The following is a 125000-nucleotide window of genomic DNA, read 5'->3' on the forward strand; positions in this document are numbered from 1 at the left end:
AGCTAGGGATCCGTAGTTCAACGCCTCTCTGGGCAAGTTTTATAACATCGGTAAGGAAGGAGGCATAAACTTCCTTTCAAATGCTCTTCCGCGGTGCTTTGTGATAAGACTGTAAGGACTTCTTTAGACACCTAAAATTAAAAAAAAAATATTAAGCAATTTTTATCTCCCAATAACTCTAGCATTGGATCGAGTATAACTTTAGTGATGGTCATTCAAATATATTGACAATTTTCGCTAAATATAAGGAATAAGAGACAAAAAAGTAAATATAAGATACATAATTCGATGCTTATTTATAAGGAATTATTCATCTAGCTTAAAAATTTCACTTTTTATTACAAACCTGAATTTTACCACATTATAAGTATAAAGTCTTCCCCAGCTTGTGGTATGCTATTATAGTAGATTCAAGAAACTTGCTATTTATTTTTAGCAACTTTTAAATATTCTATAGAGAACATTCTTAAAGAATTTCGTTTAAATTTCTTGTAAAAAAAAACTCATTCAAAGAAACCCATCTAGGGTTTTTAATGTGTACGTTGTACCCACTCGTCTGTTTGACGGGTACCCAACTTTCACAATTTGTACAACCCTAGTCTTAAAAGTTAATTCTGCGATAATATATTCCGCAAAAACTCTTAGTGTAAAATCTTTCCTAGAAGTATATTATTTTATGTAAAAACAAAAATTCCTGTGCACGCATTTACATCCAAACTTATTCAAAAAAAAAGAAAAAAAAGTGATATAGTTCAACGTTAAGTTGCGGAAAAAAAAAATCTTTTTAAAGCTGCTTTTTTGTTTATTTTGTTATAACTATAAGGGTAATATACATATATTTAATAAACATCTATATTTGAACGTCAATGACACTTTAGCTATTTCCAGGATCATTAATATTTTAAATTTAAAAAATACTAAAAAAAACAAACTACAATTTTATATATGCACTGCAATAAACAACTTCGTACAGAACATTTATGGTATCATTTTGATCACTTTTAATCTAAAATATTATTACAGCGAGAAAAAAGATTTATATTAACAAATTATAGCGTAAAATAAATATTTTCTAAATACAAATACAATATAAAGCACTTTTACTTTAATCACAAAAAATGGCTTTTTTCAAATTGAAAATGAATACTACCAGAAATAAGCTTACAGCCCTCATAAATCGGCAACAATGCTATAATAATTACTAATGTAATAACAAAATGACTCACACTCTGTCCTATGTCTAACCAACTGCCTTCATCTTGGACAAAAAAAAAGAAGTTTAATGCCATTAAATCTGTTAAGACCAAAATACAAAGAAACAACCCACGCATGGGCAAAACTATTACTTTAAAAAGTGAACAGCAGAAAATAACAACTATGACCGTAGGTATGAGACACTTAATGATTACAACTAGTCCTATAATCCATGGGTTAAATACAGTTTTAAAGCAAAGAGCCGTTGCGATATCATACGAATTTATACTTGCTATATTACCAGTTCCAAAGAATGACAAAAAAATAAAATATAAAAACATATAAGTAATGCGTAAATGCTCTAGAGTTAAAAATTGGTCCTCTCTTTTTATCTCGGACAACCACGAAAATTCTACGAAAATCCACAAAGAAAGTTGGAAAACTAAAGCTAACAAAAATAAAGCTTCATATGAAATTGATGTCAAAATATAAATAGAGAACAAAGATAAACTAACTGAGACTAATCTCGTTGGTGAATGCTTTTCAGTAAGAATTGAAATTAAAGGCATCATAATCAAAACAAGCCAGGAAAAAACTTGATTTAGTAATGGTAACCCGTTACCTTGTTGTATGTTAATAACGGTATGCATTTTAACAACTGTACATAAAATCAAAATTGCTGTCACTGTTGAAATAACCCAACCATTTTGATTTTTAATTATAGAACTAAAACTAAGTCCAGCTGTTGCAGCAATAAAAGCTGCAATAATTACAAGCAAATAGTTCTCTTTTCTGTCAATGACCGGAAACGACGGAAATATAGCAATTAATAAACAAGCTAAAGTCCATGATGTATAGATACCTAAAGTCATATATGATTTAAAATTCTTTCTAACCGGGAATTTTAACCAAGGCATTAGGCTCAAAAGTAAACTAACATATGAAAGAGCGGACCTATAAAAAAAAGCAATAACAATAATCTCAACTCCAAGTAAAATTGAAAGGATTTGAAGAATAGTACTGATGGTATTTAAGGAAGATTGCGACCATAGCTTGTTGCATAAAAGAACAATCCTGTAAAATATCTTACCTTGATTAAGACACAATTTAAACATTATTGCTGGAAATAACAAGTAAAAATATTCCCCAGATTTTGTAATAAACAGAAACGAAACACAAAAAATTACAAGCATGTAAAAAACTGTAAACAATCGTGACTGAAAAAACAATACAACAGTAGGTGTATAGTAGGTACGTGGTAATACATTGGTATATTCATATAGAATCTTCGCCACAACATAAGAAATCCATAACAAAAATCCACAATTAACTAAAAAACTTAAAAGCACACGGTTGTATTTGTGATAATATTGTATTCCTTTCAAAGTAACAACAACTGCTTGTTTGGATTTTTCTATTGAAGAAATATATTCACCAGTTGAAAGCAGGCTTGATGCTTCCATCAACTTATACGTAACTAAAGCAAAGAAAGAAAAAAATATATATTAATCAGTAATCTAAATATATATATATATATATATATATTATATATTAATCTATAATATAATAATATAATAATATAATTAATAATATAATAATATAATATATATATTAATCAGTAATCTAAAGACAAAGACATAAAATTTAAAATTCCTCATTATGGATTGTTTAGAAACTTTATGTGGTCAAAACTTTTAAACACTAAAAGGTTATTAGATAAAATTTTAAATCTGTAAATAAATTTAAATTTAATTTAGATGAATGCAGAAGCTTTTTTTTTTCCTCCAAGTTTGGGGTTAAGCCTAGGAACAACAAAAAACCCAACACTTTAAAGTTTTTTAGTCCCAGGCTCAAACCACTCCAATTTTTTTTTGCAAAAAATCCCAATTTCAAAAACTTATGGACATGTAGATTGCTTCTTTCTGAAAGTTATGAAATCTTTGACACTAAAAAAAGTTGATGTGGCAACAAAATGTATCACAGCAAAAGTTGCTGTGGCATTGGTTCATTTATACATTTTATAGAAAAATTTAAATTAAGAAAAACAAACAAAAAAAAAACAGAAATTTCCTCTATATTTTCAGGCATGAAAATGTAGTGTATTAATAACATTTAAATACTCAATATGTGATGTGAAATATCCTTTACAAATTATATTAAATGTATTCTAAAAGTTTACCAAAATATTTTTCCAAAACACTGGCTTACAAATTCTTCTTTTAATCTATGATTCATTTTAATGACATAATTATTATTTTATGAAACTCATCAGCTTAAATAAACTATGATATATTCAAATAAAATTAAAAATAAACTTTTATTAATAAAATAATTTTTTGATACACATAAAGCAGGGAGGAGGATCATCTTCGGCAAAGTATCTTTTTTATATTGTCCAACTAAGCTACTAAGCTTATCATGACTGATGAAAATGTTGTAACAAATGATTTAATTCTCATACTAGATTTTTCCATAGAAGTTTTCAAATAAAATATTTCATTATATAATGTGAATATTTTCAAATAAAATATTTTATTACATAATCCAAATGTAAATAATCCAAATTGCCAGCTGATGTTTTCTTGCCATAAATTATTGGGAAAATTTTTTTTTTTTTAACTATTGATGTTAAAGTTTAATTATCGACTTTTTAATAAAAATTTGTGTCAAAATATATTTACAAGTTTTTATATTTTTCTTTTTTTTTAATATTATATATATATTATATATAATATATTACTTTATTACATTAATAATAAAATAAACCCGCTAACCGAAAATAGTAATAGTCTATTTCTGGTTAAATTTCCTACGCAAAAAGATTTTACATAAAAAAAAGTTTTATAAAAGTTTTTGTAGACAAAAAAAGGGCCCCATAACTTCTTAGGGCTTACAGTGGCTGGAAAACTAAAAACTCAGTTACGTTCAAATGCTATTAACTACTTTTAGCACATGCTAGACTAGAATGCCTTTAACTTAATTTGTTCTGAACACTTGTCCAACAAAACTTTTTCATTTTACCATTTCTCTTCTTAACTTTATCTTTATGCCACTTGGGCTTGACTTCTCTTGTGTCAAATATTAAAACTCCTACCCATGTAACTTGCCGATCTAATTAGTTTTATCACTTCAATTTTTTTTCAAATAACTTTTTATCCATATTTCACTTTCCAAACTTTAAAATCATCTCTATTTGCATTTTAAATTAAGTTTTTAAATTTCCACTGTCATCTAGATAAATGACTATGATCTTTATGTTTATAAATTATTTTTTCAGTAACTCAATGCTTTTTTAGTAACTCAATGCTTGTAGTCTTATTAAATGTGAATTCACAATTTAAAAAACATATAAAGACTAATTAACATCCTTCAAGCAGATTTAAGTAGAATAAACTAATAAACAGATTATTTTAACCATTAATAAAAAATACTTACGCTCTTGGTCATTATAAAATTTGGTAAAATAGAGTACACTTTCTAGAACCTTTTTTTCATGTGCGTGATACTGTTCAACTATTTGTTTGACATTATCAAGCATAGCAAGAGCTTTTTGATGCATTGATATATTTAATATTTCATCTGGAATAACACCAACAGAATTAATTGGAAAATTAACACCTAAAAATATTTTACATGCATCATACTAGAATCTATATGAACATATATATATATATATATATATATATATATATATATATATATATATATATATATATATATATATATATATATATATATATATATATATATATATATAAAAGTAACAGGATGATATTCGGTAAATTAAAAATACCATCCCGCCTAATCATTGTTATATATAGAGATTTATAAAAAGGTGGCAGGATGGTTTATACTTTATAAAAAAATTACAGGATGGCATCCCACCTCACTTTGAGCACTGCATGTGTATATATATATACTTTAAATGAGCGCTTAGATAACACCCGATGTCACACTGAAATAGTCTGCTGTCAGGGATTTTAGTATATACATAGACTATCTTATAGCATGCTGCCGTAAATCAGTGCAGCTACATCGACTGAGGGTTTGGCAGGGGGTAGCAATCTTTTCTTTTATTATTCTTTTTTTTTCTTTGAACAGTATGCTATAAAGATAGGAAAAACTAGTAACAATTTGTTATCTATATACGCTATATTAGACACATATTCCTATAGCTTTGTGTTTAAAGACAAAATCAAGTACACTATATGTAAAAACCATTAAAGTTGATTAAGTAAATTTATTAAATTATATCCTTTTTTTAAAAATTAAAACACAAATTAACAGACTGTGATGTTTTTAAAAACATTCAGAAAGTTTTTATTTTTTTTAGGTAGAACATGTGAAGAGTACTGAGGATTTGAAAGTGCACCCCCAGCACGTTTATCTATTTGTCTATATTTGCCTCGCATGTTTACCTATTTGTATAATTTTTTATTGACACAGAGTTCTCAGATTTTAGGTATACAAGTTTACATTTTTAAAAAATTTACTTTAAATTTTTGCATATGACTCTTTACTGTTTCAGAGATATCCATACTCATTCCTAACTCTTTTTGAGAGTTTTTTCAGCACTATTTGTTTTTTAAACACATTGCATTACACAATTAGCTTTAATTTATGAGAGATTTTTTTAATAGTGATGGTTTTAGTACCTATTTTTACTCTAAAAATAACTTTCAATTTTTTCTGTATAAAAAACAAAACTGCATTTTAATAATGAAAAAGAAATATTATAAGCATTAGAATCAAATATTTTATGCATTTCAGCATAAATTTTATTAAAATACAAAAAAAAAAAAAATCAATTTAAAGCAGTTATCTAGATATAAAGACTTGTTATTTTTAACTTTTGTTCAAATTGCGCAAAACTGTGAATCGCATTAGAGGCATCAGGTACACATACATTATGTGTTTGCACTTAAAATCAAAAAGTTAAGTTGATGATTAGTTGAAAATAACAAGTCTTTATATCTAGATAACCGCTTTTAAATTAATTTTTTTTTGTATTTTAATAAAATTTATGCTGAATTTCAAAAAATATATTTGATTCTAATGCTTATAAAGTTTTATTTTTTTAAACATGTTCTTTTATAGTTAAAAAAAATCTATATTTTAAGCCAAACTTGTCTATACCATTAAGAATAAGGGTTTGATTTAAAGTATTTGTTCACAACAGGTTCAATTCCAACAATACACAACCAATTAGCAGTATAATATCAATTAATACTTCAATATAAATTTCGATTTAAAAAAAAATTTAAACAATTTAATATTGTATGACTTATACTTTTAAACATTTTGATATTTGTTAAATTAATCAATATTTTTCTGTCCATCGGCATTGGTATTAACATGAGTCACAAATGTGCAACCACTAAAAATGACTATATAATATAAAAGTATATGATATAAATTTAAAAACTACAATAATACTTATTTGATTTTGCTGATTGTTGATCAGTAAAAACAAGATGCAAAATTGTGAGATTGAGCATCAATGCATTGAAGACAACTGGACAAACTTTAAACCAGAACTAAACTTTTACCAAATTATTTAATTTGTTTATTCTTTTTAAACTTTAATTTAGTGTTCATTTCCTTAATTTTCATTGTTTATTTTTGTAAGTTACTATATTTTCTATGTTTATTATTATAGAATTTTGATTGCAAACAAAGACGATTCTTAAGAAAAACCAACTCAAAACTTACATATCTAAATTTCAACTTTCATATCTATATACATATCAACTTTCATATCTATATGTGTCAAAAGAGTCAAGAAATTTCATTAAAACCCTTAAAGTGTTAAGTATCAGCAAGTTTAAGCCATACATTTAATTAAATCCTTTTTTAAATACGGAAATTATAACTTATAATTGTACTATACTGAGCTCTAATGGAGATTATAACTAAACTGTACTATACAATATTATAATTGCAATATAAAAATTTGAACTTCTATACTAGCTATTTCAATAAAATTTTATACTAAAAAAAAAAAGTGGACATTTGTTTATATCTTAAATAAGTTTAAGATATAAACCCAGTATAACAAGATATAACATAAAACCCAGTAGGATAAACCACAAATTTGTTATTTTTAATAATAAGAATCTTAATATATACTTTTTATTACTTTTATATTTATATTATAAATATAAATGTTTTACATTTTATTTTATATTATTTAGGTAAGATGCTCACCTAGGTCACATGCTTTCTTAGCTGTAGACACTTGTTTTATCAGTACATTAAATCATTTTAAATATATCCTGGATATTAAGTTAAAGAAAAACCACCAAATTTTACCTTTCAGAAATTTCAAATATTTTTAAGTTTTATTATATCTTTAAAGAAAAGCATCCAATAAAAAATTGTTTACATAAAAACTTTCATTACTAAATTCAATATTTTATTAGAATATCTTAGAAAAGACATAAATAGAGATTGCTTATATATAAAATGTAACAGATATACAAAAAAAACCCAATTAATTCTACATTTTATAGTAAATAAAAAACAATACACATATAAAACTTTTTATAAAATTGGAATAGAATTTAAATTAATTTTATCAGTCAGTGCAATATTCTTTATAAAATATAACTACAATTAAATAAAGTAAATGGATAAGGTCAAACTGACTGGCATAATTTTATTTATAATATTTTAAAAGCATTTCAGAATATAGAATCAAGATATTTAACCATACCTTTCAAAAATATTAAAAAGCACTTCTAAAAATAGATTTAAACTAAAAAAGTTAAACAAAAGCTACTATACAAACTAAAATAATGCTTACCAATTAAGTAAGACATCAGCGATGCTATGTCAACTTGCAATAAGTCATGTCTTTTATAGTTCTGTAAGCCCCACTCAACAGTTTGTGGATCTTTGTTTACATTTTCCTGATACTCACATTTCACAATACCAGCTCCCCATGCAATAAAAGGAGTTTCAGTTTCACTTTTTGAACCAGCTCCATGAGCACCCCATGGAGTCATTCCATGATCTGATGTTACAATAAAAGTAGACTTCTGGTCATTTCCATAAAAATTATTTATTATTTCAGTTATATTTTTTATACCTTCATCAACTAAGGCAACATTTTGTAAATACTCTATTGAATCTGGCTTTTTTGCATGGCCATTTGTATCAATACCTATTGTATTAAAAGAAATATACTGTGAAACTATAAATTAAATTAAAATGAAATAAAAAGTTGTACTGAACATAGAATAAAAAAAAACATAACTCAAAATTACAAAAATAAATTTCACCTAGTAAATGAACAAAAAAGACAAGTTTTTCTTTATGCAATTGTTTAAAAAGAGCCAAATTTTCTTTTGCATTTCTAAAAAATTCTTTAACTTTTAAAAATACCCACTGATCAAGCTGAGAAGGATCTTTACCTCCAAAATCAATTTGATCACGTTCATAATAAAAAGTTTCTACATTTTCTGTGTTTTTATCAAACAAACCTACAATGTCATGACTGCCCCAAGACCAAGTTTTTGTTGATTGATTGAATACTGAATCAAAATCAACAGGATTTAATTGCCAACCTTTTAATATATAAAAACATTTTCAAAATCCTGTTTTTAAAAAAATTAATAAAAGCTTCATGAATCTATTACCATTCGTTATGGCAGAAACATCTTCATAAGTTCCAGCAATCAAGGAAACATGCCCTACTCTGGATTCTGTAGGAACTCTTGTATGAGAAACTCCCCAAGACCCATTATGCTCAATTATTGAGTGAAGAAAAGGAGTTTTACTTTTATACTTTAGATCAAATGCTTTTTCAGCTTGTAATCCATCAGCAACTATTAAAATGACACGTTTTGCAGGAGAAATAGATTGAACCGTTGCACGTTTTACATTATTTATGATCGGAGACTTAAAGTATATATGAAACACTGATGATAAATACAAAAGATGAACTATTGCTCCAAGAGTTAAGAAACTCAACTGTTCGAAAAAATAAGAAACCATAGTAATTAATTGAAAAAAATGAATCGCATTTTAGAACCGAGATGGTTTAACCGAGATCGAGGTTTTGGAGATTTTAAATCGGGAATTAAGAGCTTAACTCAGAATTTGAATTACAGTAGAACTTAGGCAATTCGAATCCTCAACCGGGTCTAAAAATACGTTCGAACCACTGGCGTAGGAAGAGGGGGTAGCGGAGGGGGCAATAACCCCCATAAATTTTGAAAAATTTCTGTTTTTTCCATTCAAATACTTATTTTGGTTGCTTTTCCCCTCATTAATTTCCGTTTCAACACCTCAAACTTAAATGACCTTCCTACGCCAATGTTTCGAATTACAAGAGTTTTCAAATCTTGTGATTTGAAAACTCTTGTGATTTGAACCAGTGGAGAATGTCCTTGGTATCTTAAAACACATCTTCATCAGCAGAGACATCTCATCAGCAAAATAAGGAACACCTTCATCAGCAAAATAAGGAAAAAGCTTTACATCACCTATATACGCCCACATCTCAAGTTCGGAGTTACCACCTGGTGTCCGTACCTTGAAAAGACATAAATACCATAGAACGCATCCAGCTTCCAAAGTATCGCACGAAATAAAGCGCTTCGACTACAAGACGAGATGCATCAAACTTCACTACTCACTACTCAATAGACGTTTAAGCGGCGACCTCATCCAAAAATAAAAAACATCCCACCAAGCTACAGTCATCGCAAGCGCTTTCATTGTGACAACAAATCGTGAAATGGACAGCAAATCGTGAAATGGATAAAAACTGCTTAGTTCGATTCAATTTTTTCAACAACCGCGTCGCTCACCCATGGAACGCACTGCCAAACGAAGTTGTCAACGCTAATAATGACAACTGCTTCAAATCAAATTCGATTATAAGCTATCACTGTAATTACCACAGCGCATCATCTTCTGTGCAAACATCCACAAGGATAACAAGAATTAGATCTAATTCTTGTTATTTTGTTTTAGAGAATTTTCAGGTGTATTTAAATATATAAAAATATTTTTCAAAGTATTTTCAGAAACGTAATTTAATTGGGAAAAAAAACTATTTCCTTCTACCCTCATTTATACCTCATACCCCATGTTTGGGAGAATGAAACATGGAAGTTGATGGGTAATTAAAAGAATACTGATTTGAATCGGCTCATGCTAAAAGAGGAGTATTCAACATCACATTGATTGACATTTTTAGAAATTTAAATAAAACTTTGCATTATCTTCATTTTTATCCAAAAAGATTTAATTCTTTGTATATGAATTCTTTATAACCCCAGTTATCAAGAAACACACTTCGTTAATGACATTTCCCGAGTAGCAAACAATATTGGCGCAATATTGTTTACAGTTTGTAAAGTATATAAATAATATTGCGCCAATATTGTTTGCTACTCAGGTTACAATGCTTTCAGATGAAAAAAAAATTGAAGTTGTTTGACTTATCTTCTTTTGGCATAATTTGAATAAAAGGACAGATAAATTTGTTTTAAAATAATGTTATTTATTAAAAACAACAATGTTTCTTCAAATAAAAAATAAATATGTACTTCTATAAAAATATATATTACTTTTTCATTTGAAGAATATCTTCGAATAAATCTCTTTAGTCTGAGATAATCAATAAAAATAACGACAAGTTTGTCATCATTTTCAACTTCAACAACCTCGGTTGTTGGCCACATATCAATTTCAGCATAAACTAATTAAATTAATACTAGAATGGCTTTAGTTACTTTATAACTGCTGTTTTTTTCATCTTTATTGGTACTTTTCCTGCAGGGTAAGCTTCTTTACTTGTAAAACATAAGTTTGGGCGACCAATTGCTCTTAAGAAAAAGCTATGGTTCATTACAGAATTGATGAAAGGTCGGCCAATAACCTTAGAAGGAAATTTTATATCATGTACAGTGCTGAACTTGCTTATTGAAAAGTACTCTTTTCAAAATTAATTACGTTTGGTTTCATCGGAAACAAAAAATTTTTTTTGTAAAATTGCGACCTTGAAGTTTAAAATTCATGAGGAATTTTAAACTTCAATGAATACTTTTTGTACCACAAATCTATCATTTTTGAAGGATGTTTTAAAAAGTAGACATACTTGGTCTACTGTGTACAGCCTATCGTGTCGGTTTAATTTTTGCTTTATTATGCAAAAGTCCCTATCACAAGATAGGAAGGAGTGCCCTCTAATTAAGTAGACTTGCTCAATCTTTTCAAATTTATTTAAATCAGTATGGCTAATGAATAGTTTTTATTTTGGCTCCAACAATTATTTGAGAGTGGAGTTCGGTAAACTGCTGCTCTAGTTTTATTAAATAGTTAAGTATAAAGGAACACACTACATCTGAACCTTACCTGCTGAGCCTTGGTGGTAAACAAAAACGTGTTTGTTGTGAGGACTTTAAATTGAGCTCTTTGCTAGTGCAGCGTATGTCAACTTGCGGCCTTGCAAAGGAAAATTATAATTTTCTTTAGAGTAGTTGAAAAACTTTGTTTCGCCAACTTACATTAAAAAGTGTTTTTCTTTAAACAGCTTTTACAAAGTTTTAACATTTAAAGTGGCATCTAGGTAGTATATAGGCTTTTCAAAATAGTTGTCATTAACAAAGTGTGTTTTTTTCTTATTTGGAAAGCTTTCAATGTGATGGATAATAAAAATTTTGGTTACTTCAGACAATGCTTGTTTTATATGACGTCCCCTTTTATCCACTGGGTTTTTCCCAATCATTTTTAAAGCTCACAATCTTTCAATTCGTAGCACCCTATAAATAAAATTTCGGACAAATTTTAATTGCATTTATTGTATAATTTATTTCATGTACGCAAAAAACCTTTATACTTATTTGAAAGAGGATTTTATAATCTATTTAAATTTAATTTAATTAAGTTAAAAATATTATTTAAATATTGAAAATAAAATGGTCAAAGTAAAGGACCTTGAAAAAATTATGGAAATTTTTTTCCAAAAAAATTGAGAAAAAGGTAAGGCGTTGTTGCTAAGCAGTTTATGGAATAGGGTTTACCCAGATCAACTGCTTACGATAAAATCGTAAAATTGGAGAATGGATCTCTAAAAAGAAAAGTTGGAAATGGTCGAATCGTTAAGGTACTAAAAAGCTACTAAAGAAAATATTCCAAAGATTGCTGCATTTTTTGAAAATAAGTCAGGGTGCTCCCAAAAGAAAGTAGCTCAAGTTTTTAACTGTAGTCAAACTCGAATTTCCCAAGTATTAAAAACAATGACTAACATTCGAACTTTCAAAAAAACAAATTGTCCAGATCGTAGTCATCAGCAGAAGAAAGCTATGCGTCCTAAATGTCGTAAATTGTACGAAAATTATAAAAACTTGGATTTTGTTATGGATGATGAAAGCTATTTTACCTTGAACAATAGCACAAAAATTAAAAAAAATCAAAGTTGTAAAAAAATCAAAGATATAAACCCAGCTAACGTTCCAGAAGCAAGACCAATTGAAAACTTTTGGGGGATTTAAAACGGCTAGTGTACGAGAATAATTGGAGAGCTGAGAATTTGGAAGAGCTTGAAGCAAGAATTAGATATTGTTATTCAAAGATGAATAAAGAAATTTTCCTTACTCAAACAAAACATCTTTCAAAAAAACTTTATAATATTGCTAAATATGGTATTTGAAATAATTATTTTAATATATTTATAAACAACGTATACTAACATATTAACAGTTGAAATATTAAATAATAAAACTTATTAGTTCTTAAAATATTAATTTTTAAATTTTGTCAAAAATTTCATTTATGAGGTGTTATTTTTGAAACAGCAGGTAAACTTAAAAAGGCTTTAAACCATACCTGCATTCGATCAAAATGCTCTATTTCTTGGGAATCAATGAAGAATTGTAGGAACAAACCCTGCTCATCTTTAGTGTTGAAGGCTTAGAAATGGTTTACTATACAGTAAACCGTTTCCATAGCGAAACCATTTCCATTGGATATATATCCATTTGATTCTCTTTGTTAATAGTCTTAGGATAGATGTTCCTCTTGCAGCGAAAAAACAAAAAGTACTTTTATACTGTGCATTATTAAAAATTTTACCTGTGAAAATGAAGTTGTAAAACTATTAGTAACATCGAATACGAAATAACTGCAGAGTAGCTAGTGTACTCTTGAGGTACAGTATTTCAAGAATCTCATTGTTTTTATCTGAACTTATATCCATTTCCTTATTTATTATATAGCATAAGATTAAGAACACAAAACATAAAGTTAATTTATAAAGGAAATTCCTATTTAGGTTAAGCTCTACAGTACAATACAATAACTTAAGAACACAAGGTATAAATTTTGTCATAAAGTTAATTCCTATTTAGGTTAAGCTTTACAGTACAATAAACAAAAACAACAACTGCCTCATATTATCTGTTGCAGTCAGTTGCTACGTCTGCATACGTCGTAAGAGGAATTTTTATACTAAAAGTCAGTGACTTAACTCCTTCTAGCATAAACAGCTCTACAATCGATTGTAGTTAGTTAACCAAGCGTCTCACATGTCTAATTTTATCATGAATAGTTGAAATCTATTCTTGAAATGTTAAAACTTAATTTTCAATTTTTGTAACTTATTCCCTTTTAGCATGACCCAATTCAATTGAAAAATGCAACCAATGATAACAACTAAAAAAATAATCAATAACTTTTGTTGTTGGAGTCGTTGTTGTTGATTGATTTATCTTCTTTTCATCATCAAAGTCAAGCTTACGTTGTTTCCTAGCTTGATTTGCTGTTTTTTTGCTGTCAGCATCTTTGAATATTTCATATTTTTTGAGACGCTCTCCATCACATCTTGGCACGCCTACATTTTTTTAATTTTTTTGTGTCAACGTGTTAGATGCAAAAAATTTGCTGCAAAGCTACTGCAAGCAAATGGGCCGATTGCAATTATTTTAACTAACTTCTTTTTGGATTTCTTTCTGAACAGAGTTGACTGTAGAGTTAATTTTGGAAACGATGCTGTACGACATAGACTGATGCTAGATGTTGTTGATGTAGATTTAGAAAGCAGAGGCTGAAATGGTGTAGCTAGTGGTGCTGGTAGTGGTGGCACTGGCATAGATTCTAGTTGTTGAGATGATAATGCTCAGGTTAAGATGAAAGTGTTTCAATCATATTAGTATGTTGTATTTTAGATTGATTAGTTTTCTTTATGTTGACAGGAAACAAGCCAGAATTTTTAAGTCCAGTGACTATTTGCATGCGCGTTAAAAATTCATCAGAACTTAACAGTTTTACTTGCAGTTTACTAAAACATTTTCTTAACAAATTGCTAAACTTTGTCTCAGTGTATAACTCTTGAAGTAAATTGTGCCAAACCCTTTTGACGTGGTAATAAATACCGACATCTAGAGACTGCAGAACTTGTGACAAATAAACTGGTAAACAAATTAACAAGATATTGTATTCGATATAAATAAGTACAACCCGTATCATGGGTCAAGTGTCCATCTCCGACTAAAATATGAGTACCTGTAATTAAATAACCAAAGTTTAATTTATTTAATTAAATAAATTTAATTTATTGATTAAACCAATATTTAACAGGTTGACTAACCTATTTACAGTGACTTTTTTTAATGGTGGGAACACACACGCCAGTGAAGCACTGCACAAATTGCTTATCTTCCATCCATCCGGATGGAAATGTTGGAGCATCGTCTAGACCATTTTAGCACCAATTTTTGTACAGACGTATGTGCTATACATTATTTTTTGATATAAAAATAATGTATAGCACATATGTTAATCAGGAGCATTGTTGCAATTTCCAACTGTATAATTGATTTTTTCATTATTACTAATCAATGGTTGTTTAGCACCACGTCGGGAAACTATGAGTTGCTTCCCTTGATCGCTAGAGAAGTCAGTTTCATTAAAAGTCCATAAATGCTTTGAAGTGTTTACTTTAATACCTGCTTTGTTAATTTCTATTTTCAGTGAGTTGAAGTACTTTGCTATTATTTCTTGCGTGCAAGAAGCAGCTGTAAGTGATGAAATATTGCCAACGGCTCTGATGCTAGACCAGTTGAAAAAAAAAAAAAAGTTGGCGGATGATCTCTCTAGGTAATTCTGGATAATCAAGAAATGGCAATAATGCCCAACAAGTTTTCAAAAATGTAGAATAAACAGCCACAACTATTAGCGTTAAATTAGATAAAAGTTTAATTAAGATAATGCACGTTGTGCTACATGTATTGTAATCTACTTTCGTAATTGATGCTGAAATGTTTAAAGGTGGTTTTCTAAAAACAGCACAGTTTTTTGGACTATTTTATCCCTGATAAATAAGTCACAAATTTTGAATTTTAATTTATATGGAACAAGTTGTAAATCAGCGGTTGTGTAACTCTTAAAAAAAAGTCATTATCTCTTTATTTATATGATACAAATTATATATATATATATATATATATATATATATATATATATATATATATATATATATATATATATATATATATATATATATATATATATTATATCAATATAATTCTTTATTAATATGATATACATTATATCATAATTAATTCTGTATAATTTAGAGCACTGTGCTTTGATAGACTGTTGTTCCTGTAGCTGTCCGACAAGAAAGATATATGTGGGCCACATGTGGCTTTAGTGCTTACAAGTGGAATAAAAGTGTGAAAGTATATTCCAGTTGATGATTGATATATATGCTGATGATCAGTGTGGCCCACATGTGGAACACATAATACATCCACATAACTATTCAATTTAGTTTGGTATAATCCTTAAATAAATACGCGCTAAATTAGATGCGGCTATCATATGGACCATAGATATAAAACACACAATCTTAACTCATTTTGAATTTTAAGTTTTAACCTATTGTAAACTACGATTCCATTGGATTGCAATGGAATCGTAGTTTACAATTGTGGTAAACTCTCGAATATTCTATGATATCATGTGGTTTACAGTTTGATAGTTTTCAATTCATAGTTGTAAGTATGTTTGAGCGGTTTTCTAATATATTTGAGAATTGTTATTCAAAGTATACTTTCAATAAAATTTGTAAATCAGAGTTACTCTTAACAAATAAAAATTTCTTATTATACTTAACAAATTAATCTTAAGTTGTACTTATTCTAAACAAATTTATACTTAACGAAAAAAAAATTGCAATCAGAGTTATACTCAACAAAGATAATAAGGCGGAAGTGTACTTGATTCACGTGCCAATAAAACAATGATTTATTTTAGCTGTTTTTTAATTGAAATCAACTAAGATATGCCACCCTCCCATAACCCTGTGAATCAAGTACACCTCCGCCGATAATAATATCTTAATACGTTGTGTTTGCTACCAGAAAACATCGTTAGATTTTAAAATGGCGGGCAATGTAAGCAAACTTTCGTTATTATTGATTTTTTTCTCTCGATTTTGTTTGTACATGGATTTCATATGAAACTATCTTTAACTACTGTTCGAAGACATTTTAAGAATGCTAGATAAAGAATTTGAAGAAAATATTGCGTCTTCTTTGCATGATTCATCAGATAAGTTTTGTGTACAGCACTAATACAGAATGAATTTTTTTAATTTAATGAAAAGTTGTTGTACGTATATATTTATTTGTGAATAAAATTATAAATAAATGCAAAAAGTATGATGTTTTTCCATTTAAGTTTTTAAACTAGTATTCCTGTACAAGTACGTATACATACAGTATGATATTTATTTCTATAGGTATATATGTATAATTATTTGTATATTCTCTCTCTCTCTCTCTCTCTCTCTCTCTCTCTCTCTCTCTCTCTTTATATATATATATATATATATATATATATATATATATATATATATATATATATATATATATATTAGAGATGGGAATCGAACCCTTTTTTTAAAGTTCGGGTCCGGTTCGGTTCGGTTATATCTAATGTTCGAGTTCGGTTCAGTTCGGTCTTAAGCACAGTTCGGGTTCGGTTCGGTATCAACAAAACTGTTTTTTTATTAGTTACAAAGCTTTACATCCACAATGATAAAACACAAATAAAATAAAGTAATATTAAGTAGTTAAAGCATTGCAAATAACTTGAATAATAATAATTTGCAATGCTTTTATACTGCAACTTCAAAAGTTCAAAAAACAATGCAGTTGCTAATAGCTGCAGTTAAAGTGCACAAAACATTAAAGCAGTAACTTTCTGAACACAGATAACGGTAGCTTAAGTAGCCTACTGTCAGTCTAGTAATCAGGGCTGCATGTTGTATTTGAGAAATATCAGCATTTCCAATGTTTCTGGGTTTAGGCGAGCCCTGCGCTCACTCATCGTCACCCCACACACTGAAAACACTCTTTCACTGGCAGTACTTGTAGCAGGAATAGCCAACAACTTTCTACCAATCAATGCCATTGTCGGAAGCTTATGTTCACGGTCATTGTCTTTCCAGAATTGCAATGCATCACACGCTGTCACGGGCAGTGCCAAGTATTTGTCAAGTTCATGTCTTGTGTCATTACTGTCGGCGTTAGACAATGGAGTGGCAACTGTTTTTAAGTCTGCCAGCAAATAATACGATTAAAGATCAGCTTTATTCTTCTTTGCAGGAGGCAGCTGATCTGAATGACTGCATTCACTAAAGCTGTCTATATCTGTATTGCCTGAGTCCTTTCGTATCACCTGATTTGGTGAAGAAGAAATAATTTTGTCCACCATACTACGCATTTCTGAATAAACAAAATTGCAATCGTCTGTGTTGACAAAAAACAAGTATTTGTAAAAAGGAACAATAAGTGTTGATAGCTTGTGCAAAGGATGAATAACATACTTTTCATTCAAACTGGACAGAAAAACTGCCTTCAAATCACGCATACTGTCGCATACTGTCGAAGATAAAAAAGCATTGGCCATACATCAGGGGACGTCGGCACATTGTCATGTGACAATTGTACAGTAGCCTTGTGAAAGAGATGCAAAAATTCTACGACGTCATGCAACAATTTTTCATTAACGTTGTTCAGTTGCTCAAGTTTGTCAAACTGCTTTGAATCAGCAAGAATTGACTTGACATGATCTAACTGGCATGACAGTGATTGCAAAAGAAAAAATTGACTGTTCCAACGAGTCGCAACATCCTGTTTGAGAGTGTGATTTAGTTCCTGGTTTTTCCCACTATGTTTAAAGTAGCCCACCATTTCCTTTGAAGTCTTGATCATTTCATGAACTAAATTAGCACCAGGGGATTTCAAAGCTTTTTCAACAGCTAAATTAAGATTATGACCTGCACAACTAAGTCTAACATCGTTGCGATAAGCCGACTTCATATTACTCCCATTATCAGTAACAAATACCAAATTGTCACTTTTTATAGTCTGAGGGAAAAGTTTTTTAAGTATTTCAGTTGTCTTTGCTTTTACGGCAATGCCAGTCTTAGACTCACTAAACTCAAACAATCCAACACACTTACTTATAAGGCAATAACTGCTGTTAATGTAATGTGCTGTAAAAGTTTGATAAGAGTATTTTAGAATGTCATCGGTCCAGTGATCAGTTGTTATTGCGATATGAGTAACCCCAGCAAGTTTGTCTTTCAGCTTTTGAACACATTCGTTGTAGAACTTTGGTAGTAGTGTCTTAGACAGCGTTGTTCGATCACACAAAATATCCTCAAGTTTCACTGATCCATACTTCGATCCAATATCAATCATTGTTTGAGAAAAGTGACGGAACCCATCATCCTGAACACACGAGAATGGCTGAATGTCTTTTGCAATCATGTAAAGGGCTGCACGTTGAGCATATTCACAAATGTGTTTAGGAACCTGTAAAGTATAAAGCAATAAACAATAGACATTAAACACATAGCAATACATAATGGCCTTTTTTTTTTGTACTACAAAAAACATTGTATTTCTAAAATATTGCTAACAACTTGTAACAAATATATTTTGCTATCAATGGTAGCAAGTGAAAAGTTAAAACAGTAAATAGGAAAGCAGGATGATCCGCAAACTATATTTATTAACCTCTGTCTTTTTAGGTAAAAAGCTTGTCATTTTTAATTGTCCAGGTTCTGAACTGATCTTATTGATGTGTGATGTATTATGTCTTTGTAAAGTTGTAGTATGACCAATTGGCACTGACAACCATAATCCACACTGCTTACAAACGGCAAACTCCTTGACAACCTGTTAATCATAACATGATTACTCACAGTAATACAAAAATCAAATAAAGTGTATTATAACTAAGGTCAATTGACTCTATTTAGCATTTGATATTCAATTAATTATCAAACCTTAATGCTGCTCAGTTTGGCATTGTGTGCAATATGCAATGCCTGAGAGATGCAGGTGATTATTGATTTATTGAAATATTTATAAAACTAAATAATTTTATATGCAGTAAGTATAGCTACAAACCTCATCCCCAACTTCAACGCAACGGAAGCGTGTCCAGCATTCACTCTTTGTCCATGATGCAGGTACTAAGCGAGCCGCTCCGTCTGTTATCAATTTCTCCAACACTTTTTTAGTCCATTTACGAGTTAATTTACTGTTACTCACTATTACTACAATATTATGTAATTATTGCAATCATTAATTACTAAGATATGAATAAAAACTCAGAACATTAACAACACCTCAATATTGCAAATGTTTAGAAACAACATTTCCATTTTGGTTGGTAATGTTATGAATTGTAGACTTATCGCGAGGTTAGAATTATTTTGTTCTATTTCCCATTTTAAACGTTGGGAGAAAATTTTTCATTTTTTTCTAAAAGTAAAAATTACTTAAAATTTTAGCTAGTTTTTAAAGAAATAATAACTTATGCTTTAAATAATTTTGATTTAAACAAATTATTTAGAAGAAATTTAAAAATTAAAATATATTTTAAAAGTAATTATTAATTACTAAAATTACTAACTCATTTTCTTCCAACACTTAATATGAGAGATAGAACAAAATAATTCTAAACTCGTGGTATGTTATACATTAGGTAATGAATTATGTTATGTATGTTACACATTAGGTAATGTAGCATGTTATGTATTGTAGTGATGTGTGAATTGCAAAATTTTCACTTTTTCAAGCCTCTATTTAGCTTGGTTAGGGCAAGAACAGTTGGTTTGATTCGGTTCGTTCACAACAGTTTTAAAGTTCGGGTTCGGTTCGGTTTAGTAACAACTAAAGTTCGGGTTCGGTTCGGTTCTGTCGTAGATAAGGTTCTAGTTCGGTTCGTTCGGTTCGGGTTCGGTTCGTTTCCCATCTCTAATATATATATATATATATATATATATATATATATATATATATATATATATATATATATATATATATATATATATAATATATATATATATATATATATATATATATATATATATATATATATATATATATATTGCAGCATTCTCTTACATGTTATATATAAATTAGTAAATGTAGCAGCACTTTCATACATGTATCCCCAAATCAGTAATATATCAGTAAGAAAAATTATCTTAAGTAATAAACAATGTTAATAAAATGCGAAGAAATTTTTTCTAATTTAAAATTTCACACATTTACATAGTTATATAATTTCATCTTTAGTTTTGACTTTAACATCTAAAATACAAAAATTGATATTTTCTTATACTGAGTAGAAATGTTATTAAACCAAACAAAGAATATTAGATAAATTTTATTTAAAATTGTTAACAAAATCTGCAAACAAGCAAACCACTATATAAAACTTTTATAAATCTTTTATAAAATAGTATACTATATATATTATAAGTAGTAGACAATTAAGCAAACTTTTAAGAGATTTTTAAAACCTTTAGTGCAGGCTTTTGCCAGATCTTAGAGTGACAATGGTGCATAGATTTTTTAAAAAAATGTTGCCTAATATTTTACGATGATGTTCTTCCATATCCGATAAATAATAGTCTGATATAATCATAAAAATTCTACTTAAAGATTTTCGACAAACATGATCTTCAGTTATTTGAAAAATTAAAAAACAAAAAAATGTCCATTGGCACGAATTATCAGTTGGAATTTTTAATCCATCACAATCCAAAAGTTTAGAAAACTGACCATATTTCTGATAATAGAACGTTGTTTGATCTAAAAGTTCATGATCAATTCGTTCTTTATCATTTTGTGTAACATAACCAGCAATGTGAATAAGTGACATTTTGACATCACCAGCAAAAGAAGATTCCAGATCTTGCAATTTATCAAGAATTTCGCAGCAGTCTTCAGACAATTTGTATTGGCATAATGCACATTGATGACCAGACTTCACAATGTTAAATATTTGGTGCTCTATAGAGCAGTTATAACTGCAATGAAAAAATTGAATTTTATACTTCAAAGACAGCTCTAGGAAAAAAACTTTTGATGTGAATAATAGAATAGTATCAGCTGATGGTAGTTGGCAACGTCGTGGGTTTTCTTCATTAAATGGAGTTGTTACAGTAATATCAACGGACACAGTTAAAATCCTTGATTGCGAGTCAATGAGTCAGTCATACAAAGCATGTAGTCTAAAATTAAAACTTAAAGAAAATAAACCTTGCGCATTTGAAGCTTGAAAGTCATCACATGTATTTAAATTAAATTATCGTGGCTCTGCTCCTGGCATGGAAGTAATTACGCACAAAGAATATTTAGTCGTTTTTTTTTCACAAAATAAACTAAGGTATGTTAGCTATTATGGTGCTGGCGATTGTAAAAGCTATTCTTATGTTAAGGATACTTATCCTGGTATAACAATGTGTAAGTTGGAGTGTATTGGACGAGTGTACAGAAACGAGTCTGTAGTAGATCAAAAACTATGAAAAAAACCGTTAAAGGAATTGGAGGCAAAGACAATTTAACGAATGCTATTATTGACCACCAACAAAACTACTATAGAATTGTTGGCAGGCGAAATGCCAATGAATTAACATGTGATTCCAAGAAATCTGGACAAATTAAATTCTAAAATATTTTTAGAAAGATGACTTATTTTTTAAGTTTTGAACGATGTTTCAAAAAGAGCAATGTTCATAGAGTAATATTACAAAAAATTACAAATTTTCCATTCCTTGTCTACGAACTGTATCAACTCTTGTAAAACTCTCCTTACCAAGTCGATGTACGGGCTCAATGTAGACATGTTTGAAGCAGTAGTTGATACGATTCCTCAGTTGGATCAAATTTTTAGCTTCCCAACAATTAGCATATACTGCTCTCTTGATTTCATTCCAAAAATCTTTAATAGGTCGCAATTCTGGTACGTTTGCAATATTTTGACTTCTGGGCACATATTCGACATTTTTGAACCTCAAAAATTCTTGAACTTTTTTTTAGTAGTGAGATGATGCAAGGTCAGGCCAAAAAACTATTTCATCATCTTTATGAACAGTCTCTATAAATGGGAGCAAACACTTGTCTATGTACACATTTTCATTGACAGCTTGACCGGAAGGTGCAACATAATGCTTTGACAATCCCTTTGGAGAAATTGCAACCCAAACCAATAATTTTTGTTCAAATTTTGATTTTCTTTTTAATTTAACATCATTTGGTGTCGTAGTAACATCTGATGAATAAAATCCACTGTTTCCTGAAATATTACTATTACTTAATCCAACATATGATTCATCGTCAATGATCACTTGTTTTTTTCGAAAAATTTCAACCAATTTAGAGCACTTTGGACGAACAAGAGATTGTTGTTCAGGAGTTCTTTTTGGAGCCTTAATTTTTTTATGATAATGAATGATTGTCTTCTGCTTTATTTTTTTGCATATGTATGATTGATTGCAATGAACTTTTTAGCAAGAGAACGTTGACTGATTCCATGTTGATGGTCGATTTTTTTTTCCAATTGTTTGGTCTTCTTTTTTGTCATCTTAACTGCTTTCCTACCGCTTCCAACTTGTCGTTCGGGTAATATGTTGCTGTCTTTTCGTTTTAGAATATTGTAGAGCGTAGATCTTGGAATACTTTCCATCATAAAATGTTTTACAATTGCGTTTTTGGAAAGTTCTGGGTTAATTTCAATAAACTCGTACACTCGCTTTCTTACGTCATCTTGTTTCGAAATAACTTTTTTCATCATTTCAAATTTGTTGCTCAGTATAAAATTAATGAGTTTTGTAGAGAATTTAATTCTCTACAAAATGGCGTGCGAACCAATCAAAATTGATAAAATTACGCGGAGAAAAAATTGGCGGGAAGTTTGTCCAGATTTTTTTGAATCACATGTTAGAAGGTATGAAAAAGGCCATACTTGCAACATTGTTCCATGTTGCATCATCAGCTGAAAATAATTGGCATGCTTATTGCCCTGATGGTATCATACATAGTTGGTGTCATTATAAACAGGACAAAGCTAATTCAACATCTGCTTACAAGCCAAGTGCTGGTCTTCCAATCTCAGTCATCAGTCATATGAAGCCTATATATATATATCAATCTATCTCAAGAAGAACTCTCAAAAAAAATGCCGTCATGGTAAGATGCAAAACCAGAATAAAAGTTTTAATGGAATGATATGGCAGCGCATACTTAAAACAAAGTATGTATCGTTGACGGAGTTAAGTGTATATGATGCTGTTTCAAATTTTAATATTGAAAGAAAAGCAAGTACACTTTTATTTGAAAAATTGAATATGATTCCTGGTATATATACACTTCAAGGCTGTTCAACCATGAACAAAAAGCGTTTAGTTTTCGCAGAGTATCAAAATCGACCAACATCTAAAAAGCGACGACAAGTTATTCGTAGATGCAAAAAAAAAAAAGATGACGCAGAGAATGACCAAGAAGGTTGTTTATATGATCCTGGTTCTTGTTCTTATAAATAACAGATTTTAAATTGAGTATTTGACATTATTATTTGGTAAAATTGTTAATGTAGTATTTAACTACTTTTTTCTCAAGTTGTTAATTTTTAACCTCCCGGCCGTTCTATCTCATTAAACGTATGTCAGATTTGCATGAAATTTTTATCAAATGTTTATTGCATCTAGTTGTAAAATTGGAACTAAAAGTTTTACAATAATGTTTGTAGTTTTTGATTTGTAGAAGATTTAGTTCACAAAAATGCTTTAAAAATTCCCTTATGAAAAAATCAGCATAACTTAAATACTTTGTTTTTTAGAACAATTTTAGTTCAGTTTGTAGATTACTATGTTGTTAATCATATGCCAAAAAATCATATTCTATAAGCTTTCGGTTACTGAGAATTAGAATGGCCGCGAGTTACCTAAGCATTTTTGGATGTCTGCCATTTTGCTTGGTAACCATGGCAACTAATGAATTTATTTTGCATTACTTAGAATTCTGTTATGTTGTAGTTTCTCAGGATATTTTTTGTGTTTTTGTTAAAAAGATTTTTCTTATAAAAAATTTTTTTGAGGGGTCTTATACCTTAAATCGACAATAGAAATTTGACTAAAAGATGTGCATTTTTCACTTGTGGCTTTTATCTTTTTGGTTTCATATTTTATGTTAAAATATTTAATGAATACCCAAATACTACGATGATAAAACGTATACTTTTGAAACAAAGGAATAATTTTTTTTTTTTTTTTTAAACCTTCGCTTCCAACAAGACTGCAAGAACCACTAATTAGAGTTGTAAGTTACTGGAAGAGAAAAGATGAAGTAAAGAGTATAGGGCCAAGGATCGAACCTTGAGGAACCCCTGAAGATATAGAATAAGAAGAAGAGAGCTGTCCATCGAGGACAAATTTTATACTACGATTGGAAAGTAAGGATTCAATAATCTTAAAGATGTTACCAGATACACCGTAAGAAGAAAGCTTATGGAGAAGACCAGCATGCCAAACTTTATTAAAAGCTTTAGAAAAATCAAGAGCGATGGCCTTAACCTCTCCACCTTTATCTAATGCATGATAAAACCTATCGGTTATTACTATTAGCAAATCAGCTACAGAACGAGAAGATCGAAATCCATATTGATGATCAGAAAGTAAGTTATTAGATTTAAGATAAGAGATTAAGTGTTTGTTAATTAAAGATTCAAAAACCTTGATTATGATAGGAAGAAGACTAATAGGACTATAGTTAGACAAATCGGATCGCTCTCCACAATTTTTGAAAATAGGTATAACAGATGCCGCTTTCCAGCAGGCTGGAAAACAAGACTGATAAGCACTTGTTGAATAGTTTTGAAAGTATAGACGATAGCTACGGAGAACACTTCTGCAAGACAATAACAGGTATGTTGTCCGGGCCACAAGCTGTAGAAGAGTCTAAGCAGGAAATCGCTTTAGATACAGAAGCTGGAGTGATACGAATGTCAAGCAATGGATCAACCTATTTGACAACTATATCAGGTAGAACGCAACTATTGGAATCAAGAGATAATATTGATGAAAAGTTCTTAGCAAACAATTCAGCTTTGTCTTTAGGTGAGGTGACAAAGTCTGAACCATACAAGAGAGGTGGAATTAAAGATTTGCCCTTTATTATTGATATTAATAAAGATTCTCCAGAAGTCACGAGAGCCTAATTTTTGAGGTGAGATACGAGATTTCATGACCTGAGAATAGCGGGTTTTGGCGTTAGACAAAGCCTTTTTACAATTGTTTCTAGCAGTGATAAACAGACGTCTGTTTTCTGGAGAATTATTTTGCTGATAGATATAGAAGTAACGGTTTTAATTGGCAATTGCAGCAGCACAATGCGAGGAAAACCATGGAGAGGAGTGAGGCTTGACCTGGAATTGTCGAGAGGGAATAAAAGATTCCATGCCAGCCTGAATCCACAAAGTTATGAAAGAAGCACATTTGTCAACAGGAAGATGAAAGATTTCTACCCAAGGGCCATCACAAAGAAAATCACGGAAAGAGTCCCAGTCAGCTTTAAGGTAGTTGTAAGAGGTACGATAATAGGGGGATTTAGATGATGAAGAAGAATGAGATATTAGTTTTAGAGAGATCAAACCGTGATCAGAAGCACCTAAGGGTGAATGTGGAGAAACTGAGCACTGACTAGGATCAGAAACAAGACATAAGTCGAATAGAGAAAGTAAATGATTTGGGTTGTCTGGAAAGCGAGTTAGAAAGTTAAATACTTGAGTTAGGGATTGAGAGATGCAAAAGTTGTGGGCTTTAATGCCTGCAGAGTCACTGACACTAGAGCCAAGCCATTCAGTGTGATGGGCATTTAAGTCAACCACAACAACAATATTGGCTGATGGATAAAGAAAGAGGGCTTGGTTAATATGATTAGAAATAACATCGAAAAGAGTGCAGTCTTGAGATGAAGGAGAGCGATATAGAACGAAGAGAAAGGCGGTAGAGTGAAGTGGTGCTAAACGAAAGCACATAAAATAATAGTCCGTGGATTCAAACCTAGTTTCCCGACAAATGGGCGAATTCTTGCGAATGTAAATGCCAAGCCCAAACAAGTGGCTACAGGACTCTTAACGAATTAAACGAAGATAACCATCAACACTAAGATCACCAGGTGAGATTCCTGAACTAAATTAGTCTCACAAAGAGCAAGTAAGTCTGGTGAACTTTGAAAGAGATAAGACTCAACAGAAGAAAAGTTACTTTGAAGACCACGAATATTAGTGAATGATAGGTTTAGAGAACTTGGTAACGATGGTTTTTTGTTTTATAGTTTTTGATATTTTATTCATTTTTAAATTTGTTAAAGAACTTGACTCAAAGCATAGATAGTATTCAGTACACTGTTGTATGTAATACATTTTATAAAACTATAAGATTATTGCAATAACAAATTTTAAAAAATTCCCCGGAAATTTTCGACCATACACATCTCACTCGTTAATTGAAAAAAGTTATTTTTAAAGTACTTACAATTCAGCACATAAGATCTTGTATATAACAGGATCATATAATATTTAATTATTTTCGTCCATTTAAATTCACTTTTTGGATATTTGTATAAAATCACTTTTTAAAGATCTAAAAACTTTTCCTAACAATTTATTTCTGCACTGAGCATTTAACCTGGTTTTACGTATTTACCTGGTTTTAGATAATTGTATTTGAGCGGATTTTACAACGCTTTTTTTTTATTACTCAAAGATAAAATTTGACAAGTTTAGGTACAGTTAAATATTAAAAATAATTCAAAATATTTCACATACCTCAGTTAACACGAATAAAAAGTCTTTTTAATTTGGTAATAGCGTACATTTTGCATTCTTTTGAGACCCATAATTTTGTTTTTGCTGACCTCTAGAAATATTCCTTAATGCGCATATTATTTCTTATTTTTCTCCGTTCAAAATTAAGTCGTACATGAAATAAAAAATAGATTACACAGTGCACATCTCGCACGTAAGTCATGGATTTATTTTAAAAATTGCGTATATAGGTGGCGGGTTTTATTTAAAAAAATCGCGTAAATAGGATTTATTTAAAAATCAAAAAACCTTGATACATGTTTTATTCGGTATTTAAATTTAATTAAGTTCTTGCCCAAGTCGGCTTAGATTTATTTATTTTTTGTTTGTAAAATTTTTTTCCTCCACTCATTTTTTTTTTTTGAAGTTGAAGAAAGTTCTTTTTATTTTTGCGTCGAAATTCAGCATCATTAAGAAGCTCGTCGACAATTGTTGCTTTTCGTTTTTTATTAGGCACTCTAGAATTGTAGAATTCGTGAGCTCCTTCAACAATAGTTCCAATCTGGAAATATTTCGGTAATTTATTTGAATCATTGCGTTTGTAATGATGCTTGCCGTCTAATACCCCTCTCATTTTTATTATTTGCAAATCTCTTTTGATCTCTTCTGTTACCTCTGTTTTTGGCAAGTTATACCAACCTTTACCAGCCGTTTCTTCTGCAATTTTTTTTCGTTTCACCTGTTTCGAATGTTTAGATTCAAACATTTTGGGAGCACAAACTCTTTTCTCTAAATCACTTGTGAGAACACTCTTTTCCATAACCGCCTCAACACCGTTTTTTTGTTTTTTCTCTCTCGTCAAACCATTATAGAAATTCGAACTTGAAACACCAATACTATATTGTATGGAGGATGTAAGACCACACTTACTTAGAGTATCAGGAGCTGGATCTAATAACACTTTATCTAATCCACATACGTCCATCTTCTCATGAGGTAAATGTGATTTTGTAGGATTATGCAGCAAATTCTTCAAAAACGAATTAGCTTTAAAACCAGCAGCGTCTTTCGTTAAATCGCTATTGTTATCAATATTAATTTGAACATAATTCAATGGATTCAAAGATACATATTTCTTTTGGGATTTTTTAGGACTGTTATTAAGTAGAGACAACTCTGCACTCTGACAACAATTTTCAGCAACAATTACTGGTTTTAAACATATGTCGTCGTCTTGGATTTTTTTGTTTATTTTTAAACGAGTTTCGTTATTGTTTTCAAAATTTTCACACGATTTATTCGAATTCATACTAATTTTTGATTGATTATTATTAAACTCAGAAACAGACAAAATAACCTTTTGCGGCTTTTCTTTCAATGCGTTTAATGTTTGTTCAGCATTAATTTTTTTATTGCTTAGCTTAGGTGATTGATTAAAACTACTCTGAATCTTTGATTCTGACTTCACTGAATCTTTGAGATTTTCCAATTGCAAATCTTCACTTTCTAACATCTCACTCTCTTTGCTTTCAGTTAATTTTTCTTTTGTAAATTCTAGAGGTTTTTCAATTACTAATGGTATTATATCGACAAAAATATCATTTTCGTTTAACTCCAGTTGATTAATGCTTTCAGTTGTTTTAACTTGAGTTGATACTATTGGAATAAAGGTCACAGGGCTGCTATTTAAACAGTCAGTTTTACATATTTCTTTTTCTGAGCTAGGATCGGTTTCAATAAAATTTAAGAATTTTTGTTTCAGCTTTACACTATTTTTACTAGACTTTTTTATTTGAATTGTGGTTTTCTTTTTAGCTTTAGACTTTTTAGTAGAAATCGAGTTTGATTTAAGCTCAGTGCTGTTCTCTTCATCAGAAGAATAATTATTCTTTAAACATGATTGGACTTGATGTGACACTGTATTCTCAATCAAATCATTGTGAGAGGTCAATTTTTCATCTGCATCAGAAAGATTAGTTGGTGCATCAGGTGGTGCATTAAATGCACTTTGACTCAAATCTAAAAAAAAAATTACTGTAATTAGCAGTAACTGCAACTGTACTAAAGTTGATTTCCAGATTTATATTTTAACTTTTAACTTTGAAGACCTAAAATATGTATTAACTTTAAAAAAATTTCAATATTAGAAATCTAAAATTCTAAACTAATTATTTTGTTATCAAATACCTAATTTGGAATTAATAAAGTGATTAATAAAACGCTGAAAAACCAGAAATATTTGTAAATTTAGTATTTTTAAAAATTATTATTTGAACTGTCGCACAGTGGAGTATTTGTATAACAAAACTGCTCAAAAGCCAAAAAATTAGGTTAGGATAAAAATCTTATTAATGTTGTTATTTTCAAGCTAGATAATTGCTTCATTAGATTACATCATAGAAAATTCTCCTTGCTTTTCCTGCCAAATTTTATTCAGAATGTGGCATTGTTGTTTGAATTTTCGTGAGAAAAAAAAATCGAGAATTTGTGACACTTGTTATTCCAGCTATTGTTATCGTATTGTTCAGTTTTGAAAAATTAAACTTCTAATTATGGCAAATTATGTTTTTGAGATACCCCTCCTCCTCCCCTAATTAAAACCAGTGCCGCGACGATGATTTTTAACCATCATTTTCTTAATCATCATTTTAATCATTTGTGTTTATCTAAATTTAATAGTTTGTGTTTATCTTGTTTAGTTTTATGCGAAGGTAAGGAGTTGATTTAAAGTATACCTTTGAACACACAAATATAACCGGTGGACGTAACAATGCTACTTTAGTTAAGATAAGAAAACTATGTTAGTTTAAAAATTTAATAAACGCTTTTGTTGCAATTACCACTCTATTTGTAAATAATTATTGAAATTATTAAAAGTATTTTAAACATTTATTTACTATATTTTAGTAAATTTAATTCTAGTAGTTACTAATCTTTTAAATAATTAGTAATTAAATGTTTAAATACTTAAAACAATTTTTAATCAAAATTGCATAACTTATTTACACATATTGAATCGCATAATACTTTAAAAATTAACAAAATAGTTTTAAGTCTTATATTCAAATAACAATTTGAATAAAAAACATAAGCATTTAACAGTCAGAGAAAAAGAATGAAACTTAATTGAATGGCGCAAAACATGAGAATGAATTTTTATTAGATGGCACAAGAGACTCTAGCTCTTTAGAGCAGTGTCCATTATATTATTTGTAGAAAAAAGAAAGAGAAGCAACATTTTAACAATGTGATAATGGTTGACTGCAAGAGCAAGTCCAACTATTTTTACAATGCTTTTTTGCACCTTGTCTAAAAGAGAAAGGGCATCATTAGAAGATCCGGCCCAGATATGACAACAGTATTCCATACAAGGTTGGATTTGAGATTTAGAAATAGAGAATAAAATCCGGAGTAAGAAAGTGTAGAGCTCAATAAAGATATGCAACATTAGCAGATGCTAATTTTGCAACAGATTTGATATATGGTTTCCAAAAAGATCGTAAGTAAGAGTTAATCCTAAAAGATGAAGGGTAGATGATTCATCGAGTACATTACTGTTCATAAATATAGGAAGATTTAAATTGTTGCAATAATTTCTTGCAAAATAATATCCTTTAATAGAATTTCTTGCAACTTCTATGCTTTATAACAAAAAAAAAAAAAAAAAAAAATGTCAAGTATATATGAAAACATTCTTACAGTATTACATATATTCCTTTATATTACATTGTTATATTGATGTTTGATTTTATATTGATTTTTTATATTGAGTCTTTTAAACGTCATTGGAGTGTTTTTAACATCTTTAGAACGTTTTGGACGTCTTTTGAACATTACATCCAAAGATATTGTTTGCTACGCCAACGATATCTTTGAATGTAAGAACATTGTATAGAAAAATATAGCATGAAAATTCAAATAAATAGATAAAAAATAAATAAAATAATACATTAACCTTGTAATCATGAAAGTTGGTTAAAAATGAATTTCTGTAATTGGTTTAGATTTGGGTTGGCAAATGTGATCAAAAAAATATTCCAAAATTTGTGGTTTTTGTTCATAAAGTATGGGAGCCAGAGCTGAGCCTTAAAAAAACTTTCGGCTCCACAAGCCTGATCGTATTTACTGTTATTTTAATTTCAAAATCTTGATTTAAATATTAGCAAATCTGTTTATTTAACTTTTACTATTGATAATAATTTTTAAAGTGATGTTACGCTGACAATATTTTGTCTGACTTTTTTTAGCCTGTGAACCAGTGGTGTACGACTCGCTCGTTTTCTTGTAATTTAACAAACGGGGATTCAGGGATGTCTAGTACAGTCAGATTTATAAACAATAATATTTACGTTAAGACGCTTTGTAAGATTCTTAAAGAAAAATGCTTTTTCTTTAAGAATCTGTTTTCTTTAAAAAAATTGTTTAACTTATTTTAAACAATAATGTTTAAATAAAATATAGTAGTTATTTTACTTAAAATTCAAATGGTTTATTTTGAAAATGGTGAAATATATATGTATAAAAAAAGCTTTTTATGGCATATTTAATGTTTGTATTTTTGTTATATTTTGAATAATAACAACAACATTCAATGTTATTTTTATTACTCAAAATATAAAAAAATACAAACATTAAATGCCATAAAGTGCTATTTTTTTACTTATATATTCCAAAAGTTTATAATTTAATAAGTTAATAAAAAAGCAACCAAAAATATGGTTTTAATATCAAAATTGGACTGTGATGGAGTGCAACAAGCAAAATTTAAGCAAACATTTCATAACAATATGCTACAAATATTTTTCAAAATTCTTAAGTAATTTTGAGAATGATTGTTAAAGTTAATGGTGAACAGGAAAAATTATATGCCAAAACCTAGTCATCTCTTTTCCAAGGTTCTGCATGGTACAAGGTGCACACCCATTCAAATAAATTTTATTAGTGACAAAAAGTAAAGCGTGCAATGCTGCAACTGGTACTACAACTACTAAGGAGCAAATTTGTGGAGAAACATCAAAAGATTTAAATTCATTTAAAAAGAGCATATCAATACAGAAGTCTTCTCATTTGGACTCTTGATTATTCATGCAAGGACCCGCTTCTTCAAATTGCTTCTTCATTTAGCTTATAAAATGCCTTTACAAAAGAGGCAAACTCAATCAGACAAGGAAAAAGTTGCCAAAGAAGCAAAGAAGAAAATACAAACATCCTTCAAAGAAGTATTAGGGCTTCAAGTGGATATACTTTAAGCAGGGTTCAGGAAACAAATGATGGCAATACGACAATATAACAATGAAGATTTTTTTCACACCTAGAATTATCTTCACAAATAACTTGGTAAAATGTTTACATGTTATTCTTAAAGTCATTTCAAGCGGATATAAAACTGATGCTTTTGCTCATAAAACTGCTAAAATATTTATCTGTATGGTTGATGTCCCATGTCTCCAACCATGCATAAAGCTTTGATGCATGACATCAAAGTAAAAACTCATGCAACCCTCCCTATTAGCCAGTTATCTGAGGAGGCAGGTGAAGCCCAAAATAAACACTTTCAGCAGTACAAACACAATTTTAGCCGACAATTTTCTTGTATCTACTGCAATACAGACATATTAAATAGACTGCTATTGAGTTCAGACCCATACATTATTGTTCTAGATCAAAATGGCACAAAAAACTTTTTTTTAAATAGAAGCAGTCATGATGATATCAGTATGAAGACTTGACAAGTGAGTAACTGATCTTAATATCTTGTGTGATCTTCTTGAAAATAAATTACTTTTCAAAATTCTTTTTTTTTTAAATTAAACAATTAATTTTGATAAAATACTGTTTCAAACTAATAAATTGAAAAAAAATCCAAAAAATATTTTTTAGCGGTTTTGTCACAAATACTCCACTGTGCATCTTTATAAAAATGATGCTATAAGATATAATAAATGATGCAATAAGATATAATAAATGATGCAATAAGATACAATAAAAGAAAAATTTAAGCAAATAACTAGAGTTTAACTTTTAAAAATGTTTACAGGTAATTGTGTTATAAAAGTTTTAAAAATGTTTACAGGTAATTGTGTTATAAAAGTTTTAAAAATGTTTACAGGTAATTGTGTTATAAAAGTTTTAAAAATGTTTACAGGTAATTGTGTTATAAAAGTTTTAAAAATGTTTACAGGTAATTGTGTTATAAAAGTTTTAAAAATGTTTACAGGTAGTTGTGTTATAAAAGTTTTAAAAATGTTTACAAGTAATTGTGTTATAAAAGTTTTAAAAATGTTTACAGGTAATTGTGTTATAAAAGTTTTAAAAATGTTTACAGGTAATTGTGTTACATAACTGAAAAGTTTTAATATTAAATTTTTAAGAATTATTAGATTAGTCTTCAAACTCTAATTTTCATTTTTAAATATTAATAAATTCATTAATAAACTTTCACTTATAATTTCATTTCTAAAAAAAATATAAAGTAGTATATAAAGATTAAAAAAAAAATTAATTATAAACTAGTAAACAAAAAGGTTAAACACCTTATCATTTATATAAAATCAGAAATAGTGATAAAAAAACATATAATAAAGCAAAATGTTTAAAAAAAAAATTTCATATGCCTTAATTCTGTCAAAATGCTTCTTTAAGACAAAGCAGACAACTAAGGTGGTGAAAAACTGATTTAAAGAGATTATATCAATTATGTTCTGTTAATAGAATAGCTGATAAAAGTCATAGGAGTGATAACACGCATCAATAAGTTTCTTGGAGGGCAGTTTCAAAAACAGAATTTTTTTATAAGTACAAAATTATCTTAAGAAAGAAGTAGTTTATCTTGTAAAGAGGTTTATTTTTTTTAAATATTTGTATTTCAACCAAGTTTAAAGTTACATGCTACCTATTTTCCACAAAGAAGCTGAATCCAAAAATAAATAATTTTCAAAAAGTTTATAACTTGTGTATTTGCCTCCCTCTCAGCCTCTCTATGGCCTAGGGAGCATCTATAGCTGCTTATTTTTTGAATGTGAATAAAAATGAATGCAAAGTAGGAAAATAACAAAAGTAAGATTTATTATAAGTTAATAAATAAGTTTTATACTTTTTTATTTAAAAATTGTGAGCAGAATATATTAGTACCATGTGAATAAATCTTCAATAGTGTATATATATATGCATATATATTTTAATCTCAAACACCTAGTAACTTGACTTTTCTTAAATGGTTTAAAACATAGGACACAAAGAAGGCTACTATAAAATTGCTACGAAATAGAACACATTAAAAGAAATCATTGTTATAATTTTTTTATAAATGTTTCTTTTTGAGTGTACAATAGGGATATAAATTTTCAACTTTTTTTTTAATTTTCAAATTCAATTTTATTTTTGGATGTATTTTTACAATAACTTTAAAAAAAAAAAAAAAGTTATTTTATAACTTTAAAAAAAAAAGTCATGCACTAAGACACCCAGCGACATGGTGGGTGCCATTTATTATCAAAAATATTCACCCAAAGTATATCAAGATGGGTTTCAAAAGAAGTAAAATTTTACAGAGATTTCATAAATATTGATCTTTCTTTAATAAAATCTTCTTAAAGAACATATTGTTGAAAAATGTCTTTAAAAAACCTCTTAAATTTTTGTTCAAAATCGTTAGTTTTTTACAATAAACTAAAAAACAATTTTTTGAAACTATGAAATTTGCTCCTTTTGAGACCCAACTTAATATTGGAAAAATTTTTTTTTGGTAATATATAGCACACAAAATCATGTTGGATGTCTTGGTGCATTACTTTATTTTTTTGAATATTGTATTGTGCGTTTTTTTTTTAACTAGATGTAAAAACTTATCCAAAAATGATATTGGTACTTAAAAATTAAAAAAAATTAAAAATTTAAATCCATAGTGAACAACATGACTCGTTTTTTGTTTATTTTAACTCAAAGTTTGTAATATAGTTATGTTATCTAACCTTAAATAATATCGTACCAATAGTATTAATGTTTTAATCAAAACTACCTCAAAGCTCAAACTAATGGAGCAAGGTGAAATTAGGTCACATAAAGCCCATTATAGAGTATTTTCTGGTAAAAAATTGATAGACGGATAGAAAAATTTTATTTTGAAGTTCTCTATTTTGAATGCAAAGATGTTACTTAAGGAAAAGTGAAAACCAAAACTATTATAACTGTCTAGCGAAAGTCACTATTTAAGAGATGTTTGCCAATCTTTTGCTAATTAATAATGATTATTTAAGGATCTTAAGATATAAAAAGATAACGTATGATGAAGAAACTATAAATAACTAATAAAACTACAATTGCTTACAACTCCATACTATTCATAATATTCATTACCTACTAGAAATAAAATATTTTGACAATAAAAAAAATTTGGAGCAAAACTAACAACTGAGATTACATAAACTCTGGAGAATCACATAATAACATGACTCGCTTTAGCCTATATACTATACCTTTCTTTGCAATTTGTTCACTTTGCAATTGGGAATTTCCATGACCAACTTCCGCTTTACTTTTGATTCTTGTACTTCTTCTCATAATTAACTTATTTTCACTGAAATTATAAAAAGAAAGAGCTATATTGTACTATACTAGCTATTATATTATCACTATTATTATTGTTTAAACTAGCTATATTATACTCTCCTAAATTAATTGTTAGACTAAAAACATTGGAACTAAAGATGAAGAACATGTGCACTATTTACGTTACACATTCGGAAACATATATTTGACGGAACCCGGATAATCGATCAAAACGTTTAATGGCCGAGAAATCCGATTGTCGGGAAATCCGATTTTGTCGGGATGGAGCGGAAAATCCTAATAAACAATCATTAAACATTAAAAAATGACTGATTTAATCCATATACAACTAAAATAATTCATTTCTTAATTAAAATGAATAATTGAAATTATAAAATAATTCATTGAATAGATCACATATCGATAGATAGATATTTATTAGAAACATCAAATACATGTTCTAAAGGCCCATACAAAGATGGACACTAACAGCGTGCCCATAAAAAAATTCAAAAAAATGCACCACTACAAAACCAATAACAAAGTTATAAAATTACAAATATTATAAAGAAACACAATTATAAAGAAACAAATAGTTGTTCCTTTTAGAATAAATATTCGTTTAAGCCAATAGAGTTAATCTTATTTTTAAATGATAAAATATTTTTAATATTCATAGCATCCGAGGTCATATTGTTCCACATGTCAGCAACTCGGAAAGAAAAACTATATTTTCTTGAATCCAAGCGACAAAATTGTTCGCGTACTTTATAAATATGACCCCGGGGGTGGCTATTGTTGTCAATCTCAAAGAACAAAGATTGTTCTGTACAAATAAGCTTACGGAAAATTTTATAACACGTTACCGTTACATAATACAAATGAAAATCACAACGAAAAATAACGTGAATACTAAACATGCGTGAGTTGTATTTCTTTCCGAAAAAATCCTAAAAAACTCAAAGCATCAATTGTTTTATCGTTTAATCGTGCTCAGTTTTAAAAGTTCAGCTACTTAGAATGTTCTTTCGGGCTCCACACTTGTTGGCTGTACAAATCAATAAGTTTTGTGTATCAATACGACTTTAATTCTAAAGTCAAAATTTTAATGTGAAGCGTTTTTTTTTTTTGAATGAAATAAATGTTCTTAATACGTTTCAACTTGAACATTAAAACAACAAAGAACATTAAAAACATATACTTGAAACTTTCAAGTATATGTTTTTAATGTTCTTTGTCTTATACTTAAGTGTAAGATCAACTTAATACCTAAGAATTCTCAACATCTATATGCATGTCCAAAAATAGTTATTTCTAAAATAAGTAAACCTAAAAATTGAAATCTTGATCATCATTACAAATGCAGAATCTGGCTCTGGCAGAAATTTTTTAGACTAAAGTTAAACTGCAAAAAGTTGTTTTCACAATATACTCTGGTGGTTTCATTTTTGGCAGGGTTTAATAAACGTACAGTTGGATTGTTGTAAAGATTTTTTTACGATCTAATAATTATATAAAACAATTTGAAGATGTGTTAATGTTTATTTTATTGAAAGCGTCGTGATTCTGTAAGATGCGTTTACCGTCTTTATTTATTTTTTCTATTTTTTTGTATGTTGAGGTGATAGCGTTTCTTAATAAATGAGCATAATTTTCTTTAGATATATTATATAAATTCGATGTTTTATCGGCAAATGTGTAAGTAAGGTTACTATTATTTATTAGATATAAACCTCATTCTTTATACTTTATTTCGCGTTCCTTAAACTTTATTTATTATATTTTAACAATACCTGCTCTTGTAATTTTTCTTCGTTTATTTAAATCTTTATCTTATAGATTGTAATAGAGGAAAAAAAGTTATTTTGATTGTGCTTCTTCTAACTGATTTGTGTAGGTTGAAGAAAAATGCTAATCACTTAAGCAGAGGCCGCCTCAAAACTAAAATTCATTCGACTGATTTTTATTTAATACCCGACTAAGTTCGTCAAAAAACCGACTATAACTTGAAAATCACCTTTTTTTTGGTGTAGGATTAAAGAAATTTATTACTTTAACATTGGTTTCTTATTATTTTTATGAGGGCTCTAAAGTCTACTTTTTGAACTATTTTCTTTAGTTTAAAAACTAGACTTTATCACTAGTTATATGTACGCTGATTCTAACTATCCACATCAAACGATAAAGGGAATTTTATCAACTATCGAGCTAAGAGTGTCAATCACATCTTCAAATGAAGTTATTTATAAACTTCACTTTTATTTATAAAAATACTTTGGAAAAATTTATATTTGTAAGCCCTAGCATGCCAACCAATTATAAATACTTATCAATACAATCTGGTGAAGTCTTTAACTCAGTAGAAATGTTACGACAAAAACTAGAAAACCTCTTTACACTAGTCAACCAGCATTGCCAGTCAAAATTTATCAACCTCCCCAAAAATTAGACAAAAACGCTATTAAATAAGCTTCATTTGAATGCATAACACGAAAGCGATCGTTAACTTAAAGAAAAATATTTTAACTTTAAAAATATAAGTTATATTTTCCAATCAATAACCCTTCTCATCTAAAGTTATATTTCCCAATTAATAATTTCCCTTGTTTTGTAAAGTTACATTTTCTAACCAAAAAATAATGTTTTATTTCTTATCATTGTTCGATTTATGTTCGGGTAATCAAACAATGGGTAATCAAGCAATAAGACAAAATTTTTTTAAATTTTGCTTATGCATTGTGTAATGACCCACAATAAATGTGTAATCTTAACACAAAATAAATGGTACAATAAAAATATTTTTTTTAAAATACAAAACGTTTTAAGCAACAATGTTTTTACAAAAAAGCAAGAATTAAATTTCTTATATGTTCTTATTTGGAATTCAATTTATTGAATGTTAATAAAGGGTTAAATTTCTTCGTGGTTGTTAAAATGAGAACTATCAATCTCTTGAGTGTAGTTAGCAAGTAACTCGCGTAGTTCTTTTAAATAATAATCTGACGGCAAAGGTAAATCAACAACATAAGACGCAACTTTTAAAGAAGACCACTTTGGGTTTTCGTCATCGATATCATCTTCACTCGAATTCTAAAACGCAATTCAGTATACAAAAATCATTAACTTTGCATCTTATGCTGAAATTTATTTAGCATAAATCTCCTTTACCGCGCATTTACCTGCCCTCTTAAACTACATTAAAAAATGATTCAAATAACAAAAATCATGTAGACATCATCATAATGATAAAAAATTGAGTACCATTAAAGAGAAAATTATCTTTAGCATATTAGAGCATGTACGGGCCATTTCTGATTGGCATAGCCTAAAAGATTTAAGAAATTAATTTAATGCCAAGAAAAAAAATTAGGTCATAACAAAAAAAAAAAAAAAAAAAAAATACTACCTTTCTCTTGAATTTTCAACTTTCATCATATTAATCCGATTTATCAAAGACACTATTTCATTCTCCATGTCTTCCAAGTGGTACATTGTAAAATTTGTATCTTTCTAATTATTTAAATAATTTTAATTTTAATTAAAAGTATATAACAAAAAATAAATAAAAAGACTGGCACTTGGAAATCTAAAATTAAATTCTTAACCCCAGAAATGAATATGGTATTATATACTAAAAACAACTCATAAAGAACTTTAAGGACACATATTTTAAGTTATTTCTGAAAACTATATCCTCTGGTAAATCTTTTCCTAAACAGGGCTGTGCGGTGGCATGGAGTAATGGAGCAATCGTTCCAGGCGTCTGGGCTACGAAAGCGCCTTTTAAGTATTTCAAATTAGATTATTTATAACTTTATTATCATGTAAGCAACTTATTTATATTCAGTTCTTTATTTTACTTCTAATAAGTTTTCATGTTTTTTAATATTTTAGGGCCCTAGTAAAAAGTTTTTTTGGGGGAGGGTGGTGGGCTCGTACCGACTAGCCACGGCACTGAATTTATGACATCATTGGTAAACAAAAAAAAATACTGCATACGATATTAACTTTGTCAGCTAAACAAAAAAATTACTTTCTAAAGATTTTTTTTTGCTAGGATAAAAGTGGAATTAAAAAACAACATTAAATTATTAAACATATATACATATATTTTTTATAATTATATATAAGATATATAAATATAAAAAATATATTTTTATACATTAAACGTTAGAAAGAAAAAATTAAATTTGTAATAAAATAACTGACTTAAAACTTAAAAAAATTAGCATAAAGAATATATCACAGAAATATAGATATTATTTATTATATGTTTTTGTAAACATTATTATACTTAACTAAAACTTTTAATTTTGATGGTAACAACTTTATGCTGTAGTAGATTAATGGTAGAGGACGTTCAAATTTACTCTATGCCACTGAAAAGTACTGCTCAACCTGGGTTCTCCATGCAGCAACCTTGTTTAACAAGGTTGTCTCCATGCAGCAACCTTGTTTAACAAGGTTGTCTTCATGCAGCAACCTTGTTTAACAAGGTTGTTTCCATGCAGCAACCTTGTTTAACAAGGTTGTCTTCATGCAGCAACCTTGTTTAACAAGAGTGTCTCCATGCAGCAACCTTGATTAACAACGTTGTCTCCATGCAGCAACCTTGTTTAACAAGGTTGTCTCCATGCAACAAGGTTTCGTGTTTTAGAAAGAGTTGTAAATAAAATAAAAAAATATAAATAAAATTAAAAAAAAAAAAAATTCTTCTCGACGGTAGACTGCAGTAAAGAAAGTTACTTTAGCAGTCGTAGATTGACTTCTCTCTTCCAAATTTGGAGAACTTTATTATAGATTTATTTTGTTTTAGGAAGAACTCATAAGGCTTTAATAAAAATTTTATTTGTGAACTATTTTATTTAAACATTTAAATTATATAATACATTTCAGCATATACTACTGTGAATTTAAAAATTTTTTAAATATAATCTTAAATTTTATTTTAAAATTTTATTTTTTTATTGTATTTACCTCCCCTAGGTTGAGGGATGATGACTGCTAGAGTCAATGATACTGTTGCCTTTGTCTTTTAAATTGTTAAATTAAATTATTACAACTCTGGACCCCATAGTTCTAAAATACTTGACATAAAGCAACTATACAAAGACCTTGGTAAGAACTTCACAAACAAGGCGACTGCACTAAGAATTTGGGTAAAAAGTCCTTATCTAAAAACTTTAAAATGGGTCCTTTAAAATCCTTTATAGTAAGAACCAGAACCAAATATAATACTGCCCTACACAGTATATACTGCCTATTACATAGTCCGCATAACCAATTACTTAGTACAAAATATTACCATTTAATAAGACATTAAACATTAACGGGTGATGCAGAAGTTATCGGACAAAATAAAAACGTCAATAACTTATTTATAAATAAAAAAACAAACTACTATTATATTTTTTTTAAATAAAGCATTTATCTTTTAATAAAAATATATTATTTTTTATATGAAAAAACACAACCATCTGCAACTGATCTCAATTTTGCTCTGACGCCTTTCATATGCGACTGTAAAAAGTTTAAATCAATTTCTTGTAGTTTTAGTTTAATGCGATCAATCAAAACTTGCTCTGTTGAAGCTTGCCAATCTCCCTCGTAAACCTTCTGTGGCAAATGTCCCCAAAAATTTTTAATTGGTCGAGCTTGAGGCACATTTGGGGGATTGGATTCTTTATCAACGTAATAGACATATTGGTCCATCCAATTTAGAGAATCTTTAGAATAATGAGAACTTGCTAAATCTGGCCAAAATAAATAGTTAAAGTCTCCATGATACTTGTGAATAAATGGAAGAAGTCGTTTTTCTAAACATTCATTAATATAGATTGATGAATTGATCGCTACAGCCTTGGAAGTGCGAAACAATGGCTCGGACATACCACGGTCAGATATGGCTATCCACATTAATAATTTTTTGGGAAATTTCTCTTTTCCTATAAAACGAACACTTTCTGGGCATGTCTTTTTGTTGTTTGTGTAGTATCCAGAATTTCCAGGCATGTTGTCCCCTGCAAAACAAAAGTATTTTTCGTCATCAATGACTAGAAGTGATTTTGTGTTATAGAGTTGGTTAACTAGTTTCCTGCTTCTTTTCTTCGCCTTTTATTTGTTGTTCTATAGTGTATTTTGGAGTCTTTTCACGTTTTCTATATTTAATATTCATTTTTTTTAACTGACGACTAATTGTCGATTGTTTACACTGAATTTAATACCTATTTTCTCTGACTGACCCCTTTTTGATTGTTGACAAGTCTTGTTAATTCGGCTTTCTTTTCTCTAGTCCAGGATGTCGGACAACCAGGGTGCTTTCTATCAGAAAACGATTGAACAGTTTCAAGTCTTTCTATCAGAAAACGATTGAACAGTTTCAAGTCTTTTTAGGTTATCATATATTGTACTTCGAGCAAATCCTTCCTTTTCAAAATGATTTTTTTTTTTTTAATATTAGGTTTATTTACAAAAAACATTTTTAGTCACTTTCGAAAAAATTCTCGTTCAGCTGCATTTAACCTTATTTTAAATAATTGTGTTTCAAATAATAAAGTTTACATTTTATAGAACATTTATGCCTACGCATAAAACCACAAAAACTAATTATTATGCTCAAATAATGAAATTAGGATTTGTCCGATAACTTCCGCATCACCCATTACCTCATTCTGAGGAAACTTTGTTTTAACAAGTTATATATTTTATTTCATTATTAGACCAAAGTAACTTACCATATGTATCTGGTTTAACTTTTCTTTTAACAAAATATAGTCAAGAAAGACCTAAAAACAACACAAATAAAATAATATTCTATTTATATATTATTTATGTAAATAATGACATAATGCCTTGATACCAAATAAAATTTATGATAAACTAAAAGAATTTAATAACAGATTACTTGTCCACCAAGTTTCCAGTTTTTTATCGTACAACAGCGTTCAGGTAAACACAAATCTTTCAAAATGTTCTTCAAGTTTTCATAATCCTCTTAAAAATTTTTATCAGTATTTTTAATTTTTCAACATTTAAAAATAACAGAGTACTATTAAAATTGTGTACCTTCAATAATTGCATCCGCTGCCAAATTATCTATGGCAGCAACATGAGCTAATCCCCAATGCCCTGCTCTGATTAAATGAATAGTTTCTTCATATCTTCTGCCAATGTATTTTGCATGTAGTGCCTGATCAATAAAATCAATAAATTCCAACAAAAACAAAATTAACAAAAAAATGACTATAAACAAACAGAAAAACGACAGACCAACAGTTCAAATATTTAACCTTAGCTTCATGCATCCAATGTTCAGGTATTTGAAAATCTTTAATGATCATCTGCTCTTGTTCTGTGAACTGCATATCACCCTCCTTCTCATTTATTAAACAGTATCTTGAAAGAATGCGTTTTACAGAACTCTCTCGTCTAAAAATTAAACAAGAAAAAAAAAGAAGACATTTTAGAATATTAAATACTTTTTGCCAAAAAAACTTTTTTTTACTAAAAAATATCTGCAAAGTTTTTACGTTTCATTATCTCTCAAATGCATGAGAACAAAAACTGCCCACTGCCATAAACCAATACTTTCTAGTTGTGCAGCATAACTATATTGCAATAGAGCATGGCGATCATCATTTAAGTGAGTGTAACCAAGATTTTCTAAAACTCTTTGAAGGTGCCAACTATAAAAAAAATCAATAAATAACTTCATATGAAATTAAAAAAAGAAAAAAAAAAAAGAAAAGAATAACTTAAAATTACCTGAGATGATAGTCGACCATATTATTGACATGGGTATTGGGTGTTAAAAGTTTTTCAAGTAAATGTTCTCGTTTACAATAAAGATTTAGAATATGATAACAAATATCCTTTGAGGTACCTTCTTCATCACTTTTTTGGTACGTAGGATGAGGGTAAGACGAATAAGATCCATATGTTTCAGTCCCCTTAAAATAAAAATCCACTTTTATTTATGCGTGAAATGAAATTACTAAAAATTAGTAAACCAATGTAAATTAACAAAAACTTCAAAGGTTAAAATAACTCAATAAAAATAAAATATGATAACAAGTTTAAAAAAAAATGATTAAAAAAAAATTAAAACACACCTTAAATGAATATTGGTATTCTTTAAAAGCATCATTAATTGTGGCTGTGGCTGGACAATAGTACCTATAATATTATATGTAGATTATCTTCATGCATTGCATTACCTGTACTGCATATATACACAAAATATAGATTTATATCATACACACACAGGTTTGGCAAAAACCCAGTTTTTTTTTGGATAAACTTGGGCTTTATTTTTATTTCGTATTTGTTAAACTTTTTTTTTTTTTTAATGGTATTGAAAATTAGTATAACTTTTAATACCATTGAAAATTATACTAATTTTTAATAATTTATAACAAGAACTTTTCAAATTATTTTGAAAAAGATTTTTAAACATAATTTAAAACTGTATTTATTTAAAAAATAATACTAAACAAAGTTTTTTTGCTATAACAAAAGTTAATCAAGATACACAAACTCTCAATCAATGACTGCAGCTATAAAAGTATGACATCATCAATGACTTTTACAATAATGACTTCATGTGTTAAAATTTTATTTTTTTGAGACTATAAATGTATATAAGTCAAAATAATTAGATAAAAAAATGCTAATTAGATGCAAATATTTATCTTTCTATTTATAGTAAATAAGTTAAGTAAATAAATAAAACAAATCATTTGAATGTTAACTTAAATATATGTGCATGATAACATAATTTAATCTAATTTAATTTAATAAAAAGCTTATAACAAAGTCTGGCATACTAGTTTTCTCTTTTCATGGGATGTATTTGGAAAAGTTATTAAATCTATTGAATCATTCTGATTGCAGTAGTAAAGTTGTCCTAGGTCCTAGATAGACAGCAATCTCTTTCTTTTCAAGTAATCTCTGGAATACCTCAAGGTTCCATCCTTAGTTTCTACTTTAGGTATCTTCTATCTTGATTTCATTTGCTACCTCTATTAATCCCCTTTCCATTCTTGTATAAAATACAACAAAGTTTTTATTTTTCATTTAGTGATAAAATAATCTTGCAGGAAAAACAAAACAACAACAAAACAAAAAGACTTATTGTGTGTATATAGTATTGTGTGATAACATAAGGTATAACCAATAGTTTTGCTTGTTTATGATTTGGAATTATAATGATAAAAAAGAGGGTTGCAGCAACAATTAAAAAAAAAAGAAAGAAAAGAAAAGCTTCAACTAGATAAAAAATATTATATAATAATTGAGGGTTGTAAATATTCTAAATGTAATTATTTATAGGCACCACTAATTTAATTTCAAGCATCTACATTAATCTCTATTGGCATTATTCATGTTCTGTCTTTGCTTCCTAATTCTTAGCTCTACAGCTGCTTGTAACCTGTAATACTTTAACTGCTTGTAACCTTGTAATACTTTAACTTTAAGCTTCCTTAACTGAAATAGCCCACTCAACCTTAACTAGTTAACAGTAATATCAATTAAGTTGAATACAGTAATAAAATTAAAAAAAAATTACCATAAATGCAAAGCAAGACTTCTCTTCCAATTTAGTTTTTCACATAAACTGATAATGTTTTTTTTAGATTTCCAAACCATCATACCAGACATTAACACATATAACTTTAAACGATTTACATTCATGAACAAATCGATCTATAATATATATATATATATATATACACACACACACACACACACACACACACACACACACACACACACACACACACACACACACACACACACACATCTTTATACTAGAGATGTAATTAAAACAATATTAAAAATAAGAAGTCTGCTATCAGCACTTTAATGTACTCTGTAAACCAAATATGCCTTGCTGAAGGGTTTTAATTTGTTTCAAACAAAATTATTAATGACTAATTAAAAAAGGAAAATTATAGTGTTTTTTTTAATATTAAGATAATGCAAGATTTTTGTAAAGTTTTAGATAAACAATATTTATTATGCGGAATAACCAAAATCTTTTTTAACAAGATAATAAGAAATTAAGAACATATTGTATATTTATATTTGCTTAAAAAAGTCATACCAATGACCACATAAAGTGAACTTTTGTAAAGTTTTTGGCAAAATTAATTTAACGTACTTTTGTAAAGTTTTTGGCAAAAGTAATTTAACATGTATTTTTAATCTTTTTAACATGTACACAATGATTGGATGCTTACTTTCAAAAAGAAGCAATCATGTTGTACTTTTCTAAATACCAACCTTTTTTTTTCTAAACTTATAATTAGGAGAAAGAATAACAATTTAAAAAAAAAATTATTTGATTAAAGTCTTAACTATATTTACTGAATCCTATTAAGTTGAAAAAAAATAATTTAAAAAAGCACTTAAACTGAGTTTTATCATTATTTGCATCTCCCCATGTTTACATCTTTCATTAGTTGTGTAGTTGATTATGAAACAAATAAAGATGAACATGCAAAAATCACGATGAAAACAAAGATAGACATGCAAAAAAGATTGCTGAACTATAGTGTTACCTGTAAAAGGATATTTTATTTAATAACAGTTAAACAATAATAAACTACTCAGTTTTCTTATAGTTTACTAAATTAAAAAGCTCTTTCAAATAATAAATATTTCAGTGAACTAGGAAAAATGCTAAATACAATTACAGAGCTAAACAAAAACAAAACTTTGAAAAAATAACCACTTATAACCTTGCTTGACTGCATACTTAAGGATCTTTCTGCTGATCAGGCTCATGGTTACAAAAATGTAATAAAATACAGCTGAAGCATTACCTGAGAATTTATTAAACCTTGTCCCTAGGTTTATGACCAAAGTTTATTAAATAAGTCCTGTTTTTCATTCCAAATATAAGGAAAAATCTTCAAAATCTATATTTGATTCTCGAAATTATAGTGGTTGTGTATTTATCTGCTGGTGTATGGTGAATGGTGTATGTTTCAACTAAAAAGTTGTTACTATAGTAATAATAATGGTGAAGAGATCGGCATGGTGTTTGCATTGCATTATTCAGACTTTTTTGTATTCCAACAATAAAGAAAAAATTTAAGAATGCAACATGTGCTAAAGATTAAACGGGAAGAAAAAGATAATACTCAATTCAGAGACAATTCAATAAGATGTTGCAAAGCCATGAGTAAAAATACTAATGCTGATAAATTGACTAAACTAATTGAATTAAAAGATTCAGTTTACAAATAACTTTTTCAACAAATCTCACAACCCATTTGGTGTACTTCTTTGTTTGAGTTTCAACTTGCAATAAATTTCCTGATTTACTGCAATCGCTACCCCTGTGTGTCTACAATTAAGTAGTGTGCATGCAACAAGAAACTAAACTAAATCTGAATTAATGGGGTGAAGTGTAAAACTCACGAACAAATTATTTTATTTAAATGTTAATGCAGACTTAGCAGTGATTCACTTAAATTATTGAGATCTCTTATTACCTAAAAAAGTAAGCAAAGCAAACTTAATCAAGTATAAGTCAAACTTTGATTGTTTGGGGGTCGTTTAAGCCATAGTTCTGATTTTTTAATAATTAATAATCTATTGATATTATTTTTGCCCTTTTTGTCTTGTCTTGTTCATTAAGTTTTTGTTTATTTTGTTTATTTACTTTGTTGCTGGTTTTCAGCAAATGTTTCTTTCAAGATGCTTCATGTTTAGTTTTTATGAGTAGTAACCAAACCTTGTACACTTTAAAGTTTTGCACTTAGCTTCAAACTTATTTAGCTTTTCAAACATCGCTTTCTTAAAGATCAAGGATGATCTGAAATCAAATATGAATTGAGAAATGTATGAGTAAATTAAAAAAAAAGATGAATATAAACAACTTTTAAACAGTATCATCCAAAGCTCACACTTGGTCTGCAATCATGGTTCTATTTTCACAGCATACTGAACTATGATAACAAAAATAAAATATGAATTACAGAATGTTTTGGACAAAAGTTAACGCTCTTTTTAGTTGCTTTTCTATTGTTTATATATATTAAATATGCCAAAATTGAGTTGTTAAAAAAATAAATTTGTTTGAAATTTTAATTTCAAAAATGATATTCTAATTTCTTGTAAATAAAGAAACTGATTCAAAAGAATTTTCTCAAAACTTCAATCTTCAACTTTTTCAAAATTTTTAAATTGATTTAGTTAAGTTTTTTTTATATTCAAATAATTTGATTGGTTTGATTTTTGTCTTTTTTTGTTTGTTTGATTTTAACCATATAAATGGCTCACTTAACCATACTAAATATCAGAATGATATTAAAAATTGATATTAAAACTAGATATCAAAATTTGATATTTCAGCTAAAATACTGAACTTATTTAAATGTAATTGAACAAATTGAAAATTAAAACTCTTCCTCCTAATTGATCATTTTTATTTATTTAATAAAAAATATGATCAATCAGGATTTTTTTTTAAATTAAAAGCCAGATCTTTCAGGCAAAACATTTTTTTTGATGTGTGCATGTGTGTGTATACATATAAACTTAATAGGTTTAAAACATAGTTTAGTACATTAGACTCTTCCCACTGAGTCAACTGACTTCGAAGGTAATGTTTTAAATGATGATCACCAGCTGATTGAGAAAGTAATGATGCAAGTCGAAATTCTTTATTATCTTTTGCAACTTGACATGCAGAACATAATTTATTTCCAGAAAGAAAACTGAAAATTACAGAGAGATGTCCATCATCCTTAAAAAAAATGATTCCAAAATTATTAATAAAATAAAGCATAGAAAAATGTCTCAATTAACTCAGTCCTACAACCTTCTACCATTTTCTATTTACCTTAACTTTATTAGTCAATACTTCTTCATTAACCTCTTCTTCTAAAACAATTTCAAGCCATTTTGAAAGCGCAGTGCGTCGTAAAGATTGATTTTCATATTTAGAATTTTCTTCAACTAAAATAATGCAGATATAAATAGCTAATTAAAACAAAAATACTGGTAAGTGATGTTAAGTTGTAACACCACTAACACCACACCAGTAACAAAACAAAAAATTATTGCAGTAACAAGATAAAAAAAAAATGATGGAAGAAATGAAAAAATAATAACTAGTAGGTATTTTAAGAATAAACTTATTAATTTAAAACTCTTTGTGAAGATTTTTTTTTTTTTAATTTAATTAGTTAAAGATAATAACTGATAAAAGATTGATAGACTAAGATAATAACTGATAAAAAAAGATTTAAAATAATTTTGAACCAAAAAAGAAACAGATAAAATCAAGATTGTTATTTGTAATTATTTCCTTAATAAAAAAGAATTCTAAACTTTCTATAAGAACTCTGTTTCTTTAGTTTCAAATTTTCAAGACTTGATAAGTTTGCTGGAATGGAATCAGAAATAAGAAATTAGTGAGCACAATAAAGAGAGGCAATCTTAGCAGATGCTAATTTTAAAATGAATTAGATGTATGGTTTTTATGAGATGTTAATAGTGGAAGTTGAACTAAAAAAAAACATTAGGAAGGTTTTAATTCATCAATTTAGGAATATCAACATTATTCAAGAATGTTTAGTAGAAAACAACGTTTTTGGCTTCACTAGCCACAAAAAATACTTTTGTTTGGGTTAAACAAGCCACTCAGCAGCCACTGGAAACAAGCTGTCACAGATTTAGCATCACTTTGAGGATTGGCTGCTTATTCTAATCAATCAAAAAATGATGAATTTTTATAAAGCCAGGTCTATATGGCTGTATAATTAACAAATAGAGGCACTCCACTCTACTCCAGATGTATGATTGCCACTCCACTCTACTCCAGATGTATGATTGCTAATAAGATCACTAATAAACAATATAATACAATACAAAAAATAAACAAAACAATACCATAGATGCAATCTTGTGGTACCTTATCATTTATTGAAAAAGAGTTATTTTCATCAAATAAAAAACATCAAATAGATCATAAAAGAGAGCTTCACTCAGCTTCATAGACTCAAAGGTATAATTTTTCATAATATTGATTAAATTTCCCGAAAATGTCATAACACAGAAACAGATTGACATAATACTGTATCAAAAATGTCATAACAAAGAAACAAAATGTTGTAACAAAAATATATATATATATATGCATATAAAATATGTTCATCAACTTTACAGAAATATACAATGTTCATCAACTTTACAGAAATATATCATGTTCATCAACTTTACAGAAATATATTATGTTCATTATCTTTAAAGAAATATATTATGTTCATTAACTTTAAAGAAATTTATTATGTTCATTAACTTTACAGAAATATATTATGTTCATCAACTTTACAGAAATATAATTTGTTCATTAGATTTTTAGAAAATATTATGTTCATTAACCTTAAAGAAATAAATTATGTTTATTTATTTTACAGAAATGTATTAAATTAATTTTACAGAAACTATATTCATCAACTTTAAACAACTACCATTGTTTGGAGAACTAAATGTAATAAATTGATACAACTAATAATCTTCGAAATATTTATTATGTTTTCTGTTTTTCTTTTTTCTTCTATTATTGTTACAACATTAAATAACAATTTGAAATAAATGTTATATTTAAAAAAACAAAACTTTAAATCTAAATTTTTTTATGCATTTATTATATAATAACAATTACAATAGGTTATATAAAAGCTTACCTGGATCTAGTTTACCCCAAAGAGCATCAACCAATTGCCATACCTCAGAGTGAACAGAAAAAAACTTTTTTTCAAACTTTGCTAATAAAAAAAGAAAAAAAAAGATTCAAAATAACAAATAACAATTCAAAACACTAGCACTAACAAAATATACAAATAAATACGAGCAAGTACTAACAAATACTCAACTATTGCTAATTAAGTATTAATACTTACAAGTAGCTTGTTTAAACTGTAAAGACTTTTCAGCATAACTTTTAATAGCATTATAAAGAGAAGACAATTTTGGCTTTTTTAGAGAGCTACTTGAGTCAAAAGTAAATTCAGTGTTTTTTAATGCTATGTTCAAACAATCCTTAAAAAAAAATCATTTTACAAGTATAAAAAAGTATATATTGAATACAAACTTCTTTGGGCTACATATTGCTATTAAAAACTTACTGCAATAAACTGTGTACTTCCCTGATGAACATCAGAATTTAAACGTTCAACGTTAACAAACATATTGGAAAGACCAAATGGAGACTGAGTACAAGACTGAGTGAAGTTTCCTGAATATAACCCTTGCTTTAAAGTCTCTGCTTTAGGTATTCCAACACAGTCTCCCATGTGAACAAAACTTAACCCATTATTCCATCGCACATGAAATTCTCTTCCATGTGTTAAACTAGCATCTGCCAAAAGCCATGTTTTTCTGTATAGCAATGACTTTTCGTAAGGTACTAAGCCATATGAACGACATTTAATAAAAATATTGGGATTTTCAGTATTATCAACTTGAATTATCTCTTTATCAGATGCTAAAAAAAACAAACAACCTGATTATCTCTCTTCTATTTTTTATTTATAAAAAAATTATACCAAATCTTAGAACAAAAAACTTACAAGCATAAATTTGCTGCTTTAAACTGCTTTTAAATAAATTGACTTTTTTAGCTTTAGGTTCACTCTGAACTGTATTATCTAAAGTTAAGTTAAGAAACACAGAATTATTTAATGAGTCAGGTGGATTTTTTGATTTCGAAATATCAAGTTTCTGAAAAACAGAAGATGAGCGTCTCGACTCATTAAATATAGATGTATTTGAAAAGAGATGATTTTCTCTTCTTGCAGGTTTTTGCTTAACATCAACCATATCCTCGTCATCACAAAGGATAGATGTTTTCATTCCTTGCAAAGTGAATGGCTTAACTTGAGACACTCGACCAAGTTGATGAGAAAATGGAAGATAATCTTGTTCCATTTGTGTTTCATAGTTAAACTCTATAAAAATTAAATACATTTTATAAAAAGCAAAAAAAAAAAAACTTTTTTTTTTGTATTTAAAACAGAAACTGCAAATAATTCGAAAAACTTAAAATTTTATAACATCAATAGATTTCAATAGAACTTATTTTTAAATAGAACTTAATAATAAAATTCCACTTTAAATACCATTTTGAGAACTCATACTAGATTGCACTGGCATTTGATTGTCATCTTCTTTATCATCCATTTCAGTGTCAGATGTTTCTTTGCTTATTGTTAATTCTAGTCCAGGATTAAAGCTTTTAATAGGAAAACGATCTTTTACTTCCTCTTTTACAAGTGATATAATCTCTTCCTAATAAATGAAAATGCGTGTGTATATATATATATATATATATATATATATATATATATATATATATGTATATATATATATGCATACTTAATAAATATTAAATTCAAGGGCGCCCATGGCACCCCTAAATTTTTTTTAGCAACCATTTACTTATATATATTTATTGTTATTGCATTACAAAATGACAATAATTGTAAACCATAGATATTGCTATTGTTTCTAAAAAAAATTAATACAATAACAATAGTTATTGTTTCTGTTATCGTTTTCATTACAATTACAATAGTCTAAAACCTAGTCACAAGTTTTGAATATTTTTAAATAACCACAAAACAATTCTCTAAAAAAACATAAGTTTACCTGTTTTTAAATACATTGTTATTGGTTAGATGTCTCGTAAAAATTTTTTTTGTATATTTATTAAGTATAAGCTTATGTCAATTATAAAGAAAATATTATTAGTATGATAAAATCTCATAACAAATAAGTTATGACTGCAAGTTGACATTTTGCAGCAGTATGAAAAATGTGGACATCATTTTAAAAAACGTTCATTTTAATAATCCTACTTCAATATATTATCTTATTAATTCTTTTATTATTATTATCATTTTCTATTGTATAATTTGAAGGGTAGGGGTGGAGGGGGTAGAATTATAACCAATACATTTAATATTCTATGTAAGTATGACTATTATATTATGCTAGTGGCTTTTTGCCTAGATATTAGCATTACTTCAGAAGTCATGTTTGAAGACAAAATTTTGACATTTGAAGATTTCAAAAGCCATCTAATTATGGATGGCTTGTTGTGAAGCAGTGCATTAATCTGATGCGCTATTATAGCAGTGTCATTTAAATTTGCATTTAAATCTAAAAAATATTTAACAAAATAAATGGATGTAAAAATGTTTGCACTGTTAGAACCATCTAGAATTAATTAGTGATATGGTGATCCCCTCAGGAATGTATTGCAATAACTAATGGTTATTGCAATACATTCAATAAATAATCTGACCTGCATCTGACCTCAAAGACCTGCACTAAAGTCACTTGTCAGAGACCTTGCAGCAGGTCTGTTTAATATACATACACACACAATGATTATAAGTAGAAAAAGAAAACTTATTGCAACAAGTTCATAAAAACTTTAAGAAAGCTTAAAAATGAACAACATGGAACCATAAAAACTTAAAGAAATATTACATTATTGACCATGATTGTTCCATAAAACACCATTATGGTTTCACAAAAATAAAAATACTAATGAGAAGCATGCGAACTTCATTATCAATCAAATAATAACTAACATCATTAAGAAAAAGTTCATGAAACAATATGATTGAATAACATAAATAAATTTATTTATTTTATATAAATAAAAATCTTTTTTAATTACAATTGAATTAACAGTTTTATTGAATGCCAATATAACCAATAACAAAGAATCTATAAAATTATATACCTGTGTGCCAAACTTTTCAAAATGAATACTTTCATCAATAATATAAGAAAGTTCCTTTTCCTTCTTCAAACTAAGTAAAGATTTTTTTGTGTGCTCTATTTCTGCATCTTCGCCGATAAATTGCTCGTGCAAGCCATACCGTGTAAAGTGGTTAACCTAACATTCAAACATATTGAAAGCATTGTGGTTTATTTTAGAAAAATTTATTCATTTAAAAATTTATTTTATAAAACTTTAGAACTTTAAAATATGATTTTTTATTAATATAATTAAAAACTTTTTAATTATGTTATTGAAAATAACAATTGTCATTTGAAAATAAAAATTATGCTATTATTCATTACTAAACAAATTTGACTAAAATTGCCATTTTTTTATGTCAGCATTTTTAAAAAAACTTACTCTAAACACCCATGCACCTTCCTTTGGCTTGTAATCAAGAAACATAGCATCCATGGCAAGTGTTTTTTCTTCAATACGATCAATAAAACCACTTGCTTTCAATCTTTCTGGAGTCTATTGAATTAAAATATACTGCATACAGTTTATATATAATTTACACATGTTTAGGGTCTCACTAACACTTTAGTTATTCGTTTCTAACAAAAGTGTTGAGCTCTATTTATTACTCTCTATTTAACAAGAAGCATGGTAACGAGGTTACGTTAACAAGAGGCTGTTATATCTTTAATATTTTATTTAAAGCTAATTGTATGCAACGTTCAAGAGTATTGTATTACAATGGTGAGTACATACAAAAACGAAGTAAGTTGCTGAGGTATCAACAGTTATACACCCTTTTAGACTTTTTTTTAAATTATAACACTTAGAAAACACAATAACCTCTTAAGTTATAGGGTTTTCAGTTCTTGACAAGGAGCTAACTATAAAAAAATTTATACATTGTTTAATGACCTAAATATTTAACAACTATTTTAAAATTTAATACCTAAGAAAATTAATTTAATAACATTTTACAGTCCAAAATTTTTTTATTTTTAATATTCAATTTCGAAAAATAAAGCTTTCATCTGTGTAAGATGGAACTATTGCTAAGAAAGGTAAATTCTATTTTTAAAGAATACAGATAAATTCTATTATTAAAGAATACAGATAAATTCTATTCTTAAATAATACAGATCAATTCTATTCATAAAGAAAGGTACAGATTAATTCCATTCTTAATGAAAGGTAAAGATGCATAAACCTCTATTCTTTTCATTTTTATAATAAATCATTCTACTATTTAGTGGCAACAACATCTTATACCATCATTAATAATGTATATAACATATCTCTTTAAAAATGATTAAACGAATTTGGATGATTAAACGAATTTTGTAGTCTTAAGTGGCGACAACAATTTGAACCATCGGTAAATTTACAACTTTTTTGGAGATATCAAACACTTGGAATTACTTTGCAACTCATGTACAGGTCAAAATAAAAAAAACAATGATTCATTTCCCAGATTTTCAAATTAGGAAATCAGTGGAGAAAGTTTGATTCAACCAAAACCTTTCCTCTGATTTCCTAACTCAAGATATTTTTTCCCAAATTCAGATATGATTGGCCGAAAGAGACCATTCCTATCCTAAGTGTGGTAAAAATATTGGGTCTTACCAATTGCAAGAAAAATACTGGCTTTAGACTGGCATAAAATATTTAAAGCTGCTAAAAAAAAACCAAGTCCTTAAGATAATCCAAAATATGGTAACAAATGTCTCAGTTTTTAAATCTCTGTATAAAGCTGGATGTCTCGTAGCTATGAAACCTCTAAAAGAAATTATACTCTCAAGTAAATCACTTGAAGCAACAAATAATAGAGATTCATGGAATGTATCTATCCATAACATTAAGGATTACTAATTTGTCTAATGTTCAAATGTAACTTTTAATAGCGTTAATTAATGTTCAACAGCAATCCAATAATGCTGTTTTGTTGAGTCTGTAAAAGAAAAAATATCCTTATTATTACTTCAGTACCTGAAATTAGAACGATAATCTAAGAGATAATCTTTAAAAATTTCTTTGTTGTTTTGTTGGTGAGTTCTACTGAGTCCCAGCTCTGAAAAGTATCTGACATTACTTGGGCTAAAGTAAAGGATGCTAGTCAATGTTCTGAACACCTAACCCTCTAGTGAGCAATGGCCAAAAAAATTGGTGATTTCGCAAATTGATTGCTGTTTCGATTCAAAAAAAATAATTCAAGTTTTTTGAAACATTTCTTTGTTTTTTACTGTTGTTTGCTATCATACATACGTTGCTATCATACATACAGCGCTATACAAAGTTGTTAAAATATTAACATAAATTGAAAAACTCAGAGGTAAAGAAATTTTGTAACCTAATTTAATAAAAATAACTGCCGATTAGGGATTTAAACAGAGCTGATCGCAAACTAGTAACATGTAAACTGTTTAGTTAAATAAATGTTAAGTCTATAATTTTGCTTACTTTTCAACTTCACTTTCACTTAAAGTAATTTGAAATTTGAAAATGGAACTCATCTATGGAACCATTTAAAACGTGACCGTAAAAAGCTACACGAAAAAGCATCTAAAAAGCACGCATCTGCTACAAAAAAAAATGCTGATAACATAATTGAAAAATCATCAGGCTCTTCATAAAACTCACATTTTATTGAACCTCGAATAAATAAATAATGGAATAAAAAAAAAAGATCATGCAATGCTTAGATTTATTTGATCATTTGAGACAGCTCCTGGATCTGGCTTCATCAATTTGTGCTTGGTCAGGGGTGTACACTCGTTCTTTTGTCGGTCGGCAGAAGGGTGACTGAAAGTAATCAGTTCATTAATTTTGGTTGCTCCCCAATTTTTTGAGTCGCCCGTCACAATTTTTATAAACATTTTTGCATTTAGCGGAGTTCTCGCATATTCTATTCATTTTTCATTATAGGGCTAAGTGTAGACTAGAAATATTTTGCGTAAATAAAAGTAATATTGTAAACTATTGATCACGTTCACTTTTCTACTTTCAGATAAAACACATGCCGATATATGTCATTAGGTTTTTCAATTGAGTTGAGCACTTTATCAAAAATATATGCGCTCTTTTTTACAACAACAAAGTATTGACAGATATAAAAAAAAATAATTTACAAATACTTTAAGACCCTTTGCTTTTAATTAGTTGTAATTATTAAGATCATATTTGTTACGGTAGCCTGAATACTATTGATATTTTGAAAGTATTTTAAAGTACTGCATAATTAAATGTAAATTTAAACTGCATTAAAAATTTTAACTGATTTAACAAAAAATATTAATAGAATCTAGATTCGGTATTTGAAAATATTTACTTTTAATTTATTTCTTAAAACAATCTTATACTTAACATTATCTTTTGTTTGTTTATTATAATTTATTTATTTATTTTAATTTTTACGTATTTAATGTAGTATTTTTAATATTATAAACAGATTATAAACAATTTATAGATAAACTTTATAAGTTACCAATAAGTTATTTGTAAAGGTAATTTATGTTCATAAATATATTACTTTAAAAGAACTTTACACGATATTGAACTAGTAAGAAACAAAAAAATTTTAATATATATACAATATATAAATACATTGGTGAAAAGAATTCTCTTAAACAAAATCACTTCTATTTATAAGAAAAAAAATTATTATAAGAAAAATATTTTTTTATAAGAAAAATAAGTGAATTAATAAAAAACAAAAATTTTTAAATTTATTGGTGAAAAGAATTCTCTTAATCAAAACCATTCCATTTTATAAGAAAAAAGAAACTTTTTTAATTTACTTTTGCATCTATGATAATCTATGACGGATTTTTTACGTAATAAATTAGTTTGCAGGCCATAAGATAATAAAGAATATAAAAATAATAATAAATAACAAAGACCATAAAAAACTTTTTTAATAAAAGCTGCGAAACTATTTTACATTGATTTGAAATTAAATTTTACATTCCTTCCAAACTAAATTTAAATCTTTAAAATCATTTTTAATTTAAAGTCTTTTAAAATTAATTTTTTTTTAATAAAACAAGTTGTTTCTTTAAAAAACTTGTGGTTAAATATCTTTTTTTTACGACCTAATAATTTCTGAATAAATGTCACATAAACAATAATTTGAAAATTCCACAAAAAAAATTAGTTTTATTACTTTATCTCTAAATCCTTAAATAAAATTTGTGAAAAAAAAATTAAAATAAAACAGTATTTTTGATTAAATGATAAAACTTTCGTTTTTATTTAGGAAGTATTTTGTTAAATACATTTAAATGCTCGTACAATTTTCTAATTAATAATAGAGAAAATGGAAACAAACTTTGACACTTTTAAAATATAGTTTTATAGAACTATTGAATCAGAAAAAAAAATCAATAGTCGCCTTTTTTGCATCAAAGGAATATTTTTAGTCACTCTTTACAAAATTCGGTTGTCTGGTACTGTCAGATGACCACGAGTGTACATCCCTGTTGGTGTTTATTCAAGGGCAATATCTACCACCGCACCTAACCAACTTAGGAATTTGAGTGATATGGTTGATGATCTATATAATAGCTTCCAACAAAGTATAAAACGGCAGTGTATCACTAAACTTAGCACCACTTTTGATTAATTTAAGACCGACAATGGCGATAACTTTCTTGTTTTGACTTGTCATTATATTTCATCCTTGTGGGTTTTAGAATCATGCTGTTCATTAGTTGTAAATCTGGAAATAATAAATGCTTGTCACAAAGCTATTTCTACTAAAGAAATTATAATACATGTGCTGTCAAAATTTGACTTAACTTCAGATAATATTTTACAAGCTACAACTGAAACTATTCCTAGTATGCATGACACAATTAAACTACTTGGAATAGATTGGCTAGACTGTTGTGCTCATCTCTAACTCCAACACCCAACTCCAACACCCAACTCCAACTTGGTGTGAAATTAGCTATCCAATACTTGTGACATTAATTAGCATAGGGCATAAATTAGTTGGATTTTTTCACTCATCATTGTTTGGACAAGCAGCACTCAGAAAGTGACTCAGATTTCTCAAGGAAAACCTGAGTCAAAGCCTCCAATGGAGGTGGAAACACGCTTTAACACCACTTCTAACTTAATGGGATGAAAAAATCATAGTTCTATAGAACTAGCTCTAGTTGTAGTGCTCACAATAAAAAAACTGTATGAAAATGTCACCGACTTGTCTAACTGAAACGCAAGTAAAATTTTTAACAATTGTTCTATTTTAAATTTGAAGCCACTACTTGCGGAAAGCCACTAAGTGCGGAAAAAAAGCATGAGTGCTAATTTAGTTAATCCTTGTATTACAACTTTGAAAAGTAAATTTGTTAATTTTATCAATTTTCGAAAAATAAATTTGTTGATTATTTTACTACGCAGTTGGAAATCAGGTTTGAATTAAGTGAAGACCTATTTCTTTATCTCTACCTTCTTAGACTTATTTACTTACTTTTTAGAGTTAGCTTAAACCCTCAATTTAAATTAGCAATGCTTAACTTGGCAGAGATGCACATTGTGGAATCTTACTTAATAGTCTGAAAAAAAGCACGATTTAAGTATTTTGATGTATAAATCCCGATGAAACTCAAGGGAACAATTTCTCATCTGAAACAAATTGAAACTCAATATAAAAAGTTTGAACATTTTTCTGAACAATTTCTAAAAATTGTACCCTTTAGATCAGCAATTGAAATTTGAAATTACTGCGTACATTGAAAACATTGGGACGTTCAGATTGTCCTATAATCAAGTTGCACTTGATTTTCTTGCTGTACAAGCTATAAATTGTTCATCAGAAAGAGTTAACTCTGTGGGGGGAGAAGTAAAGGGGACTAATATATATATATATATATATATATATATATATATATATATATATATATATATATATATATATATATATGCATGTATGTATTTTTGTGTTCATTAACTTTATATAGTTTTTTAACTTTATTTAATTGCTTTTCTAGATTAAAATTTAGACTCTAGGTCGTGACATAACAAATACATCAAACTTAGCTGTAACAAATAATAAAAAACAAAGGTTGCTAAAATATATATAAAACTGTGTGTGCAACAAAAATTTTTTTAAATTGAATAAAAATTTTAACCTTTATTGGTGTTTGGGTTGATTTATCGTTTGGCCAAACTTTGAGCAATGTAATTTCAGCTGGTTTATTTAATTCATTCCCAATCTCAGGCTTATTTACATAATTATCTGGGTAGACTTCAACTTCACGCCGTCGAAAAAAAACTAAACAAACATTAAATTTGCAGTCTGAAAAAGTTTCTGAAAATAATTACTAAAAAACTAATAGCACAGCGCTGTTACATAAATTAATACTATTGTATATCTAAATAATTTTTATAAAAAACAACAAAAAAGATTTACCTATTTCATCAAGGTTCAAGCCGTAAACATTAGTAACACCAAGAAATTTAACCTCTCCATAACCATCTCTTCCAACAATAAAATCTCGAATTAAACATTGTTCACTTTTTACCATTTCATCCAAATCTTTTAAAGGAGGCTTCGTATAGTACTCAGGCCTATAAAAAAATAATGATCTACCAGCTCTATCAATTCCTTAAACCTAAAAATTTTAAAAATTTGCAAAAAGTGCAAAATTTTTTTTTGAAAAACAAATAAAATAACAACCTTGACAACTTAATATGACTCAATGGAAGTTCTTCATTCTCTGTCTGAGTATAGGTTACAACAGGAGACTCTTCTTGGTAGCTTTGCGAAAGAGGAGTCAATAGGTATCCTTTACGCTTAGTTGGTAACGGAGTCTGGGCATTATGATTTAATTCAGTTATAGTACTATCAAATACTTGTCCGTTCTGAGGTGAATCAACTGTGCTCTGAGGGCTCAAAACAGATTTCGGTTTAATATCAGGAGGAGGAGCAATAAGGTCATCATCTACAGTTCGAAATTTTAATGTAACATCATCTGCCACATTATCCTTCAAAAATTTAAATAAATTAAATATAAGATGCCTAATGGTTTTTCTAGTTATTATTACATTGTAATAATTTTTAAAAATATCTAGTAATAATTTTTAAAAATAATTTTGATTAATAATTTATTAAGGCACCATCTTAATATAATTGCTACAGAAACGTTAAATGTTTAATGTTTAACGTTGTTTCATTAGTTATTAGGCTTTGAAAGAGCGCGTTCTCAAAATGCATGCGGTCATTGGAGAAAGATCTTTTAAGCGAGTTAAAACTTTTTTCCTTTTGGAATTTAATTATTAGTTTAGATATATTACATAAAGAATCATATTAAGATAAATAATCATCGTTAAGATCATATTATAATTGAAGTAAGTATATAAAATAGTTATATATACATTTTTATTAGATAAAGTAGAAAGGATTTAAATTTTTATTAGATAAACTAGAAAAGATTTAAAGTAGAAAGGATTTAAATTTTTATTAGATAAACTAGAAAAGATTTAAAGTAGAAAGGATTTAAATTTTTTAAATCGTTTATATTTTGTTTATTTTAGTTTTTCTTTTAGCAGTTTTATTTTTATTATTTTATTTTTTAGAAGGAAAATAGGGACATGAATGTTATTTAAAGTTATACTATTGCTATTTCCATAAAATGGTTATTACTACTTTGAAATTTCTGTGATGCTATTAACTATTTTTGCTCTTTTTAAGAAAATTTAGAAAAATAGATTAAAATTTTGTGCCAACACTGACATGCCATGTCACATGTTTTTGTATGTAAAGGTTGAATTTTGTTATGATGATTACAGTTCTTATGAAAAAAAAAAAGGTAAAGAGTATTGTTTGTAAATATATATTTTGTTTACTTTGAATCTTTTTAAATTTTCTCACATCATTTTTAAAATTTTTGTTTGCACACATTTATTGTTTTACATATATGCTTTTTTGATATTTATGTGTATGTGGTAATAAGAGCTTTATAGTTGTTTTATCAATGTGTTTTTATAATAATGTAAAGTGTTTTTTTATTGTTTGTGTATGTGTTAATATGTGTTATATAACTGTTTAAAGATGTGTTTAAATATGTATATAAGGTATATATTTAACTTTATATACATATTTAAACACATTTATTGTGCTTATAGTTGGTACAATGTTTATATTATGTTGTTTCCGTGTTTTCAAAGTGCTGTGACTTGGTAAACGTTTAGAGCAAGATTTGTCAACTTTGCCAGCAAAGTGATGTACTTACAACAGAGGGTTACACGATAGTATTTAGTGTCAAACTGTTACTGCTTTAGGACTTGCTGTTTTCAAGCCTTTATTATTAATTATTCTAAAAATACATAATAATGTATTTTAATAACATTTTGCATAATGTTGTTACTTATGTTCTGTTATATATGAATGTTTTCTTACTTAAGTTAGGTTATATACATATTATATTAACTTATGGTGTGTGCTATTATTGTGTGTTGTTGCTGTGATGTTTTTTTTGTTATCTTTTATATTGATACACATTTGGCTTGTCTTCATGTTGGTGTCTATTGTTAAAAATAGTAAATAGGTAATTTTATCAAAAATCACTGCTTTTAATCATTCACTAAAAGCCAATATAAATTATTTTGCATATATATATATGCATTTATATTTGCATATATATATAAAATTTATTTTATCTCAATTTGATTTTTTGTCTTTAGCGCTGTTTACTACATGATTTTGCTATAAATATATTGGAATCATGATGTTCCAGCATAAATTATTTTGTAAAAGCTAACATGAAATAGTAATATTTTACAACTACTACTCTGGTAAATCACAATAGCTTTTCTCTATAAGGTACACTGATTTTTATTTTTTGTATGTAATGTTTTTCTTATTTATTTACTTATTCATTACATTTTTTATTTTAGATTTATCAGATGATGTATTTATGTGGTATAGAAGAACAAAATATTGTAAAGTTTTGTGAATTTTTTAAAAATGCTTACTTATAATTTTTTTGAAGAAATAATATTTAAGTTTGCATTAAAGGGTTTACAACGCTTTTTTTTTAAATTTTTCTTTGAATTGAATTAATTGAATGTCCCAAATTGTTGACGATGAAGGTTTGTATTTATTTAGATGTGTATTATGTTACTGATTCGTATCATGTTATGTAGTTAGTTTTTAAATATATCTTTATTTTTAGTCGCTGAATTACTAAGAAGTAAGTTTTGTTTTATTTTGTTATAATTAAATGTTACAAATTGCAGTTCGTATATGTTTGTTGATTTAAATTAGCTTTACAATAATAAAATGGTTTAGATGAAAATTTTTGTAAATTAATTCAATCCAGAAAGATTAAATATCTATTTTAATATTGAAGTAATTAAAGAGGTTTAAGAAAGAATCAACTTCAATATTTGTTTGCTTTTCTGTTTAGATGACAACAGTATTATTGGAGAAAGTTAAAGCATTTTTACTTTTTAAAAAGGAAAAAAAATACTTTTTAATATATCTGTTTTTTTTAAAGTAGGTTTAAAATTTCAGGTTTTTAAAATCTTATGTATTATAATCTTAAATATTTTTTAATTACTTAAAAAATATCTCTATGTTAAACTACACCAGGTTGTAGAAAATAGTTATAGTTAATGATAAGGTTGTAGACTGTTAGAGCAGATTAAATAGATCAAAGATCTATTTAATCTACTTAACCTACTGCCAAATTGAAAATTCACTATCAATTGTTTGTTTGTTTTTCTGTTTAGTTGACAACAATGAAGAGAGAGGTAGTAAGTTCAAAAGGATTTTTATTTTTTATAAAGTAACTAAAATGTTTTTTAAAATATTGTTGTTGACTTTAAAGTAAAACAGTATGTTTTTATAAATTTATACAATAAGCCCAAGAACATAGGTCCTACTTAAAATTATATTCTCAATATTAAAGAGAAGAAATTTAAAATTCTTAGTAAAACAGATTTTTATCATTTTATATCAAGTTAGTTTAATTAAGATTTTGTTTTCTTTAGTTGATCAAGAGAGAGCCAATAAAGGTATTAGTTACATTAGTTAAACGAATTTATCTTAAAAAAATTATGTAGATATTTTAACGTCTATACATTTAAGTGCTTTTATTGTTTAGACACAGAATTGAAGAGTGAAATAAGTCAGTGTTTTTGCTATTAGATATTTGTTAATAGGAATTTGTTTATTCGTACTGTAACTGTAACTTTAAAACTTCAAGTACTTTATTTTCTTTTAGGAGAGTTGGAAAAAAAACTAAGTATAAGTTATATGATTAGTATAGTTAAATAAATGAAGCATTTATATCTGTACCTCAAAAGTCAAAGAAATTGTCCAGGAGAGAGGAAATAATAAAATAATTAGTCTTTATTGGCTCATTCTTGATGGTTAAATTTATGTTATTTTTTTCGTGTTTCATTTAATTTGTCTTCAGGCACATGAAATATAATTTTGACAAAAATAAAAAATAAAAAGTTAAATTAAAAAAAGTGAAAAGTCATTTCTGGACAACAGACATTTTTCCTTTGAACGTTGTGGAGACACCAGACCCTTTATATTGACCTAACTTTGTTTCACATTGTCGTAGGACAACAGTCTTTATACCTCTGTAGATACTGAAAAAACTAAAAAAATCTCATACATAACTCATTTTCACAAAAAAATGGACAACCAACCTTTGTCTTCTGAGGTACAGGTATTAAGATTTAAAGTTTATTTTAGTTTTGGTTTAGTTTATAATTAATTTTACTTTTTGTTAGTTTTAGCTTCAGTTATCTTTTTTCTTACTTTAGACAACTTTATGGAGGAAATGAGGGGAATAGGTAAAAAAAACTATAATTATATATTTATTTAAATGTAAATATTATTTTATCAATTATTTTGAGGTATATTTTTTGTCTTTAGTGTCTGGTAGAAGCATAACTGGTAGGGCTGTGTTTTAAATTTTATATATTTTTTATGGAGAAATATGTGCAACAGGTGAAAGAAATATTTAATATAAATATGACATTTTCAGACTGTCGCATTTTACTCATATTTTTATTAAAATTAAATTTTTCACAAGTTTAACCCTTTTTAATTTACTCTAATTTTTTTTTTTTTTAATATTTTTAGTGTCTTCTTCATCCTGTGAAAAGGTGAGGTTATGCTTTATATTTTGATTAAATAAAATTGCAAATATTTTTAATTTTTATTATACCCTTCTATTTGTAATTTTAGAGTTGTTAACATTTGAGCAATACAGAAGTCATCGCTCCCAACATCCAGGGCCTCTCTCAAAGAGGTCCTTCAATAAGTGGTGTAGTAATGGCGGTATGGATGAGCCATCCTTTAAATAAGAGCTCATCCATACCAGGGTGTTGGGAGGCACTGAAGAAAAAACAGCAACCAAAAGGTTGTAAATGTCTTCTATTAGTGAAGATATTTATAACTTTTTTGTTGCTGCTTTTTTTTTTTTTTTTTTTTTTTTTTGATTTTTTTTTTTTATAATATGTTGTATATTTGGTTTGTTTTCGTCTTTTTTAATTAAAATTTTATTTGTTTTTCACCAATTAAATCAAATATAGTTAAATTGATTCATTACCCAATTACCATAATATGATGCTACATTCTATTGTTAAAAATAATTAATTGGTAGTTTAATTTATTGAACTCACTGCTTTTAAAATTTACTATAAGCCAAGACAATATATTTAGCTATATAAATGCAATTTATTTATATCTCAATTTGATTTTTTATCTTTAATGTTTATAGTTTGGCTCCTTGAAGCATTTGTTATTTTGTTTTTAATTAAAATATTTTAAATCTATTGCAATGTCTTTTAAATTAAACTAAAGTTTACTAAAAGCCAACATAAAATAACGCCATAAAACAACAATGACAAGCTGCATTATGACAGCAGTTTAAGTATGACAACAGGTTACCGAAAAGCAGGTAAATTTTTTTCCAGTTTTTTTTTTTTTTTTTGTCTACTTATATGTTACAATTTTTATTTTTAGGTTTGTCATATGACGCATTAATGCAATATAAAAGATCAAAGTTTACATATTTTTTTAAATTTGTTATACATATGTTTGATTGTAAATTAAATTTTTTTTTGTTTGAAACGTATTTGTACTCAATTACTTAGTTATTTTCTAATAAATTTGTTTAGTAGTGTGCATTTAACGTTTTAAAGACTATTTCCTATTTTAAAGAAACATGTATCAAGGGGTTACCAAAAAATTAATAACTCATGTATAATTTACGTTCACTTTATATTAATTTTATTAATTAAAGTTCATGTTATAAAAAATAACAAGAATTTAGCTTTACTTTTTTGTCAATTTAAAGCATGATGAAGTGTTATTATTTTGTGTCAGTAACTTAAAACGTATTGTGTTGAACTTAGTAATGTCGAGGAAAATGGTTCTACCTTACACTAATATGACCTATGTCAGTTGTAAGTTACTCAAATAATGTTAAATAATTGGTAAATTATTTTACCTCCTCATACTTTTTATGTTAATTTAACAAATGGTTTAACTTTTTCAATTTGAAGGCGTTTTTCTAAAAGGGTATTAGTTAAGGTTTGGCAACTTTAAATTGTGGAAAACAGCCACTATAAATTAAGTAACAGACCGACCATAACCCGCATTACGGGTTGCTTTCTACTAGTTAAAATAATTGGTTTTTAATTTATTACTTCATAAAATTAACAGTATTATGTAATCCTATTTTTCTAACTTGAAAACCTATTTTTTAACTGTAAAACTATTGCATTACAAAACATTTCGTGAAGATATAGCATAAGCTCGATATTGATATAAGTATGCATGTGCCATTGCATAGATACAAAATATCATTTTAGAGTAATAATTGAAGTTTCTGAAGTAAATTTAGAAAAAAAAATTTAAAACAAACTATACCCTTTCGAAAATCTTGCTAATTTTAAATGTAAAGTTTTATAGCATTGTTATATGTTAAAGAGTTAGTAAGGATCATATTTAATAATAAAATATAATGATAATAAATTAAACGTCTTAATTTTGAGTAATATTATCTTATTAGGCAAAATTAACAGTAACATACAGAAAGTGATTTTTTCTTTATTACAAGCTTCTTTACATTTCTTTTAGGCATAAGTGATGGACTAAGATCGTTTTCTTCTTCCAAACCTTCAAACAAGCGATACTGAAAATATTTAGTTACAATAATTTTACAAGAAAAAGTTTCAAACAAAATTTTTCATCTAAAGCAAAACTTCATTTAAAATCAAAATCTTTTAAAAAGATTGATTAGTTTGTAACACCTATGATATTATAAACTCTAATATTTAATTTAATGTTTTATTTTAAAAAATTAATACAACTAACCTTTCCCATTGAAGGAGATGAAATGGGTCTAGGTTTTACACGTGCAGTGGGTCGGGAAAAAACCTGTACACATCAATTGATATAAAAACATTAAAAAGAAAACTCCCAATATTATTTTTAAACTAAAGACTAAATACCTTGTATTGTGACGAAGATTCTTTAACTGTTATCTGCTGAGGAGGCTTTTTTTCTTTGCTTGAATCCTTTTAGATGTTTATATAAAAAATATTAAAAATGTTTAATAAATTAAAATAAATTTGTAAAATAAAAGCTGGATATGAAACAATAAATTAAAGAAGTATATATATGTTTGTATATATATTACACATACACACAATTATACACACACACACACACACACACACACACACACACACACACACACACACACACACACACACACACATATATATACACAACTAAAAATCTGTATTTAAAGCAGTGTAATGTTATACTGAAATAGCCTGCTGCCAGGGGTTTCAGTACATACATCAATTATTTTATAGCCTGTTGTTGCAAAGGAATCCTACTACATCAACTGAGGGTTTGGGATGAGGTAGCAATCTTTTCTGTCATTATTCTTTTTTTCCTTTTTTTAAAAAAACGTATGCTATAAAGATAAGCAAAACTAATAAGCAATTGCTGATCTATATAAGCTATAGCACATTTATATACACAGTACATGCTTTATGTAAAAATTGATTTTTATGATATTTGCATTTTAACTATTTATCATTTTAATTTGTTTTTACTTTTTGTTAATATTAAATTCTACTATTCTTTGTTATGAACTAATAAAATTTCCTGCCCATTTATGATTTTAGAAAACTAATTAAGTATGACATTTACAGATGAGAAAGAGTTAAAAAAATTTAAAAATATGTAAAAGTTTATTTTAAGGTTTCAAGTTTTACTTTTTAAGTATTTTACAACTAAGTTGAGTTTGCGTAATGAAAATACACAATGTACATATAATATCTAAAGAATTAAAGAATTATTTTGATTTGCATTTTGAAAAATAAAAGTTTTAAAAAAAGCAAGCAGAGGATTTGAACCTCCGATGCGCCGTCTTTAACTACTTTATAAGCAGAAAGTTTTGAAAAGTATGCTTTTAATTTAAACATAATCGAAAAATTTTTTATTTCAAATAAAATATTTTATCAGCATTGTTTTATGTTAAATAAGAGGAAGTTTTAAAATTACATAATATCAAGTAAAGTTGGGAGTTTATAGCTACTTTCGTACTCCCCTTTTAAAAAATTCTGAACCAAATGTGCAACAACAACAGAATTAAAAAACCATCAAAATAATAATAATAGGGCTGAGACGCCCTGATGTAAAATTGCATGAGGCATTGTCGATGTGCACACGGTTAGATTATTGAATATGTATATTATTAAATATATTTTCAATGTGTTAAGTAATGAAACATGATGATGCATTGATGAATGATGTATTGAAGTATAAAATAAATGATGTATTGAAATCGAAAATAAATGATTACAAAATGTTTGATCCAAGCTAGAAACTTCCCTTTAATGCCATTGGCTGATAATTTTTTAATTAATTGTTTATGCGAGACTTTGTGTTCTATTTGAATGCTGGTAAATTGTAGATGTTAGAAATCACGTAGATGCGTGTTGAAAGTCACGCGTTATTTTAAAATCCATATATAATAAGTCAACCTTCTTACCATCGCAAGCACCACTTGTGATGATGTCCAAAGATTCTAGCAAGTTTGTGGCACATGATTTTTGTTTAACAAATCTATGCAGTTGTTTAGAAATTAAATCAGTAACTATATTATTGATTGTATTTTGAGTAATGTTCTTTGTTTAGTTTTAACAAATGAACAAAATAACTTTGGATTAGTTTTGATTTTATTTAATAGTTGTTTTTCATATTCAATTTTAAATTTTTTTATAGACCTTGGTATCATCCGTTTTATATTCATTTTGTAAATGATGATTTTTAAAATTCATAGCGCTTAATCTATGCCATAGATTACGCTTTAATTTTTTAAATATTTTTGGGAATGTTAGGAAAGAGCGAGAAATTTTTTTGAACCAAAAGTTTCTTTGGTATAAAAGTGTTGCATAAATTGTAATACTTTATAAGGAATTTTTTATAGCATTCATCCATAGTACTATTATCTGAAGTAAAACTGCAATCAACATTAGAAAAGGCTAGGTTTAGTTTTTCATAATTACCATTATGAATATTTTTTCCATTATATCTTAGATCTTGCTGATTTGTTATTAAAATGTACAACTTTCAATTAAATACATAATGCGCTCATTTTATTTCACCTAATTGTGGGGGTCTTATTTAAAATTTTTGTGGGGAGAGAGTGGTGGGAAAACATTAGATTACATCTATAATTAGTATTTTTGTAGTTTGTCAATCTACAATTATTAAATGAAGTTAAATATTTTTTGTAAATATATTTCTTTTTGTATTTTCTTTTGTTACTTTGTATTTGTAATTGTAAATAATAAAATTTTGTTTTGTTAATTATATTTTATTTAAAAATATTTTTGTTCTTTTTATATAAAAGAATTGTTTTGTTTTTAAATAAATTTTGTTTAAAAGATATATTTTGTTCCTTTTTTTAAACAATGAATGCTTTTTTTTATTGCGAAAAACTTATATATTTTGTCCATTTTCCTAGAAATTGCTATTTTGCTAATTGTAAATAAGTATATAAACTTATATAAGCAAGTATACACTTTTATTATTTTGGAAAAAGATTATTTTTAATTAAAATAACTTTTTTCACATGCTGAAATAACATAAGACAAAGGTGTTCTTAGTGGGAGGGTCTAAACTTTATTATAATTATAAATTTTGAAAAACACCAGGAGAAATGTCAGTTGTTATCTGTGTTAAAGATACTTTTGTGATTAGCGTGTTTAAGTAATTATTTAGGTAAGTCTGCGCATATAACATTAAAATTAGAATTTCTTTTCAAATTTCTTTCCTAAACTAGGAAGATGTTAAGTTCAAACCCTTTTTTTTTCTTGAAATAAACAGGGAGAGGTTTCTAATAAGCATTAAGTACGCAAAAAAGAATACGCATATTTTCTCCCATGTTTATTATAAGAAGTTTTCTAGTATGAAAATTTAGTTGTTAACGCAAAGCCTAGATTTTTAAATGAATATTTTCTAAATTTTACTAAAAAACATTAAAGTAACAAGATCATATAAAGAATAAGTTAAGAGATGGTTGGTGTTGAATAGACTTACTAAGACCCGTATTCTACGGGTCCAGATAGCTAGTCTACTTAAATGACCTATTTCTGATTTGCCACTTTATCAGCTTCCTACCAATGGAACAGTTTTAAGCCATTACTTATATTAGACATTATCTTATCAGCTCTAGATCTAATTGATTTAAAGCTTAAAAAGAAACTTTGCATGTGGAACTGGAAAATTTTTTGATATGTTATTCAAAGAAAACCCTACATGTCATCGAGAAATTAAAAACTTTTGTCTTCTCCAAAAAATAGTAAACCTATGGAAACTCTATGGGTTTGGCAAATATTTAATTTCTGAATTAAAAAATTCTTAAAAAGTTTGTAAGACTCCACAAAAAAATGTCAGCTTATGGTACAACAACAAAAACTGACTTGAAAGATAGACAGCAGAGTACAAAAAAAGAGAGAGTTTCAAATAAAGACATTTTAACATTATTTTGTAATATGAGGATTTGTGTAATGATATAATATACTTAGATTTGATATGCAGAGCATTCGATATATATAACTATATGAAACTTTTTTTAGGGTATAATAGAAGGTCTTTTTGATGTTGGCAACGCAAACATAGAAGAATTAATTTGTCAGAGTATTGATATGCCTAGAAATAAAAAGAGTATGAGAGATCTTTCATTCATTAAAATTTAGAGGAATGAAAGAGTTTGGTTCATTAGTCAAATTTAAGAAAAGGGATTATTATTAGGAGTTGAAAGAAAAATGGAGAGATACATAAGGTATGATGAATACACGAAAAAAATGGTGGCTTTGCTATTGCAGCATGCCTTGAAGTCAAAAAACAAAAAAGTAATTTTATGTTTAGAAGGTATTTATTTTCTTTGTTAAATTGTTTTTAACCTTTTATGGCTTTTTTTAAAAAAACATCTGCTTCAAACTTATATCTTTAGAACCTTCTTTATAGTTTATATTTTATATAAACTATAAAGCAAATTTATAATCAATAATGACAGTTGTATGTGTTTGTTTTTCTTTATTTACTTTAGGTATTTGGACTTCATTGGAGCTATTGTCATTCTACTTTATAGTTTTTATTTTATATTTCAGAGTGACGATAATTCCAATGAAGTCCATATACCTAAATTGAATAAAGAAAAACAAACACACGCAACTGTCATTATTGATTATAACGTTATTACCAAAGATAGCCTTATTTCAGCAGCAACACTTTTAAGTTTAAGAAAAAGGGATCAGTTACAGAGATCAAACAATATTTATTGCTTGTGTAATAAACTACTTAGGAGTAGAAATAAAACTAAATAGAGAGACTGTAAGACAGAAGCGCTATGAAACTGTAGCCCACAAAGTTATTGAAGTACAAGGAAACTATAGAGATGAATTAGTAGTAGTAGTAGTAGTAGTAGATGCTGTAGCCGCCCGAAGACGACGAGTGTGTGTATTAATAACACACTTAGACAGCCGTGTCAGTATTAATTTTATTTAAAAGAAGCCAATTGTCTAATTGTGCTTTAAAACTGTTTACTGATTTTGCATTGACTACATCTTTAGGTAGTTTATTCCATGGTTTTATTATTCTGTTAGTAAAGAGTGAGTGTCTTAAGTTGCACTTTGTTTTTTTGCGTTCAAACCTGACACCGTTTCCTCTAGATAATTGAAAATCATTAGGCTTGAAACCGTTTAAAAAGTCCACATTTTCAATCTTATTTAATAACTTATAAGTCTGGATCAAATCTCCACGAAGTCTGCTTTCACATAATGGGCTGAGGCCAAGAATCTCCAGTGTTTCCTCGTATTTCATTTTTGCCAGAGTCGGATTGAGTCTCGTAGCCCTGTATTGAACTTTCTCGAGCAGTTCTATTTCTCCTTTAAGCTGAGGGGAACCGCGAATTCAATTATTAGGCGAACAAACATCACGTATAAGACTTTAAGAGTCTGCACATCCGGTTTCACAAATGTGTTTTTAATCATTGAGTTCACATCGATCATTATTTTGGTGTCATCGGCATAGAGCTTGGCTACATTTTGTATTCTATCCGGCAGGTCATTTATGAACAAAACAAACAATATCGGGCCAATTACTGATCCCTGCGGAACTCCGCTGTAGATATCGCGCCAGCTCGAAACAGTATCACCGTTGACTACGCGTTGGTTTTTATCTTTTAAAAATTCCTCTAACCACTTTAGCAGCTTTCCTGTAATTCCATACGCTTTTAATTTTAAAACGAGTCTTTTGTGTGGCACTGTGTCGAAAGCTTTCGCAAAGTCTAAATAAACCACATCTACCGGACGATTCAGTGCGATATTTTCTGTTAAATAATCCACAGTTTCCATGAGATTTGTCATGCATGATCTAGATTTAACAAATCCATGTTGACAGATTAACAGATAAAAAACTTGTTATCCATTTTGATAGTAAAGTAGTTTGCCATATTGAAGAAAAATTGAAGCAGAAAATTACAAATATAAAATTAAATTGTGAACAAATTGCTATTTCTGTTACAAGCCCAGAATTTAAAGATCATCTTCTTCAAGAAGTTGTACATAGTAACACTGGAAAAGCACTTGATCAGGGTCTAGTTTTACAAAATCTGTTGGATATTTTAAAGTAAACTAAGTTTTTGCAGTTTTTACTAACACTGCTACAAAAGGTAGATTAGATGGAACAATTATGATTAACAAGAATGAAAAAAAAAAAAAAAAAAAAAAGCTTTGGTTGGCTGTTTGGTTTTGTAGAAATCATATTTACAAACTGCAAATTAAACATGGGCTATAACTGAGATCAAAAACAGGCCCAATAAAAAGGGCCAACTAATGCACTTTATTCTAACTTTAGGAAGTGATGGGAGGAATTTTTGCCATTAACTTCTGCTCCTGATGCTAAATATGGATTTAAATTTTTTTTTGAGAATTCACTCACTTTTGACTCCGGCATATACAGTTTGTATTTTGAAATAAAGGGTTTTATAGAGTTCCCTTTGAATAGCACAACTTTTCCAAAGAATGATTACAAGCATCTTGTAAAATATCTTGCTTTTAATAAAATTTTTAATATAAACTTTAATACAAGTTGTAATATAAACTCTGATAAGAGTTTATATTAAAATAAAAGGTTTTAAAACTTATCAGCACGGTGCCTGTCATGCAGTTTGTTTTATGGCAGATTCCTTATATCACCAGGTTTTTGAAATGAATAAAAACAAAAAAAAAAATGTTTTTAAGATGTGTTTTGTAATTAGAATTTTCCATTCACCCATGTTTTTAAAGTCTAGTCTTGCTAGGCAATCTGTTTTAAATGGCTTTAGAGCTTTCAATAATGCACAAATTATACAAAAAGAATGGAACTAAAGGCAGGTAACTCACTGTTGAAGGGTATACAAGCTCATTCCTGGTACTTGTGCAAGAGGTAATTCAGCTAGAACAGTTGTTATGGTTTTAGCTGAATTATCTCTTGATTTGCAAACTAAATCATCCATTTTATAAACATCACTTCAGCATAAAGTGCCTGAAACAGATCTTATCAATTTTTAAAAGTCAACAGTTGTTGTTCTTAATGATAACATTCAAATAAAAGATTTGGTTACAAAGAAAAGTTAGTTTACTTTCATCAAACTGGATTTAGTTAGTGAGAAGGTTTGGTTTTATACCATACATACTAATGGCAACTTAAAAGATCTTGAATCATACAATAACTTTGCTTTTTTTTTTTAATCAAAAATTTAAGTTTCACAAATGATTGTGCGGAAAGTAATATCGGAATAATCCAGCAATTTCTTGGCTCATCTCAAAATGAAGAACAACAACAAAATATCCTATTAGTAGTAGGGCAACATTATGAATTATTATTTACAAATATTTCTCAAAAAGAATTAAGCCACTTAATAAATATATGTTAAAATATTAAGAAAATATTTTTGTGCAGTTTTTTTATTTTATATACCATTGTTTTTGAAGTTATAACACAAAAAACTGTTAAAAATGTGCTATTTACAATTAATCCATTTATTTAACCATAAAATATGAAAATTTACAATAATATTTATAAAACTCACATAAATAAGGTTAGGTGTCACTCATATAGTTAAAAACTAGTCAATGGAGTGACACCTGAAAAAATAACAAAAAAACAAGTAAAACACAGAAAGAATTATAAATAAGAAAAAAAAAAAAAATTAAAAAGAAAAAAAAAAAAGGAAAAAAAAAAAAAAGAAAGAAAGGAAATTAAAGCACTAATAAATATAGATGATGTTAATAATTGCAATAATAATATAATAAAAATAATAATATTAATAATAATGTGAATAAAAAAAAACAAATAGTAACTATATCATGATAAATTTACTAAAAATTATAACTAATGGTAAAAGTAATTATAGTAAAGTTTATAACTACGACAGAAATTAATAAAATAAACATAACAATTGCAAAAATTAGGACAATAACCATAAAAACTATTACTACAATTGAATCACTATCACTATCATTATAAATAATATACATAAAACCCAAACTCTACATACAGCTCTTCCTCTTAGACTTGTGCTGAAATATTTATTGAGAACTAGTAAGGGAACATAGAACAGCTTTTCACATAGCTGTATTTTAAATTCCAAAAAGGTTAAGTTCGAAAAAAATTGTAACCCATATATATATATATATATATATATATATATATATATATATATATATATATATATATATATACATATATATATATATATATATATATATATATATATATATATATATACATATATATACATATATATATATATATATATATATATATGAGAGTGTAATTTATAATTTATATATATTTACAAATATATATATAAATACAAATACATACATATATAAATATATATAATCTTGAGATTGTTTTTTACTTCAAATATTTTTTTTTCAAATATATAATAAGATTTGTTTACTTACAGTTAAGTTTCTGAAAAGTGGCGAGTCGCCAAACGGTGTATTGGCAATTGCTTTTATTTGCTGCTGTATAATTTGTTGCTGACGAAGTGCTGCTAATGTACTTTGATCTCTTCAAAAATATGATTATTATTATTATTATTATTATTATATATATATATATATATATATATATATATATATATATATATATATATATATATATATATATATATATATATATATATATAAACAAATACAAACCCTAATCAAAAAAACTATAACTGCTTTAACAAAAATCTCTGCCCATTTGTTCAATAAATTTTTAACAAGCAACATGTATTTTGACTGTGACCTCTGCTAACGATGATACCTCTCCTAATGAAAAATCCTACATTGGTATAAGTGAGACTCCATTTAAATTAAGATGATATTGAGCTTTTAAAGCAAGTATAGGAGTAAAAAGAATTTGAATCCTATAGTTAGGTGAAAAATTCTCATACACTGGAAAATTATACAATTCATCAAATCTTGTAAATTGCGTCTCATCAAAAAATAAGACTACGATGTGTTAAAATTAGACACTGGTGATTAGTAAAGATGTTTTTTCTATATTATTTACTTCAGAACTCATTTTTGTTTTTTTGTATTTTCTAACTGTTTTATAATTGTATTTTTTAACATATTTTTACTTCTTGATTTAAATATATGGCTGAGGAGTGCAGAAAAAAGCATGAAACTTACCATCAAAAAGTTTTAAAATTTTAATATGTTTTAACTATTTTATTCAAAAACAACAACAACAACAATATATATATATATATATATACATACATATATATATATATATATATATATATATATATATATATATATACACAATATAGTTCTATAGATTGTTGCATTTGGGAAGTATGGAAGAAAAAAAATGATTCTTACACCAACACATACGTCACTTTTAATTATTTGGTCTAGGAATTAATTCGTGCGGTTTGACAAGGGATTACGAAACTAGCTTATTGTCTCAGCGTTTCGTTAAGCCACGCATGCGTGCGAAGATCACTGTTATTGCGCATCATTTTCATTATAAATCATTTGATTTAAGCATAAACAACACTATTTTTAATTTAACTGATAATGTCGATTTTTGTTCCTGATAAAGTGTTTTTGCGGGGGATTCTTCTTCATTACTTTAACATGAAGAAAAGTGCTACCGAAAGTCATCGTATTTTGGTTGAAGTTTATGGTGACCATGCTCTAGCTGAGCGAACCTGTCAGAAGTGGTTTGCACGGTTTAAAAGTGGTGACTTTTGTTTGGAAGACCAAGAGCGACCAGGACAGCTAAAAAAAATTTGAAGATGCAGAATTGGCAGCATTGCTCGATCAGGATTCTTGTCAAACGCAAGAGGACCTTGCAAAATCGTTAGGAGTTGAACAATAACTAGGAGTTTATCAATAAATAAACCTTCAATTTTCAATTAAAAAGCGCATGAATTAATTCATAGACCTAATACTTTTGACTTTCATCCAGCATTTGCTGGATGAAAGTCAAAGTGCTGCTACATCGACTGACAAACAGCCTGACTCGCAACGGAGTGCTGCTATATCGACTGACAAATAGCCTGACTCACAACTGAGGGGTTGCTTGGGGCAGGCAGTCTATCGATTAATAAAAAAAAAAATTCCGGTCTTGCATTTTAATTTTTACTTTTTGTCAACAAAATACGGAAAAAACTTTCTGACAACATATAAGAGTTCTATATATATATATATATATATATATATATATATATATATATATATATATATATATATATATATATATATATATATATATATATATATATGTATATGTATGTATATACAGTATCGGCAACTAAATAATGAGTGCAACCAAATAATGCTAATTTAGTTTCTTTATATAAAAGTGCTGCATTTTTTCAATTTAGAGAAAAAACTATGTAACTGTTAAGAGACAAAAAACTTCAAGCTTTATTCATCACAAAGTTCATTATTTGTACACGAAAATTAATAAATTAATCAAAAGTATTAAAAAAAGTTGATTTCCTTCTGGACAAAACAAGCGGAACTCGACAAAATGTTCACCAAGCTGTATTTCGCTATCAATATTTGGTGGCGAATCCTTTGTTGTCAATCACAGCCTTGCATCTTCGAGGCATAGATTCGATCAGGTGATCAATGAAACTTTGTGAAATCGCTGCCCAGGCCTTTTGGATTTGTTCAAACAGTTGATCCTTATTACGAACACCTTCAAGATTAATTCTGAGGTTGATAATCTCCCACAGGTTCTCGATAGGGCTGAGATCCGGAGATTGAGGCGGCCAATCCATCACCGATAGGTGGTTGTCTTGAAACCACTGCTTGACTACTTTTGCAGTGTGTTTCGGATCGTTGTCTTGCTGAAAAACCCATTTTATTGGCATATTCCATTCAGCATGAGGTAACATAACATCTTTCAGGATATTTTTATACATGAAACGGTCCATTATTCCATCATTTCGATGTATTGGACCTAGACCGTTAGCAGAAAAACACCCTTAGACCATTACATTGCCTCCACCATGCTTCACAGTCTTATGGCAGTAATGTAAATCGAGGCGTTTTCTGGCCGGTCGACGTACACGGCAAATGCCATCGCTCCCAATGATGTTGAACTTCGATTCATCACTGAACAGGACATTTCTGCACGTTCCAGTCAATATGAGATGTAGCAAACAGGAGTCTTTTCTTCTGGTTTTTTAGTGAAATCAGCGGTTTCTTTGCAGGGCGTTGAGAAAACAATCCAGCTTTAACAGCACGTCGTCTGATTGTTTGGTCCGATACAGGCAGCTCTAATTGCTTTTGTATCTTGACTGATAATATCCAGGGATCCTTCTTGACGGATCTGACAATCATAGAATCCTCTCTAGAAGTGGTGGAACGCGGTCTTCCACCTTTGTTATCTGCTGCCAACTTCCCCGTAGAATGATATTTGGAACATTATCTTGATACGGTCCATTTTTTCACGCGATATTTATCACAAATGCTTTTTTGTGACATTCCACTTACGTAATCGCCAATAATATTCTTTCTTAGTTCCAATTCAAGACTGTCGGGAGCCATTTTTGCACTTGAAGTCATAAAAATAATAAAAATAAAGAAGCTTCTCAAGGCTTACCGTGCTACATTTACCTTGTGATGATACAATAATGTTCTGTGGAACACAACGTCTTGGTTGGATGTGGACTGTATTGATGTAATGAAACACTTGTTGTATTTCACTTCTTGTATTGATGTTCTTCGATAAAACACTTTGATAAAACTCACTTCGATAAACTGTCTTGATAATACTGACTGATTGACTTCCATATACTGACTGAATTATATGTCGATTTACATGTCTCTTATATAGTAAAATGAACCTGTGTGAACCTGTTCTGGAAAATTCTAGATGCTTCTTTTCGATGCTTCTGGAAGCTTCTGGATGCGTCTGGATGCTTCTGAATGTTTCTGGATATTTCTGGATGCTACTGGATGCTTCCAGATGCTTCTTCTGGAAACTTCTGCATGCTTTTGGAAACTTCTGGATACTTCCTTTATTTATTAAAAAAATTCCGTGACGTTGACACGAACCAGACTGAAACAAACCAAAAAAGTTGCACTTGTTTTGTCCGCTGCAAAATGGCACTTATCAACAAAATTCTGCCTGTGTGCTGTCACCTGTCAGCTGATTGCTCATGTCAAGGCATGCTATGACTCTAGACTCCTGAACTGTTTGCTGTGGTAGTATAGTTCGTTTCGTTTTTAAGACATGTAAAATTAGGAACACTTTTTAGCATTGTTCGATGTTGGTTGCAAATGTTTTGTCCAATACTGTATGTATGTATATATGCATGTATACAGCCCTCAGAATTAGGGTCAGCATTCGGCAATGCTGACGTAACTGCCAATCCAAAAGTGTTTGAGGTTGGCAAAAAATTGCCGACCTTGTTTTTATGTTTTATGGTCAAACTTTTGTTTCACTTTTTTTATTCTGTGTGATACCTGATGCTAAGCTCACACAGACTAAGGTTGGCAAATTATTGCCGCCCATATTTTTCATACTCTGGAGGGCTGTATATATATATATATATATATATATATATATATATATATATATATATATATATATATATATATATATATATATATATATATATATATATATATATATATATATTAAAATGTTCTTACATGTTAGATAAACCTCCAATTGTAGGATTACCACCTGCTAGTCCAGTAGTTGACCCTCCAAGAGAGCTGAATCCTATAAAAGCAAAACAGTCTTTAATAAAAACATGTTATCTTAATACTTTATTTCTAACTGTTTTTTTTTTGTAATAAAAATATGTAAAAAATTAAAATTACAACATTAAAAGCACAAAAAAACTGTACACAAAAAGTTACATATAAATATGTAAAAAGTATTAAATAAAAAAGAATGTGCAATAAAAAAAACTTTTAAAGAGTATGACGAACCCATTCTGATTTACCTGTATTCCCTAAACCGAATGTGTTAGTTCCAAAAAGAGAAGTTCCTGATGTTGTGGCTGCAGTCCCAAAACCTCCAAATGTAGGTTTATTACCAAACAAACCCCCAGTAGCATTATTACCAAATAAACTATTTGTTGATGTTGTGGTTGAACCAAAACCACTTGTTGCTGCACCAAAGCCACTTGTTGTTGTACCAAAACCACCAAAAGTAGGCTTTGCAGTAGAACCAAATAAACTACCTCCGGTAGAAAATGTATTACTTGTACCAAAACCAGTACTAGGTGTAGATCCAAATCCAAAGGTTGGCTTTGCAGCAGTTGATCCAAATAAACCAGTAGTCTTTAAAACAATTAATTTGTTAAAAAAAATAATTAAAATTATGAATGAAATTAATTTATTAATTTGTAAAACTCACAGCAGTTGACGCTGGTTGACCAAATGAAAAATTTGAACCAAACAATCCACCACCACTAGCTGATGTTGTAGTAGTTGTGCCAAATCCACCTCCACTAAAAAGGCTGCTTGTTTGTGTGTTACCAAACAAACCCTTAATCATAAAAACGAAAAATTAAAGAAAGCAGCATAAAAAAATTATAAAAACATTTTGAAAAATCCTTACATTAGTAAGACATTTTTTTATAAAATGTAAGCAAATTCTTTAATATTTATTTATGAGTTATAAATTTCCTTTGGTTGCTTAATTTTATCAGATCTTAAGGTTTATACTTTTGGATTAAATGTATTTAAAACACACAAAAGCAAAACGTGAAAACTAACAGTAGAACTTGTTCCAAATCCACCAAAGCCGCTTGCTGTTGTAGTTGTTGTTGTTCCAAATAAAGATTGCGTCGTTTTAGCTCCAAACAAGCTAGTACCAGTTTGACCAAACAGTCCACCAGAAGTTGTATTCGATGCTCCAAAACCTATGAAGAGTCAATGAATAATTTTATACATTGAATTGTTTATTTATTATAATGCACTTTTTACTATCATACTTTGATAATACCTCCAAAAACACTAGGTTTTGAAACTGTAGAGTTACCAAATAAAGAAGTTCCGGCTGCATTGCTTGTTGCTCCAAATAAACCTGTACTACCCAAAGAACCAAATCCTGTAGAAGTTGAGCCACCTTTTCTATTTGCATCATAGTCTTCTAGTCGCAACTCCTTTTAAAAAAATGTATGAATTTTAATAATTACAACCAAAAATTCTCAAAAATGAACCATAACTGTAAATATTAAATAAAAATAATTATAATTAATTGAAATATTTCAGATTGTTCATTTAATGTTATTTTTAATAACAACTTACTATACTATCAAGAACTTATAAAAAATTAAGGAGATAAACATTAGAACAATGAAAATTAAAGAGATTAATAGTAAGATGATAAAAACTAAAGAGATAAAAAGTAAGATAATAAAAATTAAGGAGATAAACAGTAAGACAATAAAAACTAAAAAGATAAACAGTAAGATAAAATTGTATTCGAATCAATTCTTATATTATTATAAATACTATTTTAAAAACTAGTGTTAAGCAAAAAAAAAAATTTCAGATAAACCCATACTTAATAACATATATAATGTAAAATATGTAAAAATATAAAAATGATAAACAACCTCAACAGATTTATCTTTGTATGCCTCCATTACTGTAATACATTGGTTTTGTGTTTTAACATTCATTGTCATTCCATTCTTCACAACTTGTTCAGTGCCTGCAACTGGCTATATAAAAAATGATAAATTTAGAAGAATTGAAAAAAGAAAAAGAAAAAGTAATTTAAGAGAGTTTAAACTATTTTTTAATACAGTACAATTAAAAAATAATTAACAAAAATGTCATAAATATTTTAACTATAGTCAAAAAAAAGGGTTTGTAATAAGTTAAATAGAGATTAAACTTTGCTTTTTTTTTTTTTTTTTAAACATCTTCGCTTCCAACAAGGCTGCAAGCAGCCACTAATTAAAGTTGGAAGTTACTGTAAGAGAAAAGATGAAGATTGTAGAGCAAGATAACAATTGACGGACGATTTAAAAGATTGCAAATTATATGAATCAGGAAAGCAAGATGAAAGAAAGAAAGATGTTCGAGGAAAAAAACTAGACGAATAAGCGTTTTTGGAGCACTTAGGAACAGTCACAGAAAAAGGATGACACTTAATTGAATGACGAGTAACACGAGAATGAATTTTAGTAGATGGCACAAGAGACGCTAGCTCTTTAGAGCAGTGCCCATTATAGTATTTGTAGAAAAGAGAAAGAGAAGCAACATTACGACGATGTGATAATGGTTAGAGGTTGGCTGCAAGAGCAGGTCCAGCTATGTTTACAATGCGTTTTTGCACCTTGTCTAAAAGAGAAAGGGCATCATTAGAAGATCCGCCCCAGTTATGGCAACAGTATTCCATACAAGGCCGGATTTGAGATTTATAGAGATAGAGAATAGAATCCGAAGTAAGAAAGTGATGAGCTCGATAAAGAGATGCAACCTTAGCAGATGCTAATTTTGCAACTGATTTGATGTATGGTTTCCAGGAAAGATTGGAAGTAAGAGTTAATCCTAGAAGATGAAGAGTAGATGACTCATCGAGTACATCACCGTTCATAAATAACGGAAGATCTAAATTATTGCGATAACAATTGGCTGAAAAAAATTGAGTTTTATCTGAATTAAAGTTCACCAGCCACTGTGAGCCCCATGCTGTAGCAGAAGTGAGATCCTTTTCAAGCTCAAATGCCCCCTCCAAGCAATCAGAGGGTGTTGGTTTCTTATCACGACAAGAAAAAATGGTATAATCATCTGCAAACAATGCCACCTTAGATGTGAGAATATCTGGAAGATCGTTAATGTAAATTAAAAAAAGTATAGAGCCAAGGATAGAACCTTGAGGAATCCCTGAAGTTACAGAATAAGAAGAAGAGTGTTGTCCATCGCTTTAAATGTTTAATATTATTTATATTAAGTACTTGTGATATGAAACATGAAACACAAATATGTAAAAAAAATATATCAACTAAAAATAAGCTAACTGTAAGGTAAAGTTCAAGCTTATAAGTACAAGTGTTTTGTTTAAGAAATGATAAAAACACATAATTTGTTTAATAAAATGTCAAAGTATAAAAGATTGAGTGTGCTAATTTTATCCTGATTTATTTGTTAATATTTAGCATGATTTTGAAAAAGCTGCAAATAGCCTATGTAAATATGTAAGAAACATAAATCTAATGCGGTAAGCATAATGCAGTAGAGCGCTTCATAAGCGAATTTCTGATTTCCTTGCCACGCCTCTGGTAGTGCAGCATGTAACACATAAGGTATTATTTGTGGCATTATTTTTCAAGGCTCATATTTTGGGGTTAAAGGATTAAAGTAACAGCAACATAAACTTTAGTGGCCCCTCAGCCTAAAGAAGGTAAATAAAGTATTATATATATATATATATATATATATATATATATATATATATATATATATATATATATATATATATATATATATATATATATATATATATATATATATATATATATATATATATATATATCAGCCCTCAGAATTAGGAAAAATAAGTTGGTAATAATTTGCCAACCTTAATCTGTGTGAGATTGGCATCAGATCGTCAGAGAAAATATAAAACAAAGGTTTGACCATAAAACATAGAAATGAGGTCAGCAATTTTTTGCCGACCTCAAACAGTTCTAGGTCGGCAGTTAGGTCAGCATTGCCGAATTGCTGGCAATGCTGACCTAACTGCCGAAATTGCTGACCCTAATTCCGAGGGTTGATATATACATATAAATATATAAATATATATATATATATATATATATATATATATATATATATATATATATATATATATATATATATATATATATATATATATATATATATATATATATATACAGACCTCAGCTCTAGCCCACACTCCCCATAAAACAGTTTATGGGAGCAATTCATAGCTCTTGCAAAATATTTTTTTTCCCTCTCAAAAGTTTAATTATCTCAAAAGTTTAATTGTAACTAAAATGAAAAACGCAAAGTCAAAAAAATTTAACACAGAAAATTTGTATTGGCACCATAGAAATACTAAAAAACTTTCATATGTTTAACTCTGCTCCATAAACCTTTGCTTATATTTGCTTCTGTTCTGACCCGTTGCATCCCCATTTAATGACAATGCATATTTAACTTAATGTAAATGTAATTTCTTGTTCTTTTCTTAAATTTGATTAAAACAAGAGTATGAGGTCAATCAGAGTTTGCAGAGGTTTTTTTTCAGATGCTTCTGTTATCATAACCTCTTGAAGATAAAATAACAGCTTGGCCTCTTTATCTCAGTGGTACTAAGGATATAGCTGGCAAGGACATAGCTAGCAATTTAGGCTATAAGGTTGTTTGCAAAACATTGATATTGTCGAGTGAAAAGATTAGCATCAATTATTTGTGCAAACACTTTTTCTGCCTTCAAGGATGCTGGTTGCTTTAGGAAATAACTCTTGCATCTATTGATATTTTTGTGATATCCTTTTGGGAAGTATATGGCAGACTTTGAAATATAGGATCAGTAAACTCGGAGTTTTTTTTTATACAAGTAAAGTAGATATCCATAAAGCGCTGACAATGTCTTCCTGTTTTTGTCCATTTTGAGAATGAATTCAAAGTAATTGTATACTAATTAAGATAGAAGAAAACGATTAAATATCTAAGAAAACATTCAAATGCACTGGAGTGCCAATAAATTAAAGAATTAATAGATTTCTGAGCAAAAATGGTTAAACCATAAAAACTTTAGCGCACCAAAAACTAAAACTAACCTTTATTTATGAAATTTAATGTTGAATAATGATGATATAATTAATAATGACTTTAGCAAACAATCTTATGAGCTGTAGAGTTTACTATTTTTAATTTTAATACACAGTTTGATGAGTGGTAGAGTTGACATTTTGATGAGCGGTAAAGTTGACAGTTTGATGAGCAGTAGAGTTGACAGTATGATGAGTTTGATGAAAGTTGTTAATTTCAACGAAAAAATCTAGTGTAACAACTTTTTTGTTTTAATATATTTTTCTTTGTCATGATTTTTTTTTTTATTTATTTATATTTCATGTATATTTTACTTTTATTTATATTTATGCTTATTTAATTTATATTTATATTATATCTATATGATATTTTTATTTCTATATTATATAGTAGCAAACTCTAAACTTTCTATATTTTATTTTTATTTATATTACATGTATATTATACTTTTATTTATATTTATGTTTATTTAATTTATATTATATCTATATGATATTTTTATTTCTATATTATATAGTAGCAAACTCTAAATCTTAGAAAGCAACCTAAAACACTGAGCTGCCAATAAGTTTTTTCTACACCTACAACTAAAACACTGAGCTGCCAATAAGTTTTTTCTACACCTACAACTAAAACACTGAGCTGCCAATAAGTTTTTTCTACACCTACAACTAAAACACTGAGCTGCCAATAAGTTTTTTCTACACCTACAACTAAAACACTGAGCTGCCAATAAGTTTTTTCTACACCTACAACTAAAACACTGAGCTGCCAATAAGTTTTTTCTACACCTACAACTAAAACACTGAGCTGCCAATAAGTTTTTTCTACACCTACAACTAAAACACTGAGCTGCCAATAAGTTTTTTCTACACCTACAACTAAAACACTGAGCTGCCAATAAGTTTTTTCTACACCTACAACTAAAACACTGAGCTGCCAATAAGTTTTTTCTACACCTACAACTAAAACACTGAGCTGCCAATAAGTTTTTTCTACACCTACAACTAAAACACTGAGCTGCCAATAAGTTTTTTCTACACCTACAACTAAAACACTGAGCTGCCAATAAGTTTTTTCTACACCTACAACTAAAACACTGAGCTGCCAATAAGTTTTTTCTACACCTACAACTAAAACACTGAGCTGCCAATAAGTTTTTTCTACACCTACAACTAAAACACTGAGCTGCCAATAAGTTTTTTCTACACCTACAACTAAAACACTGAGCTGCCAATAAGTTTTTTCTACACCTACAACTAAAACACTGAGCTGCCAATAAGTTTTTTCTACACCTACAACTAAAACACTGAGCTGCCAATAAGTTTTTTCTACACCTACAACCTAAAACAATTAGCTGTCAATATTTGGAGAAGGTAAAAAACACCAAATGTTTACTAACTATTTAATGATTATAATACTTTATGTTCATTATAAGTTTTTAAATATTTTAAATTTAAAAGTAAATATTGTATTACCACAAACTTTACAGTTGTTCCAGTGGTCTGTTGTGCTCCAAATACTAAACAATTGTTAGAAATATTTATAGGAACAGAAAGTTAAAACAATATAAAATAGAGATATTAAAATTTAAAAATGAAATTTTAAAAACATCTTAATAAATTATGACAAGAACCAAAATACCAAATGCATAAAGCAGTAACCTGACATGCATATAATATCTTATTTTGATAATTTGACCACAGAGTTATAAACGTTTTAAACATATAATCTGTTTTGTTGAGAATTATGCAACAAATCTACGAATGTAACGAATCTGGAAATCATATTTTTACAATATCACATGTGGTTCATATCACACTTTATTTATGTATTAAATGAAATAGCATGCTATATATCCCACTTGATAAAATTATTTTGAATTTTGATTAAAATTAATTTTGGATATTCACTGTGAACCACAGCAACTGCCATGTTTGAAATCTCCCCACATCAGATTTTATTTTATATATACTTAGAAGGGGTGTTCATAAAAATAAAATTTTCAAATCACGAATACACAAAAAATATTTTGTAAAGTTTTTTTTTCTAATGTGATCATAATGGTCTCAAGTTTTTTTTTAGATTGTTGTGTATCCTAGTTTTTTCATAATTATTGTTTAAACTAAATAAAGATTTGGCAAAAAAATATTTTTGCACAAATACGCAAAAAAAGAATTTTGCACAAATACGCAAAAAAATACTGTTGTTTTAAACAACAATTATATAAAAACCAGGATACACAACAATCTAAAAAAAAAAATTTGGACCATTATAATCACATTAGAAAAAAATATTGAGATTTACCTTGCGCTCAAAGCCAAATAATTTAGGAACAATTTAGGCCATTTTTCGGGGTATTTTGCCGCTTGAGTACAAGGTAAATGTCAATATTTTTAGAATTCTTATTTTGGAATCATATATTTTTTATAATTGCTCCGAATTTGGCTTCTTGTGTATTCGCGTTTTGAAAATTTTACTTTTTTGAACACCCCTAACTTAGTTACATATAGGATAATAATTGATTACTTAAAACCTTCAATGGAGTGAAAAAATGTATGAAAATCAAAAAATTAAATTAATAATTTTTAGTTATATAAATTATCTGCCATTTTCGACAAAATTACTTTAATTTGTTGGTGTTTTTTGTTTTTAAACATTTTCTAGTGCGCAACAACTTAAAGTCTGGCTTAGACAGGAATAGTGTGCGATCGAGCGGTATTAATGACCACACAAATGATTTGATTATTTAACAACTTGACCACAACTGTTTAGATGATTTTTAAACATATTAGAAATGCGCTGAAAAAAGAAACCCAAGCTAAACTTAAACTAGGAAGAAAATTTACAGAAAAAAAAAAAAAAGAAATGAAAAAAGAAATTTCTTATGAAAAAGAAAATATATAAGCACTCAAATAAAACTAAAAAAACTTGAAGCAAAAATTACTTTTTGTTACGTTTTTAATTGCATTTAAAATAAATTACTTAACAATTTATCTTTTAAAAAGTTTTATTAAAGTTATGCAAAACGCTTTTGCAAATTACTTCTAATGATTGTTTTTAATGAATGAACAAATTTTATTTAAATTACAAAAAAGTGTTATATATAAATTATTTTTAAATTGTATAAACATTTATTTCTTCCAAAAAGTTGCAAAGAAAAATGATTAAAAAAATAGTCTATTTAAAATATTTTTAATCATTTCATGCTTTAATTAGTTCAAGTTAAAAAAGTTTTAAACAATTATTCTTTTTAAAAATAGAAACAAAAAAAATTAAGCAATTGTAACGGAAGATTTAATTCAACTAATTCATAATATTATTCATAGTATTTAAAAAAATTATCTTTCAAAATATAACATTATTTGTTAATTTACACAAAATATATATTTTTTTAAACAATCACTATAATTACTTTTTTATTTTATTTAAAGCCTTAGCGTCAAATAAAAACTTCATAAAAGATCAATAATTAAAAGTTTTTTATAACATAACAATTTTTTTATAGCATTTAAATTGCTAAAACATCAAAACAGCCGTGGTCAAATTGTAAAGAAAAAATATTATAAGCGTGGTCAGTTACAGCGTGCAATCGCACATCATTCCTGTCTAAGGCTGAAAGAGTGATTAAATGGAGGTCAACAATACATGTGCTGTTTGTTTTAAAATCTTTGGTCAAAAGTTAGCAAAGCTTCATAAAATAACTAAAGCTATCGAAGAAAAAATAAAAACTTTCATTTGGGATAGCCATGATCAGAATTTAGTTAACCATCCTAAAGATATTTGTAGCAATTGTTATAAAAACCTTTATTGTTTAGAAAAATGATAAAAAATACCTTAATAAGTGGCTGAAGGAAATTTCTCAGGTGAATGAGTTAATAAAATAAATTAAAAATTATATTTATGACTAAGTGTTTAATTACCTCAATTTGTTTTGTTTCTTAAAAAATTTTTAAAAGAAAAGAACTGTCTCAATGAACCTTTATAAATTTGAAAGAAAAATTATTTAGGCAGCTTATTTTAGCATTTCAAATGCTTTCTAAATATAATGTTGTATTTTTATATTACTAGAATGTGTTGCTTCAAGTATCCTAAAAACTAAAATGGAAAATGCAAATATTTTTAGAGGTGAAAAATTTACAATTCTTACTCATAGGAAACCATCGACTATTGTAGTGCAAGTGTAAATCAAGTGTCTTTTAGAAGAATTATGGAGCCTATAAAATGTTTAAAACTATCCCAGTGTAAAACCAAATTACAACTGTAATTTGGTTTTACACTGGGATAGTTTTAAACATTTTATAGGCTCCATAATTCAAAGTCTGGTAACTGAAACTGGTAATGTAAAAAATTAATGGTTTATATTAAGAATGAACTTATACATGTTGTAATCACTAAAAGAAATATCTCTCTTTCTGAACAAGCAGGTGAATCTGTTCATTATGAGTATGAAAAAACATGGATTAAGTATAGGAGACAACAAAAGCACTTTGATTATGCTAAGGGATTGAAGTCAGGTGTTGTTGAATTTTCAACATTTAATAAATAGTTAACATGTTTATTATTTAAGTTAATATATTGTTGATCCACAACTGTGTCAAAACTGTTTGTTTCTAAAGTATTTTATTTAGCATGAAAAATACTGTAGTAAGTACAGAGTAAAATTAAGTGATAAATTTTGTTTTTCCTTAAAATTATGTGAAATATATCAACTTCAATAATATTGCCCATATACCAACCCTCCCCTTTTAATCTAAAGCCAAAATATGTAAAAATTTATTTTAACCATTTCTATGGAGGTACTCAATATCCTTACTTAATTTAACTACTGTGTTATTTCTTAAAAACAAAAAATTAGGTGTGGGGAGACATTAATTTTGGCTGTCACTGTGGTTCACAGCGTATTGAACTTATCTAAAGTCTATTAAGTGAAATGCTTAAATAAATTGAAAAATATTTATATACCATTTTTATAGTTTTATTTTTGCAAATTTAGCTTTAATTTTCTCATTCGTTAAGATTTTGTTTCTTTTTTCATTTAATGGTTATTATTTTTTCTTTATTTTAGTTTTGTGTTCTTAGAGCATTTTTTAGAGCATGAAAACACACAAGTTTTCAGAACATGCAAAGAGCACTGGGCAATTAGTCAACACAAAATGTTAAGTGTGGTCAGGAAAGGGGTGTGACCACACATGTCAGCAAAAGACTGATATAATGTTTTTTGTAACAGAATTATTCAGAATGCATTGAATTATACAGAGGTGCATGAGATGAGAAGTGTAGAATAAAACAACCTTTTTTTTTAGACACAACAAAAATTGTATTTATTACAATTAAAATTCATATATGTATATATAAATTAGTAGATAATTAAAAAAAATTCTTCTTCATTAGTTAATTTAATCAAAATTATACTACTAAACATTGCTATTGCATAACTGAGTAGTCAAACATGTCAAACCATTTAAGGTTCACCTTAAATCATTCAAGGTTCATCAATATCAAATATAATTTATTCTCATTGAAAGACTATAAACATACAAATCCATTGATTTAAAAAATAAAAATTACATAATAGTATTGTTTAATTTAATAAACAACTTGAATCGTAAATAAGATGTATATTAATAAATCATTTTACAAATTTATATTTTTTATGCAAATTATAAACTTTACCTGAAGTACCCGAAGCACCAAATAACCCTGTTGATGATGTTGCACCAAATGGATTGGTAGTTGCAGCTGATGTCCCGAAACCTCAATAAAGATAATATTATACAATATTTTATAGAATGTTTAAAAAAAAAGAAAACCAGGGGAAAAATCACTTATAACATATAGGGATGTATGAGAAATTTGGTTTAAAATCAAATTTGAGTTAAGTTTAAATTTATTTTAAAAATTTTAAAAATTAAAAATGAAAATTTGTTTGAGCTTTAAATAGTTTATGTGTGTAGAAAGGTTCTTCATTGATACTAATGCTTTTCATCTTATTTTGCTTTTTTTTTTTTCATTTTGAGGCCAATGCTTTTATATTGAATGTTTATAGTGCTACCATATAGTTTCTTAAATTTTTTAACAACCACTTGGTTAACCTAGACCTAGGTTTATATTTTCATTTATAACTACACAGTGGTATATTTAGACACGGGTGTCAAGCAGTCTTAACTGTATTTTTAATCTATATTATATTAGTTGTACTTAACACCACAATATTGAGATTTGGAGTTATAATATTGGATTTTGTAAATTCAAGCCTAAGATTAAAGATTAAGCCAAAACTTGTATAACAAACCTAAACATAAGATCTAAGATCAAGCCAAAGCTCTCTCAAGATCTGAACTGAAATTAATATTTAAAGAACTCAGGCATCCTTCTATCAAACTTATATCTTTATTCTTATATATCAAACATCTATATAAGAGTGAAGATTATAAGGATGTAGTAAGTATATAAGTTTGATACATCCTTATCTCAAACTTATATACTTACTACATCCCACCTATGTACTGCATCTTTGCAAACTTATCATTTTGCTTTACTTTATAATAAACTTATAAATTTACTTTACTTTATAATAAACAAATAAATTTTAATTACTATCATTGTTATAAAGATATGTTCTGGAATGTTGCTTAGCAACACAACTTAAATATAACTTTTTTTTAAATTAAACTTTATTCTATTTAAATTCTGTTTTAATACAGTTTTTAAATTAAAATCTGTTCTACAGGTTTTTAAATTCAAAAGTGTTAAAAAAATTAAGAAAATATCCTACCAAATGCAGTATTTGTTGCTCCAAATGCATTACTTGTTTGAGGTGCTTGAAACAAACTTGTGCCTCCACCAACATTAGAACCAAACAAACCTCCACTTGTGTTGGTAGTGCCAAAACCTCCGAAACCTTTAAATAGTAGAAACCTTATTAATAAGGAAAAATTTTTATTGTTAAAATTTAAAGCCTTGTGTAGTTTGAACAGTTTTTAATAATATTGTTTTCTTATTTATCTATGACATGGAAGAATTGAAGTAATTTTTTACAATCATAAGCCCTTTTTGGAATAAGCAAGTTTTAATATTTGCATATTAAAACTGTTTATTCCAAAAGTTTGTTGTTTGTAAGATGTAGTATTTTTCATGGAAACTCTCAATAAGATTTTTAAATCCTTTAAATACCAGGCTTATGTATTTAAAGTTATGGTTGTTAACAAGAAAAAAGTTGTTTTCATTGCAATTCCTAAAGAACTTTTTAAATTTAGTTACTTTAAGAAACTAATTAAAAGATTATTGAAGCAAATGTTAGGAAAGAAAAAAGAAATAAAAGTGACTAAATGGAATATGGTTATTTTTTTGTGCTTGAAAAAAACTTCCATCAATGGTTAACCTACTTTTGTACATACATTGACCGACTAAAATATGCAAAACATGTAGGAAGTGTACATACATCAACTCAGGATTTGAGTAAAAGCAGGTAATTTTAATACTAACCCTAACCTTTTCCTCAATATAAATAAACTTCCAGCATGTTCTGCCTAGTCAGTCTAAAGTTATTTTCTATTTAAACTCTTCTACCGCTTCTAGATGTGTTCTCCTGAACTCTCTTCATAACTTTCTAAACTATTTTAACAAGTTAAAGTTAAAACTTTAACTGAATCTTGATTGGCTGACAGAAAATAGTTCCAATCATTTTTTAAAACTTTGGAGATCACCCTGATCTACCTAACTATCACCTAATCAGTCTTAATGTCATTATAGAAGAGGGTAGTGCCATTACAACTTTGCCGACTAAAAAAAAGTCCTTGATTTTTGAAATTTGCTGACTGCATAGTCAACATTTGCCGACTGACTTGTCTAAAGGAGCAGCTTTTGTTATGCTTTGCTTAGCAACAAGGTTAAACTATTTATACAGGTTTTGGGCATCTCTAAGTTTTTAAAGTTTTTCAGCACCTTTTAAAAGCAACAATTGATCATTTTACACAACTAATATAAAACAGAAAAGAAAAAAAATACAAAAAAACTTTTCTTCAGCGTAAATTAATTAAAGTTTCTTAAAATTAAGTATTTAGAAGCATGTTTAATTCATTTAGAGCAGAATATAATCTACCAATCTGCAAAATGCTTGGTGGAGAACAATACATCTACCATTATTTTAATTTAAACAAATTTTTGGACATCTGTGTAAGTTCTTTAAGTTTTTTAACACCTTGTAAAAAGCAACAACTGATATCATCATACATAATATCAACTAATATAAAACAGCTAGGAAATATGGATAGAAAAATAACAATGTTTTTTTCAATGTAAATGAATTAATTAAAGTTGCTAAAAATCAGGCTTGTTTAATTCATAGGTGATATGTTTAGGGAGCTTCTACCAAAAATATTCTAGTAAGCAACAACTATGTAAGATGGATGGAGTAGTATTACTCATGATCCAACTATTGATTAAATTGCATATTAAATTCAAAATTTATGCATAACTGATTCTGCATTAACTAACTAATTAACTAGTATAGCATTGAACTTTTTTTTAAGGTCATTAAAAATTTTAAGGAAAGGTACAACAAAGAAGTATTTGCAATGGGAAAAATTAAAAGTTTGAGAAAATGAAAATGAGAAAGTTTATCAAAAAAAAAAATTCAAATGTTTTAACATTTGAATATGCGAAAACAAATGTTTTCTACACATTGTTTAAATCTTTTATAAAAAAAGTAACATACCCAGATATCATTACAGTGCAATAAGGTGCAAAAAAAATATTGCATCAACTGCACATAAAAATTGTTTTATTTGTAGCTTAAACATTTATTTGTGGTTTATCCATTTTGTGGTTTATCTATTTTGTGGTTTATCTATTTTGTGGTTTATCCATTTTGTGGTTTATCTATTTTGTGGTTTATCTATTTTGTGGTTTATCTATTTTGTGGTTTAACTTTTTTGTGGTTTAACTGTTTTGTGGTTTATCTGTTGTGTGGTTTATCTATTTTGTGGTTTAACTGTTTTCTGGTTTAACTGTTTTGTGGTTTATCTATTGTGTGGTTTATCTATTTTGTGGTTTTACTGTTTTCTGGTTTATCTATTGTGTGGTTTATCTATTGTGTGGTTTATCTATTTTGTGGTTTAACTGTTTTCTGGTTTAACTGTTTTCTGGTTTATCTATTGTGTGGGTTATCTATTTTGCAGTTTAACTGTTTTGTAGTTTATCTATTTTGTGGTTTATCTGTTTTGTGGTTTATCTATTTTGTGGTTTATCCTTATTTTGTTTTAACTTTAAATATGAAAAGTTTAAGATTAACAATAAATTTTTTTTTTAAAGAAATGATTGAATGAGAAAAGATATGGTTGAGTGAGAAAAGGTATGGTTGAATGAGAAAAGAGAGCATATACCTCAGCTACCAAATGATACACGTTAAAATTCTTAAACTGACTGTATAGAAACATACATAAAAAACTACCCAATTTATGCAGAAATTGTAGATAATAAAATTACAATCAAGAAGTATATTCAAAAAGGAGTAAACAATCTTCAAACCTAACTCAAAATATTTGGTGCTGTTTTAGTATTTTAAAGATTTTTTTTCTGAACTAATTTTTTGCTGGTTACTATTTTGTAACCAGTAAAACAAAAAAATAATTCAGAAAAAGTTGTCTGAAAGATTTTGCAAATTTGTTTTTAAACCTTAAACCAATTTAAAAAATATTTCTATCAGTTGTGTCTATAAGCAACCAGGGTTGAAACTTGACTGGGCCGAGGCTGGATTTGATGAAATATAGCCGGGGCCAGGTTTGTGACCAGGGCTGCATAAACATTTATACACCCTAAAGTGTATATATATGCATGTATAAACATCATTATGATCATCATAATCATCATTATCATCATCTTCATCATGATCTTTAAGATCATCTCATCATCATCATCATCATCATCATCATTATCATCATCATCATCATCATCATCATCATCATCAGGCTTTAGCCTTCTCCTTTTATGCTGTTTCTCTAATATGAACTGGATAATATCTGGAGCATTTTCGTTCCTTAACTAAAGCTCATTCATACAATATGTAACACATTCTCTTCAAGTTTTCTTACTTCTACCACTATCATTTTCTCATGAAGCTGCTACGTCTCTACGTGCTGGTACCTAAATCACTTTAGTCTTCTCTAACAAACGTTATTTGAAATAACATTTTTTTAAATGTCTTTTTATTATTGCAAGAAGCCAATGTAAAAGGTCCTGTCCAATGTTAAGCTCTGTTATTTTCAGTTTACTAAATCTTGTATCTCATTTCAGATGTAAGGTTCTAGATACTTTTATAAAGTCTTCAACAGTGCCATTAACTAAAGTAAGTCTAACATTTTATCTCTAATTCAAGGGTCTGATCTTTTTACTTCTCCCCAGAATAAAGCAGAGTTATTTGCAAAAAAATCTTACTCTAATTTGACTTTTGAATATAATGGTCATACTCTTCCTGTCAGTTAAACAGATTAACCCATTGTTAAACATCCAAATCACTCTGGCTCCCTATGCTAAAGTTAATTTTCAATTAAACACATCTATAGTTTGTGCTTCAGACAAGATTCTTGTCATAGTCTTAAAAAAAAAGTTCTCCAGAACTCTAAGTGCTAAATAAGTGGTTCCAATTAGACTTCACTTTAAAGTTTTTGAGATTATTAAGTCATTTCTTTCTAACTGCAGTATTAAAGTTATTCTTGTAGGCCTACACTCTTCTTCATTTCGAGTAACTTTAGGGGTACCACAAGGTTCTATCCTTGCTTCTGTATTGTTTCTTATCTACAATAACAATCTTAATGAAAATTTTAAATCTAAAGTGGCTCTATTTGCTGATGACTCAACTATATACTCTTATCTTGACAAAAAAGTCTTTACTTTTTGATTGCTTAGAACAAGCAGACAAAGACAAAAAGCACATTGTAAATGTAATTAGACCTGCTTTATCTGCCAAGCTTTAGCCACTCTCCTATTGTTGTAAGGTTGCATTTATTTATTTTTTTACAAATATTATCATGGTCAATGCTCAAATGAGCTATTATCTCTATAACGATAAACCAAAACTCATTCATGGTTGGTTTCTTATTCAAAAAGTTGTATCTTTTTACTGTATCTATCCTTTCATGCTATAAAAACATTTATTAATCCAGTGTTTTTTCTTGTACATCAAAAAAACCTTATAACTCTAACCCATCTTCATGTTTTTCTTTTTTACACAACCTACAACTTTTCAAGTCCTCAGATAACCATTTCCTAGCTTTTTAACCCTATCCTCTATTTTAAAGTAATTCATAACTTAATAGTGGTTGCTTGCAATCTTGTTGGAAATAAAATAGAGTTTAAAAATATATAAATATATGCCAGTATTTAATAAATAGTAAATGTAAGTATAAAATTATAATATATAAAGTATTCTAAATTTTTTTCTAGCACTGGCTGTAAACTAATAAACGACCAGGGTTGATATTTGACCGGGGCCAAGGCTGGGGCCGGGTTTGATAAAATATAAAAACATTTATACATCCTATAGTATATATTTTTAATTCAAAATTCATGTTATTTTTTGTATATATATACATATATAAACATCATTATGATCAACATGATTATCATAATCATCATCATCATCATCTTTTCTTTCGGCAAATACTACACCATATAAATACTAAAGTTTATATAAATATAAAAGGATATTGTATGCCAAAGAACATCTCTCTTAAGAATAAATGTCCTTTTATTATTCCGAGAAGCAAATGTAAAAAGGTCCTGTCTGATATGAAGCTCTGTTATTCTCAGTTTACTAAATCTTGTATCTTATATCAGATGTTTGGTTCTAGAGACTTTTGGTTAGACTTTAACAATGTCATTAACTAAAGTAAGTCTAACATTTAATCTTATTAATTATATAAGATTTAATAACACTTAATTTTTAAAAAGTGCTAAATAAGTGGTTCCAATTTTTCAAAACTCTAGAAAACGCTTTGACCTCTTCAACTATCCTACGATTAGTCTTCACTCTGTTATTACTTTCTTTATATAAAGGTTTTGAGATTCTTAAATTATTTCTTATTAACTGCAGTAATAAAGTTATTCTTAAAGGCCTACACTTTTCTTTATTTCAAGTAACTTTATTTAAGGGTACCACAAGGTTTCTTGTGGTATCCTTGAATCTTGGCTCCTGTATTGTTTCTTATTTACAATATCAATCTTCATGAAAATTTAACATCTAAAGTGGCTCTATTTGTTGACGACTCAACTTTATACTCTTATCTTGACAAAAAATCTTCACTTTTTGATTGCTTAGAACAAGCAGCTAATTTTCAATCTGATCTCTCTTCTGTAACAGCCTAAGGCTTGCTGTGGCTTATGAAGTTAAATTCTGGACTTAAAATCTCCAATTTTTGTTAGCCAACAAAACTCATTTATTTACTGCAAAAAAATATTGCAACAATGTTGGTATACATATATTGATAAATAACAACCCTCTTACTCTCAGAAAAAGTCTAAAATCACATTGTAAATGTAATGCGGTCGTGGTGTAGTGGTAGAGCGCTTGCGTCATAAGGGAGAGGTACTGAGTTCGATCCCCAACAAATCCCTGGTAGTGTACCATGCTCAACGTGTTTCTCTGCAGTGGCCTTGGTTGTCAAGGTTCGTGTTTCGGAGTTATATAGTTGAGAGAGGATTATAACCATAATTAAGTAGCCTCCTCATCTGTAGTGGCATTTTCAGCCTTGGGAAGGTGAATAACCACATGAAAAAAAAAAAAAAATTAGACCTGCTTTATCTGCCAAGCTTGAGCCACTCTCCCATTATTGAAAGATTGCATTTCTTTATTTTTCTACAAATACAATCATGGTCAATGCTCAAACAAGCTATCGTCTCTATTACGATAAACCAAAACTCATTCTTGCTTGTTTCTTATTCAACAAGTTGCATCCTTTTATTCAACAAGTTGCATCCTTTTACTGTATCTGTCCCTTCATGCTATAAAAACTTTAATCATTCCAGTTTTTTTCCTTGCACATTAAAAAAACTGTATAACTATTAGCCATCTTCATGTTTTTCTTTTATATACAACTTACAACATTTCAAGTCTTCAGTTAACCATTTCCTAGTATTTTTACTTATTCTCTATTTTAAAGTAACTCATAAATGAATAGTGGTTGCTTGCAATCTTGATGAAAGTAAATTAGAGAATATATACCAGTATTTAAAAAATAGTAAATGTAAGCATAAAATCATAGTATATAAAGTTTTATAAATTTTTTTCTAGCCCTGGCTATCAACCCTAGCTAAATCTTATAATTTAGCTAGGGCTGGGTTTGAAAAAAGTCTCATTTTTAGCTAGGGCTGGGCCCCAATCAGTTACTACTATCAATCCCTACTAAATCTTATAATTTTGCCAAGGAAAGAGGCTGGGGCCGGGTTTGCAAAAAGTCTCATTTTTAGACGGGGCGGGTTCCGGGATAGGGCCCTGTTCACTTACTAGTTGTGTCTGGTCAAAAGTTAGAAATATTGTAAGAAGTAAAAAGACAAAAAGACTAGCAAAAGTATACAGATATAATTAATAAGACAAATTTCAAGACATTATTAAAAACAATGCTAATTATCAATTAATCTCCAAACCAATTTTAAAACCAACCAATCATGTATCAACTAAATTACAAAAATAAATTGATGTTTTGAGAAATTTTGCGTATGACAGTTCAAAAGATCAATTGTCTAAAAAAAGCCACTTTGCAGGATTTTATTGGTTTTTTGATTGCTTTTGGCAATGTTTTCTAATGTTGAAAATGTTTTCTAATGTTAATCCTATTCGAAAGGTTTTTTTTTTTCTAATATTACATAGAATAAAAATAAATTCAATTAAAAGCAGATCTTGAAGAATATTACAAATATTTCAAATTAAAGTTATTCAAGGTAGTTTTTTACTACACAATAATTCTTAAATAATTTTAAGTTAAAATATTGAACTTAATATTAGTAATACACAAACCCAAACGGTGAGAAACTATAGGTGATGACAAATGATGAGAAATTACAGCTGATGCCAAAAGATGCAAAGTATTATAATTATCAAGTTTATTATCAATTATTAAAAGAATTTCATAATTTTTTATCTTAATCCTAACTGAGAACTTTTACTTTGTTTTTCCAAATTCTAGTTTGTAGAGTTACTCTATTAGTACAAAAAAATTACTTAATTATAAATAAAACAGGTTATAATTTTTATTTTATCTTTTTATATCTTTGTATAAATTTTGCATTTAAATATTAATTTTTTAAACATTTTGAACTTTTTTTTTCTGATGTTTGATATAAGTTAATTTTGTTAAACAAGTTTAAGATTTTTGTTTTTTAATTGCCATGGTTCCCTACAACCTGTACCTTTTTTAAATTTTTCCATTAGAGTTTATTTGTAACTAGCTACCTATATAGTTTATTTTAAGTACATTTATATTAGTCACTATTATATTATTTGTTAATTATAAGTATATTTATATAGACAGTCACTATTATATTATTGGTTATCATTAAGTATATTTATATAGACAGTCCCTATTATATTTATATAGATAGTCACTATTATATTATTGGTTAATTTAGGCTATTCATTCTATTCTAGTAGATATACATTTTTTTGTTATTAAAAAACGAATTCTTTTTATTAATACTTTAATTAATGTTGCTATTTAGATATTTTAGCTGAAATGTATATTGATTTTACATGATTCATTTTTACATGTAATTTGTGTTTAAATATCAAATAGCTGTTTTTTAACTTGAAGAAAAAAATATATACTTTTTATTTCTCCCATTATGCAATTAAACTATATTAAAAAATGAAAACTGCATTAAAAAAAGTTTCCTCAAATGTTAAAAGTAACTTCAAATTCATTAAATGTCTTTAATTCTTTATAGTAGTTTTATATTAAAAAATAATCTTTTTTTTTTTTTAATCCTCCAAAGAAATTAAAAAAAATAACTTGATTAATAATAACTTGAAAAATAACATGATTACATATATAATATGTAAACTTAATAATATAAATTGTACATACATGATTACATACATAATATGGTCAACTTTATAATATAAATTGTACATACATGATTACATACATAATATGGTCAACTTTATAATATAAATTGTACATACCTGATTACATACATAATATGTTAAACTATTATGCTCCATTGTTTGATTATGTTTGATGTTATTAATATATTTATCAAAAAAGATATGTAACTTTTATTTTAAATAAATTAATTTTTTTTTACTTAACTTAATGAACTCACTTTGATATTTATTGATATATACTTTGAACTCATTTTGATATTTATTCAATTAATTGTTGACACCTATATTTTTTTGTTATTTTTTTTACTGTTAACACATATATTACCTTGTTTTGGTATTTATTAAATTGTTAACGCCAACACTTCTTCGTTTTGAGCATCTTTAAAGATAATACATTATAACAACATATTTTGATATTTAGACATGTTTATTTAAAAACATGTTTTGTTTATTTAATGTATATTTTTTATGTTCTATGTTGATTTAATAAATTTTAAAGAAAATTATTAAATTTAAAAAATGAAATAAATTTTAAAAACAACTTTTTATTTTCTTGGCAGCTGTAAAAAAAAAAAGCACACCCATTTTATTTTTTATTCTTTATTTGTTTTATAAAATGCACTGCTTTTTTGTTTTTTGTTATTAAACCATTTTTATTAATAACTTAATACAAACATATTTCTATTATTAATTTACTACAAACATATTTTCCCAGAGTTAGATGAGTTAGAATTATAATTTGAAGTACTGACAGGTGCTGAGTTTAGGGAAGTACAGAAATAAGCACTTTTTATTTGGTAGGGTTTGGTTTGATAAACAATACAACTTTATGGCCTTTATTGAATTGACAAGGTAATTAACTACTCCTATTGATAAGTAATGTACTTTTGAATTGACAAGATAATTAACTACTCCTACTGATAAGTAATGTACTTTTGATTTGTTTTTCAAAATAGTTTAACAGTTATATAAAAACAAAATAATTTAAAAAATATATGTTTATGACATTGAGTGATTTTTTTATTCAGCTAAAATATTTACATACCCAAGTCTAATTTTATATATATATAATGTTTATATATATATAAAGTTTATATATATATAAAGTTTATATATATATATAAAGTGAGCGAGAGTAAAAATAATAAAATTTTTTTTTAGATCTATAAGTTTTAGCTGTGAATACAGCTATGTTATATGTAGCTGACTATAAATATTAAATATGACAGTTACTTAAAAACCAACAATTCTTGTTTGTAATATAAAATAAAGAGAGTAAGTATTAAGATGATAATGATGATGATGATGATGATGATGATGATGATGATGATGATGATGATCATCATCATCATCATCATCATCATCATCATTTTCATCATCATTATCAACAGTTGCATTAATTGTACTCTATGAAACTAGTTAAAGTTTTATAAAAAGATTAAAACCTATAGTACCTGTTGAAGGTTGTGTAGTTTTTGGACCAAACAAATTTGCTCCTGTTTGAACTGAACCAAATAGACTACCTTGTGCAGGAGTAGTAGAACCAAAGCTAGGAGTACCAAATGTACCAGCTGCAGGTGTTTTATTTCCAAACAAGCCTGAGATTTAAAAAAAAAATCAAATTAAAAAAAAAAGTTAACAATGCAAAAAATACAGAGAAAAGGTTACAAGAACAAAATAGCACACATAGAAAAGATTACAAGATCAAGATAAAAAATACACTGAAATGGTTACAAAATAAAAATAAAAAATACACAGAAAAGGTTACAAGAAAAACACATCTTGTTTAAAGAAGGTTGAAAAAGACACCCTGTTTTGTTTTTATACAAAAAAACTGACAAGTGTGAAACAGATGTTTATTTGTTTATTAAACTTTGGCAATTATATGATTTATAAAAATTTAGTTTTAGAAATACATTAATTGGTCAAATTTGAATTTTAAAAAATCAACAATTTGATACATATAAATAAAAATGCAAAACATCATGCTAAAAAAGGAATCTAAAAAGGTTTGAACTATTTCTATATTGAAAACATTTTTACACAATAAAAACTAAGTAGAAAAGAAAAATTTATTTATTTGTTGTAGGAAATATTTTCTTTTTATGGTTCATACCAAGCAAATTATTTTACTAAGATGTGTTCTGTTGGCTTAATGACAAAATCAGAGCCATGTGAAGGCCAACAAGATGTTATTGAAACATTAGGCAATTAATAAAAAATAATTATACCTTTATGCTGTAACATTGAATTCTAAAACTTAATTTTAATTTCAAAATATTTGAAAATGTGTCCCTTACTAACTAATGCACATACAAAGAAAATCACTAATAAGTAGCTAATTTACTAATTAATACACAAGAAAACCACTGATAAGTAGTTAAAAAGTAGCTAGTTTAATTTATTTTACCTTTATTATTATTTTTTTTTTTAATTTAAAAACATAAAAAAAAGTTTTAAACATGCAGACAAACTTTATGCAATTCAATTATTATTCATAAACTTTTTTCTTAAAATCTTTTTTATTAAATGCTGTGGAACATAAACAACATTGTGATGGAAGTATAAACTGAGAAAATCCTAAAACACTTCAAGTTTTTTAAAATAAATATACTAGAAAAATTTGTGAGGCTATTCAAATGCAATTTTTACAATGCTTTTTTCAAAATCTAGTCAAAATTATTACGATCGAAATTTGAAAAAGACTCGCCATTATAAACCTTCTTTTTAAATTAAAAAATTTAAAAATTTTACACTGCAATGACATCATTTTTGTTATGCTTACATAACAAAAATGTATCATCATAGGCTACCGCTCTACAACCTCCTAAAAGGATAGCTACAGATTGAAACAGATTTTGTCTCATTTTAAGATAGTGGATTATTGTGTAGTTAGTGTCTGTACTAAGCATCTGCGTCTTCTCATATCCTCTCAGAAGTTCAGCTTGACACAATACAAAACAATAACTTTCATTTTGTGCTGTTTTTACGAAACAAAAAAATATATCATTTTGTATCATATTTTTTGTTCATACCATATTTTTACGAAACAAGAAGATTTTTTTTTGTTTCGTATTGTTATTAACGAAATGAAATAAACTTTTTTTTTTTTTTTTTCATTTTGCCATTTGTTAAAAATTACAAAAAAAGAAATTATAATAATTTGATTATAATCAAATTATTATAATTGCAATCTTTATTTGAATGAAATATTTCAAATTCTATTTTATAAAGGAGAGAACCTAATAAATATGAGATTATGTTAACGTTCAATATTCTGCAAAACTAATTAATCTATTGATTAAAAATTTAATTTCTCCTAAAAATATCCTACTTTTTTAACAACTTTCAAAAATATTTTTCAAAAGTTATTTAAAAAGCTATTATAAAAACTGGCATTTCTTGTTTGTCTCATTTTTTTACCATTTTATTTCAGAAAAAGTTTAACCTTATTTCATGGGATGAGTCCAAGTCAGCTTTAAGGTAGTTGTAAGAAGTACACTGGGTATTCTGACAATGAAGAAGAATAAAATAATAATTTTAGAGAGATAAAACCGTGATCAGAAGCACCTTCTGATCACGGTTTTATCTCTATAAAATCTCACAGAGTGACTGTGGATAAACTGAGCACTGACTAGGATTAAAAACAAGACATTGACAGTCAAGTAGAGAAGGTAAATGATTCTAATTGTCCAGAAAACAAGTTGGAAAGATTTGTGTTGAAGATTGAGAAAGGCAAAAGTTGCGAGCCCTAACACCTGCAGAATAACTGACACTAGAACCAAGCCATTCAGTGTGATGAGAAGGGGTGATCAAAAAAATAAAATTTTCAAAACGTGAATACACAATAGGGTGGGTCGATTTTAGCTTTTTTTTTGAATTTTAAGTTGCGTAATGTTGCAGTTACTGTGTCTAAGTTAGAAATGAGGTTTTGCCAAATCTCAAGTATCCTGGTTTAAAAATGGCTTGCGAATTTACATTTCAAGTCTTAATTTTGGATTAGTTTTGTTAAATTGTGAATTTCAAATGTTAAAATATTTTAAGTATAATAATCTTATTTTAAAATATCTCGTTTCGAATTTATAAAGTAACCAATAAACGATTTCTTAAAAAGCGCAATTGTTTTAAGAAGCCAATAAATTTTCGCTAAATCGTTTACACGCATTTAAATTTAAATTTTGCAAATCTCTTTTGTATTTAAAAGTTCTTGTTTGTATTTAAAAGTATTATATCTTGTTTGTATTTAAAAGTTGGTTTTAAAATTAAATATTAAGTATTAAAAAGTAGGTTCAAAAAAAAATCCCAAATTAAAGAAATTTTTTAATACCAAAGGTAAATACTTATGATTATTATATTTAGAGTAATGTTTTTAGCTGTTTATACTAAATAATTTTTGTTTTGCAACTTTTCGAAGGAACTAATGGATTTACTTAACTTAGTCGGAGAAACTTATGGTTTTACTCAATTCCTGAATGAAAATGATGGGGGCCCATGGCCCCTAATTTTGAAAACGATGGGGCCATGGGCCCCCTAATTTTTTCAAAAGGGTTTTATTTCTTTATTTTTTAGCAAAGCCGATTTTTAATAGTAAGTTTTGATATTTTAGGTTTTTTTGGTGCTTTCACCCCTACTAAAAAGTCACGCTGTTACCCATGACTCTAAGTGTTATACTTTAATATAGTTTACATTTATAATTAGTCCACGAGAAATGCCAAAAGTAAAGGCTACAATTACACGGATGAAAAGTGAAAAAAAATATTGTGGTAGCCCATGTGAATTATCAATAACAGATCCAAGCACTTTTAGACAGGTTATTCAGTATTATTACTACCTTGTTCATATAAATCCAAATGCAGATATCGTATTAGTGACTCAGCAAATAAGCAATAACATAAAATCAATTTGGGCTACAGTAAACCCAAGTTTACCTCTTATAACAGACAAATCTATTAATAGGAAAGTTAAAGATCTTCTCGTACTTGTTAAGGATATTAATCGCAAGCATGGAAAAGCAAGCGCTAAAAGAAATCTTGATGCAAACTTAGACAAACTTTTTGATATTTCTGCATGTTCCTGTTCATTAGATGTGTTTCCCTGTAGTGACAGAAAAGTTTCATCTAATAAAGAAAATTGCATAGAAGAACATATTGTATGCCTTTGCTCTCAAAGTAATAAAGTACCTCTTGAAGACAGAGCTTATCTTCGTGATCAGAGGAAAAAAATTGGTCCAAAAGGTGCATATCAACTTTCTTCTGTTGATAGATTTTCTGTCAAAAGGATTCAAAGACTTGATAAAGAACGAAAAAAAATATCTCATAAGCTAGTTGATGAAGATGAATCCCTCATACGACACGTAAACTTAATTGAAGAAACAAGTGATTTAACCATTACGGAGGTAAATATTTTATAAATACATGAAAAATTTGTAGTAGATGAAACAAAAAGTATTTTATTGTATTAACTTTTTTTAGGATGAAGGTGAATGGAAACCAATAAATAATCCTTTTGGAAAATAGAACTTGGTTAAACTTCCAAGATTTGCAATGGAACTAGTCAGAAACGAGTGTTCGTCAAACGTAGGTGCAGCCCTTGCAAATGCTTTACTATATGACATAAAATATCTCCTGAAAAGTGATGTTGATATAAAAGATATTTTGATTGATAAATGCAAATTAGATAGGGCCAAGTCAAAAGTAAATATTGTTAGTGAAGATGTGGACTCAGAACAAAAAAAACAGTTAATTTGTCTTGGGGTTGATAGCAAGTTCGATCAGATAACTAAAACAAGTAAAGTAATAAACTCACCTCAAGGTGAAGTACTGAAGAAATGCATTAAACCTGAACATCACCTCACATTTACCTATGAAGATGGAGAATCGAGTGGAAATTATTTGACTCATAGAAGGATTCCTGTCACTGGTGCTACAGGCTTAGTCCTTGCTACCGAAACATTCAGTGTTTTACAAGAACATAACAGTTTGGAAAGCATACAAGCTGTTCTTCTTGATAATGCTGCTACCAATACTGGACCAATAAGTGGCTTAGTTGTAAAACTAGAAGAGTTTTTAAAAAGAAAACTACACCTAATTGGATGCGCTTTATATCAAAATCAACTTCCGTTACAAGCTCTTTTTGTGAAACTTGATGGTGACACAACCGGGCCAAAGAAACTTCAGTGGCCTACTTGGCAAAAGATGTGCTGAAAATATTCAGGATAGAAATCAAGTTTTGTTTGAATGTATTGAAAACCCAATTGTAGATAAATATATTCCAGAAGAAATACTAACAGACCTTAGTTGCGATCACTTTTATTTGAATATTGCAAAGGAATAGGTATTGGTAAAGTTTCTGATAAATAGGCTGCCTATAAAATTGGACCGCTAAACCATGCAAGGTGATTAACACTAGCTACTCGCCTTCTTTGTTTGTGTACTAGAGATAATCAACTAACCGTTTCTTTAAAAAAAACTTGAATATTGTTCAGGTTTACGCTCCAGCGTGGTTTGAAATAAAAAAATCTTCAAAATTTCACAAATCCCCACGCCTTATTTTTTCTACTATTACTAGAATAAATAATCTCCCCTTTGATGATGTTAAACATATTGTTAAAAAAACATTAAAAACAACGCATTGTGTCTAAAACCTGAAAATATTCTTTATGCCATGCTAAAAGATAATGACATCAATATACGAAACTTTGGTTTTCAAACCTTACTGGCTCTAAGGCAAAGGTATTTTTTTTATAATTAACTAAAATAAATTAAAAAAAAAGACACATAAAATGTGGTAATTGCCTTTGATTTATATTTATAGAGTAAACAACAAAAGTTTGGAAGTAAATTTGAAGAAAATTCTAGAAATTAATTTTAATGCTAATCATTGGTATGAGTTGGTTGACATCATCAATACTAAATTCTCGGAGCCCCCAACAACACAAAATTTTTCAATTGAGCAAATCCAATATATGATTGACAATAATGTTGAACCTGAAATCCCCGACTTTCCATCTCATTCCCAGAGTGTTGAGCGAGCGGTAAAACTTGTGTTAAAAGCATCCCAATATGTCAATGGATTCGAGAATCGACACAGCTGCATTTTAACTAAACTACTTAGCAGGAAGATGCGTAAACCATATGTTTCAAAAGGGCACTATTTCCATTCTTATGATGATATTTTTTAATTAAAAATGTTTTCCTAAATATATATAACCATGTTCAAAATGTTTTAAATTGTAAAAATAATGTTTATTTTGATATTCTTATGTAAATATAAAAATAAAAGTTTCACTTTTTAAATTTTCAAACAGTTTACAAGTTGTTATAAAATTAGCTTAATTGTTATAAATTATTATAAACTTAAATCATTCAGAAATGCAGTTAATTAAAAAAAAAAAAAATGAACATATTTAAAACGTCAATTTTTGCATATAACGCCTTTTTAGGTGTTTTTCCCAAAATCCTACAAATCTTTGAATTTAAATCCGCAAGCGATTCTTCATCCAAAATCTCTCAAATTTTGAGAGTAATCATATTTTAACTGTCTCCAACTACTGCAATATTACGCAATATGCGGAATTAAAATCGACCTACCCTAATACACAAGAAGCAAAATTTGGGGCAAATATAAAAAAAATGCGATTACAAAAAAAAAATTCCTAAAATATTGACATTTACCTTGTGCTCAAGCGGCAAAACATCCCAAAAAATGCCCTAATTGTTCCTAAATTATTTGGTTTTGAATGCAAGGTAAATCTCAATATTTTGTAAATTTTTTTTTTTCTAATGTGATCATAATGGTTTTAAGTTTTTTTTTAGATTGTTGTGTATCCTAGTCTTTTCATAATTATTGTTTATATTAAAAAATAATTTCAAAAGTGCAGCTTATTCTGTTTACATTTATCAGGTCTCTGTGTACATTAAATTTTGATCTATATTTAGATAGCTTGACAAAACTGGTGCCATGGTTTTTTTCACTTGATCGAACTCATTATGCTCGATGGTTATCTGTGCACATTCGAGACATGGTTTGTCTTTCACAGAATAGTTCATCAACTTTAGCTGCATTAAACACACAACTTGTTCTCTGTTGTATTGATTACACACTTCCTTTCATAGTTCAGTTATCAGTGCAAGTACTTGATCATATGATACACTTCAACCAAGTTTAATTAGCTCATCAATAAGTGGTTACTTTCTTGTAGTTCTATGCACAAGCAAACTAACATACAGAGGTAATGGAGTTTCTTGTGATTGAATTCATCTACTTTTATCAACAGAAGAGTTATATTTCTCTAATCGCTTGTGCTTCACACAACTAAAAGTAAGTATCTGACTTATTATATATTAGGCCTTGTTAAGAAGTGTTACGCAGCTCGCATTTTGCCTGCAAAAAGGCAATTTGCATTCGCGTTCACCAGTTTTGCTGAATGCTAAGGCAAACTTTTATCTTTTAGAATATTTAAATTATCTTTTAATATTGTTTACGTGACGTTTATTCAGAAGAATTAAAGTTGTAAGTAAAAGCATTTAACCGCAATTGTAAACTTTTTTGTTAAAGAAACAGTTTGTTTAATAATTTTGTTGTTAAAAATTAGTTAAAGAAAATAAAGTGTTTTAAGCTTTATCCTAAGGAATTAAATATATAAATTCCTTTTAAATACAAAAATTATTTTTGTCATAATAATTTTAAAAATGCACGATTTATTTTGATATAAATATTTTATTAATAAGATTTTTGTTTATTGTTAATTCAATAACGTAAAGTTTTAATGACGTTCATTTAATTTATGAAAATAAATAATGATGACGTATATGTTATCGGTAAATTGGACCGCTAAACCATGCAAGGTGATTAACACTAGCTACTCGCCTTCTTTGTTTGTGTACTAGAGATAATCAACTAACCGTTTCTTTAAAAAAAACTTGAATATTGTTCAGGTTTACGCTCCAGCGTGGTTTGAAATAAAAAAATCTTCAAAATTTCACAAATCCCCACGCCTTATTTTTTCTACTATTACTAGAATAAATAATCTCCCCTTTGATGATGTTAAACATATTGTTAAAAAAACATTAAAAACAACGCATTGTGTCTAAAACCTGAAAATATTCTTTATGCCATGCTAAAAGATAATGACATCAATATACGAAACTTTGGTTTTCAAACCTTACTGGCTCTAAGGCAAAGGTATTTTTTTTATAATTAACTAAAATAAATTAAAAAAAAAGACACATAAAATGTGGTAATTGCCTTTGATTTATATTTATAGAGTAAACAACAAAAGTTTGGAAGTAAATTTGAAGAAAATTCTAGAAATTAATTTTAATGCTAATCATTGGTATGAGTTGGTTGACATCATCAATACTAAATTCTCGGAGCCCCCAACAACACAAAATTTTTCAATTGAGCAAATCCAATATATGATTGACAATAATGTTGAACCTGAAATCCCCGACTTTCCATCTCATTCCCAGAGTGTTGAGCGAGCGGTAAAACTTGTGTTAAAAGCATCCCAATATGTCAATGGATTCGAGAATCGACACAGCTGCATTTTAACTAAACTACTTAGCAGGAAGATGCGTAAACCATATGTTTCAAAAGGGCACTATTTCCATTCTTATGATGATATTTTTTAATTAAAAATGTTTTCCTAAATATATATAACCATGTTCAAAATGTTTTAAATTGTAAAAATAATGTTTATTTTGATATTCTTATGTAAATATAAAAATAAAAGTTTCACTTTTTAAATTTTCAAACAGTTTACAAGTTGTTATAAAATTAGCTTAATTGTTATAAATTATTATAAACTTAAATCATTCAGAAATGCAGTTAATTAAAAAAAAAAAAAATGAACATATTTAAAACGTCAATTTTTGCATATAACGCCTTTTTAGGTGTTTTTCCCAAAATCCTACAAATCTTTGAATTTAAATCCGCAAGCGATTCTTCATCCAAAATCTCTCAAATTTTGAGAGTAATCATATTTTAACTGTCTCCAACTACTGCAATATTACGCAATATGCGGAATTAAAATCGACCTACCCTAATACACAAGAAGCAAAATTTGGGGCAAATATAAAAAAAATGCGATTACAAAAAAAAAATTCCTAAAATATTGACATTTACCTTGTGCTCAAGCGGCAAAACATCCCAAAAAATGCCCTAATTGTTCCTAAATTATTTGGTTTTGAATGCAAGGTAAATCTCAATATTTTGTAAATTTTTTTTTTTCTAATGTGATCATAATGGTTTTAAGTTTTTTTTTAGATTGTTGTGTATCCTAGTCTTTTCATAATTATTGTTTATATTAAAAAATAATTTCAAAAGTGCAGCTTATTCTGTTTACATTTATCAGGTCTCTGTGTACATTAAATTTTGATCTATATTTAGATAGCTTGACAAAACTGGTGCCATGGTTTTTTTCACTTGATCGAACTCATTATGCTCGATGGTTATCTGTGCACATTCGAGACATGGTTTGTCTTTCACAGAATAGTTCATCAACTTTAGCTGCATTAAACACACAACTTGTTCTCTGTTGTATTGATTACACACTTCCTTTCATAGTTCAGTTATCAGTGCAAGTACTTGATCATATGATACACTTCAACCAAGTTTAATTAGCTCATCAATAAGTGGTTACTTTCTTGTAGTTCTATGCACAAGCAAACTAACATACAGAGGTAATGGAGTTTCTTGTGATTGAATTCATCTACTTTTATCAACAGAAGAGTTATATTTCTCTAATCGCTTGTGCTTCACACAACTAAAAGTAAGTATCTGACTTATTATATATTAGGCCTTGTTAAGAAGTGTTACGCAGCTCGCATTTTGCCTGCAAAAAGGCAATTTGCATTCGCGTTCACCAGTTTTGCTGAATGCTAAGGCAAACTTTTATCTTTTAGAATATTTAAATTATCTTTTAATATTGTTTACGTGACGTTTATTCAGAAGAATTAAAGTTGTAAGTAAAAGCATTTAACCGCAATTGTAAACTTTTTTGTTAAAGAAACAGTTTGTTTAATAATTTTGTTGTTAAAAATTAGTTAAAGAAAATAAAGTGTTTTAAGCTTTATCCTAAGGAATTAAATATATAAATTCCTTTTAAATACAAAAATTATTTTTGTCATAATAATTTTAAAAATGCACGATTTATTTTGATATAAATATTTTATTAATAAGATTTTTGTTTATTGTTAATTCAATAACGTAAAGTTTTAATGACGTTCATTTAATTTATGAAAATAAATAATGATGACGTATATGTTATCGGTAAATTGGACCGCTAAACCATGCAAGGTGATTAACACTAGCTACTCGCCTTCTTTGTTTGTGTACTAGAGATAATCAACTAACCGTTTCTTTAAAAAAAACTTGAATATTGTTCAGGTTTACGCTCCAGCGTGGTTTGAAATAAAAAAATCTTCAAAATTTCACAAATCCCCACGCCTTATTTTTTCTACTATTACTAGAATAAATAATCTCCCCTTTGATGATGTTAAACATATTGTTAAAAAAACATTAAAAACAACGCATTGTGTCTAAAACCTGAAAATATTCTTTATGCCATGCTAAAAGATAATGACATCAATATACGAAACTTTGGTTTTCAAACCTTACTGGCTCTAAGGCAAAGGTATTTTTTTTATAATTAACTAAAATAAATTAAAAAAAAAGACACATAAAATGTGGTAATTGCCTTTGATTTATATTTATAGAGTAAACAACAAAAGTTTGGAAGTAAATTTGAAGAAAATTCTAGAAATTAATTTTAATGCTAATCATTGGTATGAGTTGGTTGACATCATCAATACTAAATTCTCGGAGCCCCCAACAACACAAAATTTTTCAATTGAGCAAATCCAATATATGATTGACAATAATGTTGAACCTGAAATCCCCGACTTTCCATCTCATTCCCAGAGTGTTGAGCGAGCGGTAAAACTTGTGTTAAAAGCATCCCAATATGTCAATGGATTCGAGAATCGACACAGCTGCATTTTAACTAAACTACTTAGCAGGAAGATGCGTAAACCATATGTTTCAAAAGGGCACTATTTCCATTCTTATGATGATATTTTTTAATTAAAAATGTTTTCCTAAATATATATAACCATGTTCAAAATGTTTTAAATTGTAAAAATAATGTTTATTTTGATATTCTTATGTAAATATAAAAATAAAAGTTTCACTTTTTAAATTTTCAAACAGTTTACAAGTTGTTATAAAATTAGCTTAATTGTTATAAATTATTATAAACTTAAATCATTCAGAAATGCAGTTAATTAAAAAAAAAAAAAATGAACATATTTAAAACGTCAATTTTTGCATATAACGCCTTTTTAGGTGTTTTTCCCAAAATCCTACAAATCTTTGAATTTAAATCCGCAAGCGATTCTTCATCCAAAATCTCTCAAATTTTGAGAGTAATCATATTTTAACTGTCTCCAACTACTGCAATATTACGCAATATGCGGAATTAAAATCGACCTACCCTAATACACAAGAAGCAAAATTTGGGGCAAATATAAAAAAAATGCGATTACAAAAAAAAAATTCCTAAAATATTGACATTTACCTTGTGCTCAAGCGGCAAAACATCCCAAAAAATGCCCTAATTGTTCCTAAATTATTTGGTTTTGAATGCAAGGTAAATCTCAATATTTTGTAAATTTTTTTTTTTCTAATGTGATCATAATGGTTTTAAGTTTTTTTTTAGATTGTTGTGTATCCTAGTCTTTTCATAATTATTGTTTATATTAAAAAATAATTTCAAAAGTGCAGCTTATTCTGTTTACATTTATCAGGTCTCTGTGTACATTAAATTTTGATCTATATTTAGATAGCTTGACAAAACTGGTGCCATGGTTTTTTTCACTTGATCGAACTCATTATGCTCGATGGTTATCTGTGCACATTCGAGACATGGTTTGTCTTTCACAGAATAGTTCATCAACTTTAGCTGCATTAAACACACAACTTGTTCTCTGTTGTATTGATTACACACTTCCTTTCATAGTTCAGTTATCAGTGCAAGTACTTGATCATATGATACACTTCAACCAAGTTTAATTAGCTCATCAATAAGTGGTTACTTTCTTGTAGTTCTATGCACAAGCAAACTAACATACAGAGGTAATGGAGTTTCTTGTGATTGAATTCATCTACTTTTATCAACAGAAGAGTTATATTTCTCTAATCGCTTGTGCTTCACACAACTAAAAGTAAGTATCTGACTTATTATATATTAGGCCTTGTTAAGAAGTGTTACGCAGCTCGCATTTTGCCTGCAAAAAGGCAATTTGCATTCGCGTTCACCAGTTTTGCTGAATGCTAAGGCAAACTTTTATCTTTTAGAATATTTAAATTATCTTTTAATATTGTTTACGTGACGTTTATTCAGAAGAATTAAAGTTGTAAGTAAAAGCATTTAACCGCAATTGTAAACTTTTTTGTTAAAGAAACAGTTTGTTTAATAATTTTGTTGTTAAAAATTAGTTAAAGAAAATAAAGTGTTTTAAGCTTTATCCTAAGGAATTAAATATATAAATTCCTTTTAAATACAAAAATTATTTTTGTCATAATAATTTTAAAAATGCACGATTTATTTTGATATAAATATTTTATTAATAAGATTTTTGTTTATTGTTAATTCAATAACGTAAAGTTTTAATGACGTTCATTTAATTTATGAAAATAAATAATGATGACGTATATGTTATCGGTAACTGATAAATAATAAAAAAAACTCTTTATTGTTTAAAAAAAATTTAGTTCCTATTTGAAAAAAATAATAAAAATGATTTTTCAAATAGGAACTTAGATTTTATTTGTAACTTTTGTTATAGAGAGAGAAAAAAAACTATTTGTATGATTTTTAACGCTTTAATAAAATAACTTTAATTACAATGCGGTACTTGAAAAGACGCTAGAGACGCAATATAACTTCTAACAAAACAAAATATATTTGCTGAGTTGAGTTACTTTGAAATGCGTTACGTGTTTTCGTAACACAGCAAAATCTCGTAGCAAGGCCTGGTATATGCACCAGGAGTGTTACTTGGCTTAGTTTTTATGTCAATGCTGGGACCTTCTAGTATCAAATTAACGAGTGCAAGGAGGTTTTATGATACTGACCTTTCCTGACTCCCTGGCTGAAATGTACCTGTTAAAAATGTTCAGAGGTGTCAAATATAGTTTGGCGTATAATCTGTGCAGCCTTTGACAAAAAAATTGCATCACAATCACAGTCATATTAACAGGCTTTATGAAGTGCTGGACCAATCCCACAATTAAAAACTTGTAAAACATCTCGACCATCCTGTTATGCATGCATGTTAGGAAAATGGGCTAATAGTCTTTCTTTCAAACATGTGCTATGTATTCACTGAATTGGTGTATGCAGCCTATGATCAGTTAGTTTGGACAACCAATCAGTGTATAGTCTAGCTAAATCAGCTTATTTGAAAATGGGTGTGATACCATTCTCTGACTTTGTTTCTTTAATGTAAGCTATCAACTGAGCAAAAACAATACTATTTACTTCTTCATTTCAGCACGCATGTGTCTATCAAAAGCACATTTTTTGTTGTATAGGTCATTCAGACACTTATTCTATAAAATTTTAACGTAATAGTTATTTTAATGTTTATAGACCCCAGTACTTTTAATTACATTATTAAATTTAAGTTTCCTTACATAACGTTTGTTTTCACAATAAAAATTTTCACTATTAAAAGTGTTTATAAAATTAATCATAGAAAAAGTTTGAAAAGAGTTATATAAAAAATTACAAATTTATATAAATAAAATTATCTATAATATTCTTTGGCAAATTAAATAAAACCCATTTTATTGTAAATGATCATTAGCATGAATTTGTTACTTTAATTAATAAAGTAATAAGTAAATGTAATTTATGTATTTAAATTAAATTTTTAATTTTTAATATTAAATTTGTATTAAAATTTAATATATTTACAATATAAAATAATTAACAAAGCATTTTGCATAGTATACAAAGGTTTTTTAAAGGTTTATATATATCAGACTCAGACAGGAATGACATGCGATAGAGCGCTATTGCTGACCACACAAATGATTTTATTTTTGACAACTTGGACCACAACTGTTTAGATGTTTAGAAGATTTTTAAACATTTTAATAATGCACTTAAAAAGAAATGCTAGCTAAACAAGGAAGAAAATTTTTAAAAAATGATAAAAAAAAACAATTCTTTGCAAAAAAGACAAAATATATATGCACTAAAGTATAACTCAAAAAACTCAAACTTGAAGCGAAAATTAATTTTTGTTACGTTTTTAATTGCGTTTAAAATAAATTACTTAAAATTTATCCTTTGAAACTTTTTGTTAAAATTATGCAAAACGCTTTTACAAATTACTTCTAATGATTGTTTAATGAATGAACAAATTTTATTTAAATTAATAAAGAGTTTTTTTTTTTCAACTTTTAAAAGTTGAAAGTTGAAGAGTTTTTTGTTCAACTTTTAAGAGTTGAAGTTGAAGAGTTTCTTATTCAACTTTTAAAAGTTGAACAAAAAAAATGTTAAAAAAAATACTGTAGTCTATTTAAAATAGTAATTTTTAATCATTTAATGCTCTGATTAGTTAGTCTAGTTAAAAAAAAAAATTTAAACAATTCTTTGTAAAAATAGAAACAAAAAAAAAACAAAAAGCAATTAAATTATTTCCAATTCTGTTGCAATTAATTCCATTGCAACAGAAGATTTAATTTAACCTAACAATCTTTTTTAAAACATTTAAATTGTTAAAACATCAAAACCACTGTGGTCGAATTGTAAAGAAAAAATATTATAAGAATGGTCAGTTACAGCGAGCGATTCCTGTCAGTTACACACCATTCCTGTCCAAGCCTGATATATATACACACACACACACACACACACACACACACACACACACACATATATATATTATGTATATATTCATATATACATACATACATACATATATATATCTAGCCTTGTTGCCCTTGTGTGAAGTTTTTCTGGCTACCCTTGACAATTTATAAATTTTTATTTATTATATTGAAAATAATAACAAAATAAATTCCAAAATAATATATAGCAATCAACTGTTTAATTTAAATAGATCATAACAATGTATGTAAATTAATATAAATATATAATTATATATATATATATATATATATATATATATATATATATATATATATATATATATATATATACCTATATATATACATATATATATATACACACACACACACACACACACACACACACACACACACACACACGAACACACACACACACAACGTATCTTATACCTCCAGTACTTGATCCAAAGGGTGTTTGCTGTGAACCAAATGCATTAGTAGTCGTTCCAAATCCTCCTCCACCAAATGGGGTTTTTGCACCAAACATTTTCTTTGACTTTATATAGTATTTAGATATATGTAAGCTAACATAATTATCATAAAAATATTTAAATTAATGAAGAATAAGGTAAAGGATGAAACACAAAATTTCAAAGTTACTATTCTTATTCAAATTGAAAATTTTTATTGAAAAATTTCTTAAAAACATAAAAATCTTGATCAAAATCTTTAATACTGCACAATACTACAATCAATTTTAGATATACTTACATAGATAGAAATAAACTAAATAAAATAACAAAACTAAATAAGATAAATAGTAAAACATAAAAAAAAATAACACAAAAGTTCTTATTTTTAATTGGGAAAAAATATAAAATTAAACATAAAAACCAATATCTTTGATATTTTATTTGATAACCATGAGAATATTTTTCTGTACATAGTATGAAACACTATATTTAACAGAATTCTATGTGTTGCCTAAGTAACTATACTTGAATAGTTACTTTCAGAAAAACATGCATGATCAGCTTCAAGGCAACTAATGACAGCCTCCCTTGACTAATTGCGGAGATTTTGCAAATTTGTGAAATAATGAATAGTGAGTTTGATAAGTAAAATTTGAAAGACTTTTTTTCTGTTATTTAAAGAATTGGAAGAGCAATATTATACCAATTATTTGATTATTTTATTGGCACTGTTCTCCGAATCAGCAGGTGTACTTCCTATACACTCACTACATCCCATAGAGATTTTCAATATTGTTTTAAAACATTTAAATGTCAAATCAGAGCCATTTTTAAATCACTAAATAATTCAAGTTTTATTAATGAATAAAGTCTAATACTATTTTTAACAATTCAGATGATTCTTTTACCCTTACTGTTAGGGTAAAAAGATGTACTTTTATACTGTTGACAATCAAAAAAAATTTTAACAAAATCAACTATTACTTGCTTTGGAGTAATTATGGAGAAAAAAAAGAGAGAAAAACATAAACTAAAAAATTTTACTTTAAATAGGAAACTTAGAAGTCAAAGTTAAAAATAGAAATGACAACAGCTTGATGAAGATAATTTATTTCATGTTATATAAGTTGTTGTCATTCTTTTTTATACATCTTATATTTTTAACTTTGTATTGCTTGCATTGTCTGTTAAAAACTTTTTTCCAAGTTTTCCTTCCTAAAATTTTAACTCTCCGATGTCTTTTTTCTTCTTAGGAGGAAAAATTCATTCTAAAGTAATCATGTTTTTAATTACTACTTGCTTGGTAATAAATAATCACAATTTAAAGTATTAAAAACTCAAAAAACAGAAAATTTAACAATATTTGTTTGATTTGACACAATGAGTTACATGTGACATAAAAAAAAAATACTTTGAATAAATAACTAATTTACATTTTAATTTACTTATTAGTTGTTTACTATTAAGTAATTTATAATATAACAACATAATACTATGTTGTTAGAAAAGATCTTTTTTCTTTTTTGTCACAGCAATTTAAAAATAGCTTTTCCTTTTTTTAGTGAAAAAAATGAAAAGACCTTTTTCAAAGTTTTTTAAAATCATTCAATAAAAGTATGAAATAACGAAACTAACCGAAAAACGAATGGAAATCCGCTCAAATTTCAAATATATACTATAGTTAACATTTGTACCAAACGGATCAACGCTAATGCATTACAAATTTTCCTTTTAAATTTCGCCATATCGAAATCATTTGTTTTTTTTATTTTCTTTTTCTTAAATTTTTAAGTTAATTTAAAAAAGTTTTGAACTTTGCATGATTAGCGTTCACGTTAGTTTAAAAAGTAAAAATTTAACTGTGTCAGGTCAGGTTTAACATGTCAGCTCAGGTTATCCTGCAACCGGTAACATTTAACCTAAATACATTCGTAAAAAATCACCTATTTGTCGGGAAACTAGGGTTGAATCCACAGAACTATTCTTTTGTTTGCTATCGTTTAGCACCACTTCGCTCTATCATCTTTCTCTTTGTTCTATATCGCTCTCCTTCGTTTTAAGACTGTCCTTTTTTTAATGTTAAATCAGATCAAATTGACAATGCCTATTTTCTTTATTCTTCATCCGATATCATTGTTGTTGGTGACTTTAGTGCTCATCACACTAAATAGCTTGGTTCTAGTGTCAGTGACTCTGCAGGTGTTAAGGCCACAACTTTTGCCTTTCTTATTCTCTAACACAATTAGCCTACTTTCCAACTCGCTTTCCAGACAACCCGAATCGTTTATCTTCTCTGCTCAACTTATATCTAGTTTCTGATACTAGTCAGTCCTCAGTTTTAATTACATTCTCTCTTAGGTGTTTCTGATAACGCTTTGATTTTTCTAAAACTATTATCTCATTCTTCTTCATCATCAGAATTCCACTATCATTGTACCTTTTACAACTACTTTAAAGCTAACTTGGAATGATTTTTTTCGTGATGGCGCTTGGGTATAAATCTTTCGTCTTCCCACTGACAAATATGCTTTTTATGTATCTCTTGGATTTAGGGTGGCATGGAATCTTTTATTCCCTCTCAACGTTTTCAATTCAAGTCCCATTTCTCCATGGATTTCTTCTCATTATGCTATTGCCATTTCCATAAGTAATCATTACTTCCATACCGATCTTCAAAACAATTCCCCGAAAAACAGACGTCTGTTTACTATTGCTAGAAATCATTATAAAAAGGTTTTCTTTAATGGCAAAAGAATTAGCACTTAAGTAACTGGCACCACCTGCATCCGCTGTATTTTTGGAAGATTGTTTTCATTATTTATTAGAAAAAACGATCAAGGCTAACTCAACGAGGAGAAATATTAGTTTCTCCACGTTGAGATAAAAAAAATATAAATGAGTGATAAACTGATGTATTTATTGCGCATATATAATTTTAGTAATATTTTAACAAAAAAAAACAATTTTCAATAGGTAAATATCTATAAATATCTTAATAAAACAACATTGCATGATTGTCTTATTTAAGTAGCATTTTGAGCTTTCTGCGATGAATTAAAACCAGTTCTAAATTTGATGGGAAAAGAAAAATATAAAATGTGTTTAAAATACTTCTGTTAAAACTTGTTTATGTTCCAACTCTATAAAGTTGGAATATAGAGTTGTTTGTTTTTTTTAAAAAAAACAAAATCTTTACTTTCAACAAGGCAGCAAGCCATCACTATTATAATAGTGGTTGCTTGCTTGGAAATGAAGATTTAAAAAAAAAAAAACTAAAACCCTATTCACATCAACAATAAAACAAGTTTTAACATTAGTATTTTAGTACAAAAAAAAAAAAACTAAAGCTGTTTAACTTTCTCGTTTAGCCGAGGATATGATACAAGAACATTTAAAACTGATGCAACTGATTTCATTTCTCCAAAAATTGTTAAAGTTTTAACAATGATTTTTTAAGAATTTACTACTCTAAAAGTTCTATCTGACATATCAAATGCTAATGATACATACAAATACGCATACTTTCTTCGTGAGCAGACGTGTTTTTGCAAGCGTAATAATTAAAAGAAAATAAATCGTAGTTTTTTTAAGTTTTAGTATTTATATATCTTTTAAAAAAGGAATTATTAAAGGAAAAAAAGACACAATTAAAACAAAGTAATACATTATGTATAAATTATGAAACGATAAACAAATTATTTCAATAAAGCTTGTTCGGGATATATTCAACAAAATTTTTATTAAGCAACAAAATTTTATTTTAAAACTAATAAGGGGAAATCTGAAATTAACAAACGATACGATAACGATATCGATATAATTATGGTAAAAGAATTGTGTGCGACACTCCAAAAAGAAAACATATTAATTAAAGAGAAACAAAAAAACTACGTTAAAAGATTAAACAAAAGTGAAAATGTGCAAATAGATATAGAAGAAAGTCTGAACAAAAGACATACAAGAAAAAAAAAATCTCGAATCAGAAATAAAAATCTTATCAAAATCAGAGAACAGAGATACGGAAGATAATAAACTAAGGCAGCTAGAAGATAGACAAAGAAGGAATAATCTTCGAATAGAGGGATTATGGGAAAATGAAATGGAATTTGTGATGACACCAAACTAAAAGTATTAGGTATTTTTGAAAAAAAACTTAATTTAAAAGAAATTGTAATTGAACGGGTTCACAGGTCAGAAAAAGTTGAAATAGGTAGACCAAGATCAATAGTAATGAAACTGTTAAATTACAAAGATAAAGTACAAGTTTTAAAAAGTGCAAGTAAGCTAAAAGGATTGGGAATATATATCAAAGAGGATTATTCATTCGAAACTATTCGAGCAAATGAAGATACATAGGAAAAATGGTATGTTTTCGGTGGTAATTTACGATAAATTAAAAGTAAAATATTTCAGAAAACTAAACTTTAATTAGTTTATACTTTAGATATTTTGTTAGTATTTTCTTGTTGTTATGGAAATTTTTTGTTGTTATGGAACCTTTCTTGTTGTTATGGAACCATTCTTGTTGGTATGGAAGGTATGAATTTTCGCGAATTATGCTTTATAGCTTTCCAAACAAAAAAAAGTATACTTTTAGAGAATCATTCAGATTCAGATGTTAATTTTTTTAACATTGATGAATAATTAGCAACATATCTCCTTCTTATTATAATTCTGATATTTCTTATCTTACTACTAATATAGATATTAATGCATTCTCTATTTTACTCCTAAATTTTAGGAGCTATCAAAAAAAAATTTTGATAAATTTAAAGATTTTTATTAAGTGTTGAAATTAATTTAAAATTATTTTTCTCACAGAGATCTGGTGTTGAGATAAACAAGTTGAAAAAGATTCAAATTTTCAACTACCAAACTATAAAGTTATTCATCAAGTCAGAAGTTCTGAGACAATAGGTGGACGAGTATGTATTTTTATCCACAACTCTTTAAATTTTAAACTGCTGACCGAATTTAATGTAATTAGTTATGATTCTGAATTATTAACAACCGAAGTTATAATCAAAATCACTGAAAACGTCATTGTACATGTAGTGTACAGACCGCCATTTGGCAATAACAAATTTTTTGAAAAACACCTTAAAAATTTAATTAAAAGCAAATTTTTTATGTGGCAAACTTGTCTATTTTGTTGGGGATTTTAATTATAATGTGCTTGATTACGACAAAATGTTAAAAGTTTTATGAACATCATATTTTAAAACGGATTTATTCCAACAAAAAATAAATCAACACGAATTACTATGAATAGCACAACCTCAATTGATCAAATAATAATTAATGAATATACAAAAAAAAAAAAAAAAAAAAACTGGAATAATAATCGATATATCGGATCATTTCCCAATATTTATAATCGCACGTTAAGGTGTCGAACACACCCCTCAAAAAATTATAATAATTACAAATTGAATATGTAATGATATTTCTATGAAACTTTTTAATAATTCTCTATTTTTTGAAAACTGGAACAAAATTTTACAAATTCAAACCGCAGATACTGCTTATAACAGTTTTCTTCGAATATTCAAAAAACACTATGATGGTAACAAAAACTATTAAAACTAAAACATTTCTTAACGCCGAGATTACACCAGGAATAATAAAATTATCAAAAAAAAACAAAAAACGATTGTATGAAGTATTTCTGAAAAAAAGAACTTATAAAAATGAATTAAGGTATAAAAAATATAAAGGTCACTTTGAATCAATTATAAAACTTTCAAAGAAGTTATGCTACTCAAATAAAATAATAAAATTCAAAGGCGATACTCAAAAAACGTGGCAAGTCAATAAGGAAGTAATTGGAAAAAAAACACTTAAGCTAAATGGTCTTCCAAAAAAACTAAATTATCACCATCAAAATATTACAAAAGTATCTATAATTGCTAAAACATTTAATGAGGTGATTGTCAATGCAGGTTTAAATATAGCATCAAAATTAAAACACAGTGAGTTTAGCAATGAGAAATACTTGACTCCTAGCAAATCAAAAATGGAAAATGCTAAATTAACTGAAAAAGAGTTATTAGATGCTTTGCGTTCATTAAAATTAAACAAAGCACAAGGATTTGATAATGCTAGCAGTAATGTTATAATAAAAACAAGGAATCTTTCCAAAAAAACTTAAAATTGCAAGGGAAATACCAGTTTTTAAATCTGGAGATGATGCTAATATTTCTAGCTTTAGACCTACTTCCGTTCTTCCTTGCTTCTCAAAAATACTAGAACGCATTATGTATAGCAAATTATACTCATTTTTATAAAAAAAAAAAATTCTTTAAAACAAACAAATTGCCTTCAAAACAGGGCAACTTTACTGATCATACAATTCTTCATCTCATTCAGATTATTTTTCAAGGTTTTGACAAAAACAGTTCACTTTAGGTTTTTTATAGATCTTAGAAAGACGTTTGACACTGTTGATCATAGTATTTTATTTAAAAATTAGAAAACTACGGAATCAAAAATATAAACATAGCTTGGTTTAAAAGCTACTTATCTAATAGAAAACAATATATTTCATTCGACAATGAAAAAACTAGCAATATGACAATTACTTGCGGCGTTCCTCAAGGATCTATATTAGAACCACTTTTATTTTTAATCTAATGATTTAAGCAAAGCCTCTAATATTCTAGATTCTAAGTTATTTGCTAATGACACAAATTTATTTTATGCTCATAGTGATATAACAACATTATTTAAAATGGTCAATATTCTAAAACTAATCAAATGGTTAAATATGAATAAACTTTCAATTAATTTAACTAAAACTAAGTATACTATTTTTTATGGTCTTCATAAAAAAGATAAAATCTCTCTTGTATTTCCAAAACTTATTATTGGAGAATACATCGTAATAAGAGAATGTTTAGTGAAGTTTCTCGGTGTAATTCTAGATGAAAACATAAATTGGAAAGAACACCTAACATGATTGAAAATAAAAGTTCTAAAAAATATCGGATTACTCTATAAAGCAAAACCATACTTAGATCAATCATGTTTAAAATACATGTCTCATTATCTTAATTATGCAAACATTTTTTGGTGCGGCACCAATAAAACAAAGACAAAAAAGTTATTTAACCGACAAAAACATGCAATTAGATTATTATTAAATGCACACTGCCTCTCACATTCAAAACCATTGTTTAACAATCTAAAAATATTAAGTTTGTACCAAATAAATATATACCCTCATCTAATTTTTATGAATAATAATACAAATACAATATTAATAATACTACAATACCAAATATCTTCAAACCATTATTTAATAAAATTCAACACAAATACATGACTAAATATTCAAGTAACAACTTCCCAGATAGCACATAGACGTTGGCCCAACGTTGGATCAACGTCGAAAAATTCGTTGGCCGATGGTCGGCAACCGACATCGAGCCAACGTGGATTTGATAGTCGGCGCGACGTCGCAACCAACCGTTGGGCTAACGTTGGCCCAACGTCGGATTTCGATGTAGGGCGAGCGTCGCATTCTGACGTTGGTCCAACGTATAATTCAAATAATATTAGTTTTACTTGTTTGCAAAAATTTGATTCAAAAGGTGTGCTCATCTTTTCAATCAAAAAAAAGCTTTTTCAATCAAATTAAAACTATTTATTTGATTAAAGTGTAACTTTTTTCAACTAAAGGGTAACTATTTCTTTAAATAAAGCACAACTATTTCTTTGTAATGTTTAATAAAATGTAATGTCCAAATAAGTTTGAATAAAATTTGACGCTGATGAACGAAAATAAAACATTCATTAATGAACCAACTTAAATTAAACAATTACTTAGAGAAAATCAATGTTTGTTGTAATAAACAATATAATTATATCATAATATTTGTACAAATGTTCAAACAAAATGTTCTTCTCGACTGCTAAGCATCCTTACGAATCTTGCATCTTTACTTCACTTGAGACTAACAACAACGTTGGAATGCTCCTCATTATACAATTTGGTAGAAATCTTTGAATTTGCATCTTTCGTTTGATGAGCTTTAGGCATTGCCATAACTACTGCTAAAATTATAGGTATTCATATATTTTTGTGTTTATATATATTATTAGCAAACACTTATCAGTTTCTATTTTTTTACACAAAGTTTTGTAAATAAAGACTGTTCAGAAATCTGGAGGGGCAGTATATATATATATATATATATATATATATATATATATATATATATATATATATATATATATATATATATATATATATATATATATATACATATATATATATATATATATATATATATATATATATATATATATATATATGTATATATATATATATAAATATATATATAAATATATATATATATATATATATATATATATATATATATATACATATATATATATATATATATATATATATATATATGTGTGTGTGTATATATAAACACACACACACACACACATCGAATATAAAATCTATATTTAAGTAATAAAATAGTTAATAACAAACATATGTTAAATATAAGCACAATATACAAATAAAATGTCCATAAATAAAAACAAATTTTTTTGTGGATATATTACCTGCATTAACATGGCGACAAAATATTTTTTTTTTAATAATTACTACATTCGTTGATATTTTGCTTTCATTTTTTAATACCACATCTAAACAAGAAATTATTGAAATATTAAAATTATTGAAAATTATTAAAATAGTATCAGTATTTTACTGCAAAAACTAGAAGTAATATGCTTCAAAATTCTCTTATACAAATAATATATGAATTCCAATCACCATTAAAATGCTGCAAATGCATATAAAATACATTACCATATCCCTTTTTAACAGCTGTTAAAGAGGGATATATTAACAAATGACGAATTACAAAACAAATGCTTCACAAAGACATAATTGAAAAAAAAATTAAACTAAAGTTTCATTCAGTAAATAATGACACGTGTTAGTAAATAAGAATGAAACAATGAACAATCAAAACATACGAAAGAAACATACTATAAGATGTGGTAATACCTTTTTCATCAGGATTGCTATCCAGATCACTTTCATTTTCTG

At 27.7% G+C, this 125000-nt stretch overlaps 4 protein-coding genes and 1 long non-coding RNA gene across 8 annotated transcripts in view; 1 reads left to right on the forward strand and 4 right to left on the reverse strand.

The window, feature by feature from the left end:
• Positions 1 to 781: 781 nt before the first annotated feature.
• Positions 782 to 9272, reverse strand: LOC105850118 (GPI ethanolamine phosphate transferase 1). Its single transcript, XM_065813227.1, has 5 exons — positions 8835 to 9272; positions 8478 to 8762; positions 8000 to 8359; positions 4630 to 4812; positions 782 to 2671 (listed from the first exon to the last, which is right to left on the reverse strand). Exons 1-5 carry the CDS (start codon positions 9190 to 9192, stop codon positions 1110 to 1112), a joined length of 2748 nt encoding a protein of 915 aa, XP_065669299.1. The 5' UTR covers positions 9193 to 9272; the 3' UTR covers positions 782 to 1109.
• An 18326-nt stretch (positions 9273 to 27598) lies between these two features.
• On the reverse strand, positions 27599 to 35937 carry LOC100205289 (deoxynucleotidyltransferase terminal-interacting protein 2). Its single transcript, XM_065813228.1, has 2 exons — positions 35799 to 35937; positions 27599 to 29343 (listed from the first exon to the last, which is right to left on the reverse strand). Exons 1-2 carry the CDS (start codon positions 35881 to 35883, stop codon positions 27668 to 27670), a joined length of 1761 nt encoding a protein of 586 aa, XP_065669300.1. The 5' UTR covers positions 35884 to 35937; the 3' UTR covers positions 27599 to 27667.
• A 2498-nt stretch (positions 35938 to 38435) lies between these two features.
• On the reverse strand, positions 38436 to 116037 carry LOC100207789 (nuclear pore complex protein Nup98-Nup96). 2 transcript variants are annotated; one of them, XM_065813230.1, is made up of 38 exons: positions 115905 to 116037; positions 101027 to 101170; positions 91251 to 91376; positions 90149 to 90229; positions 85951 to 85994; positions 81280 to 81387; positions 80700 to 80823; positions 80435 to 80580; positions 80073 to 80204; positions 79657 to 79996; positions 79358 to 79430; positions 75149 to 75257; positions 67124 to 67189; positions 66987 to 67049; positions 66703 to 66804; positions 60321 to 60628; positions 60054 to 60211; positions 59773 to 59915; positions 54044 to 54157; positions 53642 to 53797; positions 52008 to 52176; positions 51459 to 51836; positions 51015 to 51373; positions 50790 to 50928; positions 50574 to 50654; positions 48725 to 48840; positions 48449 to 48628; positions 45440 to 45576; positions 43983 to 44046; positions 43636 to 43820; positions 43401 to 43556; positions 43161 to 43299; positions 42937 to 43060; positions 42776 to 42864; positions 42606 to 42656; positions 39278 to 39381; positions 39133 to 39196; positions 38436 to 38961 (listed from the first exon to the last, which is right to left on the reverse strand). In XM_065813230.1, the coding sequence occupies exons 1-38, from the start codon at positions 115999 to 116001 to the stop codon at positions 38782 to 38784; spliced, it is 5349 nt and encodes a 1782-aa protein (XP_065669302.1). In that variant the 5' UTR covers positions 116002 to 116037; the 3' UTR covers positions 38436 to 38781. The 2 variants fall into 2 exon arrangements, with proteins under 2 accessions (XP_065669302.1, XP_065669301.1); XM_065813229.1 differs by having other exon boundaries at positions 80664 to 80823.
• Positions 116038 to 123758: 7721 nt separating this feature from the next.
• LOC136088725 (uncharacterized) overlaps positions 123759 to 125000 on the reverse strand; it is a 2693-nt gene continuing 1451 nt past the window's right edge. The window contains exons 2-4 of one of the 2 annotated variants that reach the window (XM_065813232.1): positions 124959 to 125000; positions 124508 to 124591; positions 123759 to 123979 (exon numbers count right to left, since the gene is read on the reverse strand). The exon at positions 124959 to 125000 is cut by the window's right edge and continues 256 nt beyond it. In XM_065813232.1, the coding sequence (XP_065669304.1) occupies positions 123873 to 123979; positions 124508 to 124591; positions 124959 to 125000 (233 nt within the window). In that variant the 3' untranslated portion in view covers positions 123759 to 123872. Of the gene's footprint in view, positions 123983 to 124507; positions 124592 to 124958 lie in introns of both variants that reach the window. The other variant, XM_065813231.1, reaches the window with a different exon arrangement.
• The window catches only part of LOC136088727 (uncharacterized), an 8925-nt gene continuing 7787 nt past the window's right edge, over positions 123863 to 125000 (forward strand). For both annotated transcript variants that reach the window (XR_010642442.1, XR_010642441.1), the window contains exon 1: positions 123863 to 123994. This is a non-coding gene — a long non-coding RNA (uncharacterized LOC136088727). The remainder of the gene's footprint in view (positions 123995 to 125000) is intronic.

This window comes from Hydra vulgaris, chromosome 12 (assembly GCF_038396675.1).
Source record: "Hydra vulgaris chromosome 12, alternate assembly HydraT2T_AEP".
NCBI classification, from domain to species: domain Eukaryota; kingdom Metazoa; phylum Cnidaria; class Hydrozoa; order Anthoathecata; family Hydridae; genus Hydra; species Hydra vulgaris.

Coding starts and splice junctions, on each gene's coding strand:
- LOC105850118 (XM_065813227.1), bottom strand. CDS start 9,192: ATGGTTTCTTATTTTTTCGAACAGTTGAGTTTCTTAACTCTTGGAGCA. Junction 8,763..8,834: donor TGTTTCTGCCATAACGAATG/GTAATAGATTCA, acceptor ATATATTAAAAG/GTTGGCAATTAAATCCTGTT. Junction 4,813..7,999: donor GCTGATGTCTTACTTAATTG/GTAAGCATTATT, acceptor AAATATTTTTAG/GTGTTAATTTTCCAATTAAT.
- LOC100205289 (XM_065813228.1), bottom strand. CDS start 35,883: ATGAGAAGAAGTACAAGAATCAAAAGTAAAGCGGAAGTTGGTCATGGA. Junction 29,344..35,798: donor TGAACAAATTGCAAAGAAAG/GTATAGTATATA, acceptor TTTTTTTTTTAG/ATTTGAGTCAAAGTGCATTT.
- LOC100207789 (XM_065813229.1), bottom strand. CDS start 116,001: ATGTTTGGTGCAAAAACCCCATTTGGTGGAGGAGGATTTGGAACGACT. Junction 91,377..101,026: donor AACTACACAACCTTCAACAG/GTACTATAGGTT, acceptor TACTATTTAAAG/GTTTCGGAGGTTTTGGCACT. Junction 38,962..39,132: donor AGATAATTTTCTCTTTAATG/GTACTCAATTTT, acceptor ATTGCGTTTTAG/AATTCGAGTGAAGATGATAT.